This window comes from Ictidomys tridecemlineatus, chromosome X, assembly GCF_052094955.1.
Source record: "Ictidomys tridecemlineatus isolate mIctTri1 chromosome X, mIctTri1.hap1, whole genome shotgun sequence".
NCBI lineage: Eukaryota > Metazoa > Chordata > Mammalia > Rodentia > Sciuridae > Ictidomys > Ictidomys tridecemlineatus.
In genome coordinates this window covers 21,224,317-21,327,343 of record NC_135493.1, presented here as the reverse complement: position 1 = coordinate 21,327,343, position 103,027 = coordinate 21,224,317, and the positions used below count along the sequence as shown (strand labels likewise).

The window sequence follows — 103,027 nt, the reverse complement described above, 5'->3', positions numbered from 1 at the left end:
TTCCCTTCTCACTCCCTTTCCCTCCCACCTCTCATCCCTGTTTAATGTTAATCTTCTTCTCAAGCTCTTCGTCCCTACCCTGTCCTTGTTTACTCCCCTTATATCAAAGGGGTCATTTGGTATTTGTTTTTTAAAGATTGACTAGCTTCACTTAGCATAATCTGCTCTAATGCCATCCATTTCCCTCCAAATTCTATGATTTTGTCATTTTTAATGCAGAGTAATACTCCATTGTGTATAAATGCCACATTTTTTTTATCCATTCATCTATTGAAGGGCATCTAGGCTGATTCCACCATCTTGCTATCGTGAATTGTGCTGCTATGAACATCTATGTAGCAGTGTCCCTGTAGCATGCTCTTATTAGGTCTTTAGGGAATAGACCGAGAAGGGGAATAGCTGGGTCAAATGGTGGTTCCATTCCCAGCTTTCCAAGAAATCTCCATACTGCTTTCCAAATTGGCTGCACCAATTTGGAAATATAAAATAAAAAAATACCTTTATTTGGGCTGGGGATGTGGCTCAAGCGGTAGTGCACTCACCTGGCATGTGCGGGGTGCTGGGTTTGATCCTCAGCACCACATAAAAATAAAAAAATAAAGATGTTGTGTCCACCGAAAACTAAAAAATAAATATTAAAAAATTCTCTCTTAAAAATACTTTATTTATTTATTTTTATATGATGCTGAGGATCGAACCCAGGGCCCTGCACATGCTAGACGAGCGCTTTACCACTGAGCCACAACCCCAGCCCCTCCCATGGTAATTCTATGCTTAATTTTTTGAGCAACTGCTAAATTATTTTCTATAGTGGCAGAACCATTTTACATTTGTACCAGTAGTATATGAGGTTTCCAATTTCCACTTCAGGGATTTTGTTCTTGTGCCATTTTTCTAGGCAGTACTTCTGATACTACTTGCTCATTTCCTTCAAATTTACTCAAATGTCTTCTCAAGGAGGTCTGCCTTAATGGCAACCACTCACCCAACCCTCAACCCATATATATATACATATATATATATATATATATACACACACACACACACACTATTGTTCCCTACTTAATTTTTCCTCTATAGATCACCATTCAGAATACTATAAAGTTTTCTTTTTTTAGTTATGAAGGATGTTTTCTATTTTTAAAATTTTTATTGATACACTATAATTATTCATTAATAGTAGGACTTGATGCCATATATTTGCACATTATTTACATTCTATTGTATTTCTCCCCACCACTAAAATGTAAGCCCCATGAGAGATGATTTCATCCTGTATTTCCAACACCTAGAACAGTGGTAGGTATATAGTAGATAATTATTTGATGAACAAAGAAAGACTGAAGAAGTTGTTTTGTCAATGTGTCACAAAGGGCAAGAATCTAAATCTGTGTATAAGTGGTTACTTTTCTAACAATGATGATGAACTGAAACTAAACATATAACCTTTAGTCAGCTAAAACAAAAAGCCAGTAGGCAGGTATGCAAGACATGGGTATTTCTGAATCAAGATGAAAAAACTATTTAGGATAGCCTGAAGATAAAGAGGGATCAGAGGCTGGGGTTGTAGCTCAGTGGTAGAGCACTTGCTTAGCATGTGTGAGGCACTGGGTTCTATTCTCAGACCACATACCAATAAATAAATAAAATTTAAAAATTCATCAACTAATAAAAATATTTTTTGGGGCTGAGGATGTGGCTCAAGCGGTAGCGCACTCGCCTGGCATGCGTGCAGCCCGGGTTCGATCCTCTGCACCACATACCAACAAAGATGTTGTGTCCGCTGGGAACTAAAAAGTAAATATTAAAAAATTCTCTCTCTCTCTCTCTCCTCTCTCACTCTCTCTTTAAAAAAAAATTTTTTTTTTTAAAAAGAGGGATCAGGGTGACAAGATAAAATTCATTAGTACCAATTAAAACACAATTGTAACTGCCTATAATAAGTAAGGTTAATATTGATTGAAATGTTTTAAACAAATTAAAATGCTGTTACATGGCACAGAACTTTAAGAGTATTATATGTGTATTTTGAATCTTTATTAACAGTATTATATTTTTAAGAAAATACCCTGTTATATAAGAAATAGAATTCTATGGAAGAACACAAAGCTGTATTCCCCTACCTAATATACCGCTTATAGCATGTGGTGTTTCATGTTTCTGAACTATTGGCAGAGAACCTACACATAAATAAAAAGAGAAGCTATCTTTAAAATACAAATAAATTATTTCTGGGTGAACGTTTAAAGTTTTTAAAAAATGAGCATCATTAATTCCACTAAACTTGTATACTTATGAATCGTTAAAGTGGCAAACTTTATATCACATATATTTTATCACAATTTAAAGGTTTTAAAAAATTGAGTAGAAAAGTGGAAATTGACAAAATATCCTAGAGATAGGTATGAAAATAAAAGACCAGAGTATCATGAAGTTCACTACTATGAAACAAACCACTTCTAAAAATTTTGGAAAATGATTCATTCAAAATACATTCATGAAGTTCTGATTTTGGAGTTTAAGGAAAAAAACACTCATGATTGAGTCAAATGACTTCAGAGCTTGTCCACCTTTATGTTTATTAAGATCACAAAGCGGGCTTTTGCTAGGTTTTAAAGTTCAAGAAAGTAGCCTGGTGTAGTAATGCACCCCAGTAATCCCAGATACTTGGGAGGTTAAGGCAGAAAGATCACAAGTTCAAGGCCAGCCTTGACAACTCAGCAAGACCCAGTCTCATTGTAAAAAATAAAAAGGGCTGGGGATGTGGCTCAGTGGCAGAGTGCCTTTGAGTTTAATTCCCAATAATGCAGGAAAAATGTTCAAGAAATTACTTAATAAAATATAAACAGTGACCTTCTAAATATGCTGGGAGAAAAAGTGCAAGATGCATTCAATAGATAATGTTCTTGATCTGTAGGCCAAGCAATCAGGCTTCCATGTGAGAAGCAAAGCAATCTTTCTAGTTACTTATATGATACATTCTACAGTTTTATATGAAGTTATTTATTAGAAAACAATTCTCAAGGCCCTTTAACAATACAAATTTTATTAAAAAAATAAGTAACATCAAAACTGTTCAGCAAATCTATATTCAATGTAACCAAAATAAACAAACACCAAATTAAAAAAAATATACATCTATATATATATATGGGCAAGAAACAAGTGCATTTTTTGGTCCCAATATTTTTGAATATATTATCTTTATCCAAAGGAATTACATTAATGGCTAAGAAGATATTATGTATTAGATAATCAGAAATGTAACTTTAAAATTTGTTTTAAGGTCTGAAAGAGGAGTTTTTGCCAATTCTTTATGTCTTTGAACTCACAATCCCCAAGATGTTAATGAAAGTCCCAAGATAGAGCATGTAATAATGTCTAATGAGCTGAACAAGTATCAAAATTAAGAAGCTACCAGTTGGTAGCCACATGAAATCTGTGGAGAATTACAAAGAAAATTATTGGAGTTCTTAACAAAAACAAAACAAACACAAAACAAAAGCTTTAAAGAGAAGAGTACAAAAATAGACATAACAAAACGGACATCAATAAACTTGATGAAGAACAACATAACACCAAGCTACTAAAATTTAATGAAAAAAATTAAATTAAAAAATCTAAATATTAGTATTGCTGAAAACTCCTAGGATTAATACTGGATAAAACTTTAAATGACAATGTGAATAGTTGTTACTTTGGAACTGTAAATTTAAAGTTCACTTTTCCAAAAACATAAAAGTAATCTTGGTTCTCTATACAACAGAAATTTCATTTTCTTTAGACTGCATGCATGCTATAGGAAGATTAAAGGGCAGCAGCCAAAATGATTCAACTTCAACTTGGATGTTGAAGCACTGATTTGATGGGCTTTTCTTGGTTAGAATCAACCCATAAGCTTAAGATCAAGAACGAAAGCCCCCAGTGGGGAGTTGTGCTCAATTTGGTGGGCCTTGAGGTCATCTCTGGCCAAATCAGCATCAGCATTATGGGAGGCCAGTCAGGTAGGAAGGGACTCTCCCCAAGATCTGATTCCTTAAGGCCACAAACTAGAAGAAGTCTCACAGTCAAATAATTCACATTCCTTGGAAAGACAGAACAGGCATCAGTTGTGTCCGTCGAAGGGGGACACTGTCCAGGAGTACACTGGACATTTTTTGAAATTTCTGTGTTGCTTCTGCATCTGAAAAATAGGAAAAAAATAGAACAATGACAGACAAAAGAATGAGGGAAAAAACATCTATCTGACCTAAAAATGTAAGACTTATAAGAACAAAACAGACAAAAAAGATGAACAGCCATGTCATTTGGAATGTAATACTCAGAAGGCAAGTACAGGAGAAAAAAACACAAATTATTTTAAGCAAAGCAAGAAAAGATCATAACAACAAAAGTTATTTTTGGAGAAAGTCAACTAGAGGAAAAAAAAAACACACGTTAGGACATGTTAACCTGACACAAAGATAAGGTGGAATAAGAATCTAGTGCCATCTGAAAGCTGAAAAGAGCTGAATGTCATGAACTTTGTTTAACCACCTTCATGTGAGAAAACACTTCAGAACTTTGAACTTAGGAAACTGCCTTTGTGTAAGAAAACACTTCAGAACTTTGAACTTAGGAAATTCCAACTTGTCTTGCACCAGGTTGCACGAGCTCCATAGAGCAGGAATCTATTTCAACAAGCCGCTTTAAAAACAAAAACAAAAACAAAATACTTTAATATTTTTCATTTCTATTAATTATACATTTCAAAATTGCAACAGTGCTAAAATCCATCAAAGTAAAATGCACTGAATTAAAATTAAACTTACTCAGAAGTGGGTTCAGAAGTTGAGGTACTTTCGGAAACTGTAACCAGAAGAAGAGTTTTACATTTAAAATAGCATATATGAAGAATAAATTAATTTGTAATACCTGAAAGCCCAAACTGTGGCTGATCAAAAGTACTAGATTAAATATTTAAAATTCAAAGTAACACTATTATATATACATACCATTCTCTATTACAACTTGGCAAGTATGAGTTTTACGTTGACTTAAGTGTTTAGCCATACGGTCTAAGCCAGAAGAATCAGTTAGGAAATCACACTTAAGGCACACAAGAGTAATGCCCCTATGGAAAAAAGAATTAGATGGTAAGAGAGACTCTTATCTTGTATAGAAATCAATACTCAAGTTCAATGATTACTGCTCATTTATTTTATGTACCAAGATTATCATTTTCAAATTTTGTAATATGAAATATACATTTGCCGAGGACTTCCTTTGCACATTGTACTACTAGGTATCACAGACACAATTAGTGAAGAAATAGGGTACAGTCTATGCAGCCTATAATCTTGTGTCTAATTTAAGACAAAATTAGAAAGGAAATGTGAGATGGGCTAGGATTGTAGCTCAGTGGTAGACTGCTTGCCTGGCATATGTGAGGCACTGGGTTCAATTCTCAGCACCATGGGTAAATAAGTAAAATAAACATCCATTGACAACTAAAAAAAATAAAATGTGAGGATTTAAAAATAAATTCCTTAATGTAATTATTGTCAGTTTATTAACAAAGCATAAATATATTTTTCAAGTTCATCAGATACTTTAAATTGGAATATCCTTCCTGTACAGGAATAAAAAACAGTAACATATGGGCTGGGGTTGTGGCTGAGTGCTAGAGTGCTAGCCTAGCACATGTGAAGCACTGGGTTCAATTCTCAGAACCACATAAAAATAAATAAATTAAAAAAAAATGGTAACAGAGCTGCGGATGTGGCTCAAGTGGTAGCACGCTCGCCTAGCATGTGTGAGGCACTGGGTTCGATTCTCAGCACCACATAAAAATAAAAAAAATATATTGTGAAAAAAAAAACCCAGTAATATACCTTAGATTCATTCTCCCCTGAAGTTCTAGTCTTAATAGTCTGTTTTTATACCTAGCTCTTACTCAGATGAATCACATATTATCTTTGTAAAACTGAAATTGTGGGCTTCCTCCCCCAAATCATCCTTCCTGTTTGTTCTCTCTTATGGTGCCACTTCCCTGACATTGATACAAACCAGTAGTTATCTTTTCCTTAAAACATCCAATATTTCAAACATCTAGAACAGTAACAATTTATTGGGCATTTATGCTGTGTCAGGTTGAGGGTTTTAGACATACCAGCTGATTTATATTTTCTAACAACCCAGAGAAGCAGGTGCTATCATTAGCACTTTTCTATAGAGGACAGGATCAAGTTTACTTAACTACCAAGGCCAGCATGAGGTTTGAAACTGAACCCTTTGATTCCAGAGGTCATGATATTAAATATGATGTGATAACACTTCACTACCTAGGTCATCATTAAATCAGTTTTAACTACCACAATAACCTTTATCAGTCTATGCCTCATGCAACTACAACTTATCTTATATACCCAATCACAGTCTTCCTTTGGAACCCTTGATTCTACTCAAAAAAACAATGGTTTCCCCAATGTTCTCCAAATTAAAATTAAGTATAAATGACTTGGAATCGTTTTAAAGAATTCTAAACTATGGATCTAAGCTCAAAACCATTCTCCCATGGGCTGAAGTTGTGGCTCAGTGGCAGAGCACTTGCTTGCCACGTGTGAGGCACTGAGTTTGATCTTCAGCACCACATAAAAATAAATAAATAAAAATAAAGATAAATAAAATTAAAACTATTCCTGCAGACATTGATTTTAATACCACATTATGTAAACTTTGTGTTTTTCCCAAAATACACTACAAATTATCCACTGTGAATGTCTGAATGTGTACTGTATGCTGTTTCCCATTATGCAAACTTTTATTCGTGATATTTCTTCCAACTAGAATGCCCCTGTGCCTCTTAGAAGCAGAAAACATCTCTGTCCTTTGAAATCAGTTGCTTTGATTGTACTTATTACAAACCTCGTTGTATTACTGTAGTTATTTTTGTTCATACATTTATATCCCTCCAATAAATTGTACATTCCTTGAAGGAAGGTACCAAGCTGGCTGCCTTCTTTATCACCATAATTTGTATAGGATCTGATATATTCTGTTGTATATGTGGCGGATGTACAACAAATAATTAAAAAAATAAAGAATTCATTTTAATAAAATAGTAATTACAAAAATATTATTCTATAGAACTATAAACATACTAAGTACCATATATAAAAAATTGACTAATTTTCTTTTTAAAATTGAGAACCACCCAAGTTAGGAAAAAAGCATCTCAGATCTTTAAAATCATACAGTTAATTTAGAAACCAAGCACACAAGTGAACTTGTCAACAAAGTGAAAATCAAATTAAAATCTCATCTTCAACATTAAACCTATTTTAATTCTTTAAAAATATTCAGTAAAGGTAATACTTATTTTACTTTTCCCCCCCAAGTCACTGAATTGAGTAATGATTTAAAATAGCATGACTATGTTTTAAAAATTGAATCAAATTTCCCTCCATTTATGAGTTGTTGGTTCAAAATCATCCACATGTTGTTTTCAATATGTACATTAACTTCTTTAACAAATATTTTCTGAATGCCTATTACATGCCATGCACTATTCAATATGAGCAAAACAATTAAACAAGGAAAGATGGATGTAAAAGGAATTAGAAAACTGAAAAACCCACAATGCTTAGCAGCTTCTAAGTCTTTTCGATATAACCAAAGTTAATTATCATTTAGAAATATTAATCAGTAATTCTTTCTGTACAGTAAGCAAGCTATGTACTTTTATTTCATAAAGAAAAATTAAGAATTTGAAAGCTATATATTAATTTTAACTATTACAATGTTTTAATGAACTTATTTCTATTCAAATATTATTAGCCTTATTTTTTGTTTTACAATGCAAATGCATGAAGATTTGATCTCAATGCCTGGCACCACTGAACCAAAGTTCAGTCAGAGATGACAGGCCATCCCTCACTATGATCAAAGAATATAGTGAACAGAATTGTATCATGTCCAGTAACAATCACTGAGAGTTTCAAATCAGGTACCCAACTATTATGTTTTTAAAAGTTACTATAATTTTTCAGTAAAAGAATGGAAAAGGATCAACCAGTTACCTGAGAATTCCTGAATGCTTCTTGAAAATATAAAACCGTTTACTTGGGTGGTTGCTATGAGAACTGGAGAGATAAAACACAAACAAGATTTTAAAAAACTTTTATTATATAAAAAGTTTTATTAATTACATGACCACATTTCAATTCTTTTCTTAATTTTTCAATTTTGAATAAAAGATCATTATTAAATGATAAGATTCTGTTGATCACTGCTATGATCTGAATTACTGTCCCTCCCCCCAAATTCATGTTAAAACCTAACCCCCATTGTGATGCTATTAGGAGGTAGAGCCTTTGAGTGGAGAGCAGAATTCTTATGAATGAGACTAATGCCCTTGTAAGAGAGACCTTAGAAAGACTCTGGCTTGCCCCTTTCACCAGGTGATGATGCAGTAAGAAAGTGCTATCAGGAATGGGCCCTCACCAGAAACCTGTTATCTGCTGGCACCTTGATTGTGGGCTTCCCAGCCTCCAGAACTATGAGAAATAAATTTCTGTTGTTTAAAAAAGCCACCCCGTCTATAGTATTTGGCCCAAATGGACTAAGACAGTCATTTCTGTTTAATTCAATATTTTTATCTTACATTCCATTTTACCTGTAGTATATTTTCTAATGACATATTTCCCTGAGAACATTCTTAAGATGTTCAGTACTTCACCACTATAAAAAAAATACTCAAAGAGTTAAAAATGCAAACAGCATCAAATTAATTCTTTCAATTATTAAGAGTAAAAACAATTAAAAAGTTATTTGCTACTAATGTATTTTGCTATAATAGAAATTGCTATGAATAATAATTATTTTCTAATCTTAAAACATTGGGGGAGGGCAAATAGTCCTAATGATACTAGAAGTAAATGCTACCTGAGCTAGATGATATTGCTTAATATTGATAAAAATATTTAAAGAGACTTTTGCAATGACTGGGAGAACTTTAATTTTTAATTTTTATTTTTTGCAGTACTGGGGATTGAAGAAAGGGGTACATTACCACTGAGCTACATCCCCAGTTTGTTTTAAATTTTTTTAAATATTTTGAGACAGGATCTCACTTAGTTGCCCAGGTTGGCCTTGAACTTGAGATCCTCCTGCTTTAGCCTCCTGAGTCCTGGGATTACAAGCATGTGCTGCCACCATGCCTGGATTACTAGGAGAACTTTTAAAGAAAGCAAATTTAAGGAAGTGGAACTTGTGAGTTAAAAGAATGCTTCTCCTATGCAAAGAACCAAAAAAACCAATAATCTAAACTTTGTAGACAATGGTAATAGTTTTTATACTCCCCACCTTTTAACTCACAAGGAAAGCTTTCCTGTTAGAGACTAGCCTAGTGCAGCAACACTAAAAGTGTGGTCCATGGACCAGCAGCATCAGCATCACCTGAGATCTTATGAGAAATGCAGTTATCTCAGCTCTCCCTCACCATAAATCTAAAAATGAATCTCTGGCAGTGGAGCCCAGAAATTGATTTTAATGCATTTTCTAGCTGATTCCTATGCAAGTTAAAGTTTGAGACACTAACTGTATTTTGCACTAACAGATACAAATGAGTAAACATGCCATGGCAATAGCAACCCTCAAACACAAGGTAACCACCACCAGCAAACTATGCATGCATGGGGAAAGAATCTGACTAACTACAATCTCAAGAAAATACTCTCAGAATAGGTACCATGGTAAATATAAAGAGCTTCTCTCACAAGATAATATAGACACATATGAAACAGAATAATGAAATATTACAGAACTCAAGAGAAATTATCCCTGTTGAGTGTCAATGATCAGATACTTCAGAGAAGGTGAACTGAGGGAAGGAGAGGGGCATTCCAGGAAATAACTAAGAATAGGAAATTCACTTTAGATGTTGAATATGGAGAAACTATCTTGTGAAAAAGATCAATAATCTGGGGGCCTTTCTTCTGAGAATATACTTGGTTATGGTTTGGGAATAAAGGTACTTGACCTTATAGAGAACTCAGTCCTATGAGAAAAAAGTTTATACCAGGTAGGAGTAAGGGTATGCCACTTACAGTAAGGTATGAGGCAAGAAAGCATAGTGCTACTAAAGTAGGAAAAATGAAAGGGACCCATAAGGCCTTTAGAGAGAACTGGAATCTTTCAGTTCTATATAAGGCTAGTGATAAATAAGAGTTTAATGTGTGGAGTGACAGTGCAGGTTTGGGGCTCACTGGAATTCGGGAGTCTGTGGCCTATTGAGAATGATAAGGGACAGATGGGACTAGAGGTCCTATGAGATATTTTGGGGCTTCTATGGAAAATGGGAAAAGAAGAATGAAATGACACATGGTGTCAGGGTTTAGAACTTAAATGTCCTCCAAAGCCCACATGCTAAAGCATTGATCATCAGCCTGTGCATTTCTTGTAGAAATAGATAAAGCAATAATGAAATTCATATGGAAAAATAAAAGACCCAGAATAGCAAAAGCAATTCTAAGCAGGAAGTGTGAATCAGGAGGTGTAGCAATACCAGATTTCAAACTGTACTACAGAGCAATAGTAACAAAAACAGCATGGTACTGGTACCAAAACAGGTGGGTGGACCAATGGTATAGAATAGAGGACACAGAAACTAATCCACAAAATTACAACTATCTTATATTTGATAAAGGGGCTAAAAGCATGCAATGGAGGAAGGATAGCATCTTCAACAAATGGTGCTGGGAAAACTGGAAATCCATATGCAACAAAATGAAACTGAATCCCCTTCTCTCGCCATGCACAAAAGTTAACTCAAAATGGATCAAGGACCTTGATATCAAATCAGACTATGACAGAAGAAAAGGTTGGCTTTGATCTACAAATTGTGGGGTCGGGCTCCAAATTCCTTAATAGGACACCCATAGCACAAGAGTTAATAACAAGAATCAACAAATGGGACTTACTTAAACTAAAAAGTTTCTTCTCAGCAAGAGAAACAATAAGAGAGGAAAACAGGGAGCCTACATCATGGGAACAAATTTTTACTCCTCACACTTCAGATAGATCCCTAATATCCAGAGTATACAAAGAACTCAAAAAATTAAACAATAAGATAACAAATAACCCAATCAATAAATGGGCCAAAGACCTGAACAGACACTTCTCAGAGGAGGACATACAATCAATCAACAAGTACATGAAAAAAATGCTCACCATCTCTAGCAGTCAGAGAAATGCAAATCAAAACCACCCTAAAATATCATCTCACTCCAGTAAGATTGGCAGCCATTATGAAGTCAAACAACAACAAGTGCTGGCGAGGATGCGGGGAAAAGGGTACTCTTGTACATTGCTGGTGGGACTGCAAATTGGTAAGGCCAATTTGGAAAGCAGTATGGAGATTCTTTGGAAAGGTGGGAACGGAACCATCATTTGACCCAGCTATTGCCCTTCTCGGACTATTCCCTGAAGACCTTAAAAGAGCGTACTATACTACAGGGATACTGCCACATGGATGTTCATAGCAGCACAATTCACAATAGCTAGACTGTGGAACCAACCCAGATGTCCTTCAATAGATGAATGGATAAAAAAAGTGTGGCATTTATACACAATGAAGTACTACGCAGCACTAAAAAATGACAAAATCATGGAATTTGCAGGGAAATGGATGGCGTTAGAGCAGATTATGCTAAGTGAAGCTAGCCAATCCCTAAAAAACAAATGCCAAATGTTTTCTTTGATATAAGGAGAGCAACTAAGAACAGAGCAGGGAGGAAGAGCAGGAAGAAAAGATTAACATTAAACAGAGACATGAGGTGGGAGGGAAAGAGAGAGAAAAGGGAAATTGCATGGAAATGAAGGGAGACCCTCATTGTTATACAAAATTACATATAAGAGGTTGTGAGGGGAATGGGAAAAAAAACAAGGAGAGAAATGAATTACAGTAGATGGGGTAGAGAGAGAAGATGGGAGGGGAGAGGAGGGGGGATAGTAGAGGATAGGAAAGGTAGCAGAATACAACAGTTACTAATAGGGCATTATGTAAAAATGTGGATGTGTAACCGATGTGATTCTGCAATCTTTGTAATGTTTTGAACAACCAATAAAAAAAAAAAAAGAAAATTGATCATCAGCCTGTGGTACTACTGTGAAGTGGTGAAGTCTTTATGTGCTCTAGAAGTCTATGGGACATCAGACTCTTTCTTTTCATTTCCATGCCACCACATAGTGAGGGGCTTTGCCCCAGTATGTGCTCCCCACCATAATGCACTGCCTTGCCCCAGTCCTAAAAACAAAGCCAGCTGACCATCGTCTGAAACCTCTGAAACCCTGGGCCAAAATAAAATTTTCTTCCTTATAAGTTGTTTATCTCAGGTATTCTGTCATAGTCACAGAATTCTAACACACATAGGTTTAAGAAACATCAAAAATATTTTCCAATTTAATCCTTTATAAATGAGGGGCAGAGTTAATGCACCATTAGGGCAGTCATGTGTTTGGCACAGAGTGAGACCAACATTGTTCCCAGCAGCAAACTGAGGAAAAGGCTGGCTGAGGCTCTATTTAGAACAACTGGGGTAAGGGTGTAAAACCACTGAGGTAGTGGGAAGGTAGAGTGATAAACTGCAGAAGGTAGATTCTCAGGAAGCCACAATATATGGTGGCAGAGCAAGAAATCCTCACCAGCTTCAGAAACTTGGGACAGTGAATTATTTCCAGCTGTTGCTTCACATTTATGCAAATAATACCCTAAAGCAGAATGAGTATAAAGGGTATTGGGATGAAGGTGGTTTGAATCTTAGACATACAATAATGTTTTACTTAATATCAAACAGAAATGAAGAACTAGGTCTCAGTAAACTCATCATTGAAATTGGGAGAATTTACAGTTGAAAGGTAAAAGAGAAAACACAGAGTGGTTAAAGTAGTGGCAGTTTAACAGAAATTGAGTTTCAAACGTGAGTGATTAGGGACAAAGGGTGTAACTCAGTGGTACAGCACTTGACTAGCGTGTTCAAGGCCCTGGGTTTCATCCATGGTCCCAAAATCAAAGTGATTAGTCAAAATTATCAAATACTCTAAAGTTTGAAGTCACAGAGGGGTAAGAAAGAAAACTAGTGAGCATATTTAGTATTGGGACATGACTGATAATTTTTTATACTGGAGATTAAATCCAGGGGCATTTAACTACTGAGCCACATCTCCAGCCCTTTTTAATATTTTATTTAAAGATAAGGTATCACTGAGTTGCTTAGGGCCTTGGTAAGTTGTGAGGTTGGCTTTGAACTCACACTGCCTGCCTCAGCCTCCCCGACCACTGAGATTATAGGCATGTGCCACAACACCTGGCCACCTAGTTTAAACTACCTTTTAAAGGAGTAACTTTAGCTATAGGTAGGGATAATACTCAAATTACAAAGAGTAAAAAATGACAAATAAGCTAGTAAAAAATATTCTTTGTAAATGCTGATGATAAAAGAAAGATAAGCAAATACACAAAATAAAAACAAATCACCCTCATCCTACAAAGCAAACAAACAAACCCCAAAATCCAAGAACTCTTATAGGCAGAAGATATGTGTAGAAAGAAATTAAATGAATGCCCAAAACAGCTGAATAAAGTTGTGGAGGAAACATAGATGACTATAAAAGTGGATCATTTCTATTTTCTGAGATTAAACTATGGATGAAGGAAAAACTTTGAGGTAGGAAAAAGTTAATCTTGGGAAAATCAAAAGCAATCACCTCTGAGTAATCTGTAGGCAAGATTAATAACTGAGAAAATAGAATAAAATTCTTAAGGTCATGAAAAGTATTTAGACAACTGATGCTGATAAAATAGATATTTTTAAAAGACCAAATTAAAGATCATCAATTCACAGCTGAAACAAGTGGTTTGATAGACTAGAAGCAAGCACAGATACTTCAAAAAGGATAAAAGATTCAAGAACAGCAAGACTAAGCATGACTGAAGATGTAAAAGGATTCTAGGACAAAAAACAAAGCACCATTTAAAACAGATGACCCTTGAGGCTTGGTGAGGTTGACTAAAAAATTGGATTGATGCTGCTGGAATAGAAATAGTGATCAAGACCCTGAAAGTAATGTAATGAGAATTTGAAATCAATATTGTGTACAATAAGATAAAATGAGACTGTGGTAAGAAAGGGAAGGGGACGTGAAAGAAGTTAGAAGTGGACATGAAATGCTAGCACCAAGAAGTCAAAGTATCCTGAGGTCAGGCTGAACGTTATGGGAGGTGGGGTGGGAAGTGCTGAAGTCATCAAAAAGTGAGGGAAAACCCTTCATACCTGGGGTAGCCTACTAGAACCAGAAAGCAACAAAGAGATCTTGTTATAATCTTCGATATAACTACTTTTATTGGTTATATCTTTTTACTAACTGAAATAGAACTACCTCAATATTTATATCTGAATTTTTTTTGCTATTTAAAAAAGTCCATCCTGAAGGAATAAGTCCCTACAAAATAAGTCCAAATGAAAGTAAAATGAACTCTGAAGTCTTTCTTCTAGCATGGAGTACACAGTAGGTACACAAATTATGGCAGCTGAATCAATATATGAAAAAGAATTCCAAGGCTGGGGTTGTGATTTAAAGATAGAGTGCTCGCCTACCATGCGTGAGGCACTGGATTCGATCCTCAGCACCAAATAAAAATAAAATAAAGGTACTGTGTCCATCTAAAATTAAAAAATAAATGTTTAAGACAGAATTCTAATAGCAATAGTATGAATGGAGTATTCTTATAGCTTCTTATTTCATATTTCACTGAATGAATTTAAACATAGATGGATGGCTAGAGAAAGGAATGGATAAATGGATAAGGGAAGAGTGGAAGAGGGAAAAGAAGAGAGAAAAAGAGAGGGAGAGCGAGTGAGGCAGGTAGAGTAGCAGGCCAAAAGAAAAAGTAAATAATATTCTTAGCATTACTGAAAAACCTGGAGCCTCTCAAAGTGATCATTTGAAGAGGGTAATTCATGTAGTTACATGTGTTTATTTGATAAATATATTGAAGACATTTAAAATTTTATATCTAAGCTGGGTGTAGTGGCTCACACCTATAATCCCAGTGTCTAAAGAGGCTGAGGCAGGAGAATTCCTGATTTGAGGCCAGCCTGAATAAGTCAACGAGACCCTGACTCAAAAGTAAAAAGGGCTGAGGATGAAGCTAAATAGTAAAGTTGCCTAGGGTTCAATACCCAGTATCAAGTTTAACTAAATTAAATCAAAATTTTTTATTTGAAAATAACCACTTTTTACTGAGAAGAAAAAAAATTCCCATAGCAAAACACATTTCCCTAATAAAACCATTCTAATTTCATTAGTCTAACTGTTCTTACAATTTCTTTCCTAGTATTTTGATCAGTTACTATACTGAAACAGTACAAGGAACATCCTTGAAGTTCCCTTATGTTAGACTTTTAGCTCCTTGATAAGACAAACTTGCTTCTAATATGGGAACTTTGTTTTTAAAAAATAAATTTCTTGAATGGATATTTTAATTATTATTATTATTTAGGTGCTTGGGATGAACTCAGGGCCTGGCAACGTGCTAGGCAAGGGTTCTACTGCTGAACTAAACCCCCATGCCTGAATGACAATTTTGATCAACAATTTACATATTTAACTTACCTCATCATATGATTTATAAAGGCTTTGTTACAGTTAGTGTTGTATTTGCAAAAATTACAGTGGATATATATAGAAAAGTGGCTTGCAAAGTCCTTTATTTTGGAATGACATTCAATGCACTTGTGAATTCCCCGACGACACCTTATGAAGGCAAAGGGAAAAAAATGATAAAAACATATTATAAAACAAAAACAATAATGCAATGTCTTATTAAGAATTCATTAATTGAAAAATGAGGTTATATTCCATTTATGTATGATGTGTCAAAATGTCTTCTACTGTCATGTATAGCTAATTAGAACAAATAAAAAATCTTAAAAAAGAATTCATTAATTGAGGGGCTGGGGTTGTAGCTCAATGGTAGAGTGTGCTTGCTTACCATGATTAAGGCACTAGGTTCAACTCTCAGAACCCCATTAAAAAAAGATCCATCAACAACTAAAATATATTTGTATATAAAGAATTCATTAATTAAAGACAAGGTGTTTAAATTAATATCCTTAAATAGAAACTTAAAATTTGAAAATATACTTTGAAACAATAAGTTAGAACAAGCGCAAAAAGTCAAACACCAGGGGCTGGGGTTGTGGCTTAGTGGTAGAGAGCTTGCCTAGCATGGGTGAGGCACTGGGTTTGATTCTCAGCACCACACATAAACAAACAAACAAATAACTAAAGGTCCATCAATAACTAACAAATTTTTTTTTAAAAAAAGTCAAACACCGGGCTGGGGATGTGGCTCAAGCGGTAGCTTGCTCGCCTGGCATGCATGTGGCCTGGGTTCGATCCTCAGCACCACATACAAAGATGTTGTGTCTGCCCAAAACTAAAAAAACATAAATATTAAAATTCTCTCTCTATAAAAAAAAAAGTCAAACACCAGTTAATATTTCCATGGAATGAAATGGATCAAATTAGCTGATTCAACTATCACAAGATAAAAGCACAAAACATAAGCTTGATGTAAAGGATTAAAAATATGGAATAAACACAGTAATTTGAATTTTGATCAGCAAATGTAAAAAGTCTTTTATCATGTAAATGGTAATAAAAAGGTATACTTTTTACATTCACTTGCCTTTATGCCAGATAAGTGATTATCATGTAAATGTGCAAGAGGGTTCTGTGATATAGTAAATTATATTAAAATGAACTTTTAATATTTAAAATTAAATTAGTATTTTTAACAGGACTAATCAAGATAAAAAGTACCTTAAGTTTTTCAAAGCTATGCTGATTTTATTTTTTCGGTTGCGTTGTCTTTTCTGCTTGTAAGAGTGTTTGGCTTTGCTTTTAGTTGTAACTCCACCTCCACTCTGTTTACTTGTGTTGGGTTTACTTGCAGCAGAGGCAGCTGCATTAGGCTTACTTGTCTTAGATTTACTTGCATTAGATTTTGTGAGATTTTTAGCAGTTGTGCTTTTAGACTTTGGAGGTAAGACCTGAAGAGAAGAAGTACTTGGAGCACAATTGGATGGTGTACTTGATGGTCTTGGCTGAAGAGGTCCAAATGAAGCTCGAATAGTAACCTAAAACAACAACAACAACATATATATATATTTTTTTTTCCTAGAAAATTAATTTCACAGTAGTGTTAAAAATATCATCTGTAAGTTCTCACATTTATTATCAATGTATTTTAGACAAGTTGCCAAAACAATTCCATGGGGAAAGAATACTCTTACCAACAGATGGTGCTGTTAAAAACTAATATCTATACACAAATCATACTTCATAGTAAATATAAAATTTAACTCCAAATGTATCAAAGACCAAATTTTATGACCTCAAAAGGTAAAACTTTTATAAGAAAATATGATAGTAAGTCCTCGTGGCTATAAGTTAGGCAATGGTTTCTGAAATATGTCGCCCAAAGCATAAGCAAAAACAGCAGACAAAAAAATAGATAAATAGGCATTTCTTCAACGATACAAAAACTTGTACATGAGTTTTTGTAGCAGCATTATTGATAATAGCCAAAAGGAGAAACAACTCAAATGCCCACCAAATGATGAATGGATAAATAAAAGGTGGACTATCCATAACATGAAATATTATTTAGTCATAAAAAGGAATGAGATATTGAAACATGTTATAATATGGACGAACCTAGGAAACATTATGGCAGCCTAAAGAAATAAGTCCCCAAAGATTACATACTGTGTGATTTTATTTATAATAGGAAAATCCACAGGGACTGAAGGTAGATGTAAGTTTGCATGGGATGGTGGAGGAGAAACAGAGTGACCGCTAATGGGCATGGGGATTCTTTTGGGGGTGATAAAAATGTTCTAAAATTGACTGTTGGTGATGTTTTAAAAACTCTGAGAATGTTCTAAAATAAAATCATTGGATTGCACAATTTAACTAGATGAATTACATGGTATATGAATTGCATTTTCAACAAAGTTGTTACAAAAAAAATCACTGTAATACAAAAAGTTAAATATAATTATTTCGAAAATAGTAAATATAAACAACAATCAATTCTCTCATTTATTCTAGATGGTCATACCAATTAAATGAAATTTAGCTTGGTATTAATTTCCTGCTATTATATATATTTTTTCTATTGGTAGCAGTTATATGTTAACATAGATATTAATGGATAATTAGGAGTGTTAGTGCAATTTTAGCAATATTAAAAAAGCATGTTCCCTGGCTATTTTTATACTTCAGTATAAGTAAAATGTTTTCACAAATAGAGATCAAAATTAAAAGCTGAGGATATAGCTCAGTGGTATAGCACTTAGCATGTAGAAGGCCCCAAGTTCAAACCTTAGCACCTTCGAACTACCTAACTACCTCCTACCTACATATGTACACAAATAAATCCCACAGCCTAAAATCACTCTGTAAAGGCCTGCATTATCAGATAGTCAGTAAATGTGACCTTCTCTTTCTTTCTGGGGACTCATTGGGCATGATTTTTGCTTTCAGATATCACAATGGAGGTTAAATCAATTTATCGTACAGCATGGAGATTTAAAAAATGCTCAGAAGTTCCTTAATGGTAGCTAATATAAAAGTTATCACCTAACATTTGGAAAAAGGAAATATTCAATTATACCCAATAGTTAATGATGGAAAACAGTCACTTATTAACACTCTCTTTAATCATGTGACTATAATTCCCTCTATGTACTTGAGGAATAGTCTATGTGATGTTCTGTGAAATACACGCGACTTTGGTATTATATAAAAGCCTAGACAAGGAGTCAAAGGACCTGAAATTAAATTTCCATACTACTTGTTTCTAGCCATGTGACTGTGGGTAAGGAATTTATCCCATCTAAGCCTTCTTATCTGTAATACGGGGAGAATATGTACCTTGCCTATCTCATTAGAGTACTGCATAGATTAAATAAAAAGAATGTATGAAAAGGCACACTGATAAACTTTTTAAATTTGGAATTAAGCATATTCCAAATGCTCTAAGATATTAATATTAATATTGGGGCACTTTGTTACTTGCAAGGGAAGATATGAGAAGTGTGTACTTCTTACATTAGTATTCTGCATGGAATGAATGACTGCAGAGAAGGACACCAGATAGTTTTTCAAAATCTCAGATCATTGCTTCACATTATATCTTCTATTTGAATTAACTAAAATATTCACATTCAAAAGTATGTACTCAAAGTTAAATATCAATGTCTGGGGATTATTTCAGTTTGGATTATCCATCCCTTCTCTGGATCAAATATTCAAGTAATAACTTCATATAAAGAAGTCAGAGAAAACATATATATAAGGCAAACAGGAAAAGGAAAGTTTGTAGTTATATGTGTGCTTCTTACTAAAAACAGCAATGCTATCCAGGAACAGAACTTGTTTCAACAAACCTATGGCATTCAAGGCATTAGGACAGATGCTTGGGACACAAAGATAAATTAAACAAGAGTCCTGAACTAAAACATTTTATAGTCTAGCCCCTGAAACAGACATATTCTAATAACTGGAATAGCTCAAAAACAGCCTACAGAATACTGAAACAACAGCTGTCTCAGCCTACAGTTAATCTAGTTGCACTCTCTACAAAGTAATATTGCTTCAACAAAGCACATGTCAATCAACTCAAAATTACAGTTTTGAAGTTTTCCTTTCCAAGATAAGAACAATAAAACCTAAAATTAAGGTCTTAATTATAATCATATGTTATTTTGTATTTTATAGATAACAGATGAAACTAGGCAGGAGTTTATTTCTCTTATACAAAATGTTAAAATACAACATATTTGATACTCACTTTTGTTCCAGGAGGCAATCCTTCCAGTTCTTTAGGCTTTATAAATGTACGATGCTGGGTCTTATGATCTGTTTTCTCCTTGCAGGTCAAAAATTGTAGCCTGCATTTTGTACAACGATGAATTCCTTTTTTCTGTTTACATAAAATAGTAGAAATAATAGTAGGAACAATAACTTTTACCACCATAAATTCTGGGGCCTGAAATTCATCTTAATTCTAATAACTAAACCATTTAAAACCAGTATCTTACCATCTCTCACTATAAATAATGTCATAATACCCTCTTTATGTTTTTTTTTTTCTTTTTGGTGCTAGGGATGAGACCCAGGGCATTGTGCATACTAGCAAAGTGCTTTATTTCTTTTAAAATCAATCCTTACACTGGAATTTGAGTTTCAAAAGTTTTTGTTACCATAAAAATATCCAATATAAAAATTATATCAATTAGGATCTAATTGGGAAAGTCCTATACCAATTGTAGTGGGAAGGTGCTTTTAATTATAAATTTGAAGAATATACTATTCAAACACATTATACTGTGAAAATGAATTATACTACATTTTTATCCTTAGAAAAAGTAAAGTACAATTTTAGCTATTTCCATTTGTCTTCCAAGTTAGTAATATAAATTGAACTTTCTAAAATCAAACAAATCTAACCAGAAACTCCCAAGAAGGTTATGCTACAGAAATAGTATAAAAAGCAAACCTATCCAATAGAGCCTTTTGCAATGATGATGTTCTACAGCTGTACTATCCATTATTTTCACTACTCATATGTGGTTACTGAGCACTTTAAATGTGGACAATTGCAACTGAAAAGCTGATTTTCTAATTTTATTTAATTTTAATAAGTTTAAATTTAAACAGACACCTGTGGCTAGAGGCTATAATATTGTTAGCATGAGTATGGAGGGTTAGGGTTAGGGTTAGGGTTTTAAATGAGCACTGTTTCAGAACCACTTGACTGAGTTCTTCCTCAAGTAAAGTCCTATTATTAATAAGAAATATGGGGCTGGGGGATATAGCCCAGTGGGGGGCTGGGGATATAGCTCAGATGGTAGAGTGCTTGCCTAGAATTCACAAGGCCCTGGGTTGAATCCCCAGAACCACAAAGAAAAAAAAGGAAAACTATGCCACAAGAAAAATTTGTCACTTGCACAGAGCTGGTTAGTGTTCTTTCCACTATATATTATTAATTGTAATCTTTATGTATATGCTTGCATTAATTAAAATTTTTTCTATTATATGTAAATTCAGAACATATTGTTTTCTCTAAAGCTCTAGCTTCATAAGCACAGCACTCTTTTTTTAAAAATATTTTTATTAGTTGTTGATGGACCTTTATTTTATTTATTTGCATGCGGTACTGAGAAGTGAACCCAGCCTCATATGTGTTAGGCAAGCACTCTACCACTGAGCCACAACCCCAGCTCATATCACTATATAAGACCCAATCTTTCAGAGTAATCAAAATGAGCTGACATATGAAAATACCAGGAGTTACTGATGCACAGCAGGCATGTGGTGAATAAAATATCTATAAAAAGCTCACACTACATATTATATAAAATGTATTTTACTATGTTAGTTTTATCTTCAGACTGTTTTGGAGGTGTGGTGTCTTATATCAAAAGTACAGTCAACATAAATAAACTCACCTATATATGCCTAAGAGAGAGGTGGAAGGGGAAAACTCAGCCAAGAAACAGAAATCAAGATAACCAGAAAGAAAATCCTACAGAGTATAATTCCCAGAAATCTTTTCTCTACCTATACCTCATCTAGTTTCATGGCTTTATTTATTTACTTGTTAGTGGGGATTGAACCCCAGGGTATCATGGAGCTACATTTCCAGTCCTTTTATTTATTTATTTTGTGACAGGGTCTTGCTAAATTGCTGAGGCTGGCCTTGAACTTAAAATCCTCCCGCGTCTGCCTCCCAAGTCCCTGGGACCACAGGTGTGTTGTCAGCAAGGGTCAGTTTCATGGCTTTAAATAGCCACAATCCAAATACCTACTTGACATCTTTGTTTCACTGTGTATGTGTGTGTGTATGTGTTTGTGTGTATGTGGATGTGATGGCGAGAGAATGTGTTCCTCCCTAGTTTTGCCAATGTCTCGGTATATGGGAACTCTATTTCCACAGCTGTGTAGGACAAAAGGAAAAAAGGAGAAAGCCTGGTTATTCTTAACTCCTTTTTCTTATACCTTACATTCAACCCATTAATAAAATGTATTAGCAATATCTTCAAAAGACATTTATAATCTTTTCACTTCTCATTATCTCCATCAAGTTAGGCACACTGGTGTGTGCCAGTAATTGAAGTAACTCAGGAGGACTGCAAATTCAAGGCCAGCCTCAAAACATAGTGAGGTCCTAAGCAACATAGGGAGATCCTGTCTCAAAATAAAAATTAAAAAGGGTTGGGGGCTGGGTTGTGGCTCAGTGATAGAGTGCTCGCTAGCATATGTGAGGCACTAGGTTCGATCCTCAGCACCATAAAAATAAATAAAATAAAGTCATTGTGTTCATCTACAACTAAAGAAAAATATTTTTTAAAAAAGGGTTGGGGATGTCACTTAAAGGCAAAGCATCCCTGGGTTGCATTCAATCCCTAGTACCAAACAAACAAAAAAACTCATCACTCATCACCTCTAACCACTTCTACCACTCACACTAGTATAAAACCAACCACTCACGTAAACTCTTGCAATAGGCTTCTATTTTTCTCCCTGTTTCCACCCTTCAATCCCATTACAGTCAATTCTTCTTATGGCTGCCAGAGCGATGTTAAAAACAATGCATATGTTTCATATATGTAAACTTCTGAAAGTGGCTTTCCAGCTTATAAGGTCCTGTATAATCTGGCTTATTTTCTATTGCTGCAACCTCATCTCTTTTTACTTGTTTACTGTGTTCCAGCTACACTGACCTCCTTGCTGTTTCTTGAACATCCTAGGTATATGCTCACTTCATTATCCTTTGCCTGGAATAGTCTGTCCCAGATAGCTACAAGACTTACTCCCTTATCTCCTTTGAAGAGGCCCCCTGTTTTTTACCTCATACAAAAAACAGAAACCACTCCTTCACCTAAGAAGGCAACTTCCTATCCATTTGTATTTTTCCCATTGTACTTGCCACCAGCTAGCATACACATACATTCAGATCTTCCTCCTTACTTGCACGCCTGTGCATGCACACACAAACATATGCAAACATGTTGCTTTTCCTCAACAATGTAAATTCCAGAGGGCACAAACTTTGCTTTTCTCACTTCTGTATTCCCAAAACCTAAAACAGTCCCTGGCATTTATTAGGTTCAATAAATATTTGTTAATTAATGAGGCAGACAGCAAGAGACTGAGAGACCATACACAAGCAGCAGGCACAATTTAGCTAGTTCAAAATGTCTACCATTCCACTCAGTGAGCATTTGCACAGAGCCCTGAGGTTGGAGACATTAATCTACTATTCCCTCTTATGCATGTATACATTAAAGATGCTAAGGATGATCATGATGATGATGATACAGTACCTTTTAAAAATAACATGATATTCAACCAAAGAAACAGTAATGTGAAGTTCCAAGAGTAAAGAAGAAAGTTGTCTGACTTGAACTTTTTGACAAGCATATTATAATGTTTGGGTGATTTGAGTGATTTTTCATGGGTAATGAGTAATATCTCTCTTTAGGCCTCATATCAATGTGTGGAATATGGGTCTGTAGTAAAAACTTGGACTCTTAAGTCAATCTTTGGCTTTGCCATTTATTGGAGAATGTGATATTATCCAAGTTACTCTCTATAAAGCTTTATTTCCTCACCTATAAAATAGAAGCAATTACATACCTGCTTAATAGTGTTACTATAAATATTAAACAAAATAGTGCACATAAAAGCGCCAGTGGCTGTCATATGGCAAATGATTAGTATATGGTAACTGCATATTCTTATTACTAAGGAGTTAATGAAGATATTTAACACATCTGAATTCTTTCATCCTTTCATAAAAGTTATACAAACTGAATTGCTAGCACTAAAATCACTCAAGACACGATAATGTATTTATTTTTTTAGAAAAAAGTTACAATCGAAGTCTTCAAAAACCTATAGAATAAACTACAGGTTTAATGATTCTTATTCTCTAAAATTGCACTAATAATGTCATTTCTATTATAAGATTATAATCCTGCTCAGTTCTAGCTTTTGAGTACTTAGTGAACAACACACAAAATGAAAATAACTTGAAGGATGCCTGATGATCCTTTGATCAATAGATTCCTTTCTTTTTTATTGGTGACTGCCTACCTCTTAGATACATGAAACTTATCAAAAAAAAAAAAAAAGGCTGGGGTTGTGGCTCAGTGCCGCGACCCCTTGCCAGCAAGGAGGACACAACACAGGATTCTTCTTTCAGCAGTTTATTCCGGCCTTTACTTATGTGTCTCTGGAAGCTTCTCTTACTACTACTACTACTACTACTACTACTACTACTACTTCTACTTCTACTTCTGCTATTACTACCACTACTTCTACTGCTACTACTCCTACAGCTACTTCTATCACTGCTTCTGCCGAGCGCCCCAGCCTTGATAAAGCACATCAAGCCCCAATGCACAACTGCCACGTGGACCTTTCTCATAGGGTGTTTTACAGCTACGTGCCATCTCTCCCAAAATAAGGAGTTGTTTATCACAGGCCACGGCGCTTATCAGCGCCATCTTGTAATGGCGGCCACAGTTCACAGAAACGGCTCACCACAGCTCAGTGGCAGAGCACTTGCCTCACACAGGAGGCACTGGGTTTGATTCTCAGCACCACATAAAAATAAAAAACAAAATAAAGATATTGTGTCTATGTATTTAAAAAAAGGAAAGAAAATTGAACTCCCGTGATGGGTCAAATGTTTTAAGTCTCACCCCAATTCATATGCTGAAATCCTAGCCTCTAATTCGATAGCATGGGAGGTGAGGTTTTTGGAAGGTAATTAGGTCATGAAGCTGAGGCCCTCATAAATGGGGTTAGTGTCCTCATAAAAGGGACCCTGGAAAGCTCTCTTGGGACCCCTTTGCCAGGTAAGGACACAGTGATAAGATGACTAAATATAAATCAAGAAGCAGGCCCTCATCAGACAACTCAGACGTGCTGGGATAACTCTTTCCAACACACCTGGTAAGTTAGGACATATGAACTAGGGCATTTAGAGTGACTACAGATCAGGTAAAGAACTTAAAGAGACACAGACCACATAACCTACCTATCAATTTCTACCTTTCTAAGCATGTATCACTCACTCCATGTCTATATCCACATACTCTGGAGCCTAGTAAAGCAAAGGAAAGAATTATGCTAAAAGCCTCATTATGAAGCAGGGAGAGTACTTCTTTTTATTTAATTCTTTTCAAATTCAAAAGCCAAAAGTTGAAATACAGAGGACAAAGAATAGTGTTTCTCAAATTCTATTCCTTAAGAAATGTTAATAGGTATCATACAAATAAAGGGTAGAAGCCGGTCACAGTGGCACACACCTGTAATCCCAGTGGCTCGGGAGGCTAAGGCAGGAGGATCATGAGTTCAAAGCCAGTCTCAGCAAAAGCAAGGCACTAAGCCACTCAGTGAGACTCTGTCTCTAAATAAAATACAAAATAGGGCTGAGGATGTGGCTCAGTGGCCAAGTGCCCCTGAGTTCAATCCCTGGTACCAAAACAAACAATCAACAACAACAATAAAAAAGGTAGAATGGTCAAACAAGTTTAAGGAATATTATGTACTGTGTCCTACTTGAAGATTTATATATATATATATATATATATATATATATATATATATATATATTTTTTTTTTTGGTACTGAGGATTGAACTCAGGGTTGCTTTACCACTGAGCCACATCCCCAGACCTTTTTATTTTGAGACAGGGCATTGCTAAATTGCTGAGGCTTGTCTAGAACTTGGAATCCTCCTACTTCAGCTTGTCAAGATGCTAGAGTAACAAGCATGCGCCATTGCACCTCAAATTTATATTTGCTTCTTCTTTTTAGTTGTAGGTGGACATAATACTTTTATTTTATTTATTTATTTTTTAAGTGGTACTGAGGATCAAACCCACTGCCTTACACATGCTAGGTGAGTGCTCTACAACGGAGCTACAACCCTAGCCCAAGATTTATAATTTCTGTTAGGATATTAAAAGCTCTAAAAAGTCTGGATTTTAAACACAGCAAAAAATCCTACCAATTTTGTAAACCCAGCCATTTGTGAAATTTATTATGAACAATTTGTGAGAATACCTATTAATACCTGATGGAACACTGTTGGGGAAATCCTTGAATGGAAAGATTTTGCCAGAGTTTCTTAAGAACATGGTAGCTGACCAGGATAAAAAAATAAATACATTGGTACCATGGCAATGGTAACACTGACAATCCTGAATGTGTCTAAAAATTCTTTAATAATTTTTTCCAATTAACAACTACAAGTTGATTTTATGATTATCTAATGACTATAACCAAAACCCATATTAGCATCAGTACTTAATAAACTGGCCATGACAATGTAGTCAATAATAAGAAAATATAATAAGCTGATCAGTAAGGAGGCAAAGCTTGATTACATAATCAGATTCAGTAAATCCACTGACTTCTGATTTTGACAGAAGCACTGTTACTCTTTTAAGCATCCAAGAACAGGCTCACTGCTTCATGAAAATTTTCAGCCCAAGTGACAGTCTAATTGTTTCAGGAAAAGAACCAGTGGGGGGGGGGGGAAATGAGAATTCAAGGGAAAGGTACAAGCACTAATACTAGTATCATAGAAATTACATAGCAGAACTGTACAAAGTCATACAGGAAAGAATTGCAACCTAAATATAGTTCTCCAGCATAATTCACATATCTGGTATTAAAGGTCACTGCTGTTTCTTTTGCTATCAGCTGCTACAAGAGACCATTCTGGGTCACTGATGACAACCACAGGTCTTCCAGTAACAGAAAGTTGGGAAGTAGAAGTAAGGTTGGAGGTAAAAAGGAAAATAGAAGGTTATGAGTCCTCAGTCTTAAGCTTCCTTGGTTCACATATTCTTTTCCCTACTCTTGATAACCACCTTCAAAATCATTCCTATGTCTACCACTCTTGGACCCTAAAATATCCAACCTGAATATTCCACTCATCTTCCTCTTTCCCTCTATTCTGAGGTTCCTTTTCTAACTACCTTTCAGAACGTTTATTGTATATAAGCCTCAACATCATCAGAAAGCAGGCAAGGAAAAGAAATGAAAGTTTCACAAGCATAAACTGTAAATTAATTATGTCTTTCAGAGCAACTTTGCTTCCTGTTCAGAAGAAATTTAACCAATGTTCTAAGTATGTCTAACATTTCAACAAAACAATGCAAACAAATACGAACTACTAAATCTCACCTGATGTTTCATGTAATGATTCATATAGGGGGTTGCCATTCTACTAACTTTGAGGCAGAATGGACACAGCAAGTTCTTCGTGTTTTCATGGGATGCTCTAAAATGAGTTTCTACATCAGAAAATGTTGAAGATCTAAACTGGCAAACCTAAAAATATAAAGAAGTTTTAGTTTAACCTGAAGATTTATAACTTGCATAAAATGACATCAAATTAGCCATGGTGAGGTACTTGTTAAGAATATTCTGAACTACTAGTTTAGCTTTACTGTCTATGCAACCAAGAGTCCTATTAGTAAAAGTAATAAAGATAACTCTGAAACTGAAGAGTTATCTTTCAAAGTTAGGTGTATATTCCAAAACATAGACTCCCTTCTTTTCACCATCCTCATCTTGACTTGAATTTTCAAACTTTGATGCCTCTTGTTCTGTAAAGTTTTTCCTGCTATACAAAAAAGTATTTTCTTCTTTAGATTTTTAAAGGCTATGAAACAGTGGCAATTTATCCTTACCTTGCTTTCTTATTACTGACAGTCACTTTAAATTCTGGAAAAACAATGGTCCCAAAACATGTAATTGGGTTCTCTATAAATAGAAGCATTTTCTGTTTTCCTGTCATGTCTACATTCTCTTCTAATACGATAAGCCTTTAGGTTTCTTTCTCCAGCAGGATATCTCTTTGCCCAGGAGGGTCAACAAACTATGGCCCACAAGGCAAATCTAGCCTACCACCCCCAAGGGAGTTTTCACTAATGAAGAGGCTCTTCAATTTTAGTACGATAACTACCTTAAATGGTCAAAAATCCAAAGAACAACATTATTTCACGGCACCTGAAAATTAAATAGACACCTAAGTATACAAAAAAATCTGTGTACCTGGCAAATATATGGCATTTCACCGGGTTTATGAGTATCCTTCATATGTTGTAAAAGAATATGCTCTGTTTCAAATGACAATTCACAGATTTTGCAAATGGCTGCAAGTGGGGAAAAAAATCACACAATTTTAAGGATGTATATTTAAAAAGGATGCATTTTGTACATCTGTAACAATGACAACAAGAAGTAACAGTAATAGTGGTAGAAATAACAGTGAGGGTGTTCTAATAATTCTATCACTATTAACGTTGTTCTAAGGGCATTATTTAGCTTATTTAATTCTCATAACATCATTGAGGGAAGTGTACTACTAGTTTTAGCCACATTTTTCAGATGAACCAAAAATATAGAAATATTAATGAATTGTTTACAAGAGTCATTTCAATTTTAGTAACAAATTTTATTTAAGTATAAGAGTTAAAAACTGTTTTTTAAATTTTACCCTCAAGGTCTATTTTACCATTAGGATTCTTAAGGTTCTTTCATAGTTCAGATGATCAAAATCAGTAATATTCATAATTTCAAGGATTGTCACTTACTAGAAAACTCATGGGGAGTGTGAGTACTCTCAATGTGGCACTGCAACTGGAAGGGCGTGGGATACTGCCTGTAGCAGTGCTGGCAGGTGGTGTGGTTTTCCCAGCTCTCACTGTTCTGCTTCTCGAGTTCCAAATGGTGCTTCATATGGTTCATGAACCTATAAATCATTGTCAATAGGTACAAAGATTCAGATTTATAACTAGAGAAAAACCTCACAAATAAATGTCTGATCTTAAATTTTAAAAATACAGTTGTCTGACTAAATCAAAATAATATCTCCTAGGCCTTAAAGTCCTCTAAAAAATAAACACCTGGGCAAAACAGCAGGACCCCATAACACACAAAAAAGTGTGTACTTTATTCATTAAGTGGCTCACTAAACATTTTTTCTTTTCATCTTGTTTCAAAACGTTCTGGGTAAAGAAAACTAGCAGGCTTCTTTTCAACACATGAAATACTATTTATATTTCAAAATAAGACACTTATAGAAAGAAAACTACCACCAACAGTAGCTATGGAATCATGAAAGAAATCTTTTGAAGATTTTGAAGATATATATGTATGTATTTGTATCTTGGTTTCAAAATGCATGTAAAAATAATAATAATAATAATTAAAAGAACCTTTTGATTTATTTAGTGATACTGGCTTACTGTTGTTACAAATTGTTGGGCTGGGGATGTGGCTCAAGCGGTAGCGCACTCGCCTGGCATGCGTGCGGCCCGGGTTCGATCCTCAGCACCACATAAAAACAAAGAGGTTGTGTCCGCCAAAAAGAAAATAAATATTTAAAAACTCTTTCTCTCTCTCTCTCTCTCCCCTCTCTCTTTAAAAAAAACCAAATTGTTCATTTTTTCTTACAGAATGTCATTTAAGGCACAGAGTATACAATAAATGGGCATACCTACTTTGAAGAGTGTACTGAAGCTTTTGGCTGAATTCCAAAGTAAAGTTTCAATCAAAGCAACAATTTTAAGAATGGGTCAACTACTTATAATAACTCACTATAAGTTCCTAAAAAAAATCTTGAAACAGGGTGGACTAGATAGCAATCATTGTGAAAGTTTAACATTTATCTCTTTTTTACACCTTCAAAACACTGCTTCTTTTTAGAGTTGATTATGAAACACCTTGCAATATCTTCTTTATTCCTTTGGTTTTGGAAAATGTCTGCAATTTACTTTGAAAACTATCCAAAAAATCAAATGGTTCTATGAATAAATACATATGTGGTAAAACAAGTACAAGCTTAGCATCCCTAATCTGAAAATCTCAAATTTGAAATGCTCCAAAATCTAAAACTTTTGCGTACCACGATACCATAAGGTGAAAATTCTACACCTTACTTCATATAATGAGTCACAGGCAAAATGCCAAGTATACCATAAATACTATATAAAATCACCTTTAGGCTATGTGTATAAGGGACATGAGAAACAAACAAAAAATTTGTGTTTAGACTTGGGTCTTGAATTCAAGACATCTCATTATAGATATATGCAAATATTCCAAAATCTGATAAAATATCCCAAATCTGAAGCATTTCTTGTGCCAAGAATTTTGGATAAGGGATACTCAACCTGTATAGTAAAATGTTAATGGTAGAATTGTGTTGATAAGGGCTGGGGATGTGGCTCAAGCGGTAACGCGCTCGCCTGGCATGCGCGCCCGGGGTGCTGGGTTCGATCCTCAGCACCACATAAAAATAAAATAAAATGTGTCCACTGAAAACTAAAAAAATAAATATTAAAAAATTCTCTTTAAAAAAAGAATTGAGGTAATATACAGATGGTCACTGTAAAATTTTTTAATTTTGTTGAATATTCAAAAATTTTTATTATAAAATGTTAGAAAAACAACCTCACTTAATATAAATATCAGGCTACACAAGCAATGAAAAATAACTATTGAGATGTCTTGTTACTTTGTTTTGCTACTACCTCATTTGAAATGTTAAGATATGTAATGTAACACATAACTCAAAGACTACAAAGTACAAGTTCTTAAAATTTAAAGCATACATGTATAAAATCTTTAAAATTCCACTGGAGGGTGTAACTCTACTTTGTGTACAACCAGAGACATGAAAATTGTGCTCTATATGTATACTATGAACTGAAATGCATTCTGCTGGCATGTATAACAAATTAGAATAAATAAATAATTTTTTAAAAATTCCACTGGAAATTCAATCTGTTTTAAAATGTATTAAATCATAAAATCAAAGCAAACATGTTTCAAAGAACTTGAATGTCTCTAAAAGATGACCACCAAAAAAATCACTATCTCTATAGGTAATTTGTTAAAAAATTTAAGTACAAACAGAAAAATTTGAGCATTAAATAAGACCAGCATGGAGGTTAGATTAGATAATGTATTTTTTCTTGTGATATAAAGAAATGTTAAGGGGCTGTCGCTGTAGCTCAGTGGTAGTGCACTTGCCTAGCATCTGTGAGACACTGGGTTCAATCCTCAGAGCCACATAAAAACAAATAAATAAAATAAAGGTATTGTGTCCATATACAACAACAAAAAAAAAAGTAAAAAAAAAGGTATGTAAGATTCACAAGCAACTAGAAAATAAAAACATGTTACAAAACTCTTAGTTCACTGTTATATAGATAGCAAAGAAGTAATTTTCCTTAAGTTATAATATATTTTGTCCTTTCTTAAACACTGAAAAAATATAATTATGGAGATCCAGGAGTAATACAAGTATTACTAATAATAGTAGTATTACTACTAAAATATAAGAGAGCAAAAGGGCTAGGATTATAGCTCAGTGGTAGAGGCTTGCCTAGAACATGTGAGGCACTGGGTTTGATCCTCAGCACTACACGAAAATAAATAAAATAAAGGTATTATGTCCATCTACAAATAAAAAAAATATTAAAAAAGAAAAAATAAAGAGAGGGCAAAATATTTTCAACATACTGTTTTACCTAGAGTGGGAAAGAAAAATAATATAATATTCATATTCCAAAATTCAGGATTTTATACATTGTAGTACCTAATTGTGAAACAATTGTAAGTAAGTATTTACATACCTAATATTATTTTTAAGAACTTTCAAGCAACTGAAGCATTTAAAGGTTGTGTAAGTCTTCGGTTCTTCTTCCATGGCTCCTTCATGTCTTCCATAATAAAAGTCACTAACTAACATGATCAATTTTCCTTTCTCTGAACCAGTATTAGTTTTGTCTTCGGCACATGAAAGTTCTGTTTTAACACTTTCCATTAAGTTATTTATCATGTCCGGGCAACAACGCTAAAAAGAAGGGGAAAAAAAGCCTTCTTTATATCTCTTTTAAAAGTGAAAGGTCAAAAATGAATTCTGTGTTTGGGCTGGGGTTGTGGCTCAGTGGTAGAGCACTTGCCTCACATGTGTGAGGCACTGGGTTCAATCCTCAGCACCACATAAAAATAAATAAATAAAAATATTGGGCCCATCTACAATTAAAATAATATTCAAATAAATAAAAATGAATTCTGTGTTTACATCTAGGGCTAGATCATATAAAACTGTGCATGGCAATATATCTGGAAGGACATTCACCAAAATGTTGGCTTTCTTTTATAAATTTTGAACAATTCTAATAATATATACTTACTATATTGATAAAGAAATAGCTTCAAAAACAAATTGAAATCCTTAAGGTCAGGGATATCTATATATTTGACTTATATATTTATAAATGTAAATACTTAATAATTTGCTTCTTGGCCAAAAATAATATATTTCATATTTGCAGCAAGATATAGCTTAAAGAAAAGGTTGTTTGAAATGACTATGTATAAGCTTAATTATTAAATAACAAAGTAGTACTTTAGTAAGCTTGGTTGGAAGCAGACTCTAAGCATTGCTAACCTGCCATTCTCCAGAGTTAAGGTGCTAGAAGATATGTCTCTCACAAAGAAAGAAGCATCAATTATATCTTGCAAACCTCAACACATTCTATCTAGAATGCTTAAATATTAGACAGGGAAGTCTATCTCATGAATAAAATCAAAACCTCACATAAACTGATCCTATTGTGGAATACTTTCATACGTAAGCCTTTTTTCTCAATAAGAAAATGTATTCAGGGTCAGGTGTGGTGGCATACTCCTGTAATTCCAGCAGCTTGGGAGGCTAAGGCAGGAGGAGAGATGTTCAAAGCCAGCCTCAACAAAAGCAAGGCACTAAGCAACTCAGTGAGACCCTGTCTTTAAATAATATACAAAACAGGGTTGGGAATGAGGCTCAGTGGGTGAGTGCCCCTGCATTCAATCCACAGTACCAAAAAAAAAAAAAAAAAAAGAAAGAAAATTTATTTATTGTCACTTAGAATCATTTAAAAACAAAAATAGGAGAAAATATTCACAAACCACAGATCTGATAAAAGGTTAATATCTAAAACATACAAGAACTCTTATAAGTCAACAGAAAAAAAACAAACTGATTTAAAAATGGATACAGGAACTGAATAAGACATTTCTCAAAGCAGATATAGAAATAGCTAACAGGTAGGTGAAAAGGCACTCAACAACATTAATTATCAGGGAAATACAAATCAAACCACGACAAATTATCACCTCAAACTTTACCAAAAAGACAAAAGATAAGTGTTGGTGACAATGTGGAGAAAATGTATACCCATAATGGGAATATAAACTGGTGCAGCCACAGTGGAAAACATATGGAAATTCCTCAAAAATTAAAAACAAGTACCAAAAAATCCAACAGTGTTATTTCTGGGTACATATCCAAAGAAATTGCAATTAGGATTTCAAAGGCAAATCTGCAATCTTGTGTTCATTGTATCATTATTCACAATAGCTAAGAACTAAAAGCAATCTAAATACAAATGGATAAAGAGAACGTGGTGTGTGTGTGCGCGCACACACACACACACACACACACACACACACACACTATGAATATTATTCAGCCTTAAAAAAGAAAGAAATTCTACCATTTGAACAATGGATAGACTTGCAAGATATTATATTAAGTGAAATAAATCAGCAAGGACAATACCACGATTCCTCTTTTAAGAGAAATCTAAAATAGTCGAACTACTAATACAGAGGATAGACTGGTAGTTGCCATGATCTGGGAGAAGGAGCAAATGGGGAAGTTTAGTATTAGTCAAAGAGTATGAAAGTTCAGTTATTCAGCATGACTAAACCCTAATGGCCTACTACACTAGCATAGTGCCTACAGTTAACAATACTGTATTGCATACTTAAAAATTTTGCCAAGAGGGTAGATTTTATGTTGTGTTCTTATCACAAAAATAATACAATGGGCAGCTGCAAACTTTTAAGGTAATGAATATATTTGTGGCATAGACTGTAGATGGTTTCACAGCTGTAAACTAATTTCCAAACTCACTGAATTGTATGTACAAAGTATGTACAGCTTCTTGTCATACCTCAGTAAAGTGGTTTAAAAAAGGGACAAGCCTATATAACAAAACAAGTTAGGGTGGAAAACAGTAACTTTCCTAAAGTCTAAGCTATGTATACATAAAATAAGTACAACATAAAAGGCTCAAAAAATAAAATATAATAAAATAAAACAGAACCAAGACCAATTAAATGTATCTTACCAATTAAATCTCTCCTATCAATGAATATAAATGGGCTTAAATGAATGAAAACAAAGATTTTCATGTAGGATTACAAAAGAAACTAGTGAAAATAAGAAATCTACAAAAAATAAAGTGATTTGGAAAGGTTGAAAATAAAAGGCTAAATAAGAAAATAACAGGTAAATGCAAAAAATAAAAAAGCAAGGGTTGTAAGCTTGCTATCACATAAAATTCACATAAAATGGAATTTAGATGAAAATCATGAAACAATCAGACAAAAAGGGTATTTAAAAAAAATGTCAATGGTACATTCACAATGACATTATAAAAGAGATATCCACCTATATCCTAAAGAGCAGCACCACAAACTAGAACAGGAAAATACCAAAGAAAATATTGATAATGTGAGACTTGAATTCACCTTTCTCAAATACACTCTGGGAAGTAAGTGTAGTAATCTATTCAATAGTTTTGCCCCCAAAGAGATTTGTATTTGGAATTTTAAAATACGTCTTTTCCCCCTATTTTTTTGTAAAATGCTTAATTTCAATAAAAATATGCCAATCTTCAGAATAGTGAGCAGTACCTTTTCCTAAGTTGCTTCTTTGCTTTGCACTCTTCTCATCCCTTCTTTCCCATATATCATCTACATTACCTTTTTTCTTGCTTCCTTCCCCACTTCGTGCCATTTACACTGGGCATGCAAAGAGAATACAGACTATCTTTATACAGACAAAACAGAATACTATAATATCTTCTAAAATATTTTAAGTGGAGTTTCTCCTAAATCCCACACCTTCATTAGTACTTTGAAAATCACCTAAATCCTAATTTCAGGAGTTTCCTGAAAAGCTAGAACTCATTTGAAACTATATAAAGTATATTCCAGATTGAGTTAAAACTATCATTTCATATACAATGTCCTATCATTAGAAGTCTGTTGAAAATTAAATGGGGAAACTAAGATTTTCAACAAGTCATGTGGCATGCATTTGTCACAATGGATAAAAAATACATAAAAAAAGAAGGTTGGGGTTGTGGCTCAGTGGTAGCACACTTGCCTAGCATGCGTGAGGTACTGGGTTCGATTCTCAGCACCACATACAAATAAATAAAATAAAGATCCATCAACAACAAAAAATACTTTTAAAAATACATAAAAGGAATTTTAAGTTTTATGTAGAATCAAGTGCCTAATAAAATGCCTGCTTTACAAAAAGTTTGAAGAATGGCATGATATAGTCAATAGAGCATTCTAATTAACACTATTTTCATTTAAAATTAAAATGCACTATGAATGCACTGTGGCATGTATATGAACTAAATTTTCAAAAAAAATTTAAATTTTAGGAATGGGAAGATTTTAAAATCTTCTATAAAGACAATCATTACAAATATCAATTTTTACTTGAGTTATACTGAAATACCAATATGAGATGATTTATTATCTAAATATATGAACAAAACCAGCTTTACTATGGATTAATCCTGAATATTTTCATGGATTTGTACATATTTTAAAAAATCAAATTTTGAAAAAAGCTTTACCTTCATGTGGTATTTCAAAGGATCCAAAAGACTGAATTGAATATTGCACTTTGGACAAGATCTTAGGAAAGGTACTCCAGTTTTATTTTGAGTTGAGGTATTTGAACCTAAAATACATTAAGGACTTTAATGACTCAAATTCATCTTTTTTTTAAACCTTAAATAACCACTAACATTGTAAAATTCATTCCAATTTCTAAAATTCTGTAAATAATACAATTTCTTTTTCATATGCCAGATTTAATACTTACCTGTTGTTGTTGATACCATAACCTGGGAAGATGCCTCTGAAGGGGAATTATTTAAAGACAATGAAGATGAGGGATTTATTTCAGAAACACTTTCGATGGCTTTTGGCTTTTTTGGATTAACACTGTTTACTTTAGAAGTAGAAGGACGTTTTAATCCAAAGGAAGTTTGATCCATGTCTACAAAGATTTAAATAGTGGGAAAGATATTTATAAATACTTTAGTATAGACTATTACATAACATTACTACTAAAATAGCCTTATATTTAAAATCACATAAAAATTACCTTGGGGCTAAAGGTAATATAATTGAATTACCGTGTTATACAAATGACCAAAAAAAAAAAAAAACCATGCTGATAATTTATATAAACAAAAGGTAGAAACTGTACAAACAGCTTTTTTTTTTTTTTTTTTTTGGTGCTGGGGATTGAATCCAGGGCCTTGTGCATGCAAGGCAAGCACTCTACCAACTGAACAACAGTTCCAGCCCTGTATAAATAGCTTTTATGGACTATATATATGTAGCAAATTCATGAAATAAACTTTATGCAGGAAAATTCTAAAGTTACTTTCAAAAGAAATATTTAAACAGGTTATCATGAAAGGAGTCAGGCCCCAAAATTCCAAGCCAAAAGAAAGAAAAATAAAAGCACAGAGAATCTCCACCCAGTACCACAAAAACAAAACAAAACAAAATCAAGTTCATATTCAATTTTCTCTAAGAACCTTCTATGATCATACTAGACACAAGTTCAATAATCATGCTTCCAAACAAATGCCACATACAACCATTCATAATTATCACTATAAAAACCAGTTTAAGTATTTAAAAACTTATGATGCAGTTTTCACTTATCACTTATGTGGGCCTCAAAAAAAGCCATGAGATAAGCAATTTTCTCTCCAAATGGCTCATTTCAGATCTAGAGAATGAATGCATTGTGTGAGAAAAGTAACATGAGAAAACTGAAATGTAAAGAGCTTAGGTGACCTGATAAAGGCAACAAATATCGTTAGAAAAGAGGCTTAAATATATATATATCTTCCTAGCCAACTATAACAGTGTTTATCATTCAGGGCAAAGTTCCATTCTCTGCAATATAATAACTTTTAAAGTAAGAATAGGAGTCACTATCTTTTTGTGGGGGGGGGGCGGGGGATACTGGAGATTGATCCCAGGGACACTTAAGCACTGAGCCACATCCCCAGCCCTTTTTATTTCTTATTTGAGACAAGGTCTTGCTAAGTTTCTTAGGGCTTTGATAAAGTTGCTGAGGCTGGTCATTTTTTTTTTTTTTTTTAATTTCTGAGGCTGGTCTTGAATTTGCTATCTTCCTGCCTCAGCCTCCTGAGCTGCTGGGATTACAGGCATGAGTCACTATACCCAGCTAGAAGTCACTGTCTTTAACCACTAGAAATTTTAGAAATTTAGACTTATTCTATAAATAAACAATGGGCTTTGTAAATTCAGATTTAAGACAACTATTTTATCTCCCTATTTATTTTGGTTCATGGGTATTTAACTAGATACCTAGACAGGTGAACATCAAACAAGTATTAAAAAATGGGAAAATACTTTGGGCACTAATATTACTATAAATTTTTAGTTTGGGTTTGATAAATGTTGTATACTAATTTGTTAGTAAAAAATTTTAACGTAAAAAAAATTTTGTGAGCTGGGTAGGGTGGCTCAGGCCTATAATCCCAGCTACTCAGTAGGAGGCTTAGGCTGAATATCCCAAGTTGGAGGCCAGGCTAAGCATTTTAATGAAACTGTCTCAAAATAAAAAATAAAAGGGCTGGGGATATAGCTCAGTAGTAGAATGCCCGTGAATTTAATCACCAGTACTGAAAAAAAATTGTCACTTTCTCCATTTAATGAAATATATCAATTTAGCTAATACAGAAATAGTAATTTCTTTGATTATAAAGAATTTTTCAGCTAGATAAAATTCCTTCACTGGCACAATAATTTATTTTGGTTAATGAAGAACTTCATTATGGCAGACAAAGAACTGTAATTATTATTCAATTAGAAAATTTTACTGTTCCTTCAATGGATATGTACTGAGTATGTATCATGTGCAAATCACTACTTCTTTAGTTCTGTCACTTTATAATACTACTCTATAATGATATTTAACTACAATATCTACACATCATTCATTTGAACAGAAAGATACTAGTCTAATAAGGAATCAACTATAACCACACATTTGTTCTCATACTAATGGACTTGCAAATAATTAATACTTTATTTTTAAAAATATTTAGAGCATCAGAGGACTTCTTGAACTCACAGAAATTGTACTAAGGTTTTTAAACCCGTTGCTGGTTCCATGTGAGAATATGTTCAAAGAATACATGCTAGCAAACTTAATAGAAAAAACTTCCATTATTAAATATGGTTTTACATAAAATCACCCAAGAAAGGAATTCAGAAATTATCAGCTCTAGCCAGATGTGGTAGCAAACATTTGTAATCTCAGTGACTCAACAGGCTGAGGCAGGAAGATCACAAATTCAAGACCAGCCTCACACAATTTAATGAGGCCTTAAGCAACTTACTTGAGACTGTGTCTCAAAATAAAAAAAGGACTGGAAATGTGGATTAATGGTTAAGTCTTCCTGGGTTTGATCCCCAGTACAACCCCCCCCCCCCAAAAAAAAAAAGAAAAAATAAGAAATGATTAGCTCTATTCTTATAATACACACAAGAAATTAACAAAATGTATGGACTTCAAGATAGAATTTAATTCCCTATGTATATTCATCATGCCTCCTTCTGTAATTTTTATTAAAAAGTGCTAAACCAAACCTTCCAAAATTTTTTCAGTATACCTGGGGACAGTGGTGTTGTATCCTGGGTCGAGCCAAACAATAAGACTGAAGAATCATCTGATTCAACTTGTGACGAATTCTTTGAAAAATCCTGTAAAAAGTTATAGTTAAAATTTTGTTTCATAAGTTTTTATAATGGCAATTTTAAATGTGTGCCAACATAATGAAGAAAACCTTATTGATTAAATTACTATAAACTATAAAACAAAAAGGTAATTACTAGTTTCTGCCAAAATTAACCCCTATTGGGTAAGGATATATGGGAACTCCTTGCATTATTTTTGTAATTTTTCTGGAAATTTAAAAATTAGCTTGAAACTAAAAGTTGAAATTTAAAAATAATATTATTATTGGCAAAGTGGAGGTTATATTTTTAGTTGTAGTTGGATACAATACCTTTATTTGATTTATTTACGTGGTGTTAAGGATCTAACCCAGAGCCTTCCATGTGCTAGGCGAGCACTCTACTGCTAAACCATGACCTCAGCCCAAAATGGAGGTTATATTTTGGTACAACTTTTCTTTCTTTCCCTTATATTCTATGTTTGTTTTTAAATTATTCTAAGAGACAATAAATAAATTTTCTTTTTGGTACTGGGGATTGAACTCAGGGACACTCAACCACTGAGCAACATCCCCAGCCCTATTTGGTATTTTTATTTAGAGACAGGGTCTCACTGAGTTGTTTAGTGCCTTGCTTTTGCTAAGGCTGGCTTTGAACTCACAATCCTCCTGCCTCTGCCTCCCAAGCTGCTGGGATTACAGGCATGTGCCACCACACCCGGATTGGTACAACTTTTCTCTAAGAAAATTTTAGCAGTATCTTTCAAGGGCTTTCATAAGTTCATATCCTTTAATCCAATTATTCCACTTCTAAGAATTTGTGATATGCAAATGAAATGTTTAATGGAGAATTATTTAGAAGAGTAAGAAATAAAAGCTCATATCTGGTAATGGAGAATGGTTAAATAAATTAAATGATAGACTATCATTCACCATCATGCTTTTAAGAAATCTTTTTCTTTTGACAAAGAAATATGTTCTCAATACAGTGTTCAATGAAAAATGAGGAATAGGTTATCAAACCAATATTAATATGGCCCTGGTTATTATACTCTATATACCACACTAACCATGTACCAGAACAAAAGTCACACAACAGTATGTCTTCTTTGTTTTCTAACCCCTCCAATATACATTACTTTTATAATGGGAATATAAAGATTTCGCTTGCTTGTTTTGTGCTTAGAAGTTGAGATCAGTAGATTATAAGAATTTTACTTTGCTACTGTTTTCTAATGATGTTAGTTTGTTAAGAAGATAAATATTAAGTGACCCAAACCATACCATTTCTAGAATTTGAGGCATAACAGGCAGATTTCTGCATAAGCCTTTATATTTATTGTAGAAAAACAATAATGGTTATACTTAATTGTAATCAAGCACAATCTTACTGAAAGGTATTTTCTCTAAATAGTTGCACTTAAAAATGGAAAATATTCATTTCAATTTCCAAAAATAGTTATCTAACTGAAGTTCTCAAAATAAAGTTAATATTTTAAACTGTTTCTGAAATGACAAATATGATCAATTAAGTACCATAATTTCAGAGTACAGACACATTATTTGACAAATAACTTGTTAAAATAATTCTCCAATTAGAAATTTCTTATGTCTCATAATGATTCAAAAAGGTACCAGAAGAGGGGATATACTGGGATTTAGAAGACCTGTCTATTTACTTAAACTATATAACTTTGGAAAGTTCACTTCTGAGTTTCAAGTCATTTATCTTTTCAACAGAAATAATAGCCACCGATAATTTAAAATGCATTTGCCTTTTTTTCCTTTTCTTTCTTATTTTTATTTTTCATTTTTGGCAGTACTGGGGTTTGAACCCAGAGGCACTGTACTATTTTGCTACATCCCCCAGCCCTTTTTATTTTGAGACAGAATCCCATTAATTTTGCAGGGATTACAGTCATGCCTAAACCTCCCAAATTGCTGGGATTACAGGTATGCATCACCATGCCCAGTTATACTTGCTTTACTCATAGTACTTGCTTTACTCATAGTACATGTATTATACTAAGTAGTTGTTACAATAATACTAATAAAGACCTTATATAATCTCCTATTTTATAAATAGGTAAGCTCAAGCTTAGTGCAGTTAAATAAGGTTCTCAGTGCAACTCAGCTTATTGCTGATGCAGTAGGTGGAATTAGAACCCAAGTCTGCCAAAATGCAAAGACTTTGCCCATAAGCTATAGTGCACAGACTTTAAAAGTGATTCTAATCTCTCTCCCTGCCTCATTGTTGGGGAAGAGAGAATTAAATAGTTCAAAAAATTAAATAAAACTCTTAATAGGATTTTCATTTTATTTGAGAATATCTATCATTTTCTTTCTTTCTCTCTCTGCACCAGGGATTGAACCCCAGGGTACTTAACCATTGAGCCATGTCCCCAGCCACATTTTTTTTATTATTATTTTGAGAAAATGATCTACTAAGTTGCTTATGGGCTCACCAAGTTGCTGAGGCTGGTCTTCAACTCACATTCCTTTTGTCTCAGCCTCCTGAATCACTGGGCTTATGGTGTGTACTACCATGCCCAGCAGAATCTATCATTCTTAACCCTGGCAGTACAATATAATCACCTGGAGAATTTTACAATGTCAACACAGTAAAAAAGGCAGGTTTCTTAGAGTCATGACAATAGCTTTAACCTCCTGGACACTTTAAAGAGTCTCAGAAACCTCAAGGTTCTGTGCACAACACCATTGCCTTAAGCAATGCTTTCATTTTTAAAAGAATATACTTAAATATACATATAGATTTGTGAATAGGCACATTTTTAAAACTCAGGGTTAACTTGGATCAAAATCCCATATCTAGTTCTGTGGCCTTGAGTGGATCATTTAGCCTCTCTGTGCCTCTTTCCTCAACCATAAAATGGGGACAATAGTGCCTACCTCATAGGAATGTTCTAAGAAAGATATATATATATATATATATATATATATATATATATATAAAAGATATATATATGATACATATATATTATATATATGGCAATATCACAAAGAACTGTACATATTAACAGACCCCCTAAATGGTATTACTTTACCTATTATGTTAAGTTTAAAAAACTAAAAAATGAAAGTATGTTCAGAATAAAAATCTTTGGAATAATTTTCTCAGTTAAGAATATCTGTTTACAATCTTAAGTTGATTTCACAGAAGTAGAAGAATAAGATCATTAGAGGCAGGGAAGGGTAGTGGGGAGAGGGAATAGTCAGAGATTGGTATAAAAACACAATTAGGGGCTGGGATTGTGGCTCAGCACTAGAGCGCTTGCCTAGCAAGGGCAGGACCTGGGTTCGATTCTCAGCACCACATAAAAAAAAAAATAAAGGCATTGGGTTGTGTCCATCTACAAAAAAGATTCATTCTCTCTCTCTCTCTCTAACAAAAAGACATATACGTGTCTTTAAAAAAACATAATTAGTTAACAGGAATAAGTTCTGGTGTTTATAGCACAGTAAAATGACTATTAAATATTTCACTATACATTTTAAAATAGCTAGAAGAAAGAATTTAAATGCTTCTTACACAGAGAAAAGATTAATGTTTAAGGAGATGGATGTTAATTGTTCTTATTTGATCACTTCATGTTGTATGCATGTACTGAAATATCACATATCTACCAAATATGTACAACTATGTATCAATGAAATAATATATTTTTTGGTACTGAGGATTGAACTCAGGGGTACTTGACTCCTAAGCCACATTCTCAGCCCTATTTTGTATTTTATTTAGAGACAGGGTCACACTAAGTTACTTAGCACCTCGAAGTTGCTGAGGCTGGCTTTGAACTCGTGATTCTTCTGTCTCAGCCTCCTCAGCCACTGGGATCACAGGCATGTGCCACTGTGTCCAGCGAAATAATATTTTTTTAAAAATTAAAATAAAGGGGTTGGGGTTGTGGCTCAGATGTAGCATACTGGAGGCACTGGGTTCAATCCTCAGCACCACATAAAAATAAATCAATAAAATAAAGGTATTGTCTCCAACTACAATAAAAAATTAAGTAAAATTGCCACAATACAATATTCATTACTAATTATTCTTTTTAATGCATATTTCGATTGCATAGTTTTCAATACTATATCTATTTAAGCTACCTGATTTATTAACATGGTAGATAATTAGTTTTGTAGTTATTATTCTGGGTATTGGTTGAAGTATATCATAAAAGTGGTGACATTTTCTGAGGCAATTATACTTATAATGGAATGGTAACTAGCTATGAGAGTTCATAATTTTTACTTGGTATCTAGTATGTCTCTGAACCAATTGTGCATTTTCAGAAATACTTACAGGTTTAGATGTATTCTGAACAACAGCAGAGCTCTGTGAAGACTTAGATTCAGGATGAAATCTAGGCAAGGCAGTCACTGGATTTGATGCTGGGTCTTTGTAGTGTTGACTTGTAGACTTGAATAAACCAGGAATACCTATATGTAATATTATACCATAGATTGAATATATTTCTACATAATCAATTCTGTCAAATTACTTTACTTTAATGTTAAAATAGTACATTAATACTGTACCTGAACTGAGTGAGTCATTTTTCATTCCCTTTGAAGATGAGCTGGAATTACCTCTGTTCAAAATATCTATAAAAATAATATTTATTTTAAAATTCATTATTTTAATGAAATAAATTAAAGTAATAAAATTTTTCCAACAGTATATCCATATATAACCAATAACAGAAATATATTTCTTTCCCTTAATGGTGACAAGATTGTGACTAAATACAAGACCTTCCTCAATCTCTATGCCACATTTACTTTGCTAAATGCCTAGAAGTTTCATTAGCGGTAAGCTGATTGGACTACTCTTGATTACTCAGTACAATTACTCTTTTTTGTTTTGGTACCAGGGATTGAACCTAGGGCTGCTTAACCAATGAGCCACATCCTCATCCCTTTTTATTTCTTATTTTGAGAAGGGTCTCACTAAGTTGCTTAGGACCTCGCTATTGCTTAAGCTGACCCAGAATTTGTGATACTCCAGCATCAGCCTCCTGAGTCACTGATATTATTAGGTATATACAGTACCATTATTCTTGAGTTCTAAATAAGAATTCTTTTTGGTACTAGGGATTGAACCCAAGAGTGTTTGACCAGTGAGCTACTGCCCCAGCCCTTTTAATTTTTTTTTTTAACTTTTTGAGACAGTATCTCAATAAGTTGCTTAGGGCCTTGCTAAACACTTGCTAAACTGTTGAGTCTAGCCTTGAATTTGCAATCCTCCTGCCAAAGCCTATAGTCAGTGGGATTACAGGCATGTGCCACTGCACCCATGTGAATAGGAAATTTTCCTTTTTCATCTCCTAGTAGAAAAGAAGCAAATCTATAACTAAAAAGAACAAAAAAAAATGTAGGAGGCAGGTTAGATTTGGCTGGCAGGCTGTAAACTGCAGGCCCTTGTTATAAGGATTAAAGACTATGTTCAATAGAATAGTAAAAATATTCATTCAAAAAAGAAAATAACTTAATATCACAAAATAATTATACAGATTAAAGGGTCACACAAAGGGTTATTTTCTGATCACTACAGAACTTTTCCAGGAAAATAGATTTCTTTGTTGATTCAAAAAACTTGGTATTGTTTTCATTCAGAAATTTCAAGATAAGTATGTACTCAAATCATTAAAGAGTTATTCCTGCTGGCCCAGTAGCACATGCCTGTAATCCCAGAGGCTTGGGGGGCTAAGACAGGAGTATTGCAAGTTTAAGGCCAGTCTCAGCAACTCAGTGAGATTCTGCCTCAAAATAAAAAATAAAAGGGGCTGGGTATGCAGCTTAGTGGCAAACTGTCCATGGGGTAAATTCCTAGTATCCACTTCCTCAAAAGAGTTATCTCTACTTTTTCTGTGGTTGGGAGTCTACTGAACACAAACTTTTAGTACCTTCCCTCCTGCACTTTATGGTACTTCTACATAAACATTTAGTTCATACTCCATTTGCTAAAAGTATTTTATGATTTATACATAAAACACCAATAAACTTATTTACATTTAAATTCTGAGTTAATAATTAAGAAAAAAATTCCACTGTTGTCCAATTCCTTTTTTGTTAGAATCATTTAAAATGAATAGACACTATTCTAGTTCAGTGCTATTAATAGTCGTCTACAATTGACTTGCTGTAAGATGAGTGTAGCCAGAAGGTACATATAGCACATGTAAGCACACAGAACAGAGACTGTATAATCTTGCAGTGCCTATACATTTTATAGCCATGAATCAAGATGATACTTTGATGAGTCAGTTGCCTATATGTGAGAATCATTATAACACACTAACACAAACTTATTACGTATAATTTGATATTTTAAGCAAAGCATTCCAAATACTTCATTTTCTGTACATCTGGGCTGAAGGGAGAAAAAGAAAAAATCCAGAGTACTTGGCTCCATTAATAATTAGCATTTCCCACTTAAAGAGAATGAAGAGACAGCCTATAGAATGGGAGAAAATCTTTGCCAGCTACTCTTCTGACATAGAATTAATATCCAGAATATATAAATAACTCAAAAAATTACCACCAAAAAGAGTCCACAAATAACCGAATCAATAAATGGGGCAAATAAACTAAACAGACACTTCTCAAAAGAATAAACATAAATGGCCAAGAAATATATTAAAAAGTGTTCAATATCACTAGCAATCAGGGGAATGCAAATCAAAACTACACTAAAATTTTATCTCACTCCAGTCAGAATGGCAGTCACCAAGAATACAAATAATAACAAATGCTGGCAATGATGTGGGAGAAAGAATACTTAAGACACTTGTGTGATTGTAAATTAGTATAGCCATTACGAAAATCAGTACAGAGGTTCCTAAAAAGATAAGAAATGGAATCACCTAGTGATAGGAATGACCCAGCTATATCTCTTCATATTTATCCAAAAAATTAAAGTCAGCATGCTATAGTAATACATTCATACTCATATTTACAACAGCAGCACAATTCACAAAAGCCAAGTTACAAAACCAATCTAGATATCCAATAACAATCAAATGGATACAGTGGATATACTATAGAATTTTTTTCGGCCATTAAAGAACATTATGTCATTTTCAGGAAAATGGATAGAGCTTTAAAAAAAATTTTAATAGTTGTAGATGGCCATCATGCCTTTATTTATTTTTTATGTAGTGCTGAGGATCAAACCCAGTGCCTCACACATGCTAGGCAAGTGCTCTGTCACTGAGCTACAGTCCCACTCCAAGCTTGACAGCACTATGCTAAGCAACATAAGCCACACTCAAAGCCAAGGGTCAAATATCTTCTCATATGTGGAAGCTAGAGAGAAAAAAAGGAAAAAAAAACAAGGGTGGAAGATAGGAATCTCATGAAAATAGAGGGAGACAAGCAAAGTAGAGGAAGGGTACCAGGAGTACTGTGGGGGTGTGTGCTGGTGAATAAAACTGACTAAATTATATTAGTGAATAATGAATCCCACTATAATAATTATAATGTATCCATAAATAGTAGGAATTCTAATCTTAAAAGGCCTATAATGTTGTCAAGTGATTTTAATCCTTAGTTAATTATTTTTTTTCTCACATAAGATATTTTAACCTCTCACCTCCTTACGCCCATCCCAACCACATCCCCATCAGGATTATCACAAGTTCTAACTAACCTTTACCCTTCTTCTCATCTCCAGTTCCAATAAAAGAACATGTAAATCAAGTACATTAACGCAACCAAAGGTTTTTTCCACTTGAAACAACAGACATTTTTTATGAAATTTCACTGAAGTAAATACTTACTTGAAATGGCTGGTTTTGAACTTGATATCTCTCCAACAAAGATCAGCTCATCATCATCATCTTCATTCCGAGCTTCTTCTACTTTCTTCTGCCATGGTTCCAGCTCTTCTTCTTCACATTCCATGAAGAGTTCTGCCATTTTTGAATTATCTAATTTTCAAGCAGAGAGAAACAACTCTTATTTTCAAAAAGAAAAATACTTGGTTTTGCAATACAAAACATACTATGTAAGATTATATATATATATATATATATATATATATAAAGCAATTACTAGATTGATATTTGTAATTAGTACATGGTAGCAAAAATAAAACTCAGAACTCAATATGTAAGATCTAAATTAGTAAAAAAAAAAAACTTGGCTAGGTCAATAGATGATAGAGAAGAGTAGCCAATAAATTTTAAAATCAAATCCAAAGTGAGTTTGTTATATGACTAGGATATGATAATATCTACAAAAAGGATTGTACCTAATAATTATCTGAAAAAAAATCCACCTATATTAACTAAAGGGAGATAAACTAAAAATATGAAGCAATAGGTAGGAAATACACTGATACAGATTCATGAATACTAAGCACAGAGCAAAGCAGGGATAAGACCCTAGACTGAAAATAAGGACATTAAATGAAGTCTATTCCATACTAAGACACATTAGACATTTCTCACTGGAAGAAATTAAGCAAATAACATACTGTGAATACCATCAGGCTGTAAGTTCTGACTAAGCACACAGAGGTCTTAGGAAGAATTTTAGTGTTCACTCATAAATATGGTTATGGGCTGGGAGTGGTGGTGCATGATCAGGAGGCTGAGGCAGGAGGATCACAAGTTGAAGGCCAGCCTCAGCAACTTATCAAGGCCCTAAGTAACTAAGTGAGACCCTGTTTCTAAATAAAATACAGTAAAGGGCTGTGGATGTGTCTCAGTGGTTAAACACCCCTGGATTCACTCCCTAGTACCAAATAATACACACACACACATACACACACTGCCAATGAGCACCAGAAATGTGAAGAAAACCTACTATGTGAAAGACCCAAGCAACAAACCACATGAAAAGATCTTAAAGAAAATAGAGATAATACAATGGAGAAAACAGTAAAGAGAATATAATTAGCATCTTTAGAAAAAATATAATAAGCAATTAAATCCAGGAAAAGATTAAAAATAACACAGCAAAATCCATTACAAAAAACCCAAATGCCAAAGTTGAGTAAATATGGAACTGAAAACAAAACATACAAATACATTAAATAGAAAAGCCAAGATTGTTATAAAATTAATTTCAAATGTACAACATTCATCTAATAAAAATTTCACCAAAAGAACAAGAGAAAGGAGAGGGGAAGGAATCAAAGAAAAATACAAGAAAAATTCCCAGTTCTAAAGAATAAAGGGCCCACCATCAAGCAGCAAAAAGATCAAGAAAAAAATACTCTGAGGGACGTATGAAATTTCAGAATGATGGAAATAAAGGCATATCCTAAAACTGGGGTGGAAGGAGAATAAAGTTAAAATAATGGTTTTAAATATCATGGCAAAATACTTTTCTAAACTTAATCTTTTCATCAAGCATGAGATAGATATTCATTTATCAAGAATAAAGACCAGCAACATCAAAAAAATTATTTACCATTCTCTCCTCTTCAGGAAGAATCCACCAATATATGAGATTTAAGAAGAAGGAAAATGAAGTATGCAAAAAAATTACATTCAACACAATAAAAAAATAAAGGAAAGTCCTGGGAAAATAGTTGGTTTGTTTGTTTTTCAGTGCTAGAGGTAGAACTCAGGGCCTTAAGCAGGTTAGGCAAGTGCTCTGCCATTGAGCCATATCCTGGTACAATCAGGACAATAGTTGTTCAGTACTGAGCAACCACTCACAGTAAATAAAGCAGAACATTATTTCAAGAAGGTTTGATAATCTTTCGTGCAAAAAGATTAAATATTAAATTGTTAGATTATCTGACAAGTTTTACCATGTAGAAAATCTAGTTAAAAGGCTATGGAAGGGTGTAGAAAAAGACTTTGCTATAGAGTTTAACAAAAATTTAAAGGCTAAAAATATTTAATTGCAGGATATGAAAAAAAAGAAAAGAAAATGTATCCAAAACATATTGATACCATGGTACTATGCTTATCAGTGACCAATATTTATTATGGTCATCATAATAAAAACACTGAATATGATTTAACTAAAAATTTAGATATAACTGAGAAATGGTTGGAGAGAAGGCTAAAGTGTAAGAAACATGAAATTCTCACCTTCCTTTACAGAAAATCACTAGATAATGGCAAATGTGTGATTTAAAAAGACAGTTTTATATGTGTATGTGATTTAAAAACTGAGGAATATGGAAATGACTATTGGAAGACTAGCTAAACAATTGAAAGTAGATGCCTTAAGGAGGAAAAGGGTGGTGTGTGTGGGAGTACACACATGAATACACATACCTATCTCTACCCATACTTTCTTCAAGAAATTGTGGTAATGGCCAGGCACAGTGGCACAGACCTATAATCCCACCTACTCAGGAAGATGAGGCAGGAGGATTGCAAGTTTGAGTCCAGCCTCAGCAACTAGCTGAGACCCTATCTCAAAAAGTAAAAAGGGGTGGAGATACAGTGCATGTGCACACAAATACACACATATACACACAAACACACACACACACACACACACAAACTGTAGTGACACAACTTAAAGCCTTTTCATATTGTATGACTTACAAAAAATGGTGCATACTGTTATGGCTTAAAAAGTATTGAAGGAAACCTAAACTAAAATAATAACAATGGGCATGTATATATGTGATTTAGTGAGACATGGATGGGGGAAACAACTAATAAAATAAAACAACTTCAGGAGTCTGGCTTATACAAGGATATATTTATCTTTTAAATGTCATAATTTGTAAAGTTAATAAATAACATTAAAATGATGTCATTTTAACTTTTGTTCCAAAAATTAAGACTTTTAAGGTCATGCTTTTAAAGTCATTTATAAGCAATGATTTGGGAATAGCAACACACACACACACACACACACACACAAAAAAAAAAATCTTAACAAACTGGTGCTATCTTTTTTTAAATTTAATTTTGTTTTATTTTAATTTCCCCTTCAATTCAGGTATTTCACAAAGTACTTGTGTGCATGTGCTTTCACACATGCTCTCTCCCTCTCTCTCCTGTGGTCAGTGGGCTAGAACCCTGGGCTTTAAAGACGTTAAAAAGCAATTGCTCTTACCATTGGGTTATACCACCAGCCCACAAATCTTTTTGTGTGTGTGTGTGGTACTAGGGATTGAACCCAGGGGTGCTTCAGCACTAAGCTATATCCTCTGTCCCTTTTACTTTTTTGAGACAAGGTCTCGGCTAATTGGTGAGGCTGGTCTCAAACTTGTAATCCTCTTGCCTCAGCCTCTTGCATAGCTGAAATTACAGGCATGCACCACTGTGCTTGGTCTTAATCCACAAATCATTTCTTAACATAAAGTTGTATAATGCTTAGTATTTCATCTACCCCCTTAAAAGAAAATCACCATCCTATCTTCTCAAATATAATCAATATTATGAACTGACCCCTACTTTTCCAAATGATACCTCAAAACATTATATACAATGTTCTAAGTTAAATAATTAAAAGCATAATTAATGGTTTAGCACTTACATACTCTGAATATTTGAAAATACCACCCTCATTATGTTCCTTGGAGCTCTCATTCCTATTTCATCTACCTAGAATATCCTTTCTCCTCACATTATACTGTCCACATCATTCAAGTACAGTGGAAAGAACATGTACTTGACATAAAACTGAACATAGTAGTTCCCTCTTATCCACAATTTTACTTTCTGTAGTTTCAGTTACCTGCAGTCAACCATGGTGTGAAAACACTAATGGAAAATTCCAGAAATAAACAATTTGTAAGTTTTAAATTGCAATCTGTTCTAAGGAATATAATAAATTCTTGCACTTTTCTGTTCTTTCTAGAATGTGAATCCATCCCTTTAATTTATTTACAACTATATATACTATCTGCCTATACTTACTTAGTAGCCACCTTGGTTATCAGTGGTAACACAATAGTTGTGTTCAAGTAACTCTTATTTTACTTAATAATGGCCCCCAAGCACAAGAGTAATAATGCTGGTGATTTGGATATGCCAAAAATAACCTGGAAATTGCTCCAAGTGAAATTTATTGATTTAACAATGAAAGAAAAATTGGTACACCAAAGTTGCAAAGATCTATGGTAAGAACAAATTTTCAATCTGTGAAATTATGAACAAGAAAAAAGAAATGTGTGCTAATTTCACTGTTGCAACTCAAAATGCAAAAGTTATAGCCACAGTGCATTGTAAGTGCTTAAAGATGGAAAAGGCACTAAGTTATAGGGTTTGGTACAACTTGGCATCAGGCATCAGCTGGGGGTCTTGGAACATATCCCCCAGAAAATAGGTGACCACTATAACATAAATCTTCACTGTACTACTTCTAGTCATGTGAATCTGGAGAAACTGCTTGAGCCTCTTTCTCCTTACTTCTAATATGCCTACAATATCTAAAAGAAATGGTAAGAGAGATTCAGGAAAATGTCACATGAAATACCTAAGATACTAAAAAAATATTAATCCCCTGCCATTTCAGTTCAATTATAATTTGCTCAAAAAACCCATTAGACCTATTTTTCTTCCACCTCTTACTACACCGACGATCTATGTCATGCAATTCAAGGTTTAGTATGTATGATTTCAAATTTCTCACTGTTTTTAAATGTGTTGTAAATGTACATGTTCAACTAAAATAAGCTCCTTCAGAGTAAAGAACACATTTTGTTCCTTTGCACTTTCTCCAATATTCAGTAGTCTATTGGATATGCACCAAGCCCTTTATCTACAGGCTAAGAAACTTGGTAAACTCAGGCAAAACCAAATGTGAAGAAATGAGGGAGACTCATATAATATACTGATAATTTTAAAAAATCATTTATACTCATTGATATTATAGTGATACCATGTGGACACAAAGGTTTTTCCTCATTCTTTTAAATTAGGTGCTGCCCTTGTCAATATAGTCAAAATGTACCATTAAGAAGTTTAGAAGTTACATAATAGCAAGTACAGTATGATCTTATTTAGAAATTTATTTTTTTGTGGTTTATGTACACCAAACCTGTAAGTTATCTCTGGGGATAAGGAGGAAACATTTCATTTCTACTTTACTTTCATTTTTATTGCATAGTATTCATTTTGACTATTAATATGTATTACTTTAATACATTTAACTATTTTTATTTTTAACAAAATATGCCCACTTATCTCTCAACTTTACTCCTTAAGAAAGGTTATCAATACAAAAGTCATGCATACTAGTATCAACTGCAGCAGCAATACTTACTTTTTTGTTGAAAAGAGTTGTCGTCATCCATCAAGTTGCAGAGTCACCTAAGAACAAACACATGACATCAATCAATTTTATGAGTCACTTTAAGTAACACTAAATACTGAAATATGAAACTTGATTCAGAAATCTTTGGGTCTAATTTCAATCTCCAGCAAACTCATGTGACACCATGCAAGGTAGCAAGTTAGGTCTCAGTTTTCCACCCTAAAAAATAGAGACCTACTATTAGAGTGGATTTTGCTTAATTAAATGTACACGTACCTAATCTTTTTCTCCCATAAAAGCTTACCTTTAGAATTTGGTCATGTTTAATATACACATGTAACTCACTTTGTATAATTGATTCATTCATGAATGAATGCAAATTTATTGAATAAAATGCTGAATGTTTTATTAAATTACAAATAAATTTTAGACAACTTTATATAAAAATGAATAATTATGCTGTAATATATGTTTTGTAAATCTGAATTTTGAAATGCTAAGTGACATTTATATTTAACTGCTATCTCTTCTTCACATTTCAGGGAAAATGCTATTGTTACTAAAAAAACCCCACATATTTAAATAAGTTTTCATTTTATATAATTTTATTACTTCTTGTTAATTCTTACTGAAAATAACAGAAAATTAGTTGGCTACATTTCACCATAGATTAATTCATTTAATAAAACTACTCATTGCCTTCTGTGCTCAGTGTAATGTGTTAAGTTCCAGGAAAACAACCAAGAAGGATGAGTCATAGTTCTAGGGAAAAAAACAGATGAATAAGTCACAGTCCTTTTTTTCAGAAGTTTACAATCTGTCTAGAATTATTTGGGCTTTTTTGTCTTCAGTGCCGAGGATCAAACCTAGGCCCGTACACATGCCAGGCAAGCACTCTGCCACAAAGCTACACCCGTAGTCTTATATGGATTTTTAAAACAGCTATTACATTAAACACCAAAAACATTTGAATTGGTTTATTTAAAGTAAGAATTTTATTTTGAGTTGTATTCTGAATTCTCATACACATATCATATATTCTACATACAAAATATTCTTTTTTTTAAAAAAAAAGCTTTCATTTACAAAACGGAAAACACCAAAACTAGGCATCAGAAATCTAAAATAGCAAGATAAACAGAGCTAATTCAGTCTTTACACTTGTCTTTATCCTCAGATTTGCAAAAGTATACTTTCCCTAATTCCAAATTACTTGGCCTAAATCCCAAGAAAAAGATATTACTCTAACTCCAGAAAAAGTTACTGGCATAAATATCTGAATTTCTACTCTAAGAGTGAATTTTGTCCTTTAATAAATTTTCTTACTTCCGAGGCCTATTTAGTCTCTAACTCAACTATTTCATTAGTTCTTGTCTCTAAACTAGAATTAAAATAATACCTGTCAATTAGATAAATATATGACAATTCTTGCTTAACATTAAAGAAGGACACAGCATGTATTTTAAGGGTCATATGTACACAATCTGCAAGACTCAAATAACATTTTTATTAAATTATCATAAATATGTATTAGTATAAATACCCTAAAATTAATACTAAATGTGTAAATAGTGTTTATGAATAAGTCATATGCACTGCATGTGGCTACAGAGATGTCTTAAGGCCCATAGCAGCCACCAGGGAGCCTCAATTGGTACATTCATAAATACTTTAAAAAGTCAGAAATCCTCAGATGCTCTTTGAACCATAACTTCACTTTAAAGTTGTGTTATCCAATGAGGTAGCCACTAGGCACACGTGGTTACTTAAATTTAAATTAATTAAAATAAAAAATTCAGCTCTTTAATTACTCTAGCCGCATTTCAATTGCTCAAAAGCCACAAGCAGCTAACTAGTGGCTACTGTATTGGATAGTGCAGCCACAGAACATTTCCATCAGACAACACAAGTCTAAAGGATCACTGCCATATTTAGTTCCAGTTTAAAAAAATAAACAAAAAAATTTCATAGATTCCTTTGGGGAAGAATTGGAGGCCATAAAAACCTCTCAAGTAATCACTTTAGAGTTGTAGTGGCAAGGCAAAAAACAATATGGGGGATTAAGTCAGCTGTTATAGAAATGGAATTTTCAGCAAAAATATGCAGTGGGGATCTTACAGCTCCAATAATAGCAACTCCAGAGGGTCTCTACATTTGCAACTAAGAGTTCTCAAAAAGAAGGAAAGAACGTTCCATTTCAGCTACTGATTCAGGTAAATATACCCATGTTTAATATATTTTTCTTATGGAGAGAAAATGAATTCCAAGTAATGACATACCTCTTGAACACAACCCATTCATTTTTGGGGGGTATTCTGTATAATTATAATATTTAGCTTTTGGTTTTTGCTTCAGGTTTTTTTTTTTTTTTTTTTTGTACTGGAGATTGAACCCAGGGGCTCTTTACTACTGAGCTACATCCCCAGCCCGTTTTATGTTTTATTTAGAGACAGGGCCTCACTACTGTGCTGAGGCTGGCTTTGAGCTTGTGGTCCTCCTGCCTAAGCTTCCTGAGTCACTTGGATTACAGGCTGCTTTGCTTTTTATACATGTAAAATGTAACCATATTTTTAATTTTTTTAAATTATGGATTAACATAATTTAAAAATTTTAAAAATTAAGAGGTATCACCTCATACTCACTGGGATGGCTGTAATCAAAAGACAGATAATGACAAGCATTGAAAAGAATGTAATAAAATTGGAACTCTCATACACTGCTGGCAGAAATGTGAACTGGTACAGCTACTATGGGAAACAGACAGTTAAACACATAGATATAAGACCAAACAATACCACTCTTAGGTTGACAAATAGATAAAATGTGATACACCTACACAATGGAATAATATTTAGGAATAAAAAGGAATGACACATTGACACATGTACAATATGTATGAATGTTGAGAACATTAGACTAGCTGAACAAAGCCAGTCAAACAAACCAGATATTATATGATTTCATTTATAATGAAATGTCCAGAAATGTTAAATCCACAGAGACAGAGTAGTGGCTACCAAGGTCTAATTGGTACAGGGTTTCTTTCTGGAGTGATGAAAATGTTCTAAAGTTGATTGTGGTGATGCTTATAGAACTTTGTATGAAAACCACTGAGTTGTATACTTTAAATGGGCAAATTGTATGTCATATAAATTATATTTAAATAAGGGTATTACAAATAATAAGATAGTAGCAGTTAAGACTAGGAGTATTGGAGTCACTCTGCACAGAAAGAGTACTTAAGAAGCCAACAAAGAGAATAGTAAAGCTGTAAGATTTTGGGGTAGAGAAAGCAAAGACGTAAGATATGGAGAGATTTAAGTCCTAATAACATTTAATCGCCTGAAGCTAGTCATATTGGAAGCAAATTATCAACTAAGGGGTTTCAGTTAAGAGAGGAAAAAAACTAATCATTTTCAGTTTATTTCACTTCAAACTAGATTTCAGCATTTTTATTCAAGAGTAAAAAATACATTCACCAACTGTTTATCCCAACATTTTTTAAACCAAGGTCAAGATCGCTGGAGAAAAGATATACTCCAGATGGTACAAAAGAACTCTACTAACAATATAATTGTTTTTGTTTTGCTGTATATCTAAAAAAATAACATAAACGTCCCCTGGGATCATCCAGATGACCACCTTATAACTAAGCCTGACCACAGAATATTAGTACTGATGTTTTTATCTGTATTTACTACTGCATTGGCACTAAGTACTATTACTTTTATTGGTATGGCAATAATAAAATAACAAAGGGACAGAATATCTAAATGTTGTATCTTCACTAAAAGAGCAAATTACAGTTATCTTTAGCTACAGAAATGAAGGTATTGAAATGGTTGAAATAGGAAAATCTTGCTCTTCATGATATAGATATGAAAAAAATCAATATAAATAGGCAGTAACTTTATTCTAGCAAAATATATTATTCATTCAATACATTAAAACTGATTCAAATATCATTGATTTTGTAGTTTCAAGTGCTTATTTTGTTTTATCGTTGTGTAAGAACTCTGGGAATATTTTAAACATTTTCAGTATGGGATGCCTGTAAAAATGTTCTTACAATAGTAATTAACTAGTACATTACTCAAAACCAAGACATATTGGTTTATTCCTTGGTTCCTTGGAGAATTTCACTGGCATCTAAACAATTCAAACTTCCAAACCAGGTTTTGGGAACAAATCACATACAATTCAAGAAGGAAATATTCTCAAGAAGTTTTTATATTGAGCAAAATATTCCAGATACATTTTGAGAAGGTATTTCTTTAATAATTTTGCTGCTTTTTCCTAATTTATTTGTGTTTTCAATTTTGTCTTGATTTTTCATACTTTGTCTATTTAAGAAAATAGCTAGTTTAAATTAGAATTTAAAATTCATTAGCATAATATTTTGTGAAGTTGGCCTATATTTTAAAACATTTTCTTTTATATTAGTTTTTGGGATAGAGCACTATAATAAAATTTACTTTCTGCAAAATAATGTTTATATTATATTCTAGCTAAGGTCTAGCTACAGGAATGTAATTTTGGAGCAATTCACATGTAAAAGACATAACCTAGGGAAAAGACTGATGCACTATTATTGGCCTCTCAAAAGCAATCTATATAATAAATATTTTACATATTTAATAACATACTCTATAATCACTAATTCCTAAAATAATACATGAAGCATGTATTATTAATTCACATTTTATAGGAGTAAAAATTTCAGGGAAAGTGTAAATTAAGTGCCCTGAGCACAGGGCTTAAAAACCTCAATGGGAATTTTGGGTCTACCACTTTATGGCTGCCAAAACTAGGAAGCTTAATTAACTTTTTGAGACCTAGTTTCTCTATCTGTAAAATAAAAACAGGAGTACCTTCCTTGCAGTACAACTATGAATAATTTAAAGCATACGAGATAATTCTTGCAAAGTACTTTGAATTATTTTGCTTCATAATTCTTTATCTGAAGTTATAGCACAAGTGGAGTATAAGCACTAAATATTAAAATTCAGCTGGGCAACGTGGTACATGCTTATAATCCCAGCACTTCTTTCAAGGCTGAGGCAGGAGAATCACAAGTTGGAGGATAGCCTAAGCAACTTAACAAGATCCTCAGCAATTTAGCAAGACCTTGTTTCAAAATAAAAAATAAAAAGAATTTAAAAATGCTCTCTGGGTTCAATTCCCAGTTATCAAAAGAAAAAAGAAAGAAAATACCATCACAGATAATTATGTTTATGTAGATTATATCTGATATTTAATAAAAAGTCTTCTGTAAGTTTATATAAATACTTTTATTGAAATATTTCTTTTTAAATTTTAGTTGTAGATGGACAAATACCTTTGTTTATTTATTTTATGTGATGTTGAGGATCAAACCCAGTGTCTCACATGTGTGAGGCTAGTGCTCTACTGCTGAGCCACAACCCAGCCCCTAATGAAAATATTTTTAAAACAAAAAATATACTTAGAAAAATGGCATTTACATTTTTGCCAATGTCTTTAACACTTGTCTTAAAAGAAAACTAGAAGTATTTCTAAATTCTTTTTTCTTTGGTACTGGGGATTGAACCCAGGGGCATTTAACCATTGAGTCACATCCCCAGCCCTTTTTAATATTTTATTTTAGAGACAAAATATTAGGGTCTCATTGAGTTACTTAGGGCCTCACTAAGTTGCTGAGGCTGGCTTTCAACTTGCAATCCTCCTGCCTCAGCCTCCTGAGCAGCTGGTATTCGAGGCATGCACCACCACTGCACCAGGCTCTAAATTCTTATTAAGTATCTAAAAAGTTGTTTTCATTATTCCTTCATTTTTAAATGTAAATTATTGGTAAATGACCTAAAAACATAAAAAATAAAATTATAATGGTCCATTGGACCCAGTTGGTACATAGTGATGACTATTTGTATGGATATACTGAAGGTGAAACACTCTTTAAAAGAAAACAACTTTGCAGAGAATGAATTTTTAAAAGTCTGGACACATTTTATTCAAATTACTGAGAAAATCAAGTCTTTATGAATCATTACTTAAAACAACCTGACTAAAAACCAAATATTAAGTTCCTCTCCAAAGTAGGAAGACAGAAAAAGTATTCAGGGCTATATGTCTAATTAGTGAATATAAACAATAAATATTTCTGGTCTTTGAAAAGTTACTTTTGAGTAATGAAATATATTCAATATAAATTTTCAATATCCTATCTATCACTTTTTAAAGCTATAGAATACTATCTATTTACAAAAATGTTATTCGATTTAGGATTTCCTCTTCCCAATTAGTATAACAGCAACAAAAAATTCTTGGTGGGCTGGGGTCGTAGCTCAGTGGTATAGCGCTTGCCTAGCATGCACAGGCTCTGGTTTCTCAGCACCACACACACACACACAAAATCTTGGAATGGTTCTAAATGTCCTCCTGAAAAAAAGAAAACAAAACAAGTGGGAGGGAAGGAGGGTATGGAATTATAAAGCCCTTGGTCTTACCTTTCTCTTTCCTTCTAAAAAAGACAACGGTGCAGAGTAAAACGCTGGACTGAAAAATCAAGACTGGACTAGAAAATTTAACTGGAAGAAATAAATTAAACAGAAAAAGCTGAGATTTGGAGTTCTTCAATATCAGTACTTTTTCAATAGGTTATTTTTCAACATGTTTGGAAATAATATTGAAATACTAAAAGGCTGAAAACATGGCATCTTAGAAATATAAATATAAAGGAGAAGGGAATTGAAATTGAATAATATTTTGTAGAATTTTTAAGGGGAACCTCCTCGCTTACTCTCCACCCTGCCCCCCAATCCCATAGAGCAGGGCATAATTTAGTGAACTGAGCATTAGATGAGGGTCAGAGACCACTGCTCAAGAATTAGTTCTGCTTCCAAACCACATAACCCTGCTCAATTCCTCTCCTTGAGACTATTTTCTCACCTTCAAAATAGTTCTATTGGGGCTGGGGTGTGGCTCAGTGGCAGAGCCCGCTGGAGGCACTGGTTTGATCCTCAGCACCACATAAAAAAATAAACAAAATAAAGATACTATATCCATGTATAACTAAAAAAAAATTTTTTTAAATAGTTCTATTGCCAGGTGTGGTGACCACACACCTGTAATCCTAGTGACTCAGAAGGCTGAGGCAGAAGTATCTCAATTTCAAGAACAGCCTGGGCAACTTAGAAAGACCTTGTCTCAAAAAAAAAAGGGGGCCAGGGATGAAGCTCAGTGGTAGTGTCCTTGGGCTGAACCCCCAGTATCACAAAAACAAAAACAAAACACCCAGAACCAACCAACTAAAAAACAACAGTTCCATCAACACTCCACCTCAAAAAGGGATTCAATGAAATATATAAATATGATATAAGTATAATAGAATTTGTACTGATAAGCAAACCTTGCTAGGCTGGGGATACAGCTTGGTAGGTCTGCCTTGCAAGCATAAGGCCCTGGGTTCAATCCCCAGCACCACAAAACATAAAAAAAAATAAAATAAAAAATAAAGCAAACCCTGCCTTCATAGGCTCAGTGTAGTTTCTGCTTGAGTCACAGTTTGCACTGCAGCCCCAAAGCAGGACATCTCACAAATGCTAAGAGGATATTTTTGTAATTTAAAATCCCATTTCTAGGCTTTAAATTTATGTTTAATGACACTAAAAGATTTAAAAACTCATAGTCTAAACCCTGAAACAATAAAGCCAAGAATTTATTTTCACAGATTAAAATCTATGTACAAAACAAATATTTTCAAACAAAGAAAATTCCATGGATGAAGGTCTCCCATGCTTGTAGAAACTGCTTCACTTGACAATGTCCTCAAATTTCTCCTTAAAAAAGCATAAAAAGTTTAGTTAAGTTAATAGGAACTCCCTCCTCTTTATAGGTTTGTGAAGAAAACCTCGGAATGAGATAATTTTTTCCATCTCATTATGAAAAACCTGCACAGCTCACTGTTAGAAAACCGTGTAACTCCACGTTTCTCCTCCGGGCTCGTATCCTCTAGACAATAACGGGATGGAGCACGATTTCTATGACAGAGGAAAGGCAGCCCCTCCGGCAAGAACAAGGGTGTGAGCCTGGAATTACTGGTAACCTGGGTCGAGAGGAGGGAGATCCTAGGCAATACGAAGGAGCCCTGATGCCTGAAAGTTCAGATGCCCCCCTAGTATTTCCCACCATTGAACAGACTGGGGGGTGGGCGGGTCTCCGCCAAACCTTGGCATCAATCGTACAAAAGACCAAAGGGAGTTGTCTCCAGTAAGAAAAGCCAAAAGCAAGCTGGGGATGGAGAAACTCACAGGCCTCTGGTGGTGAGGGGGTGGCGACTGTAGCCCGCGCGGCCCTGTTCCAGTAGACAGCTGCCCGCGAGACCGCGACCCGCTTTGGGCGGCCAAACCCCGCCGCGGAGCAGCTATCTTTCCAAGATCCCTCCCCCTCTAAGGCCGACGCAAAATGGTGGCCCACCCGCCGTCGCGCCGCCAAGCCCATCCCCTCCCCCGCCACCTAATCAATACCGGATACCCGCACCGCACCACGACCCTCAGCCCGCTGCCCTCAGAGCTGGCCAGCCACGGCTGCCCTCAAAGACACACCAGAGAGCCGCTGCCTCAGGGCACAGGCGGGGGCGGGGGCCGCTTACCTAGAGCAGTGCAGATCGGCCTGACTGGGGCTCAGAGGAGGAGGAGAAAGAGGAGGAGGAAAGGGAGGAGCGCGAAAATACTAGGCGACCGCCACAGCAACAACGGATGCCCCTGAGATTTTCAGCGCGCAATGAGCGCCCCAGCGAGTGCAGAGCATATAACGAAGCGCGCTGCCTCATGGGTAGAACCCGCTCCGCCTCTGCACATCCGGGTACCTCTTCTAACGGTCCCTGGATGGCGGGTGCAAACATGTGCACAGCTTTACACACCCTCGAAGGCAACTGTGCAGGAGCCAAGAGCTGTAGGTTGTGGACCTTGGGCAAGGGGAGGAACTAACAGGGATGTCAATCTCCCCAATGAACCTGCCCTGCCCTTCAGCCTCCGATTGCAGTCTAAAATTAGGGCTGCATATTGTCTCTAATCACAGGGAAATGCAAATTCTGATTCCTCCTTGTGTTGTGAATGCTAGAGGAAACCAGTTTTAAAATCTGTACTTGACGCATCCCTCATCTTTTACCAAAGAAATGTAAGTCATTTAATTGGTAAATTTCACCAAGTTTGTTTTAAATATGTTTTTGCTTGACTCTGTTATTTTTAAAAATTCTTATCTATTTTATTCATTTTAGTTGTTGATGGACCTTTATTTTTTTATTTACATGTGGTGCTGAGAATTGAACCCAGTGCCTTACTCATTAGAGAGAAGTGCTCTACCACTGAGCCACATCCCCAGCCCCTGTTATTCTTAATTCTGTCATAAAGGTGCCTATAATGATTACAAGAAGGTTAAGAAAAAAAAAATATATTTACCAGATAAACACTTGCTAAAATACTGCTTGCACATTTTCCCTCCTCTTTTTTTTTCTTTTTTGCTTGTTGTTTTTATCCCTCCCCCACCCCCTTTTTTGTTTGTTTTTTCATCTTTTTGGTTGGTTGTTTTGGGCAGCAGGGATTGAACACAGGAGCACTTTATCACTGAAATGCATCCCTAGCCCTTTTTATTTATTTTTATTTTTTAGTTTGAGACATGGTCTAGCTAAGTTGCTGAGACTAGCCTTGAGTTTGTGCTCCTCCTGCTTCAGACTCCCAAGTTGCTGGTATTACAGTAGTGTGCCACCATGCCCTGGCACATTTTCAAAGCATCAGGTTTTGAGCTGTAAAGAATATTTCCCCTCCCAATTTTCCTCATGAGGCCTGTGGCACTAGTGCTTCACTTTTCAAGAGTTACTCAGATATAACTGTCTTATTCTTTTTTAATATGTATATTTTTAGGTGTACATGGACACAACACAATGCCTTTATATTTTATGTGGTGCTGAGGATGGAACTCAGGTCCTGCCCGTGCTAGGCGAGCTCTACTGCTGAGCCACAATCCCAGCGCAGGCTTATTCTTTAACACATACAAAAGTCCAGAAATTCACTGAATCCTAATGTTTCCTATTTGTGTTTTTTTTTTCTCATCCTTACAGCCATTTGCTTTTGGCCCTAAAAATAAGCTTTGCAGGAACTGACAGAGAATAACCAGAATTACAAACATGAAAAAGTTTCAAAACCAGGCAGGCTAATAAGAAAGCTCATGAGCGTTCTCCTTTGGCACCTCCAGCAGAAAGTTTAAAACTGGCAGATGTCTCCCCAGCAGAGGCAGGATGATTTCAAGTTCAAAGCCAGCCTCAGCAACTTTGTGAGGCCTAAACAACTTAGCAAGATAAAAAAAAATCAATCAATCAATCAAAAGGGCTGGGGATGTGGCTTGATAGTTAAGTGGGTTCAATTCCTGGTACCAAAAACAAAAAACAAACAACAACTGGCAGATGTCCAACATGCCTGACATTTTCTTCTGTGCAGGTGGAAAATGTAAAGCTTCAAGTCTCCAACTCACCTACCCATATTTTAGGCAGGTGGGAAATTTAAACTGGCAAGTTTCCAATCTGCCAGCCATTTCCTTTATAATAGGCAGAAATTTTAAACATATTAATCTCCATCCCCACCCCCTAGACACTATAAAGGCCCAACTGACTACTTCTGCCTCTCTCAAGTCAGCCCAGACCTGTTTGCATGTCCATCTCACTACCTGGAGTTCCCTGGGTAATAAAATTTCTCTCAGAATCCTTGGTGAATAATAGTGTCAGGAGCCTCCACATCTGATTAAAATTAGGAAGCGGGAGGGCCCCCGTAACAGAATAACTAGAAAACATTTATACACCAAAATTCCAATTTAATTCATTATTGTTTCATGAAAAATGTAACTGCCAAGAAGACCAGAAAACTCTAGTTAGCAAACTTTCTGTCAACAAAGGAGAAAAAGAAAAGGAAGTCTACATGAGAAGCCAAATCATAATGGAAAGGATATCTGATGAAAATGGAATTGACACATGGGGAAACTGGGTGATTTCAACTTTTCTATCCTTAAAACTCCTTTCTGTGCTTGTAGAAAACTGATCTTTGGTTCTCTTTACTAACTGGCCATGTATTCTCTTTTTTTCACAATTACCATTAAATAAAGATTTGCTTCTAAATAGCCTGTTGTGGTGATAATTTTTAAAATAATCATAAATTCACATAAAAATTCATTTATTGCATATATTCAAAATACTGCATATTCATCATTACTATCTAATTCCAGAAAATTTTCATTATCCCCTCCAAAGAAAACCACACCCTATTAGTAGCCACTCTCAATTCCTTCCTTCCTCTATTCCCTAGCAGTGATTAATTAACTTTGTATATCTATGGATTTGCTTATTCTGGATATCACATAAATGGAATCAATCACACAATATGTAGTTTTAGTGTCTGGTTTATTTCACTCAGCTTGTTTTTGTTTTGTTTTGTTTTGTTTTTTGGTACCAGGAAATGAAGGCAGGGACACTCGACCACTGAGCCACATCCCCAGCCCTATTTTGTATTTTATTTACAGACAGGGTCTCACTGAATTGCTTAGCATCTTGCTTTTGCTGAGGTTGGCTTTGAATTAATGATCTTCCTGCCTCAGCCTCCTGTGCCGCTGGGATTATAGGTGCACACCACCACACCCAGCGCACTTAGCCTGGTTCTAAGATAGATTCTCCCATGGTGTAGCATTTACCAGTGCCTCCTTTCTTTATATGGCTGCATAATATTTCATTGCAGAAATATATCAGTTTTTGTTTATCCATACTTTAGTTGATGGACATTGGGTTGCTTACACTTTTCAACTATGATTTTTAAAAAAGTCACTATGAACATTGGTATACAACATTTCAAAAAGCAGTTTTATTGAGGTATAGTTCACGTACTATAATTCACACATTTAAAGTGTATAATGTAATGACTTTTAGTATATTCATCAGTATGGTGACTATCATCACAGTCTATTTTAGAACACCTTCATCACCCCAAGAGAAACTCCTATACATTAGCTATCATACTCTACTTACACACCCTCATTCCCCAGTTATCTTCCAGACATATATAGCCACTAGTCTGCTTTTTGTGTAGATTTCCCTGTTAGGGATATTTCATATAAATGGAAGTATATAATATGCCATATTTTGTGACTGGCTTCATTCCCTTGGCATGTTTCCAGGATTCTTCCATGTTTCAACATATACTTCTTTCCTTTTTGTGACTGTATAATATTCCATTGTGTGGATTTAGCACATTTTGTTTACCCATTTGTCAATTAATGGACATTTGTGTTGTTTCCATCTTTTGGATATTATGGATATTTGTGTGTACATTTTTGTATGCAGATATGCTTAAATTATTCTCTGTTATATAACTAGAAGTGTAAATATTAGAATATGTAAAATTAATAATTATGATTAACTATTTAATGGACTGCCAAGCTTTTCCACAATGTCTGTGCCATTTTTCACTTCCACTAGGATTTATTAAGTTTGTAATTTCTCCACAACCTCACCAAAACTTTCCCTTTTTTAAAAAGGTAGAGCTATTTTAAAATACCTTTATTTATTTATGTGGTGCTGAGGACTGAACTCTGCCACTGAGTCACAGCCCTAGCCTCAACACTTGGTCTTTTTTCATTTTTGTTTTGATTTTTTGGTTATAGCCATCCTAGTGGGTGTAAAGGGGAATTTCCTTATGGTTTTGATTTGCGTTCCTCTGATGACTGATAGACTGATATTGTTGAACATCTTTTCATATATTTATTGGCCATTTGTTACATATTCTTTGGATATATATCCAAATCCTTTTGCTAATTTTCAAATTAGACCTTTTGTAAAGAGGATTATTAAGTTTACAGCATATTGAGCAAAATGTGCAGCAATTCCTGTATACTCTTTATCTCCCACATGCATTGCCTTCCCCATTATCGATAGCCCTTGCCAGAGTGTTACACTTATCACAATTGGTGAACCTGTGCAATCTAGGATTGACACCCCAGAAATGATTAGTGAGCAATGCAAGAACACGGATAATAAAGTATTAACTTTATGTGGTTTACACTGTCAAGTGTAGAGAGAATTTAGAGAAATGGGAAGTTAAAGCAAAGGGAAGTAGACATGCAAGTCCTGTGTTAAGCTGAGTTTTGACTAAGCAGGTTCTTGAAGGATGAATACAACTTGATAAAGCAAAGAAGAGGCATTTCAGATAACAGTAGGGACATGAAGGAAGGTAATGAGACATAAATGAAAAGTATGGTTCTGTAAGACAATAAGTGATCCATCTGATTAGAGGAGTTGTATATTAGTTTTAAGGGAAATAAGTGAACATTAATTTATTCTTTTATGTATTCACTCATGTAGCAAATGCTGTTGAGCACTATGTCATGTGTTGGGAATACTGAGATAAATGCCTCCAATTTTCATATATTCATGTGGTAGAAACAGGTTCAGAAACACAAATACACCATGATAGAGATGTGTTCCATGTGGCCTCCTGACTCAGCCTAGATTGAGTCATATTTCATTTAAATGTCCTCATTTCACTTCTGTTGAATTTACCTTCACAGATATATCAATTGTGGCCTCATAAGTCTGAAAACGTGTTCAGGAGAATGTGGTGGTGTTTTAGTTGTGTGCTTTTTGTTTTCTCCAGATGTGAAAAGAAACATGTAACAAGTGCTCTGATTGGAACACAGCCGTAAATTAGCTGAGAAATTGGCCAATTTAGCATTCTTTCCATAGGACACTCAAGAGTGTTGGAAGAATTCTCCATAGTGTCTAAGAAATCAGAAGGAATACCTTTGCTTCCTCCTCACAGAAGAGTCTCAAGGGCTTCACTCTGCAAGCAGTCTGTGAAAAAAGCCTGGACGCTGGTGGAAGATTTAGTTCTAAACCTTAACAGAAATGCTAAGTACTGTTTACCTAACCAACAATTTGACTTATTTTCTCATTTATTTTCACTTTAGAGAGAGAAATCAAGGGATCTGGTCTTTGAGGAGGTGCAAGGCAGAAAAGTCTTGGAAGAAAAGTGTGCAGGGTAGAAAGGGAGCATGTGTGAAGATTGAGGCTTTGAATGAGGTGATTGTGGATTAGCACTAACCTAATGTACTGCTATACATCCTTGCAGACAAAGATGCTGGGGCCACAACTTCTTGCTGGAAGGACAAATAGTCACTCCTACAGGGTTTTGGGCACCGACCAGAAGCTAGGACAGAGGAATGTGAGTGGGCTAGACTCTGCTCCTCTCTGGAGTGGGATTTTGCACCTCTGAGAAAACAGCCTTCTATGGTTAAGTAGGATTTTTTTTTATCCTTAAGCATGGTGTTAGCTGAAGGCTTTTGTAGCTGTTCTTTATCAACTTGAGGAAGTTCTCCTCTATTCCTAGATTACTCAGAGTGATTCTCATGAATGGGGAATTGGATTTTGCCAAATGATTTTTCAGCTTCAATTGCTAGAATCATAGGATTTTCCCTTTTTAGGCTATTAATATGATTGGTTATGTATAATAATTTTTAAATGTTGACTAAGCCTTTCATGCATGGGATAAATCCCACTAGCTCGTGGTGTATAATTCTTTTTACACATTGTTGGATTAAGTTTGGTAGGATTTTGCTGAGGATTTTGCATTGAAGTTCAGGGGAGATATTCGTCTATAATTTTATTTATTTATTTATTTTGCACCATCTGTCTGGCTTTGGTATCAGGGTGACACTGAGCTCATAAACTAGTTGGGAAATGTTATCTCCCATTCTGCTTTCTGGAGGAGATTTTGAGAATTACTGTGATTTCTCTGAAAATGTTATTAAATTATTCATCTAAAATCATATGAACCTGGAGATTGCTTTTGAGAAGGTTTTAAAGCACGAATTCACAGTAGAATTAATAGGACATACTTTCCTATGTCATATATGAATACACGATAAGTGAAACCACATCATGTACAACCACAAGAGTGGGATCCTAATTAGAATAAGTTATACTCCAAGTATGTATAATATACCAAAATACACTCTACTGTCATGAATACCTAAAAACAACAATTAAAAATTATGAATTCACATTCTTTAATAATTATATGAATACTCAGATGTTCTATTTTGTCTTCAATCCATGTTATTATTTTGTGATTTTCAAGCAGTTGTTCTGCTTCATATAAGGTCTAAAACATATTCATGTAGAATCCTTTGTATTATTCCCTTGCTATCCTTTTTTTTCATTTCTTTCTTTTTTATTTTTTTATTGTTGGTTGTTCAAAACATTACATAGGTCTTGATATATCATATTTCACACTTTGATTCAAGTGGGTTATGAACTCCCATTTTTACCCCGTATACAGATTGCAGAATCACATCAGTTACACTTCCATTGATTTACATATTGCCATACTAGTGTCTGTTGTATTCTGCTGCCTTTCCTATCCTCTACTATCCCCCCTCCCCTCCCCCCTTGCTATCTTTTTGATGGCTGCAGGATTGGTAGTGATACTCCCTACTGCATTCTTTTTTTTTTTAACTATGGATTGAACTCAGAGGTGCTTAATCACTGAGCAACATCCCCAGCCATTTTTAAATATTTATTTAGAGATAGGGTATCTCTAAATTGCTTAGGGCCTCACTAAGTTGCTGAGGCTGACTTTGAACTCTCAATCCTCCTGCCTCAGCCTCTCAAACCACTGGAATTACAGGCATGCACCACTATGCCTGAACTGATTCATTCTTTTTTTTTGGAGAGGGGGAAACTGGGGATTGAACTCAGGGGCACTTGACCACTGAGCCACATTCCCAGCCCTATTTTGTAATTTATTTAGAGACAGGGTCTCAATGAGTTGCATAGCACCTTGCTTTTGCTGAGAGCCACTGGGATTACAAGCATGCGCTACTGTGCCCTGTCATTTCATGCTTGATATCTGTAATCTGTGTCTTTTTTTTTTTTTTTTTGGTCAGACTTGCTGGAGGTTTGCCAATTGTATTGATATTTAAAAAGATCCATCTCTTTGTGTATGTGTGTGTGTGGGGGATGTGTATGTGCCTTTTTGGAACTGGGGGTCAAACCCAGGGCTTTTCAAATTCAAGGCAGATGCTTTGCCACTGAACTACATTCAGCCCGAGTTTTTTTTAAATTGGTTTTATTATTGTTTTTCTTTTCAATTGCATTGATTTCTGCTCATAGACATAGGCCTCTTGGAAACTCACTATTTAGCAGAAAAAAAAAGTGTAATAATAATTGTGATTGTATGAGCCAATTTATTTGAAATAGCTAGAAAAAGAAAATCTATGGACACAGAAATTAGATTAGGGGTCACCTGGGGCTGAGGTGGATATGGGGATTAATTATTAATTGTAGGGGCTGGGGATGTGGCTCAAGCGGTAGCGCTCTCGCCTGGCATGCGTGTCGCTGGGTTCGATCCTCAGCACCACATACAAATAAAGATGTTGTGTCTGCCGAAAACTAAAAAGTAAATATTAAAAAATTCTCAAAAAATTATTAATTATAAATGTGCCTGAAAGATTTGGATGAAGTGATAGAAATATTCTAAAACTGGATTACAGTGATGGTTGTGTAACTTGATAAATTTACTAGAAGTCACTGAATTATAACTTGAAAAGGGCAGTTTGCACATCAATAAAAGTTGAAAAAACAAATGATATGGTACAATGTGAATATATGCAACAACAGTATTATGGAGAGTATCCTCCTTTAACAACCAAGGAAATGGAGTCTAAGGAATTTGCCGAAAGTCACATGAATATTTATGATAGAGTTAGCATATGAATCTAGTGTTACTATGTGAAGATCAGTCATCAACCAAGGTAGTGATAAAAGAGACATAGAGGTGTATACCTGGAAATAGATCTTCCACAGTAGAAGTTATTCCTCTCTCAAAATGGTCCACACCCTAAAGCATGATGCAGATTCAGCCCAGTGAGAAGACTGCTTTAACAGATAGTGCTGAGTATATGCTGAACTCTCCCCCTTTCTCCAGCACCACCACTGCCCTGGGCATTCAATTTGCCCACAGCTGTTGCTATTGAAATAGAAATAGTTCACTGCTATCTTTGCTTTTCTGGGTTGCTAATTCCTGATGAAAATTCCTATGTGGGAATTGTGATTGGTGGTGTTTAGTTCATGCAACTAAATCTACACTTCAAGAAAGGTGAAGTGAGAATTTGACACCTCTGTTAGCTTCCATATTCGAAACCATGTTCACTTTCTTCCAAGACTCATATGTTGATGAATTTCCTTAGTGCAGAAAGTGAATGCAGGGGTTGGTGGAATATATGCACATGCGTGCTCACACTGCTCCCCCCTTCCACCCACCATGCTTTTTATTCTAGCCTTGCTCAAACTGAAATCCACACACCAGTATCTGCAGAACCTCTAGTCCTGCTCTATGTCTCCAGAATCAGAATTAGATTATTATAAAAAAAAACACTTCAGACAATTTGTGTGTCCATTAAAGTTTAGAAGTACTGCTTTACGCTGGGCACAGTGGCACATGCTTGTAATCCCAGCAGCTCAGGAGGCTGAGGCAGGGGGATAATGAGTTCAAAGACAGCCTCAGCAAAAACGAGGTATTAAGCAACTCAGTGAGACCCTGTCTCTAAATAAAATACAAAATAGGGCTGGGGATGTGACTCAGTGGTCGAGTACCCCTGAGTTCAATTCCTGGTACCCATCCCCCCCCAAAAGAAGTGCTACTATACATTATATAATATGCAGTCCCTTTTAATTTTCAAAGAATAGTCACAATTATTCTCCACTCATCCACAGAGTTGCTAGAGTTAGCAAATTAAAAAATGAGACTCCCACTTAGATTTGAATTTCAAGATAAACAGTGAATCATTTTTAGTATAATTATGTGATGTATTTTTTTTTAGCAACCCAACTCATCCACATAGCCCTGGCCCCACAATTAGCAAAATGAACCAATCCAGGAGAAATGGATATGATAGCCTATAGGAATGCATGCACACCAACTTTTTATTGGAGTACTGGAGATTATAACCAGCATGAGAGCAGAACATGTAGACTACAATTTCAAACACACTCTGAGTTCTGCATAAGCATACCTGAGGTCCCTATAATATGAAGGATGTATGGCTTCCTCTATTGATTGTTCCATTGAATAAGGTTGAATAAGGTTTTGTTTTAAAAGTATACTTATGAATTTCAATTACTTTTACTTAATTTTGACCAACAGTACATTTTTTTTTCTTTTTGCTGGAGATGGAACCCAGGGCCTATGTGTGCTGGGAGAGTGCTCTCCAGCTGAGCTACAATACTTGTATCCCACAGAACCTTACTTTCAATCTTTTCAAATTATGGATGAACCGAGTCTCCTTTTTTGTTTATTTATTTTCCATATTATTTATTGTTGTGAACTGAGTCTTATAGATAAGCTCCGTAATCAACCTAGATGCCCATCAACAGATGAATAGATAAATAAATTGTGGTATGTATGAACAATGAACTATTTCTCAGCCATAAAGAAGACTGATTTTATGACATTTGCCAATAAATGGATGAATCTGGAAACTATCATGCTAAGTGAAATAAGCCAATCCCCCCAAACCAAAGTTCAAACATTTTCTCTGATATGTGGATGCTAACCTACAATAAAGGGGGGAGGAAAGAATAGAAGGTCAGTAGATGAGACAAAGGCGAATGAAGGGAAGGTGGGGGGGGATAAGATTAGGAAAGACAGTGTAATAAAGCTGACAAAACTTTCTTATGTACGTATATGAATACACCACAGTCAATCTCATCATTGTGTATATTCACAAGACGGGGATTCTAATTAGAATAAGATACGCTTCATGTTTACATAAACATATACAAATAGATTATATTGTCATATATAACTAATTAGAACAAATAAAAATAATCATAAAAATGTGTGATAAGTAATATATGAAAATACATGCTGGTCACCCTCTGGAAACAACTTCATTTTTCTTCTAAAGATAAAGAGTTTTTGCCCTTCTCTCTAGGAGTCTTAGAAAAAAATAGATTTCAAAAGTTCTATCTAAAGAGAAACATTAATAGAGGTAAATAGGGAGCCTACATCCTGGGAACAAATTTTTACTCCTCACACTTCAGATAGAGCCCTAATATCCAGAGTATACAAAGAACTCAAAAAATTAAACAATAAGATAACAAATAACCCAATCAACAAATGGGCCAAGGACCTGAACAGACACTTCTCAGAGGAGGATATACAATCAATCAATAAGTACATGAAAAAATGCTCACCATCTCTAGCAGTCAGAGAAATGCAAATCAAAACCACCCTAAGATACCATCTCACTCCAGTGAGATTGGCAGCCATTATGAAGTCAAACAACAACAAGTGCTGGCAAGGATGTGGGGAAAAGGGTACACTTGTACATTGCTGGTGGGACTGCAAATTGGTGCGGCCAATTTGGAAAGCAGTATGGAGATTCCTTGGAAAGGTGGGAATGGAACCACCATTTGACCCAGCTATTGCCCTTCTCGGACTATTCCCTAAAGACCTTAAAAGAGCATACTATAGGGATACTGCTACATCGATGTTCATAGCAGCGCAATTCACAATAGCTAGACTGTGGAACCAACCTAGATGCCCTTCAATAGATGAATGGATTAAAAAATGTGGCATTTATACACAATGGAGTATTACTCTGCACTAAAAAAATGACAAAATCATGGCATTTGCAGGGAAAATGGATGACATTAGAGCAGATTATGCTAAGTGAAGCTAGCCAATCCCTAAAAAACAAATGCCAAATGTCTTCTTTGATATAAGGAGAGCAACTAAGAACAGAGCAGGGAGGAAGAGCATGAGAAGAAGATTAACATTAAACAGGGATGAGAGGTGGGAGGGAAAGGGAGAGAGAAGGGAAATTGCATGGAAATGGAAGGAGACCTTCATCGTTATACAAAATTACAAATAAGAGGATGTGAGGAGAAAGGGAAAAAAACAAGGGAGAGAAATGAATTACAGTAGATGGGGTAGAGAGAGAAGATGGAAGGGGAGGGGAGGGGAGGGGGATAGTAGAGGATAGGAAAGACAGCAGAATACATCAGACACTAGTATGGCAAACTGTAAAAGCGTGGATGTATAACCGATATGATTCTGCAATCTGTATACGGGGTAAAAATGGGAGTTCATAATCCACTTGAATCAAATGTATGAAATATGATATGTCAAGAGCTTTGTAATGTTTGAACAACTAATAATAAAAAAGTTCTATCTAGGAGGCATATTGAATGATATATCAATCATAATTAGAAGCATCATGTTCAAAAATTAAAGAAAATTTTTAGGAACCAAAGATATATACCAATTGCCTTTATGTGTAAGATTGCCTAATTCACCTCAACATTTTAGCCAGTATAATTATCGTCAAGCAACCACACAGTGAATTTTCAGTGCTTTCTGTTTATAGGAGTAGTTTTCTAAATAAAAACTTCTTGCATGGATGAACAAGAAGTGAGCCACCTCCAAAGAAGCTTACCAATAAAACTGTTCATTTATTATATGATACTCCCACCAAGTCTTTTGTTCTTGACTGATGATGAAATGTCCAGGAACTGTCAGAGGGATTATGTTTCCAAGAAGCAGAATATAATGAAGGACTAATGAGAATCAGGGACTAAGTAAACACACTTTTCTTCACAGAGGTTTTATTTTCATGTGTCCTGCCACCTTTTTTTGATGGTGGGGGGGTACTGGGGAGTGAACTCAGGGGTACTTGAGCACTGAGCCACATCCCCAGCGTATTTTGTATTTTATTTAGAGAAAGGGTCTCACTTAGTTGCTTAGTGCCTTGCTTTTGCTGAGGTGGCTTTGAATTCATATTCCTTCTGCCTCAGCCTCCTGAGAAACTGGGATTACAGGCATGCGCCTCTGCACCCAGCTGTCCAGCCACCTTTTAATTCAATGCTTACAAGCCTCACTTTACAGGCACGTACTCCTAATGGGCGAATGATCCACCCTAGTTTATTTTTTGGGTCAAGCCATAAAGGAGCCAACTGAGTAGATTTTTGTTAAATATTAAATATGATTGCAGCAAGAAATTACAAGATAATCCTGGAACATCTTGTACCAGAAGTTAAATATCAAAGGTCACTGAGTCAGGTCAAAAACTCAGGAGCCAACTTGAAGATTTTCCTGCTGCTTCAAAAGGGGGGCAATTAGAGCATCAGTTGGAATAATAATGAAAATGGATTTAAATATATCAAATTGAATTCAAGAAATTCTTCAGATTGATAATCTAAATCAATACTATGGTTTTGGAAACAAAAATAAAAGAATATAGCAAGTATTTACTCCACTTTTCATTTACATGTTTTACCTCAGGGTAAACACATAGTTTAAAAAGGGACATTTCTCTTTACAGAAACATTCCAGCTAATAAATGAGGAACAAATGATAGAATGTCATCATTTTATTATCCCTAATGAAACAGTGCAGCTCAGACAGAATCCACAAGGTTGTTAACTTCATGAAAACATTGCCCTGATGCCTTGTGTATTGTACCACATATAAAGAGTTCTTATAAAAAAAATCAAACTAAAATCCCACCAAGCCTCTAAGTCTATAGAATGACTTACAAAAAATGCAGAGAATAAGTGACACAATCAAAAAACACAGACTATGGAAAGCTGCATAGGACAGACAACCCAGTATTGTCAAGAAATTGAAAGAGGGAAGAGGCACTCTAGATTAAAAGACAGTTAAGACCTATCAAACAAGCGTGGAATATGAAATGTATTTGGATCTCAGTCTGAGTAATCTAACTGTAACAAAAACATTCATGACACAATTGGGGAGGGTTTGAACACTGACTATTGTTGCTATTAAAATTTATTATAACTTGTTTTGTGGTAGTGGGGATTGAATCCAAAGCCTTGAGCATGTTAAGCAAGCGCTTTACCACTGAAGCTAGACCAAAATGAGGAAATAAAAGAGGGGAGGACCCCATGAAAATAGAAGAGAGATCAGTGGAGTAGAGGAAGGGGATTTAGGGGAAGGGAGGAGGGACAGGAAAAGGGAGGAATGATGGAATGAAACTGACCAAACTATCCTGTGTACATATATGAACATATCACAGTGAATTTCACCCTTATTATACCTATAATGCACTAATTAAAAAACTGTAAATAAACAGAAGAAAAACTAGCAGAATAGAGGAAAGGGAACAGGGGGAAGGAGGGAGGGAAGGAATGTGGAAGTACTGGGGACTAAATTAGAGTAAATTATATTCCATGCTTATATAATTATGTCAAAGTGAACCCCAGTATTATGTATAACTATAATGCATTAATAAAATTTTAAAATTTCATTATAAAAATTACAGGTATAGTAAAGCTATTATTATTACATTTTTAGAAGTATCCTTATTTTTTAGATATGTATGCTGGATCTTTACAAATTTGTTTGATTTAAACTAATCAAAAATTAAGGATGAACTAAAATTGGCCATGAGATGAATATTTGTTCATCTAGATGGTAAATACATAAGAGCTAATAATACTGTTGTATTCACATTAAAAAGGTATTATTTGGGCTGGGGTTGTGGGTTTGTGGTAAAGCGCTCACCTAGCAGGTGGGAGGAACAGAGATCAATCCTCAGCACCACTTAAAAATAAAATAAAGGTTATATCACCTACAACTAAAAAAAAAGAATATTTTTAAAAAGGTATTACTTTTCATAAAATATAATTAGGCTGTAAAATTGTACTTAGAATAAGTTCTTATTTTTTATGTTGAAATATACATTATATAGGCATATGAGCATATCTAGATTAGAGGTATAAGAAAGTATAAAAAATTCCCTACTGTTGGTAGGATTAAATATGAAATATATTTTTTATTGTATTCTGTGTTTTTTGTTTATGGGAAACATATTATTAATTGAGATCCAAAATTCATGTACCATACAATTAACACTTGTAAAGTATACAATTAATTGCTTCTTAATGTATTCAAAATATTGTGCAACTATTACCAATCCAGTGCCAGAACATTTTCACTATGCAGAAAAGAAAACTCATGCCCATTAGATAGTAACTTGCTAACCTCCTTTTCTTTCCTAGTCACAAACAACTTCCATGAGAGTTGGTGTCTATAAAGTTATATCTATTTTGGACATTTCATACAAATGGGAGCATATAATATGTAGTCTTGTGTGTCTGGCTTCTTTTAATTATCATGTTTTCAAGGTTCATCCATGTAGTAGCACAAAATGATACTTCATACCTTTTTATTATTAATAAGAAATAGATTAATTCAATTGGTATTTCTTTTTCCATTTTGAAGTGAACATAAATAATGCTCCTGGGTATAAATTATTATATGGACATATGTTCTCCATTCTCTAAGGTATACATCTAGAGTGGAATGGCTGAGTTTAAAGTGTTTCCAAAGCAACTCTACCATTTTACAATCCCACCATAATGCATGAAGTTTCCCAGTTCTCAATATCTTTTCCAACATTTATTTTATTTTGTTTTTGTAATGGGGATGGAAACCAGGGGAATTTTAACACTGAGCTACATCCCCAGCCCTATTTATTTTTTATTTTGAGACAGGGTCTCAATAAGTTGCTTAGGGCCTCACTAAGTTGCTGAGGCTGGCCTTGAACTTGTAATCCTCCTGCATCACTCAGCCTCTTAAATTGGTAGGATTGCAGGTGTGTGCACCACTACACCTAGCTATTGTACTTTTTTTTTAAACTATAGCTAGTTTAGTAGGTGTGAAGTAGTATCTCATTGTGATTGTTGTGATGTGTATTTCAGGCATTCACCACTGTACCTGGCTACAACTTTTATGTTTTTATGTATCCTTTTTTTTTTTTTAAAGCTGGGTCCAGTGGTACATATCTTTAATCCCAGTGATTTGGGAGATTGGGGCAGGGCGGTTGAAAGTTTGAGGCCAGCCTTAGATATTCAGAGAGACCCTGTCTCAAAATTTAAAATAAGAGAAAGGGTTGAGAATGTAGTTCAATGGTAAAGCATCCCTAGATTAAATCTCCAGTAATTAAATAAATAAATAAGCCTGGCATGGTGGTGTGTGCCTGTAATTCCAGCTACTAAGGAGGCTGAGGCAGGTGGATGGCAAGTTTGAGTCCAGCCTGGGCAATGTAGCAAGACTTTGGCTCAAAATGAAAAATTTTTAAATGGGCTGAGGATGTAGCTCATTGGTAGCACGTTTGCCTAACATGTGAAAGGCCCTGGTTTCAATCCTCAGTACTGGAACAGCAACAACAACACATTAAAAGTTGTACATATTAATGGAGAACTATGTTGTGTTTCCATACATGTATACTGAGTGAAATATTAAATCAGGTTAAACATATTTATTTCCTCAAACACTTATCATTTTTAGATGAGAACTCTCAAAAAACTTTCCTTTAGGTTTATGACACATACAGTACATTATTGCTCTTTATATTCATCCTACTGTGCAATAGCACACAGAATTTCTTGTTCCTATTTAACTATAACTTAGTACCCATTGATCAACCTTTCTTCATTCTTCTGTCATCCTTTCTCAATCTTCTCTGCTCCACTCCAGCTTCTGGTAATCACTGTTTTTATGAGATCAACTGTTTTAGATTCCACATATGAGTGAGAATGTGTGTCACTTGTCTTTCCGTGTCTGGATTATTTCATTTAACATAATGATCTGTATTTCCAACTATGTTATTGAAATGATGGGATTTCATTCTTTTTATGGTTGAATAGTATTCCATTATGTATGTTATGGGTTTGTTATGAAGTGTACCTTAAAGATTTATGGTTGAAGACTTGTTCTCCCATGTAACAATGTCCAGAGGTGAGGATTTGGGCAATTGGTTGGATCATGAGGTCTCTAACCTCACTGATGGAGTAATCCATTGGTGGATTAATAATTTGATAGCATTAGTGAGACATGGTGGAAAATATTAGAAGTTGGAGGCATGCTCTGGAAGAATATATCTTGCCTTCACTCTTTCCTCATTCTCACTCTCTGTTTCCCAACCACTGTTAGGTGAACCGCCTTCTTCCACCATGCCCTTCTGCCATGATGTTTCTTTCTCATCACAGGCCTAAAAGCAATGTGTTTTAGGCTGTGTTTCTCAGTTAGTTTGTCACAGAAAAAGAGAAGCTGACTACCAGTATACATATTTTCTTTATCCATTCATCAGTTGGACTTCTAGGTTGATTCCATATCTTGATTACTGTGAACAGTGGTGCAGTGAACATGAAAGAACAGCTGTCTCTTAGACATATTGATTTCATTTCCTTTGGCTGTATACCCAGGAATGGGATTGCTGGATCATAGGGTAGTTCTATTTTTAATTTTTTGTCAATCCTCATACTGTTTTCCACAATAGCTATGCTAATTTATATTCCCACCAACAACATGCAAGGGCTCTCTTTTCTCCACATACCCACAAGCACTTGCTCTCTTTTGTCTTTTCAATAATACCAATTTTTACTGTGTTGAGGTGATAGCTCATTGTGATTTTTTTCCTTTTTATTGGTTCTTTTTAGTTATACATAACATTACACTAATTTTGACATGATTATAAAAGCATGGAATATAATTGATTCTAATTCAGTCTCCAGTACGTGAATCTCACCATCATTTTGGTTTTGATTTGCATTTCCATGACAATTAATAATGTTGAGTATTGTTTTCACATACCTGTTAACCATGTGTTTGTCTTTTGATTTTTTCCCTCAATACTGGGGATTAAACCCAGGGGCATCTGCCACTGAGCTACCTCGTCAGTACTTTTCATTTTTGAGACAGGGTCTCACTAAGTTGCCCAGCCTAATCTCAAACTTGCAATCCTGTTCCATCCTCCAAAGTTGCTGGGATTATAGGCATGAACCACTATGCCCATCTTTTGTCTTCTTTTAAGAAATAACTATTTAGGCCTATTAAACATTGTAAAATCAGGTTATTTGGGGGAGGGTTGCTATTGAGTTTTTTAAGTTCCTTATGTATTCTGGATATCAACCCCTTGTCAGATGTTTAAATTTGCCAAATTTTCTTCCATTCTGTAGCTTGTCTCTTCACTCTGTTGATTGCTTCCTTTGTTGTGCAAAAGCTTTTTAAATTTGATGTAATCCCATATGTCTATTTTTTGCTTTTGTTTCTTGTGCATCTGGGACCTCGTCCAAAAAATCCTTGCCCATTCCAATGTTCTGAAGCATTTCCCCTATGTTTTCCTCTAGCATTTTCATAAGTTTGGGGGTCTAACATTTAATTCTTTAATCCATTTTGAGGTGATTTTTGTAATCAGTGAGACAGAGGGTGGAGTTGCCATTTGACCCAGATTCCACTCCTATGTGTATGCCCAAGAGATATGAAAACATATATAACTTATCAATGAATATTCATAGAAATAATATTCCTAATGCAAAAAAGTAGAAAAACAAAAAAATGTTTATTATATGATGAATAGATTGATAAAATAAGATACACAATAGATGTTATTCAGTCATAAAAAGAATGAGGCACTAGTACATGCTACCACATGAACAAACCCTGTAAACATTAAGCTATGTGAAAATAGCCAGACACAAAATATTACATGTGATCCTATTTATATAAAATATTTAAAAAGAGAAAAATATAGACAGAGTACTGACAGATTAGTGTTAGAATATAAAAATAATAGTCTTTTAAAACAACTGAGCTATAAATTACAGGCCTATATTTTACACATTCAATCATTTTTATTTCAGTTATAGGAATATGCATTCAATACTGCAGTTAATCATAATACAATTTAATCACCTCAAAAGAACCTCCTATAATTGATCACTTTAAAATGAAACCCCCTTATACTTTTTATGGCTATCATCTGTCATTCCCACCCTCTGTCCCAGCCCTAATCAACCATGAATCTCCAAGCTGACTCTACCTCTACTTGTTTGCCTCTTTTGAATATTTATCACTGGAATCATACCATATGTGGGCTTCTGTCTCTGTATCTCTTCACTTAACATTAGCAAATTTCCTCCATGGGATAGCATGGAGCATTATTTTATTCCTCTTAATGGCTACACGATAAATATATCATATATGAGTATATACCATTTTTATTCCATTCATCAGTTGGTGAACATTTGGGTTGTTAGCCCTTTTTGTGTATTAAGAATATAACTGAGATGAACATTGGTGTTCAGGTTATTGTGTGAACACATGTTTTCAGTTCTCTTGGTATATATCTAGAAGTGGAATTGATGAGTCATATGGTCACTATAGTTTAACTTTTTATTTGGTAACTGGATTGAACCCAGGGGAACTTAACCACTGAGCCACATCCCCTCCCTTTTTAATATTTTTATTTTGAGGCAGGGTCTCAGTAAGTTGCAGAGCCTCGCCCAGTTGCTGAGGCTGGCTTTGAAATTGTGATATTCCTGCCTTAGCCTTCCAAACCACTGGGATTACAGGCATGTACCACTGCACCTGACAACTATGGTTTAACTTTGTGAGATACTGCTAAATCTATCTCCATTATGGCCACATATTTTTAATATTCTTTCCCATTTGAATGAGTGTGGAATTTCCACACTTTCTTTCCAAACACTTAAAAACTTATACCTATTTTCTTAGGTATAACATGGTACCTCCTTGCAGGTTTAATTTGTATTTCTCTGTATTAATTGATTTTCTATTACTATAACTAAATACCTGAGGCTGGGTACTTTCTAAAGAAAAGGGTTTTGTTTAGTTGACAGTTTTGGAGGTTTGAGGGAAAGGCCCTTGCATTTGCTGGCTGTGATTAAAGCCTTATGGTCAATGGCATTATGGAAGGAGCACAAGCAAGAGGGATCACATGGCAAGACAGGAAGTTAGGACAGCTGGGGAGTGGCCAAGCTTGTTCCTTTTTTAAAATATATATATTTTTTAGTTGTAGATGGACACAATATTTTTACTTATTTGTATGTGGTGCTGAGGATCGGATCTAGTGCCTCACACGTGCAAGGCAAGCATTCTACAACTGAGCTACAGCCCCAGCCCCAATCTTGTTCTTTTATAACAGCCTTCTTGTGAGAACTAACCAGGACTTGATGAGAATTTATCAATTTCTTCCCAGGGCAATGCCCTTAATGACCTAAAGACTTTTGACTACACCCTGCCTCTTGCAAGGTCCTGCTACTTGTTAACATTGCTACACTGGGGACCAAGCTTCCAACATATGAACCAAACCAGATAACCCCCTAAGGATTAATAGCACTAAGCATCTTTTCATGTATTTACTGGTCATTGGTTTACCTTCCTTGGAGAAATACATATTATGTCCTTTGCTAATTTTTAACTAAATTGTTTACCTTTTTTAGGTATGATAATTGTGTGAATATTTTACATAGTAGGCTCTTTGAAAATTATGATTTTTAAATATTATTCTCTTAATCTCTGTACTGTCTTTTCACTTTCTTGAGGGTGTTCTTTGAGGCATAAATTTTTATTTTGATGAAGACCAATTTATATACTTCCTCTTTTCATGTTTTTGGTATATATATATATATATATATATATATATAATTTTTTATTCTTTTAGTTGTCGATGGAACTTTATTTTATTTATTTATATGTGGTACTTAGAATCAAACCCACTGCCTCACACATGCTGGGCAAGTGCTCTACCACTGAGCCACAACCCCAGCCCCTGTTTTTGGTATATTTAAGAAACCACGTTATTATCCAAGGTAATTAGATTTGACATCTATATTTCTTCTTAAATATTTAGAGTTATAAATCTTATATTTAGATCTTTGATATCATTTGAATTAATTTTTATTTACAGTATGAGGTATGGCATATAATCCTTCTTTTCTGCCCCTGGTACCTCCACGCCCCCCCAAAATCCTTCTTTTGCATGTAGATATCTGTTTCTTCAAGAACCATTTGTTGAAAAGACTATTTTCCCTCATTAAGTGGTCATGAGTTTATGGTATATTCACAAAAAGAATATTATTTATCGATAAAGTGGAAGAAAGTACTGATACATGCTATGATATGGAAGAACCTTGAAAATGTAATGCTAATTGAAAGAATCCAGACACAAAAGCCAATAATTATGATTTTTAAAAATATGATCTATCCATATTAGTCAAATCCATACAGGTAGGCAGAAGATGAGTAACTCCCAGAGCATGGGTGGAGGAGTGAATGGGAAATGATTACCTACTGGGTATAAAGTATTCTGGGATCATAAAAGGAGTTGAAACTGCAGAGAGATGGTTGTTGCAAAGCATTGTGAAAGTACTAGATGCCATTGAATTGAACACTTCAAAATGGTTAATTGTTTAGGTGAATTTCACTATTTTTAAAGTTTATTTATATTTTTTATTTGTTTTGACTTAGGAACACTAACAATGAATTTAATTGAAACTATTCTTTTTTTTAAGAGAGAGAGAGAATTTTTAATATTTATTTATTTTTTAGTTTCCGGCGGACACAACATCTTTGTTTTTATGTGGTGCTGAGGATCGAACCCAGCGCCACATGCATGCCAGGTGAGCGCACTACCACTTGAGCCACATCCCCAGCCCTGAATTTCACTTTTAAAAGAAACAAGCATGGTAGCAAGGTTTAGGGAAATCCATATCTAAAATGTGCAGAAGAGTAAATGTAAATACATTTTCTATAGGAAATCTCAGATGTGATATATTCTTGCTGGCTTTTCAAGAACCATGAGAATTCAACTGTGACTGGTACACCATGAACTGAAGGACTCAATTGCTATTAAACTGATTTTTACATTGCATTGTGTCTGTTAGTCCCAGGTGGATAGAGATATTATAGGAAATATGCTGGTAGGAATAATATTTCCCCATCAAAATGACACATGCAAAGGCTGTTTTAGAGCATGAAAAAATTGTCTTTTATGTCAAATGATTGATAGATTCATTTCAGCCCTCATTTTTAGTGTCTAATTTATTCATTGAATGGTGCAGAAAGATGCCTAGCAGCCCCAATCTTTAAGGAATTCAAAGTTCAACGAGGAAAAGAAAGTATAAAATAATCCATTATGGGCCTTAATAAATATGAAACCTTTTCACCAGTTAGTTCCCCACTGGAGTTGTCATGACTGTGTATTTGAGCAGATGGCTATTTCTTCCTCTGAATCAGTTGTAGATGAAGGGTGAAAAGTTGGCTCTCCATTACTCTTGAAACCAAATACTAATCCACCACATCAGATTACATGCCTCCTCCTTCCCCAGGATTTCTGTCTAGCTCTACAACTGAGCTGTGCAATCTCCCACAGAGTTGTGGCATTTTACCACTGGAATGAGGCTTAAAACTTATCTAATTCATCTGCCCATTTCATGCTTGGGCCTTTTGTTACCAAAAGTGACCATAGGGCTTATATCAGTTAAAAAACTAGATTCTAAGTAACAGAAAACTCTAATCTCTTTGACCTAATGAATAAATGTAGGCTTGGAAGCTGTTTAATTTTGAGACTCAAAAATAGCACCAAAGTCAGTTTCTTTCTGTCTATGCTTTCTTGATGTCTGCCTAATTTTAACTTGCCTCTTGTGGCTGGAATATGGCTGCTTATAACCCCAGGGATCTTGTTTCTTTGAGTCATGCAGAAGAGAGGGTCACCTCTGAAACCCCTCAAGAGTGAAAAAGAAAAACTTTTCTTTCCCCCTCACTCTCAGGAAGTCTCTGTTTTCATTGGCCTCAGCTGGGTCATGGTCATAGCCAGCTCATATGCTAATTTGCATATATTGGACTCAAGTGTTCCAAGAGGGGGCTAGAGTAGGGATGGACACTAAAGAACATGGGGTGGGCACCAAGAAAAAGGAATGAACACTGGGGTGGCTACACAGGGTCTGGCACAGGGTTTTGGTTTAGCCATTGACAAAAATCAGGAAAATCTCCATCCCAAGCTGCAATTTCCTTCCTTTGCACAACAACTCTGGTTGTAAGGAAGGGTTTTCATATCTTCCTCTGAATCCACTTCCTTGTTCCTATCCAACTCTGAGATCCAATGGCTCCTTCTTGCTATGCTATTGTCCTTAGACCCTGTCTGTTTCTTTCCATTTATTACTTCTTTCTCATCAATGTCTCTTCTGCCTGGGCCTCACAGGTCTTTACTGCATTGACTGACCTCTATCTCTGGAGACATTTTCACTTTCACTCCTGGATTTAACAGCACTGGCGTTTAATTGTTTCTATTTATTTATTTATTTATTTACATACATGACAATATTGGAATGCATTACACTCATTATTACCCATTTACAGCACAATTTTTCATAACTCTGTATATAAAATATGTTCATGCCAAATTATGCCATTATACATGTACTCTCTTTTTTGCATTACAATTCTTAATACACATATATACCACAATTTATCATATCTCTGTATGTAAGGTATGTTGACACCAAATTCAAATCTTCATACATGTATTTTGTATAATGATGACCTTCCACCATCCTTAATACTCCCCTTCCCCTCCCTTTCCCTCCCACCCTCTTTCCTATCTAGAAATAATCTTCCTCTCATGCTCTCCCTCTCTACCCCACTTTGAGTCACCCCCCTTATATCAGAGAAAACATTCGGCATTTGTTTTTTGGGGATTGGCTTACTTCACTTAGCATTATCTTCTCTAATGCCATCCATTTATCTGCAAATGCTATTATCTTGTTCTTTTTTAGTGCTGAGTAATTAATTGTTTCTTTTTTACTCCATTTGAGGGTTCTTCCTCAGGACAAATTCAGAACTTGTGCCCATAGTGGTTGTGTGACAAGACCTGTCTGGTTCTCCTCTGAAAATTTAAAGAGGTTGTCCTGATCTATTTTCTAAGGACTCATCCAGCTGTGCAATTCTGTGGCCCTGAATCAAACTATTCAGTCACAGTAGACATGAGAGTTTGAATGAATGGAATGTTTGGAAGCCTACCTGGCTTTGTGGGGTTTGAGTGGGGCTTTCCCTTTTCTCTTGCATAGAGCTCAGCAGTGAATTTGACCAATGTACCAGAATCCTCCCTCCCTAGTCTCAAGCATCTTTTGCGTTTCGCTCAGTGGAGCCTTCTAGACCTGTGCCATCATCTTCAAAGGCGGCTGGCTCAGAGATGTCATCCTTCTGTGTAGCCTGAGCCTATATGATACAAATGTGTCCTCTGGCACATCTCCTCTGGGTCCCCCTTAAGGCCTCAGGAAGGAGTGAGAAGAGAGAGAGGGAGGAGGCGCCATGCTCTCAAGAGGGCTGTCCTCTGCTGCCCAGGCTGGCAGGGTCTCGGTGCCGCCTTTCTCCCCAACCCCCAACTGGGCGCTTTGTCTTGCAACTGTGCAGTGGCCCTTCTGGCTCTTCCACACCTGCCCCCGCGGCCTCCCACTTCGCTGGAGCGAATTGGGACTAAATGGTTCTCTAAGGCCTTTCCTCCTACCTCTCGCCCCGACAGGGGTGGAAGGCGCGGGCACCGGAGGAGCTGGGGCAGGACTCTGTGCTGAAACCACCCCAGGGGAAAAAAAATGTCCGCCTAAGTCCCACCAGTTGTTTTCAGAGGGACAGCCAGCCCTCCTTGGGAGGAAAGGGCAGCCAGACATGAAAGCCACCTCCCCCACTCATATCCCAGAGCCAGTGCCCGGAATAGGGAACCCTGAGGCTGGTAATGGAAGGGGAAACCCGAGCCATTAGGCCAAGGAAATTTTAATTGGAGTGGTTGGATGTGGTGATGGGGCAGCGGGCAATTTCGGGCTGGTGGGTGGTGGGGGCGTGTTGGAGGTGAAGAAGCGGCACCCTGGCGCTCCTTTGCAAAGCACCAAGTCCAGAGTCCTTTCTACACTGGGGTGCTGAGTGGGGCCCAAGGCTTATTATGTCCCAGGTCGAGGATCGAAACTTGGAGCACTCACATTGCGCCTTCCACTCCGTGCCTGGCTCAGGTGGGCTCCCAGGGTCTGGGACATGTGAAACAGCTGGAGACTTTGATTGCGGAGCGACTGGTGCTGTTCTCGGCTATCCAGGGCTGACTGGCTGCGGGCAGGGTAGCCAAAGAGGGGGGAGGCTGAACTGGGGAGGAGGACGCCTGTTTGTGTGTTCTTTTTAATAACAAGCCTAGTACATCCAAAGGGGAGCTTTCTGATCCCCGGGGACCCTCAGGGGACGTTCGAGTGTTGGTGGCCTCAGACATGTTCCTGACAGAGCCTAAGCTCCTTCCAACTTGTCAATTCTATTGTTGCCATTGCTGGAGGGTCATTTAAAATCTCTGGCTGCCAGGGTTGGGGCTGTGGCTGTGCCCCAGCGGTAGAGCTCTTGCCTAGCTAGTGTGAGGCCCTGAGTTTGATTCTCAGCAACATATAAAGGTAAATGAATAAATAAAGGTCCAACAATAACTAATAAATTTTTTTAAAAAAATCTCTGGCTGCCGCTGCTCTGCTAGATAAAAGCCTAACTGACCACTCATAAGACTTGGACCCTGCACTCCTGGGAATCCGAGTCACCCCTGGGTAAGGGTAGCTGGAGATGGCCAAAACTCTGCCAGCACTTTTGTAAGAAAGGCCTCCAGTTTTCGGCAGCGTGGAGGAACACGTGGACTAAGCGCCCTGGGTTCGGGCATTGGTCTCTAGGCCCATTCCCTCGGGGCTTTGTGAACCAGTGGAGGGTGTTGGAAGTTTGTTCTTCCTCTCCTCTAAGGCCTGCCCCCAAATCCCCACTCCCCACATTGGGCTTTGGTGATCTCTCCCTGAACTCTTTTTCTCTGCCTTAGGATCAAAGATGAATCCCAGCAGCAGCATTTGGCTGCTATAGGGGCCCACAAGTAGCTGAGTAATCTGCCCGACTTTAGTGCAGTGTGGACTTTTCTTTGGCTTCTTGGGGTTTTGCTGAGGTTTACAAAGAAACAAAGGGAGGGAGGAAGGAAGGAACAAGGGAGGGAGGGAAGCGATGTGGAAATTAGGCAGCGTCAACTATATTTGCTTTGAGCATTTCTAGGACTAGAGTCCAGCTTCCCGAAGTGGGTATCTGAACTTTTATGTCATGTCTAGACTTGCAGATTTAAAACTTTAATGCTGGAGCAGTCATTTGATTTACCTAGTGAAAAGAAAAACAGTGTAAACATGAGTCACCCTCTAACCCTGATGTTTATTAGAGATTTAGGAATTTGAAATTTTAAATATATAAACAATAAAAATTTTCAACATCTCTGTACATTCTCCTCTCGAAGATCTGCTTGATAGAATTTATGATATGGGAAAGATGTCAGTTACAAGAAAGCCTGCTCAGGACAAGAGTTTCCAGCCTTTTAAGCTGTGCAACTTTTTTTGTTAAGACTGCTTCAGGATTTTTTTTTTTTTGACATGGGAAATATTTAGTGTCAAAAATATCAACTAAAAGCAAAAGACTGTGTGCCCTTACTTTTAATGAGTTGAATTTCATCATTAACTGCTGGTAGGAAGCAAGACCAACACCTGCCCTGTAGAACTGAATCTTTTTTAAAAATATTTTTTAAGTTGTTGATGGACTTTTAATTAATTAATTAATTTATATTCAGTGCTGAGAATTGAACACAGTGTCTCACACGTTCTAGGCAAGGGCTTTACCACTGAGTCACAATCCCTGCCCCTAGAATTGAATCTTTATGCTTTTTTTGTATTCTCTTCCCTCCCTCTCCTTTTCTTTCTTTTTCTTTTTTTCTTCCTTCTTTCTTTCTTTCCTTCCTTCCTTCTTTCCTTCTTTCTTTCCTTCCTTCCTTCCTTCCTTCCTTTTCTTTCTTTCTTTCTTCCTTCCTTCCTTCCTTCCTTTTCTTTCTTTCTTTCTTTTTTTCTTTCTTTCTTTCTTTCTGCCTTCCTTACTTCCTTCCTTCCCTTTCTTTCTTTCTTTCTTTCTTTCTTCCTTCCTTCCCTTTCTTTCTTTCTTCCTTCCTTCCTTCCTTTTCTTTCTTTCTTTCTTTCTTTCTTCCCTCCCTCCCTCCCTCCCTCCCTCCCTCCCTCCCTCCCTCCCTCCCTCCTTTCTTTCTTTCTTTCTTTCTTTCTTTCTTTCTTTCTTTCTTTCTTTCTTTCTTTCTTTCCTTCTTTCTTTCTTTCTTTCTTTCTTGTTTTTCCAGTCAGGGTATCCCTGTGTTGTCCAAACTGTGCTATTGTAACTCAAGATCCTTCTACCTCACTCTCCAGAGTAACTGAAATTACAGCTGTGCTCCACTACCTCTGGAGTTTCTGTTTGTATTAATTTCATTGGACATGAATTTTTCCTGCACATTGGTAAATAATGTAAATTTAATTTGATTCATTTTATTCCAAAGTGAAGTTTATAGGCAAAATTTTACAGATTATATAATGGTAGAACCTTTTGTATAATTGACTGGTTTTCCAGAACATAATCAGTAATTTTCAAATAGTCTTAGTAAATAGTATTTATTGATGTATTGGCCTATTATTTGTAGACTATTAATGAAACAAATTATACAAATGAATAGAAGTTTATGATTGATCTTCACATGCAACCTATTAGATTGTCCTGTATTCATATTATATTACTAGTATCTAGAGTAAGTTAGATTCTAATTCCTACAATAATTCTGTCTTAAACATTTTTTTGTGTATTTATCAAGTTTTTTTTCAGTACTGGGGATTGAACCCAGGGCCTCAAGCATATTAGGCAAGCACTCAAATACTGAGCTACATCATCAGCCCTATTTTTGTGTACTTATGAATAATCTCCATTATTAAACATTTTTCCATTTATATATTTTGTTTTTCTAACTTTTGGAAACTCATAATTTTAAATAAACATTCAAGAAGCAAAGTCCATTTTTAAAAGATCATGAGGAGAGTGTGAGAATTAAGTTAGGGGAAGCTTTATAAAGTGTTTAACATAATGTATGGAATCTATTAAACACTCTATAAGTGTTCATTTCCTTTTTACTTGTGATTCCATGAACAGTTACAAATTGATTTTGACCTAAAACTGTTAGGAACTTCTTCAAGTCTTGGATGCTCCTTGGACAGGGACTGTTTTGAATTTCTAGAGTATGTTCTGAACAAGACGATGGACCTGTTATCCTTTTTTTGTGTGTGTGCTAAAGACTAAACCCAGGGCCTTAGGAAGGCTAAGCATGCATTGTACCACTGAGCTACACTATCATTATTTTTATTTTTGTTTTTATGTAGTTGTAAATGGAAGGAATGCCTTTATTTTATTTGTTTGTTTTTATGTGGTGCTGAGGATCAAACCCAGTACCTCACACATGCTAGGCAAGTACTCTGCCACTGAGCTACAGCCCCAGCCCTACACTATCATTTTTAAGTGCCCTACAAGAGGTTCTGCAAGTCATGAAAATCAAACTATTTTTAAAAATGGGTTCACTATAAAGTCTCACTGCATTAAAAATGTTGTGATTTGGAAATTGTTGTGGGAAAAATGGGGCAACCTAGATATTTAAGACAGATTGCAGATTTTAGAAGAGAGGATACTTCAGTTTCTTAAATCTTTATCTTTTAATAAAGATTTATTTTGCGGGGGGGAGTTGAGACATAAGGTTCATTGGGAAATCTTGAAGGTAACTTTACCAGTTACCTTCCCAGGAGACTTTACCAGAGAGTTCAAGGGCAATGGCTGGATAGGAACACCTCTGTCCCTCATGGTGCTTTGCCAAGTAGTACCTCCTGTCCTCATAACACTACACCAGAAAAGAACATATTCTCCCCCTCAGAACATCTTATCTTATGGTGAATAGCTGGATGAGGGACATATATTTTTTCCACAGTGCCCTCATTTCTGCACCAGTTACCACAGAGAGGGGTTTCATAAATTAGTCTATAGAAGCAGTGACATCATCAGCATTAGCTTGCTTAGTCGGCTTTGTTCCTTGTGTGACCAGCATGCCAAGGAGCAGCTGTCCAGGCATACATGCAAAGCAGCAGCTTTCTACAGCTAGCACTATGTACATATATCCCCTCACACGTGAGAAAGTCAGTGTTGTTCTATTTTCTAGACATTCTGAGTCTGGATCTGCTCCCTGTTCCCTTGACTTGGCCAGGGTTTCTGGTAACTAAAGGAGCGTTCCAAGGACATGGTGTGTTATTATCCTAAGGATGATACATAGTACTACTCAAAATAATGAAAAACTGAAAATAAGCCAAATGTTCATCTGTGATTAGTTAGATGAATAAATTTGAGCCATGCTCATTAAATGGAAACCCATGCAGCAACAGGAATGAATAAACTACAAAAATATGCAACAACATGGATAGGTTAACAAACATCATGGTCAATGAAAGAAGTCAAGAGCTATTTTATGATAGCTCTTAAATATAGTTCAACAGAGACAAAAGATCCAACAGTGTTATATTGGCAAAGTGATTACCTTGGGAAGATACTAGTTACTAGAAGGTGGTTTGACAGGCTTCTGAGGTGCTGGTAATGTTTTTTCTTGAACTTGATGCCAGTTATGTGGGTTCATTGTGTGAAAATTCATTGAAGTGCAGTAAACCTCCTTGAGCATTTTCTGTGTATGTTATATTTGAACAATAATAATTTAATATAATAATGTAATAATAATTTACAATAAATAAATACATCATAGCTAAAATAATATAAAAATTAAGTACATGAAAAGGCAAAGTTCATGCCTGAGGGAAAGGGAAGGCACTGGGAAATAAATTGATCAAACCATATTATTTGCATGAATGTATCCCTGCATATGTACAATGATAATGCATAAGTTTCTTAACCCTTAAAAGGGAAGGAAGATACTTACCTGACAGATTAGGTATAAAATCTTGATGAGCTTATGTATGCCAAGGTCGATAAATGTTAATTTCTTTTGTGACATACATTAAATAATTTTTATTTGTTCTTTTTAATTATACATGACAGTAGAATGTATTTTAACATATTATACATACATGGAGTGTAACTTCCCATTCTTGTGGTTGTACATGATGTGGAGTTACACTTGTGGTATATTCATATATGAACATAGGAAAGTTATACCCAATTCATTCTACTGTCTTTCCCATTCCCATTCCCCTTCCCTTTTCTTCATTCCCCTTTGTCTCATCTGCGACATTTTCCCTTTATTCTATGATTTTTATTTTGAAAACAAGTTTTAAATGATTTCCCAGTCTGTGGTCACAGCTGCTTAGGAAGCTGAGGCCAGAGGATCATTTGAGCATAGGAGTTCAAGGCCAGCCTGGGAAATGTAGTAAGACCTTTGCTCTCAAAAAATAAGTAGGGCTGGGGCTGGGGTTGTGGCTCAGTGGTGGAGAGTTTGCCTAGCATGTGTGAGGCACTGTGTTCGAGCCTCAGCACCACATAAAAATAAAATAAAATAAAGGTATTGTGTCCATCTACAACTAAAAAAAAATTTTAAAAATAAAATAAATAGGGCTGAGGGTGTAGCCCAGTGGTAGAGCCTTTTGTGCAAGGCCCTGGGTTTGATCCCCAGACGAGAAAAACAAATAAATAAATGAAATTATTTCCTTTGGCATATTTAATTGATACTTTTAACTATGTATATATTTAATTGATACTTTAAACTGGTGCTTATCAAACTCCAATGACTAATTTATTTTCCATTAAGTTTTATTGGTACATTATAAGTATCCACAATATTGGTATTCATTGTGATATATTTATATATGCACATAACAATTCGGTTGATTTCTACAATGATTTTCTTAAAGTGGTTATTAAGTTATAGTGTGCTATTTTTTTGCATGGAACACAGCATAATTTGGTGCTTAGTATAAACAATTATTTAATGATTATGCAATAACATACCAATTATCCTAAAACAAAAATTCAGTGTTGGTGATACCACTACATCTCATTTTGTCTTTCCTGATTCCTTGTGCACAAATATTGTTCTTAATACCCCATCAACTTGAATTGCTCCCTTAGATAATGTTTCCTGCATTCCAATATGGAATCCTGTACTTTTGGATGTCTGTACTCTGGTTCTTGAGTTATTCATATGGAAATCATTCCCCTTTCTGCTTTCATTCATGGAACATTTATTGAAATTCTACCATATTCTAGTGAATGAAACTAATTGGGCAAACAAACAAACAAAATGATTAGTTCACTCCTAGGCAGAAGGAGTCCTCAGTCTTATGGGGAAGACAAATTATTTTATAGGATGAATGTTATTATAGGGTTGGCCCAGGAAATAGTGAAAGCAGAGAAATAAAAGCAATATTTGTTTATGGAAAATTCAAGATAAAAAACCCTTCAAGATATATTTCATGCCAATGAAAATAAAATCTACTATGTAATTTAAGGAGCAGAGGATTTATTCCTGAAGATATTTCCCATTAGATGAATGATCTTAGTCAAGGGAATTACTCTCTGCACATTTAGATTTATCACATTTAAAGCAAATGTTTTGAAAAAGATTACAGTCTCTCAAGTACGTTACATAGAATATTTCTAATGCATAAATAAAGAACTGTGTGGTCAAATATATTTGAATATTACTGGGTTTAGCAAAATTAGATTTATTTATTAATGAATTTGCCAAGTTTTAATGAGTTAGTATAAATTATAAATCCTTAAGAAGGGAATATAATTGTTCATATTTTTTTACACTATGGAATCTCTCTGTACTATGGAACAGAATTATGAATTGTGTCAGTTATGAATTCAGTTTGCTACACAATTTTCTCAAGAAATAGTTTACATAACTCATACTCTTAAGTCTGTGATTAGTTGAAATTTTAATTTTTAATATGGCATGAAATTAGGCTCTAACCTGTTTTTATTTTTTCATATAACATTATTCTATTTTGACAGAATCATGTTGAAAATATTCTTTCCCCTATTAGATTGCTAAGGAATATCAGTTATAATATCTGTGGGTCAATTTCTAGACCCTGCATTCTGTTTCATTAATCTATGTGTCTATCTTTCTGCCAGAACTACCCTATCTTGAATACTTTAACCTAATAAATCTTGAGATAAGGCAAGTGCAACTCCTTTAAATTTTATACTCTTTTTTTTAAAGAGTTTTGTCTATTTTAGGTTCATTTGTAAACATTTTATTATCAGCTTCTCACTTTTGTAAGGAAGTCTCCTGGGATTTTGGTTGGTATTGTGTTGAATCTATTGATCAATTTTAGGAGAACTGATATTTTCATACTATTTGGTCTTCCAAATGATGAATACAGTAAATCTTTGTATTTAAGCCTTCTTTAAATTTCTCTTAGCAATTTGTTTTTAGTTTCCAATGTGCAGGTCTTGCATATTTTCCATCATGTTTATCACTACGTATTTCATATTTTGATGCTGTTTTAAATATTTTAAAAATGTAAATATCCATGGTTAGTATAGAAAATAACAATTGTTTTTGTGTAGTGACTCCATATCCTGCAACCTTAATGAACCCACTTATTAGATATAGCTTTTTTTAGTTATTCTAGAAGATTTTCTGTTTGGACAACATATCATTCAGGAATAATGGGAGTTTAAGGTTTTCCTTTATTATATGAATGCTTTATTTCATAACTTATTTCATTCACTAGAATTTTATCTGCTTAACATTGAATAGAAGTGAGTGGTAAGAGTATGTATGCTTGCCTTGTTTCTGATTTTAGGGGAAAATTTTTCAGTATCTTATCAGTAAGTGTGATGTTAAGTGTAGGTCTTTTGTAGTTCTCTTCATTAATTAGATTGAGGAAGATCCTATTTCTAGTTTGCAAAGAGATTTAATCAAGAATGGATGATATACTTTGTTAAATGTTTTCTCTGTGCTTTTAGACATGGTTATATGGTTTTGCTTTATTCTTTTTTTAATGTGGTAAATTATAGTGATTGACTTTGTTAAACCTAATTTATATTCCCTAGATAAATTCCATGTAAATATAACAAATTGTCCTTTTTATATATTATTAGACTCAATTTGCTAAAATTTTGTTAAGAACTTTTAAATCTAATTTCTTGAAAGATATTAATTTTTAGTTTTCTTTGTAATATGTTTGTGTGATTTGGTATTAGGGCAGTGCTGCTGACTGACAGAATGAGTTTGGGCACAGCTTAGGTGGGATCAATGTTCAGGGTCTCTCAGGATGGACTCAAAGTGTTGGTTAGGACTAAGATCTCATATAAAGACTTGATTGGGAAAGAACCCATATTTCTTTCTTTATTTCTTTTTTTTATTTCCAGTAGTGGGACATGAACTCAGGGCACTCTACCACTGAGCTACATCCCCAGCCCCTTTATTTATTTATTTTTAAATTTGAGCCAGGGTCTCGTTAAATTGCCCACACTGGCCTTGAATTTGCGATCTTCCTGCCTCAGCCTCCCAAGTAGCTGGATTACAGGCCTGTGCCACCAAAGCTGACTGAAAGGACTCATTTTCTATCTCATGCTTGTTGGTGGAATTCAGATCCTTGTGGGTTGTTGGAATGAGGACAAGGTTGAACATTGTGCAGATGTTGTCCTCAGTTCCTTGTCACATTGGCCTCTCTGACATGACAGCTTACTTTATTAAAGCCAGAAATATAGAGATTGTAGCAAGATAGTAATCATAGACTCACAGAAGTAAAATCTCACAACATTTTCTGTACTGCATTTGTTAGAAGCAAGTCACCAGGTCAGTTCATGCTCAAGGGGGAAGGAGAAGAGGCATGATAGCAGGAGGCTGAAATCATTAGGGACCATCTTATCATACTCTGTCTCATTCCTGATACGAGTTAATTGCATTCTGTTTTCCCTGATCAATTTGGCTGGATATCTGTTTTATTCTCAGAGAGCCAGCTTTTCTTTAATGCTTTTGTTTTCAGTGTGTTTGCTTTCAATTTATTTTGATTTCCAGACATAGAATGACAAATTATTGTATGTTTCATTTATATGAGGTACTTAGAATAGACAAATTCATAGAGACAGAAAGTAGAATAGTGATTTCCAGAGACTGGGGTGAAGGAGAGGTGGGGAAATGAGAATTTAATGGATTTCTGTTTGAGATGATGAAACAGTTCTGGGAGCAAACAGTGGTGTTGGCTGCACAACATTTTGCATGGACTTAATGTAATTGAATTGTACACGCAAAATGGTTTTAAAATGGGAAATTTTATGCAATGTGCATTTTGCTACTAACAACATCATCAACCACAAAAATATCCAAAATAGTCTTTATCTCATAGTTTTGAGCTTAAACGAGATCATTTGTGTGAAGTACTTAGCACAATTAGAGAATGCTTAAGAAAGAAAGGATAAATACATTTGTAATAATTTACAACTAGTTAGAGGAGGAATAGGCTTCTTTACTAGTGGGATAGTGACTTCCCCGCTCTTGGAAGTGTTGAAGAGGAGACAGAACAGACTTCTAAAAGTTTCATGTGCAAACAAATCACCTGGACCTAGTGTAAAATGAAGATTCTGATTTAAATAGGCCCTACCTGAGGTATGAGAATCTACATTTCTATCAATCTCTGGTGGTGCTGATGCCACCAATTGGCCTCAGTTGAACAGCAGGGCACTAGATGACTCTTTGGAGGGATGCTGGAGAAGGTATGTGATAATCCATCAGGTGGAAGAGTTAGTTCTCTGTTGCCTGGTATGGTGGCTTATTGTCATGTGTGGCTTTGAGCACTTGAAATATGGCTAGGCTGAATTGAGATTTCTGTGAATATAAAAGACAAAGATTTAGTATAAAAAGAGACTAAAATATCTCATTAACAATTTTATATGAATTACATGCTGAAATTATAATAATTGGAGTTAAATAAAAAGTTAAAAACTTAAGAAGGGCTCTGAATGGAAGGAAATTGGCCAGCATCTAGAAGGCATAAAATGTTAGAAGATTTTTAAAAATATTTTTTAGTTGTAGTTGGATATTTATTTATTTATTTTTATGTGGTGCTGAGGATTGAACCCAAGGCCTCATGCATGGTAGACAAGTGCTCTTCCACTCGGCCACAACCCCAGCCCCGGAAGATTTTCTTTTTTTGGTAACATGGGAAGAGCATAACGCTGATAGGAAGGGAAAACAGTGAGGGAGAGAGTGGGTTTCCAGAAGCAGCAAGAGGGTATGAGGGAGGGAGTGATGTCACTGAGGAGGCAGCATGTAATCAGATTTATTCTGTATTCAGACCATTGTATGAATCACAGAAAGACTAAAAGGAAAGACATCAAAATGTTAAGGCTGAAAAGACAAATTTAATATAAATTATGTTAGGGCTGGTATCTGGGTGGTGGAAGTGTTGTTTACATCATTATTTTTGTTTTCTTTTATACTTTTATCATTTGTGTTTTAATTTTTTCTTTTTTTTATTGTTGGTCGTTCAAAACATTACATAGTTCTTAATACATCATATTTCACAGTTTGATTCAAGCGGGTTATGAACTCCCAACTTTACCCCGTATACAGATTGCTGTACCCCATCAGTTACCCTTCCATTGATTGACATATTGCCTTTCTAGTGTCTGATGTATTCTGCTGTCTATCCTATTCTCTACTATCCCCCCTCCCCTCCCCTCCCCTCCCCTCCCCCTTTCTCTCTCTACCCCTTCTACTGTAAATCATTTCTTCCATTTATATTATCTTGTCTTACCCCTCCTTTCCTCTTATATATCATTTTGTATAGCCCTAAGGATCGCCTTCCATTTCCATGCGATTTCCCTTCTCACTCCCTTTCCCTCCCACCTCTCATCCCTGTTTAATGTAAATCTTCTTCTCAAGCTCTTCGTCCCTACCCTGTCCTTGTTTACTCCCCTTATATCAAAGGGGTCATTTGGTATTTGTTTTTTAAAGATTGACTAGCTTCACTTAGCATAATCTGCTCTAATGCCATCCATTTCCCTCCAAATTCTATGATTTTGTCATTTTTTAATGCAGAGTAATACTCCATTGTGTATAAATGCCACATTTTTTTTTATCCATTCATCTATTGAAGGGCATCTAGGCTGATTCCATAATCTTGCTATAGTGAATTGTGCTGCTATGAACATCGATGTAGCAGTGTCCCTGTAGCATGCTCTTATTAGGTCTTTAGGGAATAGACCGAGAAGGGGAATAGCTGGGTCAAATGGTGGTTCCATTCCCAGCTTTCCAAGAAATCTCCATACTGCTTTCCAAATTGGCTGCACCAATTTGCAGTCCCACCAGCAATGAACAAGAGTGCCCTTTTCCCCGCATCCTCTCCAGCACTTATTGTTGATTGACTTCCTAATGGCTGCCAATCTTACTGGGGTGAGATGGTATCTTAGGGTAGTTTTGATTTGCATTTCTCTGACTGCTAGAGATGGTGAGCATTTTTTCATGTACTTGTTGATTGATTGTATGTCCTCCTCTGAGAAGTGTCTGTTCAGGTCCTTGGCCCATTTATTGACTGGATTATTTGTTATCTTATTGTCTAATTTTTTGAGTTCTTTGTATATTCTGGTTATTAGGGCTCCATCTGAAGTGTGTGGATTAAAGATTTGTTCCCAGGATGTAGGCTCCCTGTTTATCTCTCTTATTGTTTCTTTTGCTGAGAAAAAACTTTTTAGTTTGAGTAAGTCCCATTTGTTGATTCTAGTTGTTAACTCTTGCGCTATGGGTGTCCTATTGAGGAATTTGGGGCCCGATCCCACAGTATGTAGATCATAACCAACTTTTTCTTCTATCAGATGCCGTGTCTCTGATTTAATATCAAGCTCCTTGATCCATTTTGAGTTAACTTTTGTGCATGGCGAGAGATAGGGGTTCAGATTCATTTTGATGCAAATGGATTTCCAGTTTTCCCAGCACCATTTGTTGAAGATGCTATCCTTCCTCCATTGCATGCTTTTAGCCCCTTTATCAAATATAAGATAGTTGTAGTTTTGTGGATTGGTTACTGTGTCCTCTATTCTGTACCATTGGTCCACCCGCCTGTTTTGGTACCAGTACCATGCTGTTTTTGTTACTATTGCTCTGTAGTATTAATTTTTTCTTTAGAATTTCCTTTCCTTGGAGTTTCATAACTTTTAAATCAGGGGAAGTATTATTTGTTATGAAAACAAAAGCAGAAAATCTATTTCCTGATGTTGGAGGAAGATAAATTAGAGGTAGTGGGCCTCTGACTTTAGCACACTAGGCCACCCTGTAGGAGCTTGGACAGGAAGATGCACAGCACAAGAATTATAGTATTAGTTCATGTATGCGAATGGTGAGGACTAGAAGGATGACCTTTTTTATTTATTTGTTCTAATCAGTTATATGTGACAGCAGAATGCTCTTTGATTCATTGTACACAAATGGGGCACAGTTTTTCACTTCTCTGATTGTAGAAGGAAGATCTTGAGACTGTCAAAAGTAGTAGTCTTTAGATGTTTGGATTTCAGGTAATTTTATCTTTCTTCCACTTTTGTATACAGGTTAAGTTTTTAATTTTTATGTTTTATTTTTTGGTACTAAGATACCCAGGGGCACTTAACCACTGAGCCACATCCCCAGCCCCCATTTTTAATTTTTTTATTTTTGAGACAGGGTCTTACTAAGTTGATTAGGGCCTTACTTAGTTCCTGAGGGTTGCCTTGAACTTGTGATCTTCCTGCCTCAGCCTTCTGTGTCACTGGGATTACAGTCATGAACCATCCAGCAGTTTAAGTTTTTTATAATGACTGTGTACTTTTTTAAATCATAAAAAAGATTAAAGCCGGGCTGGGGTTGTGGCTCAGTGGTAGAGTGCATGCCTAGCATGTGTCAGGTCCTGGATTTGATCCTCAGCACCATATAAAAAGAAATAAAAGTATTGTGTCCAACTGCAAATAAAAAATAAATATTAAAATATTAAAACCAGTGTAATTTTAAAAATATAGTCTTCATCACAGAAGTTAATACACCCACTAAGTTAATATGATATTGGTAAAACCACATCTTGAATCCTCACTCTCCAACCTGGAAGAAGCAAGTGGCTCTGTTGTGACCTAAGTATGGAGAGGAACACTTCGCAGGTAACTAGATCAGTGGTAGAGTGCTTGCATAGCATGCACGCAGCCCTGGGTTTCATCCTAGCACTGCAAAAACCAAATAAAGAAAACCGTATACACACACAAAGTCCTTAGTGCTACAGCTGCAAGGAAATAAATTCTGCAACAATTTGAGTGAGTGTGGAAGCAAATTCTTTCCCAGTCAAGTCTCAAGATAAAAACATAGTCTGGCACTGAGTGCAGTGATTCACATCTGTAATTCCAGCTATTCAGGAGGCTGGGGCAGAAGGATCACAAGTTTGAAGCCAGCCTCAGCAACTTATTGAAACCTTGTCTCAAAATAAAATAAAAGGGACTGGGAATGGGTTCAATCCCCAGTAACCCCTCCCCCCACCACACACACACAAAACAACAACAACAACAAAAAAAACATAGTCTGACTGACATCCTGATTTGCAGCCTCATGAGACCAAAAGCAGTTAAGTCATGCCTGAACCCCTGATCTTAAGAAATGGTGAGACTGTAAATGGGTATTGTTTTAAGCTGTTGAATTTGTGACAATTTTGTTATGCAGCAATAGAAAATTAATACATACTTCTACCAGCTCTGTGTGAGAATTTGAGATGCTTCATATTCTTACCAACCTCTGATATTGTCAGTCCTCTTAACATTGGCCATGGTGGTCATTGTATATTATGGTTTTAATTTAATTTTTTGATGACTAATAATGTTGAGCCATTTTTTGTATCCTTTTTTAAACTTGTTTTTTAATTTTGAGGCAGGGTTGAGACTGGCTTGGAACTTGTGATCCTCCTGACTCAGCCTTCAGGGTTGTAGGGATTACAGGGTTGTGCCACCATATCTGGCTTCCTTTTTCATATCCTAATTAGTCATTTGGATGTACTCATCTATGAAGTGCCTTTCAAGTATTTGTATTTATTTGTTTGTTTTTGTTAGTTCATTGCAGTTATACTTAATAGTGGTGTTCCTTTTTTTTCTTTCTTTTTTTGGTACTGGGGATTGAACTCAGGGGCACTCAACCACTGAGCCACATCCCCAGCCCTATTTTGTATTTTATTTAGAGACAGGGTCTCACTGAATTGCTTAGCACCTCACTGTTGCTGAGGATGGCTTTGAACTCGTGATCCTTCTGCCTCAGCCTCCCAAGCCGCTGGGATTACAGGCGTGTGCCACTGCACGCGGCTAGTGGTGTTCATTTTTACATAAATGTCCATGTGTGTAATATAACTAGCTCCACTTCAGTTCCCAGTACTTCTTTCCCTCAACTCCTCCCTCACCCCATTCCCTTTATTCTACTCTACTGTGGTCTGCCTTCTATTTATTTATTTTTAAAATTTTATGCTTCATAGATATACATAAAGGTGAAATTCCCTGTGGAATATTCATATATGTACTTAGCAAAATTTGGTCAATTTAATTCTGCAGTTACTCCCTTTTCCCATCCCTCCTCTTCTATGCTCTTTGTTAACTCCACTGATCTCCCTTCTATTTTAATGGGATTCTCCCCTCTCCCTTCCCCCCTGATTTTGGTCTAGCTTTCACATATGAGAGAAAATACTCAGCACTTGCCTTTCTGATTCTGGTTTATTTCACTTAGTATGATATTCTCCAGTTCTATCCTTTTATCAGCAAATGCTATCTATAATTTTATTCTTCTTTATGGCCAAGTAAAATTTTATTGTGTATATATACCACTTTTTCTTTATCCAATCATCTGTTGACAGGCATCTGACTTGGTTCCATAACTTGGATATTGAGAATTGCACTGCTATAAACAATGATGTGCCTGTATCACTGTAATATGCAGATTTTAGTTCTTTTTTTAGAAAGAGAGAGAAAATTTTTTAATATTTATCTTTTAGTTTTCAGTGGACACAACATCTTTATTTTATTTTTATGTGGTGCTAAGGATCGAACCCAACGCCCTGCACATGCAAGGTGAGCACACTACCGCTTGAGCCACATCCTCAGCCCCAGAATTTGTTTTTTTAGGATAAATACCCAGGAATGTGATAGCTGGGTCTTAGGTGGTTCCCTACCTAGTCTTCTAAAGAGTACCCATATTGCTTTCCAAAGTTTTACTAATTTGCACTCCTACCAACAAGGTATGAGTGTGCCTTTCCCCCCACATCCTAACCAGCATTTGTTATTATTTATATTCTTAATGATCTGAGTGGGATGAAATCTCAATGTAGTTTGAATTTGCATTTCCTTGATTGCTAGGGTTATTGAATATTTGTTTTTCATACATTCGTTGGTCATCTATCTGTCTTCTTTTGAAAAGTATTTGTTTAGTTTTTTTTGCCCATTTATTGATTGGGTTATTTATTTATTTTTGTTAAGTCTTTTGAGTTTTTTTTTTTTTGTATTCTGGATATTAATCCTATGCTGGCAGGGTACCTGGCAAAGATTTTCTCCCATTCTGTAGGCTCTCTTCACATTCTTGTTTTCTTTGCTGTGCAGAGGCTTTTTAATTTAATGCCATCTCATTTATTGATTCTTGGTTTTAGTTTTTGTGGTTTAGGGATCTGTACCAATATGTTGGAGTGTTGATGTTGTGTTTCCTTCTATTGCATTGTTTGTGGTCTAATTCCTAGGTTTTTGATCCATTTTGAGTTGATTATTCTACAGAGTAAAAGGGATCTAGTTTCATTCTTCTCCATGGGGATGTAGTTTTCCCAGTACCATTAGTTTAAAAAGCTATCTTTTCTGGGGCTGGTGTTGTGGCTCAGTGGTAGAGCACTTGCTTCACATGTATGAGGCACTGGTGTTCGATCTCCAGCACCACATAAAAATAAATAAATAAAATAAAGATATTGTGTTCATCTACAACTAAAAAGATTTAAAAAAAAACAACATGTTTTTGGCACCTTTGTCAAGTATCAGATAACTATATTTATGTGGATTTGTTTGTGTTTTCTATTCTATTCCATTGGTCTTTGTGTGTGTATATATATATATATACATATCAATGGTATATATATATATAATATTATATATTCCATTTATACACACACACACACACACACACACACACCAGTATCATCTGTTTTTGTTACTATTGTTCTGTATATAATTTGGTATCAGATATTGTGATGGCTTGAAGATTGCTCTTCTTGCTCAGGATTACTTTGGTTATTATGGGTCTTTTACTCTTTTGTATAAATTTCAAGGCTGTTTTTCTATTTCTGTGAAGAATGACATTGGTATTTTGATGGGATTTCATTGAATCTGTATAACACTTTTGGTAGTATGTCCATTTTGACATTATTAATCCTGCTGTTCAAGAACATGAGAGGTTTTTCATCTTCTAAGGTCTTCAATTTCTTTCTCTAGTGTTCTATGCTTTTCATTTAGAGGTCTTTCACCTCCTTGGATAGAGTATCCCAAGTGTTTTAAAAGGATATTGTGAATGGGATAATTTTCCTGATTTCTCTCAGGAGATTCATTATTGGATTATGGTAAAGATATTAAATTTTGTGTATTAATGTTGAATCAATTTTGTGTATTAATCTTGTATCCTGCAACTTTGCTGAATTTATCAGTTCCACAGGTCTTTTGGTGGAGTTGTTTTTTTTTTTTTTTTGGGGCCAGGGCCAGTGGGAGGGGGGCATCTACCAAATTACCAGCAAACAGGAATAATTTGACTTCTTCTTTCCTATTTGTAGCCTTTAATTTCTTTCTTTTGCCTGATTGCTCTGGATGGAGTTTCAAGAACTATGTTGAATAGGAGTGGTAAGACCCCTTGTCTTGCTCCTGATTTTAGAGGAAATGCTTTCAGTTTTTCTCTGTTTAATATGATGTTGGCTTTGGGTTGTTGCAGAAAACCTTTTTAATGTTGAGGTAAATTCCTTCTATCCTCTGAAAACCAGTGTGGACTTTCTCACGAATATTTTGGAGCATGAGGGATATAGTGGTCTAAGGTAGAAGTATTGTAGTCTGGATTTTGTGGCTGGTGAAGGTGTACAGGGCTACTGCTCCTTTGGAATGTACAGGTTGCAGGTTGTTGAACCTGTTTTTGGGCCCATGGAGTGGCTGGTGTCTGTGGGATGCTCCTTTGTAAACCCCTCTGTGCGGTGTAATGCCCTTGTGTATGCACGAGGTTCTCTGCAGGCTACTTGGGGTTATCCTCAGAAATTGCCTTCTAATGGTGCTGGGGCCTAGGAGCTACTTCCCTGGTTGCTATGGTTTTCTCACCAGCCCATGCTTGTGGGGCTTGTTTCTCATCCAAGAGAATCAAGTCTGTGTTCTTGGAGTGTGCTGCATAGGCTGGTTGCTTCTGTTGGGTGCGGGGGCACAGGGTGCTGGGCTCAGTGCAGTCGCTGGCTGCTGTAGGATGTTGAGCACCTGTTGCCTTTTCAGGGGCTTCTTCACAATGGCATAGAGCTTGGTGGATAACTGTAACTGTGCCATCTGTGAATGCAGGCTGTCTGTAGGCAGTCTGTGGCACAGAAGCCTCCACTGTGGCTGATGTAAATTTTTAAGTATTTTTACTTAAAATACCTTATTTAAAATAGTTTCCCTAAAGTGCAAGAAATAAAATCAAGAATCAATAAATGGGATGGATTCAAACTAAAAAGCTTCTTTTCAGCAAAGGAAACAACATGAAGAGACAGACTACAGAATGAGAGAAAATCTTTACCACTTTCACTTCAGATAGAGCTCTAATCTCCAGGATATACAAAGAACTGAAAAAACGTAACACCCCAAAACCCTAAATAATCCAATCAATAAATGGGTTAAGGAACTGGACACTACACAGAAGAAGAAATACAATCAATCAACCAATAAGTGAAAAAAATGTTCGATATCTCTAGCAATTAGAGAAATGCAAACCAAAAGTACTCATCTCACTCCAGTCAGAATGGCAGTTATCAAGAATACAAGCAATAAGTGTTGACAAGGATGTGGAGGAAAAGATACACTCATACATTGCTGGTG

General features: G+C 35.3%; 1 protein-coding gene across 7 annotated transcripts; it reads right to left on the bottom strand.

Moving 5' to 3' along the window:
• Positions 1 to 3,025: 3,025 nt before the first annotated feature.
• On the bottom strand, positions 3,026 to 61,046 carry Znf280c (zinc finger protein 280C). Of its 7 annotated transcripts, none has more exons than XR_013431683.1 (21): positions 60,847 to 61,046; positions 58,703 to 58,783; positions 52,227 to 52,273; positions 46,817 to 46,966; positions 43,575 to 43,640; positions 43,339 to 43,475; positions 38,955 to 39,045; positions 36,113 to 36,289; positions 35,862 to 35,968; positions 31,785 to 32,005; positions 28,737 to 28,894; positions 28,195 to 28,295; positions 27,322 to 27,468; positions 19,904 to 20,035; positions 16,867 to 17,183; positions 15,655 to 15,795; positions 8,657 to 8,721; positions 8,061 to 8,123; positions 4,995 to 5,113; positions 4,812 to 4,848; positions 3,026 to 4,686 (listed from the first exon to the last, which is right to left on the bottom strand). XR_013431683.1 is itself a non-coding variant. In XM_078034282.1 (21 exons), exons 4-21 carry the CDS (start codon positions 52,255 to 52,257, stop codon positions 4,671 to 4,673), a joined length of 2,211 nt encoding a protein of 736 aa, XP_077890408.1. In that variant the 5' UTR covers positions 52,258 to 52,273; positions 58,703 to 58,783; positions 59,145 to 60,034; positions 60,847 to 61,045; the 3' UTR covers positions 3,026 to 4,670. The 7 variants fall into 7 exon arrangements, 4 of the variants coding, with proteins under 4 accessions (XP_077890408.1, XP_077890407.1, XP_077890409.1 ...); XR_013431682.1 differs by lacking the exon at positions 8,657 to 8,721 and having other exon boundaries at positions 3,026 to 4,183; positions 4,537 to 4,686; positions 60,847 to 61,045; XM_078034282.1 differs by lacking the exon at positions 8,657 to 8,721 and adding an exon at positions 59,145 to 60,034 and having other exon boundaries at positions 60,847 to 61,045.
• Between the last annotated feature and the right edge of the window lie 41,981 nt (positions 61,047 to 103,027).

Bases quoted from the DNA above. Each gene is read 5' to 3' on its own strand.
- Znf280c (XM_078034282.1), bottom strand. From the start codon at position 52,257: ATGGATGACGACAACTCTTTTCAACAAAAAA. The intron at 32,006-35,861 runs GTAAAGCTTTTT...CCTTCTTTTTAG, and splicing joins CTTTGAAATACCACATGAAG to CGTTGTTGCCCGGACATGAT. The intron at 15,796-16,866 runs GTACTTTTTATC...TGCCTTCATAAG, and splicing joins ATAGCTTTGAAAAACTTAAG to GTGTCGTCGGGGAATTCACA.